Source organism: Melozone crissalis, unplaced genomic scaffold, assembly GCF_028551555.1.
Source record: "Melozone crissalis strain CALT ecotype California unplaced genomic scaffold, PUWL_Pcris_2 ptg000005l_1, whole genome shotgun sequence".
Lineage (NCBI taxonomy): Eukaryota > Metazoa > Chordata > Aves > Passeriformes > Passerellidae > Melozone > Melozone crissalis.
The window spans coordinates 27,265,290-27,407,971 of record NW_026535783.1 but is presented as its reverse complement, the minus strand read 5'-3'; the positions used below and the strand labels follow the sequence as shown (position 1 = coordinate 27,407,971).

At 38.6% G+C, this 142,682-nt stretch overlaps 6 protein-coding genes across 8 annotated transcripts; 4 read left to right on the top strand and 2 right to left on the bottom strand.

The window, feature by feature from the left end:
* The first annotated feature begins 7,418 nt into the window (after nt 1-7,418).
* MARVELD2 (MARVEL domain containing 2) lies at nt 7,419-14,247 on the top strand. Its single transcript, XM_054284324.1, has 6 exons — nt 7,419-8,498; nt 10,046-10,078; nt 11,159-11,295; nt 12,118-12,289; nt 12,625-12,675; nt 13,572-14,247. Exons 1-6 carry the CDS (start codon nt 7,419-7,421, stop codon nt 13,686-13,688), a joined length of 1,590 nt encoding a protein of 529 aa, XP_054140299.1. The 3' UTR covers nt 13,689-14,247.
* Nucleotides 14,248-18,059: 3,812 nt separating this feature from the next.
* GTF2H2 (general transcription factor IIH subunit 2) lies at nt 18,060-29,186 on the top strand. Its single transcript, XM_054288937.1, has 15 exons — nt 18,060-18,180; nt 18,271-18,348; nt 19,314-19,350; nt 19,963-20,049; nt 20,895-20,945; nt 21,344-21,398; nt 22,155-22,260; nt 23,210-23,300; nt 23,466-23,553; nt 24,113-24,220; nt 25,361-25,424; nt 26,282-26,385; nt 28,210-28,312; nt 28,608-28,647; nt 29,067-29,186. The coding sequence occupies exons 1-15, from the start codon at nt 18,125-18,127 to the stop codon at nt 29,184-29,186; spliced, it is 1,188 nt and encodes a 395-aa protein (XP_054144912.1). The 5' UTR covers nt 18,060-18,124.
* Nucleotides 29,187-38,847: 9,661 nt separating this feature from the next.
* SMN1 (survival of motor neuron 1, telomeric) lies at nt 38,848-43,968 on the bottom strand. Of its 3 annotated transcripts, XM_054288958.1 has the most exons (9): nt 43,896-43,968; nt 43,744-43,815; nt 43,531-43,656; nt 43,046-43,246; nt 42,520-42,666; nt 41,618-41,689; nt 40,992-41,105; nt 40,026-40,111; nt 38,848-39,417 (listed from the first exon to the last, which is right to left on the bottom strand). In XM_054288958.1, the coding sequence occupies exons 1-8, from the start codon at nt 43,932-43,934 to the stop codon at nt 40,055-40,057; spliced, it is 828 nt and encodes a 275-aa protein (XP_054144933.1). In that variant the 5' UTR covers nt 43,935-43,968; the 3' UTR covers nt 38,848-39,417; nt 40,026-40,054. The 3 variants fall into 3 exon arrangements, with proteins under 3 accessions (XP_054144933.1, XP_054144925.1, XP_054144941.1); XM_054288950.1 differs by having other exon boundaries at nt 38,848-40,111; XM_054288966.1 differs by having other exon boundaries at nt 38,848-40,111; nt 43,073-43,246.
* A 1,692-nt stretch (nt 43,969-45,660) lies between these two features.
* Nucleotides 45,661-50,142, bottom strand: SERF1A (small EDRK-rich factor 1A). Its single transcript, XM_054288979.1, has 3 exons — nt 49,938-50,142; nt 46,665-46,773; nt 45,661-46,164 (listed from the first exon to the last, which is right to left on the bottom strand). Exons 1-3 carry the CDS (start codon nt 49,942-49,944, stop codon nt 46,092-46,094), a joined length of 189 nt encoding a protein of 62 aa, XP_054144954.1. The 5' UTR covers nt 49,945-50,142; the 3' UTR covers nt 45,661-46,091.
* A 417-nt stretch (nt 50,143-50,559) lies between these two features.
* BDP1 (B double prime 1, subunit of RNA polymerase III transcription initiation factor IIIB) lies at nt 50,560-103,146 on the top strand. Its single transcript, XM_054288925.1, has 42 exons — nt 50,560-50,735; nt 54,912-55,464; nt 56,126-56,232; nt 57,173-57,232; nt 57,587-57,724; nt 58,633-58,766; nt 59,741-59,835; nt 60,417-60,471; nt 61,137-61,280; nt 62,898-63,179; nt 63,505-63,679; nt 64,695-64,854; nt 67,686-67,762; nt 69,135-69,279; nt 69,429-69,511; nt 70,086-70,245; nt 70,653-70,735; nt 71,918-72,149; nt 73,227-73,408; nt 74,075-74,288; nt 74,793-74,980; nt 75,523-75,697; nt 77,084-77,199; nt 77,898-78,051; nt 78,639-78,826; nt 81,948-82,137; nt 83,144-83,361; nt 84,292-84,685; nt 86,742-86,855; nt 87,122-87,158; nt 87,584-87,667; nt 88,309-88,540; nt 89,550-89,707; nt 90,369-90,510; nt 91,079-91,265; nt 92,547-92,607; nt 94,151-94,340; nt 95,334-95,541; nt 96,454-96,496; nt 97,354-97,648; nt 98,912-99,146; nt 99,510-103,146. Exons 1-42 carry the CDS (start codon nt 50,560-50,562, stop codon nt 99,636-99,638), a joined length of 6,993 nt encoding a protein of 2,330 aa, XP_054144900.1. The 3' UTR covers nt 99,639-103,146.
* A 624-nt stretch (nt 103,147-103,770) lies between these two features.
* MCCC2 (methylcrotonyl-CoA carboxylase subunit 2) lies at nt 103,771-140,935 on the top strand. Its single transcript, XM_054283200.1, has 17 exons — nt 103,771-103,904; nt 107,225-107,291; nt 110,494-110,578; nt 110,841-110,942; nt 111,534-111,661; nt 113,936-114,048; nt 118,998-119,111; nt 124,803-124,867; nt 125,802-125,901; nt 126,813-126,908; nt 128,092-128,164; nt 128,363-128,439; nt 130,460-130,526; nt 130,797-130,953; nt 131,731-131,845; nt 133,079-133,164; nt 140,599-140,935. Exons 1-17 carry the CDS (start codon nt 103,773-103,775, stop codon nt 140,714-140,716), a joined length of 1,695 nt encoding a protein of 564 aa, XP_054139175.1. The 5' UTR covers nt 103,771-103,772; the 3' UTR covers nt 140,717-140,935.
* The last annotated feature ends 1,747 nt before the right edge of the window (nt 140,936-142,682 follow it).

The following is a 142,682-nucleotide window of genomic DNA, read 5'->3' as shown; positions in this document are numbered from 1 at the left end:
GTATTTCTTTTGCTTTGAAGTGGCCTGCTGGTAAATTGAAAAGCTGGGATTACATTTGAGATATATTAGCTGTATGTCAGAGGGTAGAGAGCTGTGTTTCTAGGTTTAAATTGTAAACATGAAAAAAATAGTATTCTGGTGGTAACGTTCTATGTTTGTATTGTTTTGTGAGCCTTAGTAAAAGATGACAAATACCTCTCATTAAAAACATTTTGGCATTTTGCAGTTCATGCCATTACATGGGTAAATGGATGGGGATATCCAAGAGAAGTTCACTGTGGCTTACTTAAAAAGCTCATGTATAGTGTTAGAAAAACTAAATAGTCCTAAGGTAACCTTAAATTTTAAATAAACTATCTTGCACTATATAATCACCAGAGTTACAAAGAGAACTTCAGAAAAACAAAGGTAACAGTTTTACAACTTCTACACCTAATATATCAGAATTAGATACTCAAATCATATTGCACCAAACACTGTTTTCTTGCATTTTATTTAATGGAGACTAATGAGAAGGGATGATCGTGTCAAATGAAAACTGCTCAGTCGTTCAGGGGTATCACTTAGATAACAGATTTGTTCTCGGTGATATTTTGTAGATTTTGGTGATCTTGATGCTGATCTCTTGAGCACTATCAGAATATAATGTTGCTTTTTGTACTGGTAATTTTTGTTCTGCATTTCTGTATGTGTAACACAAGCAATACATTCCCTTTGGCAGTATTAATGGATAAAATGGATGCATAATAATCATGGGGAAAGAGGCAGATAAATATATAACTGTTAAGTTCTCTTAGTTCAATAAAGAGCTTTCGTGTGCCACTAAATCCAAGTGAGGGTTTAAAATCTGTGTATTAAGTTTAAGGAGGGTTTTTTCCTTGTAGTTCGTATCATTGTAAAAAGAGTTCCTAGAAAAATAACCTAAATGAAAGGTTTTGTTTGCCTTCTTATATTTCAGTGAGAACATCATAGAGGTCATGCAAATAGATGAGAAATTATTAATTGAAGAGAATGCAACTGAAAGATTATTTATGTATATTTGTATTTCTGCTTTATTTATAAAGAAGAAATTTAAAAGAAAGGCAAGCTGTACACTCATCAGAGCTAGAATAAGTAACCAAGAATGCCAGGTTCTCTTTTAGATCAGTTATTCATTATTCAAAAAATACTCCATACCCTGTGTTTGGCTTAAGGCACAAAAGTCGAATGGAGATTGCTAGTTTAGGTGACCATGTGCTAGTTTAGGTGACTAGGGTTGCCTTCCTAATAAAAAAAAATTCTTTTAGTGCTTTTATTTATAAAACCTTTTCTGTTCTTTTTTTTTTTTTCCCAATTTAGAACATTGGCAGTAGTGGGCTTAAAAAAATGAATCATGCTCTTTTTCAAATATCAAATCAAAGCAATATCAACAAATATCAAATCAAAGCAATATCAAATTATTGGTATTTATTATCTCAAACATAAAGTGACAGCAGTATCTGGAACAAGGAAAACATAGTTGATATTTCAGAAAAGTAGGAGATGCAAGGGGCAAAGATACTTTGATCTCTGTTTTCCTCTGTTTTCTGCTCAAGGGGAAATAATTTACTGCAAAAGTTAGAAGTCTTTGATTCATTTTTCATTCTCAAGGAGAAAAAAATATCAGCTTCTAGTAGCTAGGTTTGCTAAGTGAGGCTTAGGTTTACCTCTAATTAATGCTTGGACATAATAACAGTATAAAAACAGTGTTAAAAGTTTGTGGTAACTTGGATTGCAGCTGTCTACATCCATTAGCTAAATAGTACACGCTTCAATAAAGATCTACTACATGTATGTAATAAAACTGGATAACTAGTTGCAGTAAGTTCATGTGCCATCAACACAGCAAGCCAGGTAAAAAGTCATCACATCTGCTGCCTTGTGTAAAAGCAAAATTTCCTTTTTGTACAGAATTTACACAGTGGCGTGGTTATGTTTTGTATTTCTCAAAGATTCCGAAACAGTCCTGCAGCCCCTCAGCTACTGCTTCACTTATTTGTGTACATGAGTGTGACTCCTTCTGCTGTTTTTTCCTCTCCCCTTTTATCTCACCTCCTTTATGTCTGTTGTCAGAGAGAAATATGTGTGAACTCCTTCCTGATCTGGAAGGTTCTTCCACCTCTCTTTGTGGCCCTGTCTCACTTTCTACTTCTATATAATGCTTTCCACTTTCCATATTATTGCAAATATGACATTTTATACACTCAGATTATGTACATTTACTTCCTGCCTGCTCCCTATATGGGGCCACAGTGTGAGTTTTTAACATTTAAAAACTGTGGTTCATAAGAATTTTAAACTTATTATACTGCAATACTATCTGCACTCCACTAAATCAGGACCCATGATGCCATTGGCTGTCCATGTTTAGGCAATAATTTAAAATTCCAAAGTCATTTGAGGAGAAGTAAGGAGATGAGGGGATATGAAAATAATTTAACAAAGCATAATGTAACTAGTTAAATGTCAACTATGTAACACAGACTTTGTAATTAAGTACTTATGCCTACATCAAGAATATCCTGGGAACTGAAAACAATGTAACATAATGGTCGATGGAGTCAGAAGTTACTATAAATCTTGTTCCAGATACATGTTAAGATGCTATTCGTGCAGCTGCACAACTCCGTTCTTGCTTCTTCTCATCTGTATTCTAATTTTTATAGACATCGCCTCTCTTTCTCTCTGACCAGCTGACTATAGGGGGTGGAACTTTCTTTGCTGCAACCTTTTTTTACAGCTGCCTTTGATCCTTCTGCTCCACAATGTCAGAAGGAATCTGAGCTCACCTTTCTCTAATCACCAGAGCTAAGGCAGCAAAACCTTCTGTCCCTGCACCTCACCATTAGCTTTTGCTGTGAAGAAAACAACCTTCCTCCTGCATGACTTCTCAGGTCATGAATGCCAGCTCCCTAACCATCTATCTTAGATTTTATAGGACATTTTTCCTTTTACAATGCATAAACCTTGGGCTATTTTTTTTTTAATTTGTTTATTTCTGTTTTGTTTGTTTGTATGTTTTTTCAATAAGGTGCTGTAAAAAAAAATCACATATGTCTACAAAAATGTTCAACCTATATCTTCACCACAGCTGTGCAAACTTTTTTTTGTACATGGATGATGTCAGAGATACAATGAATACTTAAGTACTTCTGTTGTCCTTTATAGGAATAATACCTAGAAATGTGAATGTAATTTCTTATTCATATATGCATTTTTTAATACCCTGAAACTGAACTTCTAGATTCTTCTCTAACTCTTCATGAAGGCTACAAGACAATTATTTTCTTACAAGATAGATTTCTTCTTATGTCTAGTTTACTGTAGGTGACAGTGACCTTAATGACTGTTAAACTACATCCAAAGTAAGAGGTTTTGGACTATATCTGAGCCCCAGAGGTTCCTTATCAGTAAAAACATAAGTGCTTGGTGCTTTGAGGGAGATACTACACACAAATCTGTTAGATAAGTAAGTAGTGCAGATAAGATTTCCATTCAATGTTAAACTGGTCACATATTTTACTAAAAGCTACCTTTATGGAACTAGCAGCTTGAAGAGGTACATTTGTATTTTTCCTTGAATGGAAGAATAAATTCATGGCCTCTTACAAATTTTGTTCTCTGTGTCCAAGTTAGTATCTCTCTGTATTTCTGAGAGAATCGTAATTCCTTGTTCATGGAAACAAAAGTAATGTAGAAATACCGCAAAATATTCCCAACATTAACTTTAAGCTTGTGCAGTTTCAACCACACTAACTGTCATGTAAATGTGACAGTTTTTAAGTGCTTATCAAAAGTAGCTTGCTTATGAGATACCAAAGCACTTGTCAATTTTTTACATTTGAACCAATACTTTCATAGAGTATAGCAAAAAAAAAAGTATATTTGTCTGCACTGATGGCAGAATTTATGGTTGAAGGATAAAAACTGTAATTATGATATCCAGTAAAGGCAGAAATTGCAGAACTCGCCATATTTGTGATCTGTATTTATTAACTGCTTATATATTTTCTAGATTCAGTCTTCAGCAGCTTATGTTTAGTTATCGTTAAAGGCATCTTGCTGTTTTTCCTTGCACAGAGTATATAGATTAATTGTGGCATAGCAGGTTTTTCACTCCTGTTTTGGTGTTATGTCCCTCTCTTACAGTATCAAGAGAACAGTCTTGCTCCAAAATCTGTTTTCAAGCTGCTCTTTACAACCAAAGCATAGTTAGATGGAGCTACTGCCTTAAAATGTTGTGTCATTAACTGACTGAGTGTAACTCTTGCATTTAATTGTGAGGTAGTTGTTCATTCATTGATTTTTGGGTTGGGTTTTTTTATCAGTAGGCATACTGATACATTTTTTGTAACTGAAAGTATCAATACTACCTCTCCTTTTGCCTAAAACCTCACATATCGTGTATAGATATGGTGGATAAATAAATATGCTTCTAGTCACACAGACACATAGCCAAGACTGAAGCACTCCTGTTAGGTTTGTGTTGTGAGGAAAGGGTTACAGCTTGGGAAACTGTTGAGAAGGATTGTAAATCACTCAAGTGACCTTGCAGTTGGAAATAACTCTTGATAAGCCTCTGAGAACCACAGTCCAGTGATCCTCTAGCATGAACAATCTCTGCTTGTGTGCCTCTGCCTGGCCGCTGCTCTGGGTATCCCCTCATTAGCAAGGTAAATGTAAATAAATTTATTGGTTTTGTTCTAACTGCAAGTTTGTAGCTGTTCTGGCTGCCTGCCTGTGTCAACTCACAATTTGAAACAACACCAATAACATCTTTAAAACTTAAGTAACTTTATAGAATTAAATAAGTATCTGTCCTGTCAGAAATGAGGCATATGTTATGCTTTATAAATACTTGAGTCAGGGTCCTCATGTTGAAGTATTTTAAATCCTTCATCTGTTTTTTTACTGCATGGATTTCAGGTGTTTGTGTATGTTGAATTGTGATGTTATTTGCCATGCAATCTCTAAAGTCCTGGCACAATTCTTCTGGCAGGGCACATCCTTACTGGCCTAACTTAGCATCAGCAGCAAAGTTGCGCATCTCAGTCTTCATAGTGTTCCCTTTTTTTCACAAGGTTACATTTAGGAATGTACTGGATAGCCCAGGTCCCAGCACTGATCTCTGCAGAATTGATGTGGCTAGTTTCCTCCATTCCAGGAGTTAACCATTAACTCATACTCCCTTCTCCAATTTCCTTCCCATCTGTTAATTTTTTATCAAACCTAAGAGTGAAGTTCTTATTTTAGGCTTAAGCCTTCTTTTATGGCTTAAGGTACTTTCAAAATAAGTCTGCTTCAGGAGATGTGGTGAGAAGCCTTTTGGAAATCCCATAGACTCTATTAACTAGATCGTCATTGCTTACTGATCATTTTTAAGGCTTTAAAAGCTTTTCCCTGTGATAATAAACAAAGCCAAAGTTTGCAGCACATTTTAAACATGTGCGGCAAGTACCAGGTGATTACTGTGTATGGTATGTAATCCAAAAAACAGTGTTTAGACACCTGGGTCACTAAGCTATGTTAATTACTCCTAATAAAAGGCTTTATGTCTTAACCAAGGCTTTACCATCTGGATTAATTCATTTTTCAAGGTATGTAATGATAACTGTGTGATAAATACATAGCTTAGGGACTGTAGGGGCTTTTATTATTTGGAGGTAATCTGTAAATATGTTATGAAAATGTGAGAAACACTTCAAATATATATCAACTTTGGTATCCAAACTAGTACAAACATAAACAGGACCACTTAACTAAGCATATGAAATAATTATTTTCCAGTGCCTTTTAACTCTAAGTGCATTTTGATCTACCCAAAATGGTACTGGTGATTATTTTTCTTAGGTCAGATTTCTTTTATGCAAGATATTAGGAAGACACTACTCTAAAGGTATTTTGGGAGGTAAGCTTAGAACTTATTTTTTTAAGAACACCATTTTTTTATTAAATTAAGGAATAACTCTTTATTTTTAACACATTTTATTTACTTTGCATTTGTACAGTTTGTTTCCAGAGTCCATGATTGGTAAATTTGAAGGTTTAATTAAAATTGATACCTTAAAAATGATCACTGTTTGGAATTTTAAACCTTGTAAAAGAAGAGACTGAAGCATACCATAGACAATTTGATAGGCCATACTGACAAGGTAAATAAAGCTCCTACTGCATTAATACTGTTTTGTACTTAGCTGCAGATTTTGTGGTGAATGTAGAAAGCCATTTGCAGAAGACAACGGTGCAGCACACCAGATTTCTTCTTCAGCTCCAGAACCTGAAAAACAATGGCAGAAGTGTTGATTTTTCAAACAGACTGCTCGGTGGCTTGGCTTTCCCTGTCACTGGGCCAGCTCTGTGCCAGGTGTCGCCCAAGCACCAGCCCACGCTGGGACTGAAGCGCAGCTCTGTTGGAGAAGGACCTTGGGATGCTGCAGGACAAGCAGCTGTCCATGAGCCAGCAGTGCCCCGTGGCCAAGAGGGTCAACAGGATTCTGCAGGGCATTAGGAACAACCTTGCCAGCAGGTCGAGGCAGGAGATCCTGCCCCTCTACTCAGCCCTGGCAGGGTCGCACCTGGAGTGCTGTGTCCAGTTCTGGGGTGCCCAGTACAGGAGAGACATGAAGCTTCTTAAGGGGAGGGCGACAAGGATGATGACGGGACTGAAGCATCTCTCTTACCAGGAAAGGCTGAGGAAATTGCACCTGTTCAGCCTCGAGAAGAGATGACTGAGAGGGGACTTTATCAATGTTTGTAACTACCTACATGGAAATATCAAGAGGATGGAGCCAGGCTTTCCTCAGTGGTGCCAAGCAACAGGACAAGAGGCAAAGGGCAGAAACAGATGCAAAGTAAGTTCCACCTGAATATGAAGAATACTTTTCTTTCTGTGCGAGTGACGACGCGTTGAACAGATAGTGGAATCTCCTTCACCAGAGATATTCAAGTGTATGGACGCAATCCTGCGCGATATGCTCTAGCACGACCCTCCCTGAGCAGCTGAGCAGGCAGGTTGGAATACCTGTCCCTCTGCGGTCCCTTATAACCTGACCCATTCTGTCATGCTTTGAATCACGGCGCCAAGCCCTCCTGCCAAGCCCGGCCGCGCCCCGCCGGCACCGCACCGCGATCTCGGGAAAGCTGCCCGCGCTCCCGGCCGGGGCGGTCCCGCCACTCCCGGCCGGAAGCTCCCGCCTCCCCGGGCGAAGGCCGTGGGCCGCCGCAGGTGAGGGCGCCGGGACCCCTCAGGTGTTGGGCGACTGCTCCCGGACCAGTGGGCGCTCTCCGCTCGACTCGTCCTTCTCCGGCGCCGGCTGCCCCTTGGGACCCCGCCGCAGTTCCCTCCCGTTGGTGAGGCGAGCGGCGCCGGGGAGCGCCCGGGGCCGGGCTGAGCGCCGGCCATGTCGCGGAGCTCGCAGGGCGGGCGACCCGGCAGGTCCCCGCTGCCCCGCGGGGCCAGCCCCGGGTCCGCCGCCGCCCCGCTGCCGCCGCCCCCGCTGCCGCTGCAGCCCCCCTTCGGCCCCGGCAGGGCCAGCCCGGGCCCCAGCGGGCCGGCAGAGCTCAAGCCGGTTCGGCGGTTCATTCCGGACTCGTGGAAGAACTTCTTCAAAGGGAGACGCCACCCCGGCTCCGGCTGGGATAGCACGGCCTCCGATATCAGGTACATATCGGACGGGGTCGAGTGCTCGCCGCCTGCCTCTCCCGCCCCCCTGCAACCGGGGACCAGGACGGTGCCTGGCTCCTACACCGACCCATTCGGGGGGTCGGGCGGGAGCTACAACTCTCGGAAGGAGGCCGAGGCCATGCTGCCCTCCGGAGAGCCCTCGGGCTCGCTGGAGCGCCGCGGCGGCACTGGGCAGACTTACAGCGAGCGAGTGGAGGAGTACCACCTGAGGTACGCCTACATGAAGTCCTGGGCAGGGCTGCTCAGGATCCTCGGCGTGGCCGAGCTGCTGCTTGGCGCCGCCGTGTTCGCCTGTGTCACCGCCTACGTACACAAGGACAACGAGTGGTACAACATGTTCGGGTACTCGCAGCCCTACGGATACGGGGCGGGCAGCGCCTACGGAGGATACTCCTACAGCGGGCCCAAAACGCCTTTCATCCTGGTGGTGGCGGGAATGGCGTGGATCGTCACCATAGTGCTGCTTGTGCTGGGCATGTCCATGTACTACCGAACTATCCTCCTCGATTCCAACTGGTGGCCTCTGACCGAGTTTGGGATCAATGTGGCCTTGTTCATCCTGTACATGTCGGCTGCCATAGTATATGTAAACGATACCAACCGAGGTGGGCTCTGCTATTACCAGTTGTTTAAGACACCGATAAATGCGGCTTTTTGCCGTGTGGAGGGCGGTCAGACTGCGGCGATCATCTTCTTGTTTGTCACGGTGATCCTCTATCTAATTAGTGCGGTGGTTTGCCTAAAGTTGTGGAGGCACGAAGGGGCCAGGAGGCACAGGGAATTAATGGAACAGGAGGTAAGTCATTAGTTATCATTTTCTATCTACCGGTTACCACATGATGGTGAGCAGCTGTAAGGTCTTACCGTGGCATAGACGATGTCAAATGAAGTGTCTTCTCTACAGCAGATCTGTAGTCCTGAGGTTGAAAAGGCGTTTTTAAGGTGTCAGAAACAAAGTCTTGGGCATGGTTTTTTTTCTTGTTCTTTTTAATGTTTATAATTCACCTTGAGTAAGGACCTGGCTCTGTTCTCTTCATAATACTGGGCTCTGTTCTTGAGTCAGGTGATGAACTACTTCCTAGTGTGTATTTTCCAAACAAAGGAAGAAACGAACAATGTTCATCTGTTCAGCAGGGTTAGGTGGCTTAAAGCCACCTAGCATTTACTCAAAATCTGTGCGTTCAGCACATCAAGTGCTAGTGTGAATAAACCTAAGAATGTGAAATACTTATTTTTACTTTGCAAGCAAATCTCCAAACAACTTCTTAATGCCTTTTCAGCTTTCTTCACTATAGTTATCAGCAAATATTTGTAGTAACAGCCTTGGCTAGATTTTGATGTCTCAAATTTTAGTCAGCCACCTCTTTTTCACGTCAAATATTTTGCCTGACTACTGTCCTTGCCCATACTAGAAGCATTCAGTATTTGTCTGGTTAATGATAAACTATAATAGAGATTTAACACTCTTACCTAGAGAGTTCAAAGTAATTTGTGTAAAACTTCCTTCATTTGAAAACATCGCCAAAAGACCCTTTAAAAATGAGTAAGACTTAATATAGCATGAAAATTAATGCATGTGAAACGTACATAAGCCTAAATTAAGGAGGGGTCCGCCTTTAAGGAATTTTAGAAGAAGAGCATTTAAAGCTGCATATCCTCTGCTTTCTGACTGCAGTCTGATTTACAGCATTTTTATTTAACACTGGTTTCCAGTTCAACATCTTGCATAAAATTGAGACTTTTCTTTTGAAAACTAGTTATAATTCTTCAATAAAAGCTTTTTAACTAACTGATAGTGTGTCCTGCAAGAGTGAGGGGATTGCCAGAGTTGTACACAAGGTGTTCATTCTTCCTTGTTGCTATCCAAGTTCTTTTAGTCCACTGACTAAACATTTCTAAAGGGAGTACTTTAATAATAGAGGTTAGAGACTGGACAGTGCTGTGCAAAACAGCTGCAGGTTGAGCTACTGATTAGTGCACTGTTGTGTGTTCTAGGCAATGAATTAGGCTCAGCCTGTTAGTGAGTTAACGTGGGCTGGAATGTGAAACAATAATAAAGGAGCTTGAGAAGTGGATGGAGTATTTCCTGCAAGCTGTTCCTTACAGCTGTGCTCTGGGAAACCCTGTTGTTCTGGGGTTTGGGTGGTTGTTTTCCTTAAACAAGTCTTTAAATAGCGGATCTGAAAATACTTCTTATGCTACATTTCATCATACCTAAGTGTAAATGTAATTTTCTGTATAGTATGTTTTTGAAAGTGTTTAAATTTTAGGAGTCTGTGCTTTTCCATACTATTTTTGCTGAAAATAAAACTTTGTTCTTTCTTTTTTTTTTTTTTTTGATAGATGAAAACGCAATCCTCTTTTCCAGAAAAGAAGGTAGGAAATAGGAATTTGTTTTTCTGTTTACTGGTAATTCTAAATTATTATTATTTTCCTTGTGACTATTTTAATTAATTAATTTATTTGTTTATTTGACCTCAAAGAGATTATGTTTCGTTTTTTAAGCTAGTTTGGACAGCAGTCTCCTGCCTAGAAGATTCAAAAGGAGCTTGTAACAAACTTACTCCTTGTTAGGCTAGTTTATAAAATCTACAAAATTGTAAAATAGCAGATGTGATGGCTGCCTCTCCGTGTGCTCTTACCCTTTTCTCTGAGGTGACAAGTTCTGTAGCATTTATCACAGAGTTTGTAGACATGACTAAAACAGCAGGTCATCTGATGCATGATAGGTTTGAGTCTCTCTTTATTCCTGGCTGTGCGCTTAATTTTCAGGAGAGCCAGTGGAAGCACAGAGTAGGTGCCCTGTGAGTTGAGCTTCTTTCTTTGTCTCTGAGACTGCTCCAAAGACCCCCTTGCCAGTTAATGCCTCAGCAGCGTTAGTGTTTCAGCCACACAAGGTGTCATTGCATACACTGCAAAGATAGTATGGGCTTTCCAGAGAAATTACGACATTAATTTGACCCTTAAATGTCTCCTGAGAGACACTGTGAATTTCCTACCACCGTTTTCTCTGTTGATTCAGTAGTGGATCAAAATCCTTTTGTTTATGTTCTAAGATTTCACATTTTTTTTATTTCTGGATCAAGGGATGAATTGTACAATAGGAATCAAGGAGAAAAGGGAACTCTAAAGAACTGAATGATTCCAGTTCATTCACAAATTAAATGAATACTGAAGGAAACTTCCTCGCAATATTTTTTTAAACATGCAAACAATTCTTTCCAAAGCTGCAGAAGTATTTATCTGTACTGCTGTTAGGACAAACTTAAGAAGAATACTGTGTGAGAAACATTATTGTAAGTCAATAAACTGATTTTCTAATTACAATAAGTGTTGTAGAAAATATCTGTGATTTGCTTCTACTGCTGCTCAATACATGCATCTCTGTCTTAAGGTGTATTTTGTGATTTATGTAAAACTGATTTCATTAAGAACAAATTTTCTCTTTTAAAACAGTGTGAAGGTGATGACAGACCAAGGGAAGAAGTCAGTTACAGGCAGCTCAAATCACTGGAAAGAAAACCAGAGCTACTTAATGGTCATATACCTGCAGGCCACATTCCTAAACCTATAGTGATGCCAGACTACTTAGCGTAAGTGACTTGATTTTGATGGGCCAACTTAGTGGAGGATACTTGAATCATGTTTTTCACTCTGCATTTCTCCAATGGTTTCTCTCCCATGCACATGCTATGGGAACTCGTAATTGTGTGTTAAGTTAACATTAAAAAGCAGAGAGGATGGGGCTGGTATCAGTGGCATAAGTCAAGTAACTATAAATAAGGATTCTTAATTTAAAAAAATAAACCCCCACAAACCTCAAATGTTGAAAAAGAACATCATAATCTAGCAAGTACGTTAACTGCCAAAGGAAGAGAAGACCATTACATAGATATTAGAGGAAAAAAACTAAAATACATGGGAAATTGCCTTTTTAGGGCCAGAACTTTGACTACTCTTGCACTTTCTAATGCTGCATCTGTAACATGCTCCCTTAATTGGAAAGGGTAGGCCTTTCCAATTAATAAATTAGTTTTTATACTGTTTGCTATGGGCACAAGTAGAAACAAGGGAGGTTGCACCTGAATATTAGGAAAATATTTTTTTCTTTGAGGGTTGGCACAGGTTTCCCAGAGAGACTGAGTCTCCATGCTTGGAGATATCAAAGCTGTATGGCCATAGTCCTGGTCTAAGTGTTCCTATTTGTGCAGGAGGTCAGATCAGATAACCTCCAGACATCTCCTATAACCTCAATTATATTGTGATTCTCTGATTTCAGTGCTTTACAGACATGCAAATTTCAGCAGCTTATGAGATTTGCAAAAAATGCAGAAATACTCTGTCAAGGTGAAGAGTCTAAATGTTGTTAGTAAGCTGTATCTCTAAAACTAATTCTTAATTATTTTTCTTTTCAGGAAATACCCTGTAATTCAAACAAATGAAATGAGAGACCGGTACAAAGCAGTATTCAATGATCAGTTTGCTGAGTATAAAGAACTGTCTATGGAAGTTAATGCTGTATTAAGAAAGTTTGATGAGCTGGATGCATTGCTGAAACAGCTTCCACACCATCCTGAAAGCATATATGTAAGTACTTGTGAAATGGGCTCATGAAAAATAGCTGTATTAGGTGGTATTAGACAGGTTTTGACTGTCTGTAGCTAGAGCACAATGTCTTACAATAGTTAAGAACTGTACATGATTTTCTGGGGGTTTTAGTTTCTTTGTTTCATACTAGTAGCTTTTAAGTTCTAGTGAGTCACAGTTGATGTATTTTCATTATTTCTCAAATAAAAGATTTACATCTAAAATGTTATAACCACAAGGTATTGATCAAATGAGAATTCTGATGAGTGTTTTGTAGTATTTACATGCATATATGGAGCACACTCAAAGTTTAAAAATCTGTGGTTTCTCATTAGGAACAGGAAAGGATATTAAAAGTTCTGCAGGAATACAAGAAGAAGAAAAACGTAAGTGTTTTAAATTTACATTGCTATTGAATCTAATGACTAGCAAAGAGAGTGTAAACAGACAATACTTCTGATGCTGGGCAGATTTCAGTATCTCAGGGTACCTGTAGTGTTTTGCATATTTTGTCTTCTAAAACTTCAGCAAAGCTATGGGACAACCAGTACACTCATGGCAAAAGCATTTTTGAGAGTAATGATTCCAGTAGCCACATGTGGGGAAAAACCCATCCCAACAGTTGAGCATTTTCATCTTCTAAGAGTATGTTTAATCACTGAGCATTCTGCATTCAGTTATGTTCACTCACTGACACAGCCAACGGATAAAAACAGAAAACATAGTCTTACATTTGAAAAGATATTTTTGTATGTTTTTGAGGCATGGAATTAGACACTCTAAAAAAGTAATTACACCTCTTGGAAGAGGTTTCTCTTTGTAATTTTTAAATGCAGACAGCAAATATGTATCTGTGTTCCATTAAAAACATTATGCATTACAAATACAATTTTTTTTCCCATGAGATTCAGAGTTTATGTCCATGTTAGTTAAGCTTCATTATTTTTTGAGGGGGAAGGATGTATTGCACGTACAACAAATACATGTGTAAAATCTAAATTACGTAGTAGGATGTCATTTATATTTGCAAATATCTGCTTTAAAACAGCTCTATTTACTAAGAGAGCTGCCACAGCATATAAAGGCAGAACATTTTCTTCTGGCCTTTCATGAAGGAAGGGGAAACAGGAAATAAGAAAGGGCTAGGGGAAAAGAGTGTGATTTTTTTGAGAATTTTTACATACTGTCCTTTTAGTCAAGAAGATAATTGATAATTGACTATTCTTGGAAGAGTCTGAAAGCCTAATATATACTAATGTATAGGTTTTTGTATTTTTGGTAGGATCCTGCATTTCTGGAGAAAAAGGAGCGTTGTGAATATCTGAAGAATAAGCTTTCTCACATAAAACAACGAATTCAGGACTATGATAAAGTTATGAATTGGAATGTAGAAACCTAGTAATGACTTCATGGATACTATTTTCTGGTTTTAAAATTGATATGTGTATTTTAAGCTATTTATTTACTCTTTAAACAGTACACTTATGGGGATTACTTAATCACTGTCATATGTTTGGATGTTGTACATTACTGATAGTTTTGTATGCAGATCCAATTGTAATTGAAGTTATGACATAAGTTAGGAAACTGCTGCTAACATTATGCTTTCATTAGTGCAAATCCTGGCCTCTTAAATATGAATACTTTATTTGAAAATACTTCATTTGCAAACTTGCAAGGCCTACCAGAGAAAGCAGTTTCCATATACCTTGTGGAAACTTTGCACAGAAATGCTGTTAACAATTTTGGATTTTATTTATATGTGACGTCTTAATAATATCAGAAAGAACTGAGCTTATCTTTCTGTGTGGGGTCTGATGCATTGTCTGATTCTGTTGAATATTTTGAGCAATTCAGAAGCTAGTTTAATACGAATTTTTGTATTGTATTTCCAAATGCTGTAAATTATACCAGAAATCATCTTGAATTTTGCCTAACAAGTGAGGAAAAATAGCTTCTTATTTTTGTATTGCCCTCTTCAGAGATGACGCAACAAATCTATACTTGGCCTTAATGGTACAGGACGAGGCATATTTAATGTCTCATTAGTGTTGCTATAGGTCAGTGTGCTCTGCCTGCCTTCTGGATCATGCTGTTCGGGGTAAATGTGTTTAAGGGCTTCACTCTTCATCAGCAAGTAACAGGACTTCTTGTCTGTACAGCAGCTGCTAATGAACTTGGCATTCAGAGAGCAAGTACAGCAGAATGAATTCTCATTCAAAGTAATAAATTGTTAGTATCTTCTTTAAGGCCAGATGAAATCTATTAAAAGACATACTTTCCAGAGCATATTTGCATAAATTCTATATATATTTTTATATTTTCTTGGGGATATTATGCTCGCAATAGGTTTGTATGTGCAAGTATTTTCATAAGCCAGTAAATTTTCTCTTTGCCTCCTTTTTCATATCTTTATTTACTTTAACTTTTTTACCTACTATAATTGTTAGAAGCATTGATAGTTTTTGTACAGTTTTCTACAACTGCAATTTGTCTGTTCTGAAATATGTTTTTTAATATTAAAAAAACCCCACCAGTGTAGCCATATTACTCTATAGCTTATAAAGATATTTTGTTTGAAAAAGGTGCTCTGATTACAGTTACTGCAAATTTTTGTTAGTGATTTGGTTTTTTTCTTTGAAAGTTTAAATTCTGCCTTAATTTTAAGGAACAACATCAGGAAAGCCATTTCCAGTTTAGTGTGATCATGGTAGTACTACCTCTGCTCTTCACTGCTGGAAATATATTAACATACCTCACTCTGACCATTGGAGCCCTGCTGGTTTTTCAACCCTTATCATTGATGCTGCAATCCTGATGGCCATGCACCCACCTTCATACTTGTAAAATTGACATTCAAATTTTATCAGCCATTTAATTCCAAGAGCTTTAGTGGATGAAGTAAATAGCACAAGATGCCATGAGAACACTCAGAGAATTTGAAAATTTGGCACCTCTTAATTTCAAAGCTTTCAGTCTCATCTGGAAGGTGCCTCAGTATTTTCATCATTCTGAGAACAGGTGACAGCCAGTGCAATGCCTTGTTCTCTCTCTTCAGTGCCTTTCTCTCTGGTTCTGGTTTGTATTCATTGCAAAGGAAAAACCTCTCTTCCTTATAAAGGAGATGGGCCAATTTTTTATACTGGTTGTGCTGAATGTGTTAAATTGTTCTTTGTAAGAGAAGTACTTGTCTAAATCTCTACAATCTAAATAAATTACCTGTCACACCCAGGTTTCTTGTTTTTTTCTCAGTGAGAGTTCTGGACATTGCATCAATAACAGGAGAAGATTAGCACAGGTTTGAGGATCAACTGGTGCTGCTAAAGTTCTAACAATAACATAACTGATGTTTTCTTTGGAAGATTCACAGTCTGCACACTTAATAGGTCTTCTTTCTGTAGCACCAAGCTTCTTTTGACAGTGGTGTGAGTTTTAATCTTTGAGAAACTGGCTCCTGGTCTCTCAGACAGTGTCTGCATAGCCTGTGGAGAACCATCGTTCTGCTTCTTTCTTACAAAGTTTCCAACAAATGGATTGGGAAAAGGTGATAGCATACCTGTGTCAGGAATAAGGAGATTAAGCAGCAACATCTGTATGTGGATTCTCATGTTTCCCAGCAAGATGCCATAGGTGTGGCTAAGTAGATTTTCCAAAGGTTGGAAAGAGAAGCTGGGAGAGGTATATTCCCTTCTGCCTGCCTTTTGGATTTCAAACAGAATTGATGGAGGGCACGACAGAAGCAAGCTACCATCCTAAGGTACACAGGCCATCCTAAGGCTGCAGCAACGTGTTGCAATCATTACAGTAAATGACTTGCTCAGTCCTGTGTCTTGTTTCAGGGCTGCTGAGGCACCTCTGGTGGGTACAATCTGTGCACTTGTTTTGCTTTAACCTACCAATGGACAGCTGAAAAGGGTCTCGTCTACAATGCTACAGCCACGCTGGAGAAAAACTGTTACTCTAAGATTAGTCTAACATGTTCATCTCTCAGAGAAATTGAGATGAACTAAATAAGAATTAATGGCTGGAAGCTGAAGGAACTTGAAGCAAGGCAGAAACTAGGAGGAAAGTGATGGGAGAGTCCCTCAATCTGAGTTACTATAAGAACTATCAAGGAAAGTGGCTTCTTGATATTAAAGAATAGAACGCATACTCCAGACAAAACTGGAGTTTTGGATTATTCTCACCTCAATCTCTCTGTGCAGTCCCTCTAGGCTCAGCTCTGAACCTACATTTTTGCATGTATGTGTAAATGATGTGCTGTGTGGTCTTATGCGTGTGTCTGGGTTTTTGCAGAAGGTAGTTAACAAATTAATCACCAAGGAATACTGCCTTACATCAGTGGGCTTGCTTTTAATTACAGCCTGTCCTCAAACCCTGAGTGTATATAACAAGAAGTTTTATCATTCAGCTTTCCTCTTAGAAAACACTTACCTGGCTTCACAGATCTACAAATTGAGATGCTCAAGATTCTTAGTGTTTCTACAAATACCATAGTTTCTAAACTGTATTTGTGTTTCTTCTTGTCTTTGTAAGTCGTTGATCAAGACAAATGTGGCAAGATTGGCATACTTTTTACTAAACTGTACATTTTTTCAGGCCACATAAAGTAATGACTAACAAACATACCCAAAATTTTGTCTTGTCTAACAGCCTGACCAGCTTTCATGCCAGCACAGTGACTACAAACGCTCATGGCAATGAAAAACCTAACTGCTTTGAAATTGTAAGGGAAGGTGTCCAATATGTTATATGTCCTCTCTTTCTGTTATAATTATACACTTCTCCTGATAAATGCAATAAGCTGAAGGGTACAGAAATTGTAAATCTTGCCCCAGTCTCGCTTCAAGGATTGTTACTACTGTTTACATGTTTCTTCCTCATGTATTGTCTTGCTTGGATGCAGAGTGAGGCTCCTTAGAAACGGATGTTCAGTAACTTTCCTGCAATTCAAGAGCTGAAGCCCGGTCTTGGCATACTTCCACGTATCCAGTAAAGTTTTAATTGCTCTGCAGAGCAATCAGCAATTAGCCCAGCTAGCTCTGAGCTAATCCTCACTGTGGTGCTTATGAAATGGAAACTCTTGGTGATGTGACATGAATACTCAGAAATATTTTAGTTAGATGGAAAACATGATTACTTAACATCAAAATACCTGAAACTTCTTGCTCTTGCTGATGGGGTGATAGATGGCTGCCTTTATTAACCGGTGTGTGAGCACAATCATGTGTTAAAATCCAGTGCTTTTTCCAGGCTCCTGCATTCTTCCATTAATTACTGAAATGTCTTCGGTTAATTGCAGAAGTGCCACCGACACCCATGCAGTACCGTGAGCCTGGCGGCTGAGCCCGGGCACACGAGCGAGGCGCTCCTCACGGGGATCCGCGCCATGTCTCCGTCAGGCGTCTTCCCTAGGTGCTCGTTCTCTCCATGACCGCATTCGGAGGATTTTGATGATGCTGTGGAAAACACAACGGAACCTTCCCGGAACGGTCGCTCCGCGGCCCGGGCGGCGGCCGGGACGGTTTGGCGGCGCACCGAGGCGGAAGAGGGCGGACACCAACGTCTCGGGGACGGCGGGGCCTGGCAGCGAGCGCGGGTCTGGCTCCTCTCCGTGTGCCGCGGCGCTACTCAGCCTTCCTCGGCTGCCCTTGAGCCCCTTCGGCCCTTCTCATCCCCCTCAGTGTCCCTCGGTTCCTCTCAGACCCCCTCTCACCCCCCTCTTCTTCCCGCAGTCCCCCTCGTCTCCCCTGAACTCTCTCATCTCCCCGGAGCTCCCCTGATATTCCCTCAGCGCCCTGCATCTCCCCTCGTCTCCCCTCAGCTGCCGCGGAGATGGATGACGAACCCGAGCGGACCAAGCGCTGGGAAGGAGGCTACGAAAGAACATGGTGTGTTCTTCCCCCCTCACCTCTCTCCTTTCTGGCGAAAGAGGAGGAAAAGCCTCCCCTCTGCCCACTGTAACAGTCTGTTCTGTCTAGGGAAATTCTTAAGGAAGACGAATCCGGGTCTTTGAAGGCAACCATCGAGGACATTCTCTTCAAGGCGAAGAGGAAAAGGTACGTGGTGTGGCTACGAGCCTGCTAACAGCACTGATTTGGTCAGTTAGAAGGGCTTGATCATCCCGAAACTGGTTCCTGTGGGATAAATTAACCATAAGGCATGCCTGCAGGATGTCTTTATGGTCCTTTTCCTTCAGAGGGGCAGGTGCATGCCAGGAAAAATGATGAAAAATTAATTTTTATCTTTTAACACTGAATGTATACAGGCTGTGTATCCCATGTGTATGCAAGCTACAGGTCTTGATCTGATGAAAAGCTGCAGAGCACTGCAGCTGCAATCTGCGCAATTTAGAGGAATCTTCCATCAGTGGTTTTTTTTTTGTTTAGTATACAAATCAGAGAATCACAGGATAGTTTAGGTTGAAAGGGACCTTAAAGATCTCCTTAAAGGTCTCACTCCAACCTGCCATGGGCTGGGACTCCTTTCTTTGGACAGATTGGTCAGAGCCCCATCCAAACTGGCCTTGAGCTCTCCCAGGGATGGGGCATCCGCAGCTTCTCAAGGCAACCTCCTCCAGTGCCTCACTACCCTCGTGGTAGAAACATGTTTATCTCCAATCTAAATCAACCCTCTTTTAGTTAAAAACATTGCCCCTTCTCCTGTCACAGCAGAATCTACTTCTGGTATCACAGCTACAGATTTCTGTTTCAAATTTCAGAAAAATGGCTAGAAGAAAATCCTAAGTTTTATGTTATTTCAAGTTATGCTAGAACTTGATTTGTCAAGTTTGGATAAAATTTTAAAGCTTCATTAAACCTGGTAGTAAGAAATAGTTCTTATTTATTCTCTGAGAGTTGTGAAATCTGTGATTGATCTGTGGGGTTTTTCAGCATGAATAACTGTCTGCAGTTTGTTGCTTCTACATTTTAGCTAGAAGTCTAGTATTGGATTTGTTTGGACTTTTGCTTTAGGAGCCATTCACTCATTTGAATTTGACTTAAAACCTTCTGTGTTTTGTTAGACTCTATGAACACCATGGACAAGTTCGGCTTGGAATGGTATGTTAATACCTTAAACCTCTTCTGTCCTTAGTCCAAAACTATTTGGCTGGAGGTGGTATGCCAGATCTGAAATACACTTCTGCTGGCCTGGCATACTTCGTACCAAACCCTGTGCTTTCCGCTGTTATTTATTGTTTTTTTAAAGCATTCTTTGTTTGTTGGCAGTGTGTATGTGAAGCATGGCTCTTCAGGGTTGGAGGGTTGACACACAGGGTGTGTTTGGCAGCGGAAGTCAGATCACATGTGCTCACACTGTCCATTTCTCTTCATGTGAAAAATGGACATGGTGGAAATGGGCTGTAAATAACCACATTGCTTTGTACAACACTGAGCTCTTCAGGTGAAGACATGAATGTTCAAACTATGCATGTTTTGTAGCTTGTCATGAGAGGAGAATAACAGTGTGCATTTTTCAAGAGAAGGGTTTTTTTTTATTTTAAGAAAAAAATGGAAGAATGCATTACTTTTCAGTTGCTGTAATTGTATCTCTTTTTCTACTGAATCTTCCCTGTCAGAGGGAGGAAGTAGTGGCTTTTTAAAGTAAATGGAATAATTAATTCATTTCAATACGTATTCTGTGAGTGATTTTCACATATGGTGGAAATGCAGATGCGTCACCTTTACGTGGTTGTTGATGGATCAAGAACAATGGAGGACCAAGACTTAAAGCCAAACAGACTTACTTGCACTCTGAAGGTATTCCTGCACTCAAGTTTTTTCTTATTGAGCCACCGTTTCTCTATAAGCTGGTTACATTTTGCATTTCAAAGAATTGCAGTCTCCTGTGTCTGCATAGCCTCATCTCTCATCCCTGCATTTGTCTCCTTATTTCTGCCTGTCACTTTCCTATTTTTTGAATAGTAAAATCTGTGTGGCATTATTTTGCCTTGCACATGTGCTTCTGTACAGCAAAAACACTTTGCACGGGCATATTATGGGAAGACGCATTTGGAAACTATTGCCCAGATTAAGGGGATGACATGTTCTCATTACACATCTAGAATTGGTTTGTATTTTTTTCTTACACTTGGGTTTTTTTATGAACTCTTACTTGAAAGGATGCTAGATGAGTGTTGAACTGGATTGCTGTTTCAGATTGTGGGCATATTTCCACTGTATCTGGTATTGGTATTGAATATATATGAATGTATAATATTGAACTGTATACATTGTGTTCTGTGTGGTCTTCTCCAACAATACTTGAGCCTGAAATCCTGCATTTTGATGGTTTTGTACAGAGTAGTGCTTTTTGGTGTATTGAAAACCTCCACTTGAAACAGCAGGAATCTAGAACTTTAACATAGGACATGAATAAAATAAGGGGGAGTGTAGTTTCTGAAATCTCATTTAATTGATTACTTGGGATGAAGGGGGAGGGATAGGGTGAAAGAAGAATGGAAAGAAAAGGCTCATTCCCCCTTTTTGTGTTACTCAACTACTTTGTTTTGCTTTTTTAGTTTAGTAGATGTTTTGCATCTACTTAATGCATGTGTGTAATAAAAGTATAATTAGTTTTTAACTGCCTTAACTTTTCTTTATAGTTATTGGAATATTTTGTTGAAGAGTACTTTGACCAGAATCCTATTAGTCAGGTATGTACGACATGCAAGAAACAAATAGCAGAAAACTATTTTAAAAGGTAGTTTTGGTTATAACACTACCAAGTAAACTGTTTTCAATTTATGTGTACCTTCCCATCCTTTATTCATCAGTCTAGTGAAATTCTTGTTTCTGCCTGTTTCTACAATTTAAGTTTTAGAAGATTTCTTTTTGTACTTTTTGGCAAAAGTAATGAAAGTATGGGAGTGTTTATAAATTAATGCATCAAGTTGTGCTGCTGTTGTTACACTTGAAGTAAAACTATTATTATAGCCTTGTATGATTAAACAATTCTGGTCCATAAAGACGTAAAAAAAAAGCCAGTAAAATTCTAAATAAACTCACTGTAAAACTTTCTAAGAAAAGTTTGGTCTTTTTTTCCCTGTTTCAGATTGGCTTAATTGTAACCAAGAGTAAAAGAGCTGAAAAAATGACAGAACTCTCAGGTAGGGAAGTAGTATTCTTTTCTTAAATTGCAGATGTTTTTGTCCTTTTCATTGGTGTTCTAAGCTGTGCCTGATACACTGCTGAAAATGAAGTTATGTTATCATAATTAGTTTTAATTTAAAAGATAAATTATTGCAAGTTGTTTGAAACCATAATCTACATTCTGATCTGCTTTGATCCAGAATTGTCGTTGTGTGCTTATTTGTGATCGAGTTTCAACCAGAATGCAAGTCTGATATGTTCTGGTTTCCCTATAGTTAATTTTCTACCCTGTTTGTTAATTTTGTATGTTACAACATCTGTGGTTTTTGTGAGATCTAATCAGATGTTAAGAAGTCAAGATTTGTTTGGTTCCTGCCTGCTGTTAGGCCAGTGTCTATGGCTTCAGCAGGTTTCATGGGGGAAATTGGGGTTCAACCAATCTTTGAACCATGCTTTGAGGATAACAGAGGAAACAAAACTCTCTTTCTGTTTGTGGGAGATGTCACGCTCATGTTGAGTGCTTAATGATACCCAACAGTGATTTTACCCTTTTTGGCTTCTAAACTTTCTAGCATCTGAGTGCCTATGGAGTAAAAGTCTTTTTTACTCTTTTCTGCATTCTGATCAAAATACCAATTTCTAAGGAAAAATACAGACCTGCCTCTGAAACCAGTTCCTGTTGTACACGTACACTTCATTACATATGCACTTTAAACATTTCTGTTCTTTAACTTGTTGTATCAGTTAAATTGATTTCATTTTTTCACTTACAGGAAACTCAAAAAAGCATGTAACTGCTCTGAAGAAAGCAGTGGATATGAACTGCAGTGGAGAGCCTTCTCTATATAATTCCCTAAATTTGGCCATGCAGACTTTAAAGTTAGTATATACAAGAATTTTTTTTTGTTTTCTTTGTGATTGTGGCTTTTGAGAGGCAGAGACAGAATTTTTTCTAAGTAGCATCTTGCATCATGCTGACTTGAGTCTTTAAAAGGCGACTCTCCTCTTACAATACAAATCATTAAGTTAAATACTCCAGTAGTGCAGAAGTTTATCTTCTACCACTAGATGCTTGTATTTAGGGTTGTGTTTCTTACAGAAATGAAATTTGAAAACCAAGTTGATGATGGTATGTAGATATTGTCATGAAAGACACTGCAGTTCTTTATTACTGAAGGGCTGCAGTATGAGAGAGATCATAGTTAGGGGTTAATAATGTAAGAGAACAGGAAAAGAAACAGTATTGTGTCACAATAAACTTGTGAGAGTTTTGGCATACTTTAGAAAGATCAATTTTCAGGTAGGATAGATTCAGAGCACTTTTTTGCAATGTGAGGTATTGAGATGCATCCCAGTTTGTGGAAAACTGAAAAAGAATTACAGCTAAAGATACTGACTGAACAAAGCGGATAATCAGTGTCATGAAAAGCCATTTAAATACTAGCAGGAAGAGAGTTTTCAACTAAGAACTACAAGTAATTAGAAGTAATGGATTTACACTTAAAAACTGATTAGAGCTTTTTAAGAAGTCAGGAAGATTTACTACAGTGTGCTAGTTTGGAGATTAATTTTACATGTGAGTTTGGCTAAGGCACAAAGGATTCATTACAGGAAATAATCAGGTAACAACTACCCAATTAAATGCTGGAAATTGGAAAGTTTGGCTTTCAGAAGGTGAAAATCTGGTGCTCGGACAAGGATCTTACCACAGTTTGTAGAGGACTTCATATCATGTCATCTTCTGTCTTCAGCACACTAAGGTCCTTGGAGATGTTATCATACAAGTAGTTTAGTGTGCATAAGTAAATTAACTCTGTACTTTCCTTAGGCACATGCCAGGACATACAAGCAGAGAGGTTTTGGTAGTCCTCAGCAGTCTGACGACATGTGATCCAGCCAACATCTATGATCTAATTAAGGTACAGAACTGAAGTTTCACTACTGCATTGAACATCCAAGCTGCTGGACAAAACACAGGCAGTTGCAGTGTTATCACCAATTAATTTTCATTTAAGACTTAAATGTTTTTACTGTTTCTTGTTCTGCACATGAATTGAGTATGCTTTTTTTTTCTCTATTTTAAGTGCTTAAAAGCAGTAAAGATCAGAGTATCTGTCATCAGCCTAAGTGCTGAAGTTCGAGTTTGTACAGTACTTGCCCGAGAAACTGGTGGTATGTATCTGAAGTTCAGTAATTATATTACTAACACAGGTTTAAAATCAAAATCAAGTAATTTGTTATATATTTATTGCTGCATTTTGTAATTTTTAAGGATAAATATTTCCCATTTTCCTGGCAGAAAATTAAAGAGTTGCCTAAATACACAAAATATACAGTAGTAAGTGAAATTACTAGCAGCTGGTAGCTGCAGCTCTAGAGAGAAAAAATACATATATTTGCAAACCTTTTGTCCCATATATAAAGCTATGTGGTGTGAAACTTCATCAGTGTAACATGTTAATATCCATTGCTACAGTGGTAAATCTTGCACTATGGTTACTACAGTTAAATGTTGAAGGAAAAGCTCTGTGTCTTCATATCTAACTTAACATTCTGTTATTACTACTTTTAAAACTTGTCATTTAGGGTAGCATTAACAGGGCTGCTTTTTAGGAAGAGGTTTAGATAAATTGTGTTTTCTACCTGAGTTGTTTTCTGTCATTTGGAGTATATGTTTGTAGTTTTTTTTTGCTCGTAACCTGAAAGGAAGGCATCTCTTTGTCCGTGACAGGAACATACCACGTTATTTTGGATGAAAGTCATTATAAGGAACTGCTGATGCACCATGTCAGTCCTCCACCTGCCAGTTCAACTTCTGAGTGCTCCCTTATTCGAATGGGTAGGATATGGATTTGTCAAACTCCTAGCGTGAGATTTTTTCTTTTTCTTTAATTGCCTCTTCTGTGTTAAGGCAATACAAATAGTAAGACATTTAGTAAAGACATTGTGTAATTTTTTTTTGTTGTAACTTTTATTTTGCTAGATTGATATTATTCCTGCATTGTAGTCAGCTTTTAAATAAAGCTTATTAGGTAAGACAAATTACTGAACAGAATTTGGAAACAATGAAGTGGAACGATATTGATGGCACAGTAATTGTTAAAATTTAATACTTAGAAATGAAGGGTGAAAAACTATTATTTCTCCTTCTGCTTTTTTCCCTGCAGAAGGCAACTATTACAACTATTAATTGATTTAGGAACCTTGGGTAGTACACATTAGCAACTTCTTGAGTGTTCTTTCAAGAAGTAGATTACCTTTTCTTTTCTTGATCTGTTTCTCAATAAATTTAAGCTTGGAGTTAAACCAGTATAGGAACTGTAATGCTAAAGTAGAGCATTGAGTTCTCACTTTCATCCATCCTTTTCATAGATAAGAATGCATGTATTTTTGTGTCTAGGTATAGATAATGAAAAGGTTTACTTCTCGTAGGTAAAGCCTGAGCAGCAGTTGGAAAAACCAACTTCTCACCTCTCATGATCTGTAAAAAATAAATGATACAAGGGAAGGAAGAAAGAAAGATATCAGTCTCCAAAAAGTCCTGTAGTCTCATCTATCATATACTGCACTTAGAAAGTGAATATAGGCCGGATGAATACTTACAAAAATATTTCCTCCTTAATTAGAAACTATTGTTTATGTTAATGTTTGTATGCTGCTCACTCTGCTTTCCTACCATTTCACATATTTTACTTTTTAACTGTTCTTCTAAAATGGGGTTCCAGTGCACTTCAGTTAACACAAAGTCTATGGCAAAGACATTTTTTTAGCTGAGGGGAAGTCAGAGAGGTGTGGATGTAGGTAGAGACCTTTGGGAAGAATTTGATATAGCAAGAGTGTATCAGTTCTCCTGTAATAACAAATGGGAAAGAAAAAGGCCTGAATATCTAGAATAAACTTTGAACTTCTTCGTTGAAGTAAGAAATGGACACATTATTGCATGTTTAAAATTTTTACTATGGGATGTGTTTCTCTTCAGGTTTTCCTCAGCATACTATTGCTTCCCTATCTGATCAAGATGCAAAGCCTTCCTTTAGCATGGCGTAAGTAGCATTGATTAGAATTCAATGAACTGATATGAATTCAATATTAATTAGTCATATTTAGAAAATCTGCTCAACAGTGAAAGTATTGCAAAATAATCTGAAAAAAGACTAAGCCATGTCTTGTGACTTCTTAGTAGACATTTTATTTCCATTAGTAGCTCCAGTATTAAAAGTATCCTCTGTTAAATATGTGTTTTTAAATTTGCATTTAAGTTTTTTCAAGGTAGTAAATGGTACTTAGTTCCGTTACACAGTGATTGGGGCACACAGGTGTTACAAGGTGTTGAGTAATTACTTGCAGCTCTTGATTTAATTACTACTATCGTTATAAAAGATAATTATGACGATGGAAGAGTATTATCTGAATAAAGTATTTTTAATGTATTTCTTAACATGACTTTAAAGGGAAGTTTAAAGTAGAGGCCTCCTTTGATGACTGTACCAGTGCACTTCTCAATGAAGAGTCATTGTTTTCCAGGGTGATAGGGGAGTCTGAATTTCAGAATGAAACAACGTCTAGTAGCAGTGTGCTGTTTGAAAGAATAGTTACTGTGGGCATCTTAGAGGCAATAGAATGTTTTTGTCTCTAAAAAGAAACAAGCATGCAGTTATTGTTCATATCTTTATTTTTAAAGATTGGCTCCTTTATATGGAAATGTTTGGTCTTTGGTTCCTGTGAGAAAATGTGGTCACTGATATCTGTCCATATCAATTGTTTTCTGACACTTATACATTAAACTGTTACATGCAATCTAGTGAAACTTTTTAAGTTATTTGATGTGAAAACATTTTTTGTACTTATGTAGTAGCATGGTATTATTTCTTAAGTACTGAATTGTTTCTTTCTGCTGTAGGCAATTGGAAAATAACAGTGACCCAGGTCTTACACTGGGTGGATATTTTTGTCCTCAATGCAGAGCCAAATACTGTGAGCTTCCTGTGGAATGCAAAATCTGTGGTAAGTAGTAAGAAGAGGTGAGCAAATGAATCAAGAGTTCATGGTAAGAGAGTTAAGGGGTAGAAAAATTCAGCTATACTTATTTTGAGTCCTGCATTTCTGTGACCTGGGATGTCAGCTTCATAGAAATGTCTCTCAGGACTGTACCTGTAACAGTAAAGCTGTATCATATTCGTTGGTATAAGGAATATACCTAAGGCAAAATAGGGAAGAGAGGTGATGCACATGGGAATGATAACTTCTCAAGAATCCTCATTTAACTTAACACACTCATGTTTCAGAGTTCTCAGTGCAAGGCCATGAAAATAGAGTGCTTTGGAGCAGGAGGACAGAAGTACTCTCCTCTCCATGTGTATGTGGGTGGAAGATTTCCAAGTTGAACCCAAGGGCAATCTGCACAGTGACACAAGACAGGCTGTAGAGTTGTAAACGGGGCCCTTTGGTCTTGCAAATGTTAATGGACTGTGCAAGCAATGATGCCTCTCTCCATTGCTCCTAGTGAGGGTGGGAGGGAGGATTAGTGTGGTTTATAATATTAATATTGTCAGGGGGTGCTGTTCTCCTAGCTTCCAGAGGCATATGACTGAAACACAGTAGGTATTACCAGGATGCCTGTATTTGGCAACAGGATGAAATAATTATGGGCTTGGATCACTTTATCCCAGTTTAATTTCAAGTTTTTCCCACCGGCATGAGTTTCATTCCAACAAGGGGATAGTGTAACTGGAGAAATCCTGTGTATCTGCAGTGGATTCTCCACAGCTGCAGTGATCAGGAGAACTAGTTTGGACATGTACAGTATGAGTGAGTGAGTGAGACATTTGTGCCAGCCCATGCCCCACCTGTTCTCATGGTCTAACCCCAGCTGTCAACTCAGCCCCACACTATCCCACACACTGGTGAGATGGGGAGAAAATCAGAAGAGTAAAAGTGAGATAACTCACAGGTGGCATTAAAGGCAGTTGGAAAGTTATGGCAATAGCTATGCACACAAGACAAGCAAAGTAAGTAATTCATTCACCACTTCCCATCAGTAGAATCTCCAGGAAAGCAGGACTCTGTCATGGGTAACAGTTACTTGAGAAAGTAAATGCCATCATCCTGAGCATTCTCCCCTTTCCACCTTCTCCACCCAGCTTTATAGGCTGAACATGATGCCACATGGTGTGGCATATCCCTTTGTTCTCTTGGTGCACTGTTGACTGCAGTCCTGACTGTATCACCTCCCAATGCCTTGTGCACCCCCGAGCCTACTCACAGGTGGAGTGAGAAACAGAAAAGGCCTTCTTGATTGCGTGTAAACACTGCTCAGCAGTAAAGGAAAGACTCCTGCCTAATCAGCCTTATTTCCAGCATAGATCCAAAACACAGCCACATGATAGTTAGTGTGACAAAAACTAACTGTTTTAAAACCAGCGGACCAGTGTTAGCTGAGATGGGACTGTGGCGTGGTTTTGCCAGTAGTACAGTAAGCTGTAGTAAAGCTTTGTAACAGGGCATCATTTTAGCTGGTGGTGTGATACAGCAGAGCCATCATTGCCAAAAGGAGCTTCCTAACTTCACCACTGTGTGTTGTAAATGTATTTCTGAAGGCTGAGTTAAACCTTTTCAGTGGAAATTTTACCGATTTGCTTGTTCTTTGTGTTTGGATTTAAAACTGGATTACAAGTTTAGGTAATGGAACAAGTAATTTTACTTTTTAAAGTTCTTAGAAGCATCAACCGCTGAGTAATTAAAAATATTATTTTTCCTTTTTACCTTATTTTATACAGAAAAGCTTTTCAGTACATCTTTCCTTGTAACAATTTTGGTGTCTGTTTGCAGGTCTTACGTTAGTGTCTGCACCTCACCTGGCTCGGTCTTACCATCACTTGTTTCCTTTAGATGCCTTTCAGGAAGTTCCACTGGAAGAATACAAAGGGGAACGGTATGCAAATCTTACTTGTGATAATGAGTGTGCTTGTAGATTCCATAACTTTTTTGTCACAAAAGTAAGAATAGCCGACAACAGCTTCTTTGCTGCTGGAGATCCTGGGTGTTTGGGTGGTGTGGGGCATCCCTGGCATTAAGAAGTACTTGTAGTTTCCATGATCTGTGAATTCAGTTGAATAGGTGAAGTAATTGCCAGAAATTGTTACTATGTATGAGATCTTTTTAAAACATTGATTTACACAGTCTTGACTCCTTTTTTTTTCAGTTAAAATATAAAATTTTGCTTTTAGGTATTGTCAAGGCTGCCAGGGAGAAATGAAAGATCAAAATGTAAGTATGTTGAAAGGCATTGTAACTTGCATTGAGGGGTGTGCGAAATAGAGATGATCCTTTAGAATTATATTCTAAACACCAGAAGAATACTTATGAAAGTTAATGTCATGGGTAATTAGACTTAGGTGTTAAACAGTCACAATTTATAGACTGCAAAGTCTGTAGAAGTGTGGGAAGTAATTTCCTAGGGAGCTGTATAAAAAAAAGCTTCCCATTTGGAAGCATTTACACACAACCATTCGGAAGCATTTACAGTGACCTGAGCTCAAGCCTGCGAATACATTTGCTGCCAGAAGATTTAATTGAGTTGAGTTTCTGTGATGCTAGCAGTGCAGTCTGTTTTCACTATCATGATGATGTAACTGTTGCCCTACTGTAGTGCGATGATGATAAGTCTTTCTATCCTTCCCACACAGGTGTACATATGCAAAGTGTGTCAGAACGCGTTTTGTCTGGAATGCGATCTGTTTGTTCATGATTCGCTGCACTGCTGTCCTGGCTGTATTCACGAGCACCCTGCTCCTGTGTCTGTATGATCTCATATATTAAAAATTGCTGTATCTTTGTCATTCTTGCATGAATCTAATTAGTTTATTCAGCCATCGCTCTAACTGATGCACCTCTGAACAAGATGATTACAGAGGGATGAACAGTGGAGTAGGAGCAAATGTTAATTTTTAAATTTTTTTATTACTTTTAATATATACTCGAATTATCTGTATCTATTTTTTGTTCTTATCTATAGAACTATGGCTTTTTCCAGCGGTTATTATAATAACATGTATATTTGTAAATGTGAAAAACTGCTTTTTATGATAATGTGATGATTCATCTTCATTTCATTACTTGTTCTAAAAGAAGCCCTGAAAATACATTTTACACATATGTTGTTCCAAACTTTTGGTTTTGGCAGATGGTGGATTTCTGTAGATCTGTCTTGGTTTGAAAAGACAGATGTCTACTAAGGAAGGCAGGAGCCTCTCTTGAAATGGAAAATGTAAACCCTCTCCCTCTGTATTATTACAATTTTGAAATTAATGACGTCTCAGGCAAAGATATGAGAGTAGGAATAACAGTTCTTTATTAGGAAAAATAGAAATAAAAAAAGGAGAAATACAAAAACCACTGACAGTGTCAGAATATGACCTGACACCCAATGGTTCAGGGTGTTGCTAGAAGTCTGATTGAATGGTGGCTGCAATCCTCCTGCAGTGACAGGGGTGGTTCTGTTGGAGCAGAGATCCTGTAGAAGGGTGCACTTTTCCTCTGACGGTCCAGTCGGGCCTGGTATACCTCTGGGAATCCAGTGGGAAGAGGCTGCCTGTTGTGTTCTCAGATTGTATTTCGGAAGGAATGCTTGGCTCCTCCCCCTGGGCGAAGCATCTCACAATGGGATGATGTGATTTTATCAGTCATGCAGTGAGACTCAATGCCCCATTAACAGAGGATATTTCCTGGAGAGAGGATTGGCTGTGGAAGAGATAAAGAAAATGCCCAATTAACAGACGATAACTGTCCCACTTCTGAAAGATGGCAATAGAATACACAACCCCAGCCGCATCTTGCATTTGCATATTGCAACCGAAGACAAGATCAAAATACTCTTTTCAAGAATTTGACAAAGATGATTTTAAGCAATTAATTGGTGGACATTTAATGTATTAATTTCAAGTATTATGAGTATTCACCTTGCAATTCAGTAAGGCAGCTCAAATACAGCTGTTATTAATGTTGTGAAAACATATTTTAGGGTTTAGTGGTGCAACTCAAAGCTAACTGAATTCTATTACTCCTGTGTCTGGGTTAAGTTTAATTTTTTTATTGTAGGCAGGTAAGGTTGCTGAAAGGCTGAGAACTTTTAAAAGGGCAATACCTGAGTTAATACAAACTATTGTTTGGTGGACTCAGTGTTAAAGACAAAAAGACACTGTTTGGTTCTGAAGCTATACTGAATTGACAGACGTGCGCGTCATCTTCTCTCCTTGGCTAAACCCTAGAGCAACGGTAAAGTAGGTGCAGGAGGGGAAGTGTCTATCCTTACCTGAACTTTGAAGAGTAGAAATTGAGACAAATGCAAGACTGCCATTTTGCAATGTCTGTTCAAAGTGTGTTTGCAGCTTGAACCTGTGAGAATTGTGATGTGCTACACCTCAGTAAAAGGAAGTTACAGGTGCAGTGTCTGAAGCAATACATCACAATGGGTTTTCTTGAGTTACCTTGTAATGATGGTAATGATGGTAAATATATCAGTGACTGAGTTGCTCTGGGTGTATATGACTTAAATTTTGAGCTTTTCTTTTTTGTCAGATTGGAAATGGCAATATAAGAGCTGAAACTTAACACAGAAACAAGCAACAAACCCAAACCTCTCATGTTATGTTAGTTCAATTTTTCATGCTCACTTCATATAAGTTATACATGCTACTTTTTGCTTAACTTCAGGAAGTTTTCATTCAATTGTTAGTAAGCTGTTTCTATGCTTTTTCTACTGATAGTGCCTGCTTGCTGGATAGAGTGCAGTCATTCTCTTGTGTTGTCAGAAAAATTACTGTTGAGCATCTGCATCTTGTTTTGTGCTGAGTCAGACAATCCCTATATAAACCGTTTGTGCTGTCAGGTGGTTGCAGTCCTATTACTAAAAACTAGCAGAAAAAGGACATTGAGTGTTCTGGTCTAACAGGCCACTCCAAGCTCTGAGCATCTGGCTCTTATATATTCTGATGCTGGTGACAGCCTCTTGAGACAGCGTTTTCTGGTAATATTTTCATCTTTGCAGTCAGTATTTTCTAATGGAAATAAAAGGCGTTTGTCAGAACACTTCTAATCCTCCTTCTTCTCTTGTTAGATACCAAAATAACATACTCCTACCCAGCTTCTATTAATGAAAGTTGGAGTTGCAGTTGTATACTCCATTATCAGCTTGTGATCACAGTGATAGTTTGGTTTGTGCTTTCCTACCCTTCTCATTGGTAGAACAGTTCAAACCAGAAAAATCAGCTCCTGAAAAATCTCTACTAAGGCAGTATTTCTCTTGTGTATAAAGACTTTAATCTGTGTCCTGTGTATTTAAAGCAGTGTGGAGGAAATCTTCCCTCCACCTGTTCTCTTTGGCTGGGATTCACTGGCTCTCAAATCTTCCTTGCTTGTGGGAAACTCCAACCTTCTTAATTCTTGTTTATTTCCTTATTTATTCTATCTGCCATAAGATCAATCAATGAGGCTATTAGGAGACCTGTGAGAAATTCTTGTAGGTCTTTGAAGATATGTAAAAGGTTTCAGACTTAAAAGTGCTGAAGGAAGGCACCCTGTGGTGCTGTTGAGGATGCAACTGTGGCAAGAATTTTTGAGCTGAGAGAGTCCTGCCATGTGGAAAGGAGAGGCTTGCAAAAAGGCAAGAGCCATCACTTTCCTTCCAGTTTTTATTTTCTTTGTAGGAATGAAAGTTTCCCTCTGCAACAACACTCATAGCTAATTTCCAAGGGTGGAAATGGTGCAAATGCATTCATTAGTATAGGAGTGAAAGAGGACCCCCACTGGAGCAGGTGAATGCCTGAAGGAGGCTGTGACCCTGGAAGGTCCACACTGAAGCAGATTCTGTGCCCCATGTAGTCCTGGAGCAGGTTTGCTGGCAGAACTTGTGACCCTGTTGGGGATTCATGCTGGAGCATGAACATCTTGAAGGACTGACTGTACCTTGTGGAATAGACTGGATGCACACCAGAGCAGTCCTTTAAGAACTGCAGTCCTTGAGAAGCAGAGTCCCACAATGTGGAGTCCCACATTGTACAAGTTCATGGAGGACTGCCTCCCATGGGAGGGACCATCCTAGAGTCGGGGTGTGAGGACTGTGAGGAGTCCTCCCCAATGGAGAAGGAGCAGTAGAGTTGTGTGATGATTTGATCACAGCTCTCATTTCTCTGCACTGCTGGGGGGATGGAGGTAGAGAAAATTTTAAGTGAAGTCCATAAAGAAAGCAAGGGTGGGAGGAAGGTGTTTCAAGATTTGGGTTTATTTCTCATTAACCTACTTTAATTTGGTAGCAAATTAATTTCCCCTGTTTAAGTCTGTTTTGCCCAACAGTAACTGGTGAATAATTATTTGCCTGTCCTTATCTTGACCCACAAGCCTGTCATTGTGTTTCCTCTCCCCTGTGCAGCTTTGGTGGGCACCTCTTGTCCAGCCAGGGGCAACTCACCACAGTAATTTTTCAAAATACAGTAGGACTGGAAGTATTTTGTTACGATCTTAGCACGTTTTGGTTTGGGATTTGGATGAGAGAGAGGAATGTGACTTTTATAGCCAGTAAAGAAAAATAGATTTGAGATCCTGGATTTAGAATCACTTTCTTAAGGATTTGTTTGGCAAATGTCATAAATCTTTATGATCCCTCAATAACTGAGAAAACACAGCTCTTTAGACTTATAGGGAGCAGAATTTGAATATATATAGCTGAACTGCAGACGTCTGCTACATTCTGAACCATCACAGAGCAAAGTATTTTCTATCATTGTCTTACCACAATACTAATAATAACCTGACAGAATTGTATGTTTTGCCACCTGTTTTTTCCTTAATCTAAGCAGAAATTCAAAATGTGCTATCAGCAGTCAGTAATGGCTTTGAGATGGAAGAATTAAGATTGAGAGGTGTATTGGTTCACTGAGGCCACTCTAGGTTTTTAAGCTAGAACAGGCTGAAGTTCTTTGGATCTGCTGATTGTCTGTGTCATCTTGCTCAAATCTCATGTCTCTTCTTTCCCTCCATTTTGGTTGTAACATCTTCTTAGTAGTTGCTGTTGTCATTGTAAAGGCGCCAATCAATTTGAGTTCACAGCAATTTCAATTTGGCTAATCAGATTTAATAATATACCTGTTAATACCATCTCTGCAGTTACCTTATCTCTTCTTACTAAGCTAAAATCAACTTTTTATAACCTGTAGAAATCATGTTATTAAGGAAAGAGAGATGATGATGAATGTTTTCTAAAATATATACATAATATAATTTAGTAGTCTTGCTTTTTCAAAAAATGCCAAAAAAAGGTCCTGTAGCAAAGACAAATAATAATTAAACACATGAGCTGAATCTTTCTGCTTCACACTGATTCCCACATGTAGTCTTTGGTTTTCTCAAGTTACGCAAATACATGGAGACAGATTTCCAGGAAGTCCTTGAACAACTGCAGAAGAGTTAAAACCCTACCATAAGAAATGAGTATGATAAAGTCCTTTTTGTCCTATACATCTCGTTCATCATGGTCTTTGACAGAAATGGCAACTGTTGCTTTTTTCATATACACCTGTTCAGTCAAATGTGCAGTGTTTTTGCTGTGGGTTAGTTTTATTACCATGATGGTTAGATGTACCCCATGTGAACAGCACAAGAAATTCTGTCCCCCTTGTGAATTTGTCCTGGCCAAAAGTTTGGGTAATATTTCAAAGTATGATGTCCATGTTCAGAAGTTGAAGAACCCAGCAGAGACAATTACAGGTACAGTGTGCAGGATGCAGTCCTTGAGAGATGGCTGTTATACGCCAGAGGAGCAAACCCTGATTTACTTGTCAGTGCTGAGCCTTTCTTTACAGGTAATTAAAAGCAAAGCTGGGAGGGATTGTTGATTTATAGAATAGCACAAGTCTACTTACAGCATTTTAATGAGTACACATTTTATTTTCATGCATCATTTGTCAATGCACTGTATCCTCCATACATGCTCTCATCCTCATGAAGAAGAATACAGGCAACTCACTTGATCCTCTGGCAAAAACTGTTCTACTTTATCATTCCTGCTGTGTTCCCTGCACCTTTTCTTGTTCTAATGCAGTATTTTTTTGAGTTGAGGGGACTTGTTTCAAATGCACTGTTTAAGATGTAGATCAATTGAGGGTTTTTACAGTGACATAATTATATTTTTTCTGCTTATTAGTCTGTAACAGATGCCAGCCTTACAAATACGTCTCTTCCTCTACCCCAGAGGTGCAGACTGCTCTTGAAAAATTGGCAATATATTTTCCCCATTGAGTGATAATTGCTTTGATTTTGGATCTACCTTCTGCTATATGCTCTCTCCTTTTCTGATTTAGACAATGGGAATCCCCCATGAATTTGTCTCCAGTAGACATTAATAAAATTATTCCAGAGAGTTTCACTTCAAATCCTCTGCAATTATGGAACCCTTTGGAAAGGTTCTTTTACAGCCTGGTTAGCAGATGGCTCTGTAAGCTCTCTTCATGGACTTTGTGTTCCTGCTGTCTGGATAAAGGTTTAAATTAGTTTAGCTATTTTCATTTTATTTTTTTACCCAGCCTGTCTGACTTTATTTTACCCACTTCAATTGCCAGAGATTTTGAGCCTTTTGTTTTCTTTGTCAAAAAAGATTCAGTTTGTTGAATTACGCTTTCTGTCATGGTCAGAATGGGAGCTTCAGAATACCTTTATCAGGGAGACCCTCCCATTGAGATATGAAGTGTAGAAAGGCCCTGCTTACCTTCGAAACTCCTTCTGAGAAAGAAGTTCAGGTGTGGCTGGATCCACCCTCAGCCCCAGATTTTGTTGTTTTCCAGTAAGCCCAAAGTGCTGGCAATCCAGTTCTGCTTTTGAGAATGTGATAGCAGGCCAATGCTTTCCTAGCTAATAAAGTATGTTTGATTGCAAAGGCAATCTCACCTTGACCATCTTTGAGGATGGAGGAGTCTGACCAGCCTTTTTTAAAACACTTGGCTTGCAGAAGCCCATGTGGAAGCCACTGCTCTTACTAATGCCAGGTGTTTTACATGAGCTTGACCTGAGCTGGTTAGCTACATAAACATAGGACAAGTAAAAGATCCACTTTCCAGTGCAGGTGGGACAGAAGTTCAATATAGTCCTGATGCCTAACTAAAATCTTGTCTTGGCTTTCCATTAGGAGAGTAATGCAAATGAAAAATAAGAATGGCTTTTGCAAAAGCTGTGACAAGGAAATTGAAATGAAATTGCCTTAGCCCTGTCTGAGGTGAAAGCCAGAGCAAAGAGTGGCAAGGAGGGTATGTTTTTAGAAAGGAGAAAACATTTATCTGGTCACTTACTTACTTGTCTGGTGTCACTTGTCTGGTGTCACAGGAGAGTCACATTGAATCAGGTCTCACAAAGCAGATGTGAGGGCGGGCCTGTGTTCAGTCCTTCTGAGAGGGATGAGCTGAATGAGATGAATGCCTGTCCTCATCTAGAATCAGAAGTGTTCAGCACCTCAGAAAGCCAAACACAGTCTACCTGCAAAAAACAGGTTTATAGGGAACGGGGGAAGGATGAAGTGGATTGCATTTTGAGAAGGATTACCCTTGGCTTCTGTCCTGTCTCCTCTCCCCTTCCCTTCCTGTGGGTGCCTTGAGTTTGTCAACAGAAAATTCCTTGTATCTCTAAAGTACTCATGAGACCTCTTACATCCTCTCTGGAGATGTAGTTTGCCTTTTGTGTTGATGATCTTTATAAGCTATTGAGTTACAGAATGAACAACAACAGCAGGGGCAGACCTGAGAAAGGAAAGCAGATAGTAACCTATTGCCCAAAATCTAAATTTTAATGGATTTTTTTGCTTGCATCTGCTGCTGTTACTCCTTGGTGCAATATTCAGGAAATAGATAGTTGTTTAATCTTCAACAGGAAAGGTTGAAGGGTTGTTTAATCTTCAACAGGAAAGGTTGCTTCTCTCTGCAGCATAAAATTTTGTTGTTTTTCTTAATCTGAAGGAGCTCATCCTTCCTGCAGGGTAAAATAATAAAGTCTGCAGCCAAACTGATGGTTTAGCAGTGTCTACATCTGCTGCACCTCAGATGCTTCTCATTTATCCTGTGACTGCAGGATGACAGCCTGTTAAAATGATGAGTTAGATGAGTTTAAAGGAGAGAATTTCAAATGAAAAAATGTGTCTGAGTAGAGAGGACATGGCTTCAGAATAAATTAATCTTCTGTTTGTACACAACAATTGCAAATCATCATTTTTAATAGGTATTCTTCCTCCTGTTTGTTCTGTACACAGCCCAAAATATGTCTTGATTCTCAAAGTGTATTCAGCCTGCTTACATACTAGACTTTGTTGAGACCTCTACTGAAATGCCTTCTTAGTTGCCCTTCTACAAAGCAATGGAAATTACAAGAAAAATAAGCAGTGGAAAAATAGACTGACTTAAAATAGAGCTTCATAACTTTGTTGCTAGTTATATTAGCTTATATGCCCTAGCTATTTTCAAAATGTTTTTCGAATGTAATTCTTTTCTAGTGTGGTCTTAAAACTACCAGGTTATGCATAGACCAGGGAAAATGTTTGGGGTTTTTTTCTGTAAACAAATGCCAAGTCTGTCATATTATCTTCCTTTATTTTTGACATATACTTCAGTATATATAGTGACTAAATTAGAGGAGTCACATCTTGTAAGTAGAGTGACCATAAGGGAAGGCTGGAAAGCTCATGTGATGGTACGCAGGCCTGAGAGAGATTATGTTTGGTATCTTGATCTCTGCAGAGCCGATCTGATGTCTGACCTCCAGTGGCTGCACAAAGGGGTGTTTTATTTGCTTTATTCTCTATAAGTGGTATCTGAACACTTGTAAACACACTGGTGTCTCATTCTACTAGGCACTGATAGGCCTGCTAGAGTATCCTTGACCAGATAGTCTCCTCAGTCTGAGTATCACAATGCTCAATATCACAATGCAGAGTTCAAAGCTCTATTATTTTTTTCAACCTAGCAGCAACAATTTATTTTTAATGCATTGTATCTCAGCTTCACTGTTTATTTGTTCATGTTTCATATGGCTTTAGAACATCTTTAAATCCTTATTGATGCTTGTTTGATTTTGCAGTGAACGTAGCAAACTATGGAGGTTTCCAGAAGCTTGGAAAGCTGTTAGCAAATCACTATCTTACAGAAATTCCTTAAGAATACTTAGTAATGCATCTGCTTTAAAAGAAGTGGCCATTACCTACATGATCACACATTGGAGCACAGCCAGAGCAGCAGTTATGGTGGCTTTTCATCGCTGTTCCTTGATTGTCTGGTCCTGTGACAATAGCAGTGGTGGGTTGGCTCCTTGATACATAGGCCCTTAAAATGTCTAGCATTGTGATGAAGGATCCCTAATGTAGGAGTTTAAAATTACCTTGGCAATGGATTTTGCCCCTTTAACCAATTTTTCAAGCCTAGAAAAGTTTCAGAGTATTAGGGTTTGGGTCTGTCTGTCTTGTGTTATTAACTATACATTTCCATTGCAAATAAGCACTGTCCTGGTTCCAGCCAGGATAGGGTTAATTTTTACATCAGCCAGAAGAGGACATGACTAGGAGTCCCAGATTATTCTATACCACCTCACATCTTCGATGGGGATGGGAGAAGGAGCCTTTCCAGGTCACATATCCTGGGAGCGGCCAGCTGTTGTTGGGAGTTCTCAGTGTGGTGACCCCTCATGTGTGAACCATTTGCCTGTCTTGTACACACTTTTGTTAATATCCTATCCATTGTTTTGCTTGCAGTTAAATCAGTTACATGAATAATTTGTTTAAAACATAAGCCACTTTACTGAAGTCAGAACTGCAGTAAAATTGCTGTATGCTAGATTTTACTAGTGTTTAATACTGATTAAGGCCACATTTTCTAACAATGCCGGACACCAAGACAACTGATTGAAGCAGAGGGCAGTTCTGCCTCTTCAGCAATCTGAAAAGATGATTTAGAACCTTTGCCTCACTGCAATCAGTCTTAATTTACATCACCTAGACAATTAAAAAAAAGAAAGCTTTCAAAGTAGCTTAGGTAAAATATGAGTATGTCTCTTTTTGCTCAATTACTTGTGGGAAAACTGTATTTTTGACATATATGGAAAGACCACAGTAGGAAAAGGAAGTGAATGCAGTTAAGTTCACAGCTGTATTTCACTGAAAAGAAAACCACTGGCATGAACTAAATTACTGCCTGGTTTTGTGGCTACAGCCTCTACTAGGAGTAGAGGAGAGTAAAATTCAGACCTACCTTGTAAGGGCTGAAACCTATGTCCATACTTACCTCTCCACAGGCTTTCCCTATTTTGCTTTCAGTAATGGTACTCAGAAAAAGGCAACACATCAAGGCTTTCTGCTGTATTTCAGCCATTCATCCCACCAAGAGATGCCTATGGAAGCTCAAAACAAAAAACACCCCAAAACAAAATACATCCCTAAACTCAAAGTTTAAGAAGTAGAACTTTATTCACACATTTGAAACAAGACAATAGCCTTCCTGAAAAAAGCTGTCATATTTCATGATTCTAATCAGACCTGTAAGATGTCCCTCCTATGACAGTACATTGTTTTCCATGCCAGTGCCACCAGTGGCCATTGCAACACACATTGCCGCCATAGTTCTCTCCTAAGAGGATTCCATAATGAATTGTTCTGGAGCTGCCATTCTGACACAAAGTTGAAGGAATGCAAAACATATTGAGAGATATATGAAATCTATCACATGGGGTCAAAAGAGTTAAATCTATCATATAGTAAGAAGACTTGAAATTGCCTCAGGGAAGTAAAAAGTATTTTGTTGCTGCAGTACTTTGAAATACATTTACTACAAGTCTTTAAGAAAGAGCTCATTTCAATGCACATTCAATTACTAGTCTGAAGTTATTTATTTGTTAACAGGGACAGCTCAGTGTTACGAAAATGTTATGACTAATTGTCTTGATAAAATTCAGTTCTTCACCATCAACCACCAATGCATAAGTGATACACACCTCTCAGTGGAAAAGATTTGTACCTGGCTTTAAAAAAGAAGCAAAAATTAGTATAAAAGAGCTTTGTTGTTTTAAACACACATAAGAACTACTAAATTACACAGGAATTACATGTGGTCAGAGAAAATCAGGAAACAATTCCCCAGGAGAATATACTTTTGTTTTATAAGGAAGTGAACAATACACTGGAGAATTCTGGACAAAGCATTTCAAATAAAAGCATAGGTACTGAAGTACTGAGAACAGAACTGCTCAACATTACCAAACTTAGTTTGTCCTGAAAACAAATTTAGCTACAACCTTCCCATCTGTGTAAGGAAACACAGATGAAAAAACTGCATTTCACTTACAACCTTTTGTTCCATGAACAGCCCACTATGAACCACTAATAATTCAAATAAGCTGCACTGTTAATCGTGATGCTGTAGTTAAAACTCTTATCAGAGCAATGAATACTTTCCTTCATTCTAGCTACAAAAATACAATTCCACAGCTGCAAAGAAGGGATTACTACTGGCAGAAGTAGTCTTTTCAGAGAGCCATAAGAATGGATGGAAGTCCCAAAGCCAAGAGGTTTCTGAAGGGAGTTCAAAACTTGACTCTATCTTCATTTACCACAAAGCTGCAATACTTACAATCCTTCAGAACAATGGTGGGTATGTGGTTACTTTCTATGTGTTTCTCTCTCCAGCGCTGCTTCCATTCGGCTTTGTTTTAATCCCTATAGGATACAATTTAGTAAAATCTTGGTTTGGCCAACATGCAAATAAAAGCTTTAGTTGCAGAACAAAAACATTTCTGGACAATCTTTTTCAGTCCTGAAAAAATCACAGTTTTAAACTTTCTTTGGAAATCAAAATGGGCAGTTTAGAAACAGTTTTGAAAGCCCAACTACATGTCCTCTTTACAATCAGAGGCTATACAAAATAATTTCAAACATGTTCAACTGAAAGTAAATTAAAGCAATCCACGGTTATATGTAACCTGAAGCACCAAATCTTCCTTTTCCAACTTCCTCAGTACAAACAGTAGTTAATCACATAATTTTCTTTCTTCCTAAGTGCACAGATGAAAATATGAGTCAATAATACAAGTCACAGATTTTCACAACTATGTTGACAGTTTCTACTGGACCTCCACAATGACATGAGACAATTACTGATGAACAATCTCTGCAAAAGTGACAAATCTGATCGTGTGATACTACCACTCATACTGAAAGAAAATACATAGAAGACTACTAAAAAATAATCGTATTTACTCCATCTGTCTACAAAGACAGAATTGTTTTTTTTATAAATGGCTGTAAAACAGTGGCTATAAAAGTATGTGACAGGACTCCCCCAGTCAAACAAAGTACAAAAACATCAACAAATGTATATATATACATATATATATATACATATATATATATAGGCTGGCTCACATGAATTCTACTCAACTCAGTACTTACACAATACAAAACACCCTTAAATGTAGCAACTGTAAATCAGAATAAGAGACCTAAAAAGCAGACCTCCCTGTATGGCTTCTTGCTGCAAACAGAAGCACCAATAGCAGTGCAAAATTACCAAGACACTTCAAACCACAGCAGCACATACCAGGTAATATCCAGTGTGGTAACCACTCATGTACCAGGCTATCAACATGCTCCCCAATGCTTCGTCATCCTCAGCAGATTCTGGCCTCATGGGTAGTGGAGGAGGAGGAATCAACTAAGGAATCACAAAGGAAATGTCTGTGTTTCAATAGGGTGTTTCCCAGGTTAGAGAGCACCTAATTCTATAAGATTAAAACATAAAACTGAAAAATAGGAACATATCCTCAATATGAATAAGAGTCAGAGATTATGTTTCCTGAACACATGTAATTTCCAAAGCCTAGGAAAAACAAAACTCCTGTAGCTCCACAGGAGTACTGTAAACAAAAAGTGTTACTAGGGAAAAATACTATCTTCTTCAGTGAAATGCTGTTAACTTAAAGTGTAGTTTCTTCAAATAATCTACCCCTTGGTATTCTGACCAACAGCTTCACTGTCACAGAAATGAGTGCAAATCAGACCTCCTATGTTAGATTATCATAATATTTGGAACTAAATGTGTTAACAAATATATGAAAAATACAGGCAAACAGAACAAATATGTTCTAAAACTAAAGGTAGTGAGCACATTCAGTTAGAAAACCTGAGATCACCAATGCTCATCTTCCCCATCCTTCTGTCACTTACTGGTGGTCCTGGTGGGAAGGGTGGGGGCCAGCATGATAAAAATGAGGGAGGTGCCTTGAATTTTGATCCAGACTACATGGTAAAAAAAAAAAAAAGTAGAAGAGTATAAATTAAAAGGGAATTTGGGGTATTAGCATTTTACTTAAGAGAAGTATGTGAAACAATTCACGTACCTTGAACAACAGATAACACATTGCAGCAATTTAATGAAAATACAGACATGTATATAATAGTGAAAATAGCTATTTCTGAGGCACATTCCACAACTTGAGAAGTGCAGCTTAAGATTACTCATGTCACTGAGGTAAACACAGCTGAAGCAGGGCTCTGTTTAGAAGCATTTTTAAAAGTATTTTCAAAAGGCTTTCCTAAGTGGAAGTCAACACTTAGGTCACACTCTCAACAGGAAGAAACAGATCAAATATTCACACAGGAAAACAGATAATTTCTCCGCTCCTGTGCAGAGGGGGCAAAAACTGACTAAATTCCATTGTGCTAGTGAATGTCCTGACATGTGGGCATCACCTTTACTGCCTTAAATGTCCTGTGAAGTGAAGCATACCAATTGGCTAGAAAATGCAAAATCTTAAAACATCAACAGCACTGACATTAATCACACCACCAGAATCCAGGGAACAATATCCCTTTTCTAAGTTAAAAGGCAATTGGAAGGCAAATGTTAGAAGGTTCTTGTCACAGCAGGACTGCAGAAGGACTATATCGAGGCCAGATAGTTACAAAATGGCAGACCAAGAGATACTGACATGCATATCTGTACATCCATTCTCAAAATGCTGCTAAGTGAATTCTAGACAATGATAAATATCATATTGTCTCAGGATTCACAGTAATACCATACTTAGCAATGGTACATAAATTATTTCAATTAAGGGTGAGCTTACTCTTCCTAGGCCTGGGGCTGGTGGTGGTGGTGTGGGAAATCTCAAGTTTTGAGGGGAAAATCTTGCTTTTGTGCAGTTGCTTTTGTTACGAGGTGACTGGGAAGATTTTTCACTTTCATCTGTTGAATATGGAGTCTCATTTTCATTCTAGAAGACAAAGACATTTTTATGACATGCACTAAACAGGAGTTTACAAAAGCAATTTTAGTGCAAAAAAGCTTGGAAAGTCTCATTCACATCCCTCCCTCTCCAGCCCTCCCAGTCCTACACAGGAGTAACTTTATCTGCTCATCATTTTAGCTATGTTGTCTTTCACCGGTGAATTTCTTGTTGTCCACTCCCTTTCTTCCATGCTGAGTTCAAGAAGTAAAGGGATGCTTTCATTCCCTCCATCAGCTTGTGTCCGTTTACAACAGAACTGTGCATCACTTCTCACTCTGAACACCAGCAGCACCACCGGACATATTAAAAGAAGTTGATTCTCCCCCTTCCCAACTCCTTACAGAAGAATGAAAAAGTCCCTCACCTCCCCAGAATGCCCCATCCCATTTACTGTTTCATCGCTGGTTGGAGGAAGCAAATCAGATAAGTTCTGCTCCTCCTGATTTCCATATCCTGTGTAGGTGACAACACATGTGCCTCTCTTCTGGTTGATGGAGGCAATAGTTGCTAGATACAAATTGCCATCCTCGGACCAAACAGCACTGCAGCTGTCACCAACTTTCCACTGCAAAAGAAGCAAGAGAAGCATGTAAATACCTATGTGGCTGGGCAGAACGTACCTTTTCCTAAGCTACTTTCTGTCCAGAGAGATGGATCCCACCTACAGTGTTTCCTTTGCATTTACTAAAATTCCCCTATGTAACCTAAAGTTTATTATGTCATCACCCCACACCACCATCCCAAAATGTTACTCTCAAGGTGATGAAGCAGCCACTTCTGCGTATGGAAGTACAACATGCAGCACAAGCAACACTGGTATTTGTGATGAGACGACACAAATGAGACGACCTGTTTCAAAGCTGCTGTATTGCTCTTGTTCCTATTTCTGTTCTTTTTATGGTTTTTTCTCTTTATCACCACGCGCTGCTCCTGCGTGTCTGAAGGCTCCGAGCACTCCCCATTTTTTAAGGCATTCTTAAGGAAGAGAAAGGAGAAAACCAATAAATACCAATCCAGCGGCCTCATCCCCAGCATCCAGCCCCGGCCGCGCCGACCCCTTACCTTGAAAGAGGCCACCGCCTTGTCGTACGCCTTGATGAGGGCCGTGTCGTCCCAGATGTCCGAGTCGTCGCTCTGGGGAGGCCACACACGGTTTAGAGCCATGGCGAGGCCCCGCTCCCGGCCCCACTCCCGGCCCGCCCCGCCGCTCCCACCTGCCCGGTGCCGCGCCGGAACAGCACCGCGTCCGCCATGGCCGCGCGCACGCCGCCGCGCACGCGCCGAGCGCCGCGCCCGCCCCGCCACCGGAAGGGGCGCGGCCGAGCCCGGGCCGCCGCGATCCGCCGGGATCCTCCGCCCTCCGCGTGCTTCCCTGGGCCTGCTCTGCCGGGAAACTTGCCCCGGCGAGCTGCGCGGCGGGAGCCGGGAGCGAGCCAACGACAGGTGAGCGAAGGAATTGGTGCAGCACTCAGTGCTGGGCTCCTCAGTACAGGAAAGACAAGGAGCTACGGAAAAGGGTCCAGCAAGGGGTCCCAAAGATGATTTGGGGTCTGGAGCATCTCTGTTATGGTCAGAGACTGTAGGAGTCGAGCCTGTTCAGTCCAGACAAAAGACTGAGAGGGCATCTCATCAAAACACACAAATATCTCGAAGGTAGGTGCCCAGAGGATGGTGTCAGATTCTTTTCGGTGGTGCTCTGCGACAGGACGAGCAGTAAAGGCCATAAAGTGAAACACAAGTTCCACCTCAATAGACAGAATTTCTTTACATTGAGGGTGGCAGAGCACTGGAACAGGCTGCCCAGGAAGTCATGGAGCCTCCTTCTCTGGAGACATTCAAACCTCACCTGGGCACATTCCTGTGGCATGTGCTCCAGCTGACCCTGCCTTGGGAGGGGGTTTGGACTGGATGATCTCCACAGGTCACTTCCACCCCTAACAATTTTGTGAATTTGCTTAACTTCTCAACTACTGCAGGTGTTACATTGCCAGCACCAGCTACATGTTCCTTCCAGCTCTCCTCAAGCTGTGCCAGGGGCCTGTTACCGATGAATGAATGCACTTAGATGGAACACAGTTTAAAAAGCAGAGGCTTCAAAATCTTTCTCTGGAGACCGGATCAGTTGCTGAGGAACATTCAGTGCAGGCAGCTGGTGAGAGCAAGGCTAGAGGCCAGCCCACTGCACAACAAAAGGCACGGGGACTTGTGGCACCAGCCGGGGAACTGAGACACAGCAGGAGCCACACCCAGACCTAGACTGGGAGGGTATAAAAGCCCAGAGGTTCCTTTGTTTAGGGTCCCTCCCAGAGGCACCAAGTGGAGCTGTGACTTTGTTAGTTATTGCATCATTATATTGAAGATCAGAATGTCTGAGACTGCCACAGGAAACATGGGGTTGTGCTGATAAGGAATCCCAGGTTTAATCCCAGGTGTGAGGGGTGTAGCTGTGAAGGGGCTTCATTCCCAGCTCAGGTGGTCTCAATGTGACTGACTGCCAGAGTGGCTCCTGGATGGTCGCCAAGGAATTTTCGCCAACAGTTTTCGCCTGGTCAGTACACAATATACTCAAGCATCCCTGTGAAGCAAGGGCTGAATTTTTCCACACTAACTTACAGTCCTAAGGCAGGTTGAAGCAGTAATTTCGAATCCTTTTACTGGTGTGACAACTTCAAGATCTGCTTCCATTGGAACTCATTAGCATCAAGCCTGCAGGTTATTTAAGTTAGTATCAGGACTCGATTGAGTCACTTTTGTACACCAACAAGTCTGCAAGTCAAGAGGCATTTTTCCTACAGGGCAGATTTAAACTACATGTAAGGGTGCTTATAATATGCATTTCTTATAAACTTCATTTATACTTCATATTACACTTACGTTGTTATACTGCATTTCTCCACAAGATGATCCGTTCCTTACGTTCTTGGTAACTTCTTGGAAATCAACTGATTATGAAGCATAACCATTTCAGACTAGACAGTATTACATGCAACATTTTATTGTAAAAATATTTTGAGATTTACAGTTCAGACCTCTGCAAGGTTAATTTTACAAGTATGTTCCATTCTAAGTGTAGCTGTACTTTCAAGAATTCAGGCAACCAAATCTGGTCTAACTGTAGATTTAGAAATTCTGTTACTGGAACCATTAAGTAAAACAAACAAATGCAGCAAAAGCTAGAATAAAGCTATTGCTTAGTACTTTCATTCACAGACATGCAGAAGAGTGTAGTCAGTTTTGAAAGAGCACTGTAGACATCTAGGCCTATAGTAACCAGAAAATACTCTAACTAATGATAATTGAACAACTCTGCACAATAAATGTTTAATCATTTAATGGCTGGACACTTTTATGAATGATCATCTAGGTCCTTCTGCTTCATCGGTGCACTCTATCTTCTCCATAGTGGCAGCTCATTTTGCTCCTGCCTGCAGAGACTTCCTTTCATTAGCTGCTTTTTGCTTTTGCTGCATAATTTCAGAGTCCCTGTGAAGAAAAAACAGCTGCATATCAGATACTGGCTCACAGTTTTTCTAAGCAGAGCTCCCTCCCTTTAGTAACTCCCACCTGAAAAAGGAAAAAATAATTTCTCAGTAAGCCACAAGCAGAGTGTTTTATTACCCTGTTTTTTTCAGTGCATGCGTTACTCCATGAGGCAGACAATTCACTGGATTAGTACACCTCAAATAATTCTTTTGGTTTTAGAATCAAACATCTTGAAGAAAGCATTACACAATCTTTTCCTGTTTGCAGTAGGCAAAAATCTGGTCACAAAAATTAAAAAGCATTACAGAGCATAATAAAAATACATCTTTTTAACAGCAGAGACAGCAAAATTTAATCATCAGTTTATGCTCTGGCAAGTGATTGGCCAATGAATAAAACACAGTATTTAAATGTTATGTTAGCTAAGACACTGGATTCTTTCTGACCCATCTGCCTCTCTTTTTCAGCCTAAACATTTACTAAACTTTACTAGATCTTACCTCTGTTTCCTCTGAGAAGCAGACAAGCTATCTTCTTTCCTTTTGCCTTTGTGGATCTCCTGAGTTTTCTTCAGGTTCTTTTGGCGAGCAAGTTCACGCTGGTTCCCACCTGCAAGATAATAAACAGTTAAACAAGTACTACCACTTGTTTTTTCCTCACACAGTGTACCTGTGTAAAAGTCTGTTATAAAGGCAGTACTGTTTGGCACAATGTGTAGAGCTGGTATGGTCATACCTGCTATCTCAGTGTACAACAGGAGAAATTAAAGGCTCATAGTTGTTACTTTTTTAATTCTATACGTCATGTTCAAGAGATTACCAAAATTCTAATATTCCTTACAGAAACAAAATATAGTTTGCCACAAAAGGCTGAAGGAAAACCATCACACCAATAGGCTGGGCAAAATCATGTCAGTAACTCATCCAAAGACAAGCCATCCACTCTTCAAACACATTCCAGCATTCGACATAGCTTACAAATTAATTTTAGACAGAAATAACAGCACTGAAATTGACAGCACTCAAAGACTATTCAAGAGATGACCTCAAAAGGTTTTTTAAATTTGAAATAAAGTGCAGAATGTAAGCCTGGGCCTTAGCAACTGGGTGGCATTATTTCAACAAACGTGAGAAGAGTAACATTACTTCTGTATGTATATAAAGACACAAACACCCATCACTGCCAGTAGAGAGGACACTTCAGGGAAAAGACAGCTTTCCCCATGACTACCAACAAGATACGAATGCAATCTCTTTGATCACACAAAGTTCCTGAGGGCACAATATCAAAATTATCTGTCTGAATACTCAGGGTCTTCCAGGCAATGGCCAAAGACTGAAAGATCTTCTGCATTAGCTGGCAATCTCTCCTCAGTATTCTCTTCCTTAGTTCTATTTTGCTCCAACCTGCCAGACCTGGTTCACTGGCTTGGTACTTCTTGCTCTACTTCTTTTGGACTGACAGTGTTCCAGATATGCTATGCATAATCATTTGTCCTGTTGAACTAACACGATCTTTTATACTCAAAAATGACAATTCCACCTCTCCATAATTTCTGTTGTCTCCCTTTTCAGTCTCTCTCCATTATTAAGACTGTCTATGCCATCTTTCAGTCTCAAAGCCAGATATCTCAATCTTGAGGTGCCTGTAATTTCTGGTCTACAAAAGCATCTTAGGACTAGGTCACTTTTAAACAACAACCTGCTGGTATGATCCACCACTTTGTACCCACACCATTTCTGAGCACACAAAGGTACCTGCCATGTCAACAAGTAGGCAAGATCAACCCTGCAGAAGCAGGGGTTTGTGCATTCTTCACAACAGCCGATGGGCTGCCTGGTAAGAGATGCCAGAAGCTCAAGTGAAAACAGCCCTGTATGACTGCCGCTTCCCAAGAACCACTCTTGTCTTGGAAGATAACTTTTGTCTGTGACAGGACATAAGTACTACCTTTTGGAAAAGCTAAGAGAACTCTACTCATCATCCTCACTAGCATCCTGTCCCCAAAGTCCATCTAGAAAAAGGGCAGCTGTTTGTTCAGAGACTGAAGCAAACCAGCTGTCTCTGGCAGTACTAGTGTTGATTAGAACTTGATGACTCATGAGCAGATGACACATTCCAGGCCATAAATGGTTCCTGAGTTTTCTGGTACTCAGGAGGCCAGAACGTTATATGAAGGACTGAGCAGCAATGAAAGAGCTCTTCTACTGTGCTTAAAAAAAACCGAAACAAAACAAAAAAAACCCACCAAAAACCAGAAGTCTCTTCTTTTATCATGAAGAAAACACAGAGGAAGGAAAAACGATCTGCTAAAGCCAGAATTACCCTCCACCCCAAACCTCAGGCACTTCCTTATGAGCAGTTACTCTCCACCCTTAAATTCCGGTTCTTCCTTGTTTTCCAAGCAGACTCTGCAGACACGGGCTCTGCAGAGTTTTTCCATAGACACGGTAAGGTTTTAAAATTAGGAACAGAACTCAACTGTATCACTGAAAAGCAGCTGGCACAACAAAGCAGAGAAGATAGAAAAGCTGAGCAATACAGAATGCACACAAAGCATAGAATACCAAACAACTCTCTGGAGTAAAACTTACTTCTACCATCAGTGCTTCCACATAAACATTGCCAAGGACTATTTGGTCCCATTACATCCTCTAGGATGCTGAATAAGTGTCCCTACCATCAAGGGAATCACTGGTGTTTTCTTCATTCTGTAATATCAACCTAAATCTTCCATGAAATTGTTCCAACAGAAGACAATTCAGCTTCCTGAAATTCAAGCATGAACTACCACAAAAAGAGCAGTACACTCCTGCTCATACACCTTTATACATTCCTCCTCAAGCAACACCATCCTGGCCTGCTTATGCAAGACATACACCTCATTTCGACTTGTCTTTGCTCTTTCAACTCCAGGAGAAGAAAAACGCCAACAAAAATCCTAAATGCGCTTCTTTATTATGTTCTGTGCACAAACTGTTTACATTCCAGGTCTTCAGCCGCACTTCAGCAGCTGTGTGCTCTCAGAACTGTATTTTCCAGATGAATGTAAAAGCACAGCCTCAAAACTGTGTTTTTTCGAGTGAATGTGAAAGCACGAGCTCAATTAAACACAAGGAGTTTCTGTACTGCCCGACATAGCAGGCAGAAGGCACAGGAGCCCTCCCAGCAGTCGGGAGCCGGAGCATCCTGGGTCCGGTTCACAGTTCTCCGCCATTTTAGAGCGGGTGTACGAACACTGCTGCTCGCCAGCACTGAACACAGTGACGATTTACAGAGTGCTCCTGCCCTTTCAACAACAGCCTCAAAAACCTCAGCTTAAACAGCAGAGTATCCAATGTTTAGCATATATAATAGACTGATATAAAAGTCCTTTATTTTCAGTCTTGGTGGCAGCCGGGACTGAAATGAAGGGTGGCTGTTGTTTCAGTCCATCATCACCTTAATTCCTGCCCCCGGTCCCGCCACCACTGATACGCCAGAAGGCGGAGGAGGATGTTTTCGCCTCCAGCTTCGGACGGCGGCAGAACGTGGGTAAAAGCCTACTCCCCATGCACTCACTATAGGCGAGATTTCGCTGGTGGGACGCCAAGTCCGCAAAGAGCCGGACGCGACCTCACACAGCGGCCGACTCTCAGACCCCGGCCCAGGCATCTCCCCCAGCCAGACTGCCCTCGGCGTCGCGCTCATGCCTGGAGCCGACCAGGAGATCGGCCCAAGTCCCACCGCCCACTTCACGACCCGACAGGCCCCAAGCAGCCCCCAGTACTCACGGGTCATGGCGAGATGATCAGGCCGCGAAGCACTACTACGGCTCGCACCGCTACCGCTAACCACTTGCCTACAACTACCAGCCGCCGCTGCCACCGCCGGAACCGTCTGAGGTGCCGCCTGCTGCCGTTGCCCCTTATGGCACCTCGCTGATCGCTGACGTCACGGCGCCGCGCGGACTTGGCCCAATCAACGCGCGCCGCTGCCTCCCACTCCGTGGGCGGGAGCCCTGCGAGATTGGTGCCGTGCGTCCCCCTGGGCTCGGGGGTGAGGGTTTGGTGTAGTAGCCTGGGCTCGGGGGTGAGGGTTTGGTGTAGTAGCCTGGGCTCGGAGACAAAGCGAGCGCCTGGAGAGTTGCTGAGAGCCGGCTGAGGAGCTGCCGGGGCCTTACAGGCGGCTACGGCGCCGTTATTGGTTGCCCCGTAGAGGTTCCGCCTCCTGCCGCTCCTCTCCTGGTCGGCGCACGCTGATGACGTCGCGGGGCGCGCCGCCGGGGCGGCACGCCGTGAGCCGGCCGGGCTCGCGGCATCAGCGGGCGCACGCCGCCGCGCGCTGCTGACGCCGCCGAGTTCGCGCCTGTCCCGGGAGCGCCTGGCGCGCGCCTCTCCCGGCGCCGCCGCCGCCATGTTCCGGCGGGCCCGTCTCACCGTGCGACCCAATGTGCGGCCCCCGGGCAGGGCCGCCGCCGCCGGCGCTGGCGGGGTGGACCCGGAGCCGCCGGAACCCCCAGGTTCGGACACCCCGGCGGCGGACGGAGCAGGGACCGCGGCGGAATCGGCGGACGCGCGGCGGGCAGAGAGGTGAGTCCCGCCGAACTTCCCCTGGCGCTGTGTCGGGCCGCCGGGGACACTGGGCCGCGGATCCCCGGGAGCGGGACGGGGCTGTGCGGGGCAGGAACCCGGCGGATCCCGGGAGGTTGCAGTGGCTCTGCGTAGCGCTGCGTGCCGTGGCCCGTCACCGTCTGGTTGTCAGTGCTGTGAAAGGGCGCTGGCTCGTCCTGCAGACCTCGTGGAAAACGTGTGCGGTCGGTGCCCGGTGACTCCGTGTCCAGGGTTGTCAGACAAGGACTTGGGGGTGTTCGCAGCGAAGATGAACCCGCGTTTCTTCACTGCCCTTGTGCAGCAGGTCCTGGAATAACATTACAATTGGCTGCCCCGGGAGGTGTTGGAGTGGTGACTTCCTTGGAGGTGGTTAAGGAAAGATTGGACGTAGCATTTAGTGCTGTGGTCTGGTTGACAAGGTGGTGTTGGGTCATAGGTTGGACTCGACGATCTCGAGGTGTTTTCCAGCCCAGTTGCTCCTATGATTCTGTAAGTGAAGACTGCAAAGGAGGGGCCCAGTGTGGTCCGACACTCATTATTTCTGACTCCACGGCAGCCAGTAGCTCTGGTTTGTTGTGTGCTGAAAAAATTATTTGTGCTCTGTAACCAGATGATTTTGATTTTGTATTCCTACAGCATTTGCTGTTTTATGTTCATTTCTTTATGCACTGGCAAGGGAGGACTTTCTCCTTTTTGTGGGCTTTATTGTCTATTTTTTAAGTTCTTAAAGGGCTTTTTATTGTGATGGAAGCACATGGTAAAGTTGGCCTTAGTACTGGCCCTCCCTGAGGACCTCCCTGTTGTAAGTTAAGCCTGGCTGGTTGCTAAACCCCACCCAGTTTCTTGCTTGCTTCCCCACACCCCTGCCCTTCCCAGCCTTGTGAGATGGACAGAAAATGAAAACGGCAAAAGTGTGAGAAAAGATGTGTCAAGATAAAGACAGTTCAGTAGATCCTGTGCACATAAGTAAAGCAGAATTGGGGATTCATTCAGCACTACCTGCAGGTGCTTTATTGTCTCCAGGAAGAAAGGGATCAATCACTCATAACAGGTACTTGGGAAGACAAACGCCATAACTCCAAATATCCTTTCTTTCTTCTTCCCCTGGGTTTTATTGAGGAGCACAATGTCACATGGTGTGGGGTAGCCCTTCCATCTTCTGAGATCAGCTGTCCTGGCTGCGTCCCCTCCCAGCTTCTTGCTGATCCCCAGTGGTCAGCCACGGTGAACTGTGAGCAACAACCCTGTTGCTGCACAATCATTGCTCAGCATTAGCTGAAAAGAGGGTGTGCTGTCAGTGCTCTTGTGTCACAATTCTGAAACAGCACCATGTGAGCTACTGTGAAGGAAGTTAACTCTGTCCCCACCAAAGGCAGTACAGATCACTGTTTCAGGACATCCTCAGTCTGATAATTGTTCTTCAGAGCAACATTCACACTTCTTTTGTACAGCTGGGTTTGAGTCTTTCATAAATACCTTTATTCTTTCAGTTGAAGCTTGCCCCTTATGACAGCATGATGAAACAGTGTTAGTGTCTTCTGTTTCAGTGGCTGGAAATTCAGGTATCAGACTAGTTGGCGTGGCATATCTTTAGGAAACCCATACTGCCTTTTATTCAACTTGTGTCTTACATCTTTACTTGTTTCACATTGTGCTTCAGGATGTAATTTTTATGTTACAGCAATCACCTTACTGGATCCTTGGCTATCTGTTGGGTTTTTTTTTTTTTTTAATGAAGAAATTTTTACCATTTTTCGCTTAGAGGCTATTGTTAGTGTTTCAGGAGATTTGTAAAAGACTTTTGTGTTTGTAATTTAACAGGTGCATCAGTGTAATATAATTTTAAGTTTCAAAACTAGATACTGGTGTGACTCTGAAAAGCACTCCAGTCTGTTCTTATGGCCTAAAAACAGGCCTTTGCCATATAGCCTTCTGACAGGGTAGCCCACCTAGCTGACCAGGAAGCCAGTTCATGAAAACTTCTTGGACCTCAGTAGAGCTTTCCATACTGGCTCTCACACTATCCTTCCTTCTGGACAAAACATCTAGCACACACCTGGATGAACATATCATGTGATGGATGGGTGAGCAACTGGCTCATGGGTTGGGTTACAGTGAATGGGGCGACATCAGACTGGTGACCTGTCACTGGTTGGGTTGCACAGGGCTCCATCTCAGCCCTGAGCTCCTCAACAGCTTCACAAATGACCTGGACACAGATTTCAAAGGTATATTAAGTGAGTTTGCCCATGATACAAAATGCACATGATACCTGTTGACTCTCTTGAGGACAGGGAGGCCCTGCAGAGAGACCTCAGCAAATTGGAGGGCTGGGCAAACACCAGGCATATGAAGTTCAAAAAGGGAAAGTGCCAGATTCTGCACCTGGGGTGGGGCAGCTCTGAGTGTATGGACAGATCGGGGAACAAGAGACTGGAGGAAAATGACCTGAGGGTCCTGGTCAGTGGCAAGTTGAACTCGAGTCAGCAGTGCCCTGGCAGGCAGGAGAGTCACCCGTGTGCTGGGGTGCAGCAGGCACAGCATCACAGCCAGGCGAGGGAGGGGACTGTCCTGCTCTGCTCTGGGGCAGCCTCACCTCAAGTGCTGGGGGCTGTTCAGGGTGCCACGGTATAAGAAAGACATTGAGCTGTTAGAGGGCATCCAAGGGGGGGGCAACAAAGATGGTGAGGCCTTGAGGGGAAGCTGGATGAGGAGTGGTGAGGTCACTTGTTCTGTTCAGCCTGGAGGAGACTGAGGGGAGACCTCATTGCAATCTACAGCTTCTTCATGAGGGAAAGTGGAGGGGCAGACACTTAACTCTTCATTCACAGGTGCTCAAGTCTGTGTCTGTAGCATCAGTCACTTTACATAGTTTTGTTTTCTATATACTGAATAAGTTTTGTTAAATATCAGGGAAATTAAAATTCTGTAAGAGAATTCTAATTTTTTGATATACTTTCTGTTAGATTTTATTTAACTGTTCAGAAATCCAGTGCTGCACTCCAGTTAAAAACTCCACGTAACATAGATGGTGTGGAGAAGGTGAATGAAGAATTACTTTCCAATGTCTTTGCTGTACAAAGAACAGTGGATGTTGAGTGGAACTTGCAAGATCTCATTCAAAACACCTAAATAGGCACCATGTAAGAAGCCCTCTAAACTCTTTGCCCAAGGATTTTCTGTACTAAAAATGTGTATGAACTCACAGTGTGGGACAAATTGATTCAACCATTTAACAGAGACTGCTAAATGCAAACAGATAATCTGCAGCATATACCTGAATCATCGAAAGTAGCTGGAGAGAATTTTGAAAAGTTTGACTGTGTGTTTATACTTTTTTATATTTCTTGGAAAACATTTACTTCTGACCACCATTTTTAAAATGTGTAAGTGAACCATGGTTGTCCTTACTTACAGAACCAAGGCATAGTTCCAACATAAAATTAAAAAAACTCTCTTTATGACTCAGTTGTAATTATACTGCAGTCTTACTATGAGCAACAGCCATGAAGCTGAACACTGGTGGAGTCAGCAGATTTGGGATGATCATAATGGTTGGCAGTTTTACTTGCACTTTGAAAATCATTTCTATATAAGTGATAGAAAAAGTACTTACATACCAAGTTTTCCAGGGTAGCTAAGAGCTATTAATGTGTTAAGTGTGAGCAGCAGTTTGACTGCTGAAGATTTTGTGGAAGTCACAGGTTACGTATCATCTACTTGCAAATGTGTGAGAGGAATGTTCACTTTTGTTGTAATAAAAGTCATCAAACCACTGTTACATACAGCTTTGTTTCTAATATATCACCTATGTTATGTAAATATTTTTTTATGTAATTTTTAGAAAGCTTTATGGTACTGATATTTTCAGCTGAAAGGAGAGAGCCTTCCAGAAAAAGAGGTGGGGTGTGAGAATGTGTTACTATTGCAAGCTTGTACATCAGTGATTAGTATTAGAAAATAATGTCAGCTCCTAGAGCTGATTATTTGATGAGGAAGTACCAGCTACATGTTGGTCCTAGCATGGCTTCTTGTGTATAGCTGCTTTCCTGTAGCCTAATGTTTATACTGGTTGCCCCATAAACACATCTTGAAAGTAAGAGCAACAAATCTATCACTGTAAAGAACTTCAGAATACTTTCTTAAATTTTCCAGTGATGACAAGGTGGACAATACAAGTGGCACTGCGGAAGCTAGTAACCCTGCAGAGATGCTTACACAGAGAAGAAAACGTATCTCCACCATGCCAAATCTTGTCAAACCCAGAGCTGGACCGTCATCTACTCAGCGTTCTGCAACAAAACCACAGAGGCGAACATCACAAGCTTCTGATGGCAGTGCTTCACTTCAGAAGGATGCCTCCCCATCAGAAAAGAGTAATGTTGAAAGCTCTGTAAAGTCCCCTATGCTTCCTGAGAAGAAAACACCTGTGCCACAAGTGCCACAGTTTTCACCGCTAAAAAAGTCTGCAAACAAAGAGCAAACTGTTGGTGTAGCTGCTCAGAAAAATGATGATAGCTTGCAGAAGAATGTACCCTCTCCTCTCAAGGAGAGACCAACACAGGAAAGATCAAGAGCACAGGAGGAAAAGCTACCTGTGAAACCTTCTCCTGAGAAAGTCAGACGAACATGTTCTGACCGCGAAAGGATCCTCAAAGCTCGGAAATTAAGAGAAATGCTTAAAGAAGAGCTGAAGAAAGAGCGGATGGTAAGGCCTGTGTTGAGCAGTGCTTATCTGTGGAGGGCAGGACGTTTGATTCACCCTGCATGCATTATCTCTTTGCAGTAGTGTTTTCTCATGATTGTCAGCTGCTCACTGCTAGTTGTCTGTCACACCTCATAACTCTCTGTGTATTTATTCTGTTTATAAGCAGTAACAGCGCTTTGTTCTCTAATAATACAGATTTTACAAAGAATTGCCTAAGTTTTTCTTTGATTAGACCACAAGTCTTTTTGGCATGACACCTGTTTTTTTGTAGTCAACATCCCAATTTTGAGAGTTTCACAATACAGCAGGGGAAGTGTGCTGCAAGCAGGATGGATTTGGGATATTTTTTCAAACTGGTCATTGTCAGAGTTCTGTAATGTTGAATAACTTTTAACTTATTTGTGCCAGGTATTGAATGCTTCTGAAAGAATAAGTGGCTTAAGGGTCTGTAATGCCCTCGCTGAGAAAGGGACACTTTTAAGATAATCTTGTTTTGGTTCTTGGGAGTGGTGTGTGTGTGTGTGTGTGAACAACAAAATTCCATGAATGGGGTACTTCAAAAATAAACAAAAATAATAATAATTTGTGAACTATAAAATATTTTCAGGGTGAATCTAAGTGCTTTTTGGGTTTTTTTGTTTCATTTTGATTTGTGTGGAAGAAGTTGAAACACAGGCCCCCAGTAATTGAAGGACGTTCTCCACCAGATCGTTCTAAAATGACCATGAGAGACTTAATATACTATCTGCCAGAAAACAATCCTATGAAGTAAGTATGACTTTTTGTCTCTCTCCTTAGGTTAAGTTACTTTTCAACCTCTATAATACTTAAATATGGAGTATTGGCACAGATACAGAGTTGTTGCAGTGGTAACAAAGGCTTCTAGACTAGCTTCTAGTTTTCACATCTGCTTAATTCTAGTGCAGAAGTGAGAATGGAGCTTAGTATACTTGTTGAAACACACAAACATGTATCTGTCCCCAGTGTTCATTTATCTCTGCAGAAATACAGACTAGTAGAATTTTTTTTTTCCAACTCCCTGCTGTGAAATTTTTAGTTGTGGCTCTTAGAGATAATTGCCCACCAGACCCAGTGGAATTAGGAAGCTAAGTATTTCTCCTCCTAGGTGCTGAAGTGCAAAATGCACTGCAAGACCCTAGTGGTGTTTACCGTGGATGAATGTAGTTGCTGCTGCTTCACTGATATGTTTCACTAATGCAGCTGGCTGTACAGACTGCCACAAATGGAGCAAAGCAGGGCCTTTTTCCTGCAACTGCCAAAAGCAATCACATGAATAGAAGTTCAGTTATCTAAGTCCTGTTCTTTCACTAGTAGATGAATTTTCTGTTATCATCTGTTATCACTCGCTTCTTAAGATTTGTGTGTTTGTGTGTTTTATTTATCACTTCCCTTATTTTTTCTTTTACACTGAATAGTCCCCTAGGGGTAAAAAGCAAGGTGCTTTCATGTTACCTGTATCCATACAATGGATTTCTGCTTGAAGTATCTTTTTTTGTCCTTGCTTGTACAAAAAAGGGCAAAATTTACTAAGCAGAGGTTGTTTGTAGTTCAATGTAGATGTGATACAAAGAGCTGAAAAAAAAGCTTTGTGTTTCTTTGTCCATTGTGCACTAAAATCCAGTTTCCTGGAAGAAAGCAGAAATATATCTGTACAAACAATAATCTCTAGCTTTTTATGACATTCTAGGTCTTCATTGGTAGAAGAAAAGAGAACAGAGAGAAGTTCTGCACTGAGTCAAATGAAAGAGTAAGTCTTGATAGTGAAGTATAGTTGGAAAGTTTTCTGGTGTAAAAAACCCTGCATTTCTGTGATAATGCTAAAAGTGGAGGTATATTTTTTACTGTTCAAATATCACTGTCTAATTTATAAAAATTGCAATTTTGGCTGGTATTGTGGTTAAAGAACATTTTGCTTTCAACCTTAAGTTTTACATATTTCCATTTGCGGTAGAATAAAAAGCAGGTTTCAAAGTTCACATATTGACTTATTTATTGATGTGTTGCATTGCTGGGTGGTTCATCAAATTGTTGAATGTCTGTTGAATGAGCAGCAATTCAAAACACTGAATAGTATTTTTGTGTGCTGTCTTAAAAATTGTAGACAGGAAGAGAAAAGTACTCATCATGAAGAAGAGGAGGAGGAGGAAGAAGAGAATGGGGAAGAGAGTCAGGATGGCCCACTTCTCGTTCCTCGTGTGAAAGTAGCAGAAGATGGTTCCATCATTCTGGATGAAGAAAGGTGACAAATTCTGTGCCTGACTCATGGACAGTATTGCATTGCAGCTCAGTTTGCAAATAGAGGACTACTTTGGACGGGGATGAGAATGAGCGTATTTATGTTTGAGAGTTGAGCTACACTGACATAGGAAACAGTGCAAAGATGTGGCAAAATACGAACAGCAGTCGTCTGCATCTTTGTAGTGGCATACTTTATGAGAAATATTTTTGGGGAAAGAGGTAGAGAGGAAGGTGACATATTTTATTACTGTGAATGAACACTGAAGATTTGTCAGACTTCCAGATGTCTTCTTCTGTTTTGCTGACTTTTTTGCTTCTCATAGTTAACATGTATCTGCTTACTGTTATTTGGTTATCAGTATGATTTGCTCCAGCTTTGCATCTTGCCTGTTGCTGCTTTATTCTTCTGTCAGTGTTTTCAGTAACTTTGCTTATAATATGATGTTTAAAAAGTAGATTATCAAATTTCTGAGTTCCCCAAAGGTATTAACATGAAATTTATGCCAAGGTTTAAGGATAAAGGTGGCCTGGTAAAATAATTTGAAAGTATTGAAGAAGGATATTGAGAGGTTGTCATGGTTTTACAAAATAGCTTTCTCAAATGTTAAAAAGTCCTTTTTTTTTTTTTTTTGAAGCTACTTAATTATTTCTGTCTGTATTACATATGTATATATATTATTTATATTATATATAAAACAGAGAAAGCAAATTTACTTACAGAGGGGGAATAGGGTCGTGTTTTCTTACTGCATTCTCCCATTAAAGTACTTGTTAGTGTAATAATTAAAATTACTACACAATAGACATGCTCACTTGTGGAAAAAAAATTGAATAGCTGTCTTATAAACATCTATATTTTTTCTTAGTAATATTTTGAGGTGAGTCTTTCTTGTGTGTTTTGTTTCCCAGCTTAACTGTAGAAGTTCTAAGAACAAAAGGTCCATGTGTTGTTGAAGAAAATGATCCCATCTTTGAGCGTGGCTCTACAACTACATATTCTAGCTTCAGGAAAAGTTTTTACACGAAGCCATGGTCAAATAAAGGTGAATGTATTTTTGGTTTCAAGCTTTGAGTCCACAGAAAAGTTATTGTTTTCACGTATGCTTTATACTTGACAGTTTTCATTCCCAGTGGAGTAAATGGATCTACTTACATGTTATCTCATGTAATCTCAACCCTCCACACTCTTACAACAGGCAGAGCTGGGGTATTTACTGTGAAAACTGTCATTTTTAAAAAATCCAGTGCCTTTTAATGTGCAGACTGCCTGTACTTTTTTTCTGCCATGGATGTTTAGATGCTGAGAAAATGCTAGTCTGCTTTACCAAGAGCATAATTTTGATTCTGGTTTACAGATATTTGAGTTCTATATGGTACTTAAGTAGGTTCTTCCCTCATGGGCAGGAGTAGATTGTATAAGGTATTTCTGTGTGGACTGGTTTCAATGCAAGTGGACAGCTGTGTTCTTATGAGTGGGTAGGTTGGGTTCTTCATTACTCCTGTTGTGAATTGACTCTTATCTCTAGGTTTACAACACTGTACAAGACTTTTTACAATTGGAAATTACTTTTTACTGCTATGGATGGAAAAATTGGCTTCAGAATTCACTGTGGTCTCTTTAGAATGCACTCTTTTCCTTTTGATAATGGAGAGGGTAAATTTACATTATGATTTTCTGATTTCTGTTTGTGCTTATGTTCATAATAAAAATGGATATGGACAGTTTGAGGTTGGTTAGCTTTGATTTACTAGCTTTAGAAAGCACACTTCACATTCGGCAGTTTTCTAATAGTTTAGACAATTCTTTCTGTTGATAGTTCATCCAGCAAATGTTATTAGAGGGACCTAGGTAAAATAACAAACATGTTCCATACTCACCTGGACTTGCAGCTACAGTAGACAACCTCAAAGTTACTGATCTTATGAAATTAAGTTTACAAGTTGTTTTTATTTTTGAAGAAGGATGGTTTAGTAAATATTTAAATGTATGTAATTTTGTCTTTCTTTTCCCTTACAGAAACAGACATGTTCTTTTTAGCTATCAGTATGGTAGGAACAGACTTCTCCTTGATTGGGCGGCTGTTTCCTCACAGAGCCAGAGCAGAAATTAAGGTAAAAATTAAAGCACTCAATAAAGAAATTAAACATGTGATTTTACTTTTCTTTTTCTTGTTTGCATTCCCATGCTTCTTCTACTAGTGTTGATAATTTTGGTGTGAATTTTCTTGACTGTAGTGCTTGTTTTCTGATACCTGTTTCAAGAGGTTGTATCTGAAACATTAGAATGCTAGTTGAATTTCAATGACTGTATGTAGTAAATGTAGCATCCTTAAACGTACTTTGTTTTAGTTAAAGAGTACTGATAGGCCATTTAGACTGTTTGGTGAGGGCCTTCTGTGTTATCTTTTTTGTTGTACACAGCTGGGAAAGTCTTTGGTATTTCAGACCTTGCTCAGATTAAATGGCAGGAAAAGGTGTAGAAAATAATAAAAAAAGTATTGCTGGTGATAAGCTGTGGTAACAAATTTTATATTTAAAAATTAGTTACAAACTTGTGTTCTGCGGATAGGCATGTGAATTTCAACAACTGTAGTTGGTATGTTGCACTGAAGGCATAGCTTGAGCTGCCATTTTGTGCAACATATTGTTGCATTTCTTGCCTAAGATAAACACAGCTGTGCATTTGCTTTTAGAACAAGTTCAAACGTGAGGAAAAAGCTAATGGATGGAGAATAGACAAAGCTTTCAGTAAGTAAATATTCCCTACCCTACAATGAATCATTAAATGGTAGCCCATCTATTTTGATGGTATTTTCTCTGCTTTGCCTTGTTTGAATTACTTAGAAGAAAGTTTTTGCTCATAGATGAATACAGAGGCTGTGGCATCTTAGGTTTCATTATAAGTATAGTTCACAACAATGATCTTTAGGCTTATTTTCTATTTTTTCTGGATGTCTGGTAAATGAGATTAATATAAACTTTCTCTATATTCAGTTGAAGATAATTCTTTTTATTCATGGGAATTTCTAGCACATTTATTTATTGTGAACTGCTTTGAGACTCCTTAAAGACTTTCTTTGTTAGTTGAATGAGGTACGTATGTTCTACAGCAGTATGTTCATACATTATTTGATACTATGGTATAGTTAATGTATTTGTCAGTCTTTACATTTTTTGAACTACTTAGTTTATAACTTGTGTTTTAAAGCCAAGGTACCATATTCCAGTCAACTTTATGTCACCTTCAGCCCCTGCTCAAGTGATATATAAAATACTTTCAAGAACTCTGTTTAAATGTATCTGACCTTTGCTTTTTAATATTATGTCATGTATCACTGATTATTTTACAAAGATGAAACTTGAAAAACTAATCAGCTTTGAAATCTGTTCTGTTTTTTGCTTTAATCTGATAGAAGAAAAACGACCCTTTGATTTTGAATTCTTTGCCCAGCTGCTTGAGAAGGTCTTAGCAGATGACGGAAAGAGGAAGCAAAAGACTGTTAAAAGCCAAAAGCCAAAAGAAAAAAAGTCTCCAAGGCCACAAAAGAAGTCAAAAGGTATTTTAAAAGAGTGTTTGAGATGACATTACAGAGCAGTGATCAGTAATATGTTGCTAGCAGAGGAGAAATCATGTAGGGCATCACATATTCCTTCCCTATTGTAGACAGGACAAGAAGATTTTAGCTTCATAGTGGAACTTTTTCAGATGTAGTTTACTGATGTACAGGATGGTAATAATTAGTAACAGAGCAGAAACATGATACCATGGTGAAAATGGTGCTGTTCCACCATCCGAAGTGCTGATATTCTAATTTACTGAGTGGTACATATCTCCATGAGTTGCTAATGAATTCACTTCTAGAATTTTTTGGGCCAAAATCATATTTTTGGCAAACTCGTCTGTGTTGAAAGTTTTCTTGCATTTAAAAGCCTCTTCTTTTAAGGGTTCTGTTTCTCTTTTGATAGTAGTTGAACTTTCTGAGTCTGAGCAGTATGATTATTTTCAGAGAATGATGTGAAAGTTGTTTTATCTTTCTGGTTTGTTCAAAATAAAGATTACATTTAATTACTGTTGATCACCACTGTGTTTTTCTACCTCAGTACCTGGGAAAGGACCTTTGACAGATGTGCTTTAATTAAATATTGATACAGTTTCATACATTTTTTGCTGATTTTGTGGCATTGTTCACTTGTTTCTTCCACAAGGACCTATCATTTTGTAAGTGGTATTGTGAAACAAACAAGTGAACATCTTTTTGAAGAGGATGCTAGCTAGGAATAAAGATCTCTTGAAATGGAAGAAGTTACTGCTTTTCTGTACCCTTGGTTTTGGATGTGAGTAAGTAAAATATCTCATGTATTAGGACTTAAAACCATGTGGAGAAATCTTGTTTCTACACTTTAGTGGTACATTAAAGGTATGTCATGCATAAAACAATGTGACTATACTTTTCTTCTTCTCATGCATTTTGGAGTTCTTAATTGCAGAGAAATTAGTTCATTTAAGATGAATAACAAGGAGAGGAAAGTTCTTGGTGGTTAAATAGAGGATCAACTCAAAATGTCCTTAAAATAGGGGTTTAACTCATTAAACCCAGAAAATAACTTGTTATTTATTAGCTAGATAAAATTTCAGCTTCCTTATGTAAGCTAGAATGATCAACTGTTACACATATATTGATTAAAAATTGCTTTTTTGTATGTATGGCATATATTGGTATATGGCATATATATATATGTATATATATATGGCTTTTGGTATATATGGCATATAAAGTATGGCATATATTTTGTAACCATCATCACCTATTTCTGCAGACATACAATAACTCTTTGTAGGAGTAGCAATGTCTTTTTTTCACTGAACCCAAATGTGACTGTATAAACTGCAAAAAAGCACAGGCACAATAACATTTACTAAATTGGCTTTGTATCCCATATTGACTTTCCCCTGGTGAAGTGTTGTCCCATGTACAGAATATGTTTTGTACTAAATGCTGACACTTTTCTGGCAAGTCAGTGACTGATGTTCCCCAGTCCTGCTCATACACCTGGCATTGTATTGGCAGTGATGCATGAGTACACAAATGTTTTTAGTAGAAATGCCTTTGCTGTTTGTGGCTGCTAGTACTTCACCAGACTGTTGACCAAGAGCCATATTGTTGTCTCAATAGGAAAAGCTGCCAGCACAGAAGCTGCTAATGATCAAGATGAACCTCAGGAAGATGGAATTTCTGATGCAGAAACAGAAGCAGATGGTGTGACAGCTGAGAAAGAAAATGAGGAATCTTTGAGCATTTCTGAACGAGCAGAAGAGGTTGCATTAGAGCCTGCATTAGCAAAAAAGAAGAGAAAGAGGAAGAGAAAAGATGATCTTGAACAAGAAGTGGAGAATATTCCAGAAGAAGTGCCTGTTCCTTCAAAAACTGCTGAAGAAGGGAAGTCCTCTAATAAAAGTAAGAGGCAAAAATGCTCACTTTCAAATGTTCAAATAGAAATTTTATAGAAAGTCATGGCAAACTTTAAAGTCAAAATTTGCCTTTGATTTATGTTGCTGATCTGCCTTGTAGGAGATTGTCTTTTAAAATCAGCGTTCATTCTAAATCTAAACATACTTTGTTTTAAATGAGAATAGATCTCTTGAATCTTAATAGTTACATCTTTTCTAGTGGGATTTTAGTCTTACATGAACCCTTCTTCACTGTAGCTAGGATTTGATTACTAGAATTCCAAGATGTTTCCCAGAATGTCCAAACTGATTTAATTCCTATTAATTGTCAGGGAAAAGAGTGATACATGATACAAGCAGTGATGGTGATACTACCTGTGGAGAAGAAGTGGATTGTGCTACTGAAGGAAAGGAAAAGGAGACTGCTGTTAGAGAGGAAGAGAGAACAGAGTCCTGTTCACCAGTGAATAAGCAAATGGAGAGCAAAGGTGGAGTCAATTTATGCAGGTAATGTTTGTAATGGAAAGCTTAGGCAAAACAAAAAAATAGTTTAAAGTTTATTATTGTTTTTATTTATTCATGATTGCCACCATTTAACTGGCACAGAATATGCAGGTTTCTGAGAACTGTCCTGGGCTCTAGTAAGCTGTTTATGATTTATATACTCAAAATGTTCTCTGCCCTAATGGGTCGCCCTTGCAAAATTAATGTACGTAATTACTAAAGTAATTTCCAAAAGTTATTTCATTTTTAAGTGTTTAGGAAGACCATTGTTTATCCTAACTTCTAATATTTCTCTTGAAGCACAGGTTGATGATGTTGCTAAGTTGAGATACTATATGCTTGGAATTTTTATCTGTAATAAAATTATTCTTGTGGGAAAGGAATGATGCTTAGATTTTATTTATGCAGAATTTGATTGAGATCCAAGCTTTTGGGTTCAGTTTTGGGCATACTTTTATGAAAAAGAAAGTGAATGCTTGATTATTAAACTTCTTATATGTGAAAGTGGTAAATTGAAAAATTCATTATAATACTGTGAGTATTATGCTGCATCAGAATTTTGTGTGTTAATTTGTTGTATTTAGCTGCGTTGTAATTGTTTGTTATTTTATACATATTCAGAGAAACTTCCATTTTCTTTAGTAGTTCATTAGAAGTATTTCAAGGGACAGTTATTTGCCTTTGGACTCAACCTAGATTGTTATGAAAGATCAGAGGGAAAAACCATTGGCATGCAGTTGTTTGTGTTAAAGTTTATTTTCTTAAAAGCAATCAGTCTAGAATAATCAGATGAGATTTTTACATCATCTTATAATTGCAGTGCAAAAGTACAAAAGATGTTTTAAAGCTCATAGTCTGCAAATATTATTAAAATTTCATGAGATTCTCTGAAACATGGGTAGTTATTTAGTGTCAAAAACTGCATTGTTTTTCTGTGCAACTTCCTCTGTCTGTAAGCAGAAACAACTTTTTTTTCTACAAGTACACTAATGTTCCTGTATGCTTTTATTTATTTCAGCCTTGAAGATAGCAATGATGTTATACTAGAATCAGAACCTGCTAAATTGAGAGCCAGAGATATTAGAGGTGGAGCATCAGAAGAAAGCCAGATTCCAGAGTTACCAGTTTCAAATATTAGAAGCAAGGAAACAGAATGTGTAGAAACTACAGAATCAAAGGTATTACTATTTTTTTATCTAGTTCATCTCAAGATCTTGCCCTTGATCATTGAAAGTGGTTTGTAAATCAAAGCCAATTTTGGATTGTTTTTGTGATGTTTTCACCATCAAGTGAAAAACAATCAACAGACCTAAGAAAATCATCAAAATTGAAATATTGTCATATCTTGTGGGCTTAATGGGCTGTCCATTAACCTAAATGTATTCAGAGAGTATACTGTGCATGCCTGACTTACCTCATAGACAGTTTAAACAGCTGAACAGTTTAAGTGTTCAAAAGTGAATGACTGCAATATGAATAGCTAGGCCTTGGAGCAGGATTTTGCTGGCATGTGCTTACTGGCACAGTAAAACTGCACGGTAAAACTGGAAACGGATTTGAGTGGAATGCACATTGGGTTGTTTGTGCTGCTCCATGAATGATCTAGATAATGGAGCAGAGTGTAACCTCAGCAAGTTTACAGATTAGGCAAATCTAGAAGGAATTGCTTGCCAAGGACAGACACACCCCAAGGTTATATTGGCCTCCAGAGGGACCTGGAGAGGCTGGAGAAGTGGGCTACGGGAACCTCAGGAAGTTCAGCACGGGGAAATGCAAAGTCTGCACCAGGGCAAGAGCAACCCAAGGCACCACTGCATGCTGCAAGCCACCCAGGTGGAAAGCAGCTTTGCAGAAAAGAGCCCGGCTGTCCTGATGGTCTCTGAGTTAAATGTGAAGCAGGAAAGTGCTGTGGCTGCCAAGCTGGTAATGGTGACCTGGGCTGCAGCAGGAGAAGTGTTACCAGCAGGCCAAGGGAGGTGATCCTTGCCCCTTGTTCAGCACTGATGAAGCCACACCTGGAGGACTGACCAGTTCTGGGCTCCCTGGTGGGAGAGACCTGGATGCACTGGAGACAGCCCCTCAAAGGGTCACACCGATGGTAAAGGGCTGGAAGCATCTCTCCTATGACAAAAAGCTGAAGGAGCAGGAACTGTTCAACTTGGAGAGAAGGCTCATGGAGAGCCTTCTCTGAAGGATCTGAAGAGATCCCTCTTCAACAGTTCCACAAAAACTCAAGGGGAGGCTGCAAACAGGACAGAGCCAGGCTCTTTCTAGGGGTGCCCAGTGATGGGACAAGAGACAGTGGGCAAACGCTGCAAGACAGGAGGTTCTTCTGAGCACCAGGAAGTCCTGTTTCACTGTGAGGGTTACCAAGCACTGGCACAGGCTGCCCAGAGAGACTGTGGAGTCTCTATCCTTGGCAAGATTGAGAAGCTGTCTGGACACAGTATTGGGCAACCAGCTCTAGGTGCTTTATGTATTGTTTTTACATGGCCTGTTTTTGGTAGCAAGGGGCTAGAGGGATGGCTTCTGTGAGAAGCTGCTGGAAGCTTCTTCCATGCCCAGTAGAGCCAATCCCTGGTGGCTCTGAAGATGGACATGCCACTGGCCAAGGCTGGGCCAATTAGAAATGATGGTAACACCTCTGTGATCGCATACTTAAGAAGAATTGAAAACAAAAAGTGGTTGCAGAGCTGTAATTGCAACCAGAGAAGAGCAGAGAGAGAATATGTGAGAACAACTCTGCATACACCAGGGTCAGTGGAGAAGGAGGGGCAGGAGCTGCTCCAGGCACTGGAGCTGAGATTCCCCTGCAGGCCGTGGTGCAGGCTGTGGTGAAGCAGCTGTGCCCCTGCAGGCCATGGGGATTCACAGGGATGGAGAGATCCACACACAGCCCATGGAGGTGCCCATGATGGAGCAGGGGATGCCTGGGGGAGGCTGTGATCCTGTGGGAGACCCGTGGAGAGAGGGGCCCTTGGAGCACTACACCCCACAGAAGAGTGACCCTACACTGCAGCAGTTTGAGAGGGGCTGGTGCCCATGGGATGGAGCCACGTCAAAGCTCACAGAGAGCTGTCTCCCATGGGAGGGACCCCAGGTGCAGCAGGAGAATGACTCCTGAGCAGTGGGAGCAGCCTCAGGTGATGAACTGACTATAACTCCCATTCCCTGTTTTCTTGTACTGCTGGAGTGGGAGGTAGAGCTGGAAGGAGGGAGAGGTGAAGGGAAGATATTCTTAAGGATTTCTTTTACTTCTCACTATCCTGCTCTGATTTTGTTAGTAATAAATTCATTTGGTATTTCTAAGTTGAGACTGTTTTGCCTGTGATGGTATTTAGTGAGTGATCTGTCTCCTGGTCCTTACCTCCAGCTGTGAACCCTGCCTTAAATTTTCTCTTGTCTATCCAGCTGCGGAGAGGAGTGGGTGAACAGCTTTGGTGGGTGCCTGGCATCTGGCCCAGGTTAACCCGTTACACTTAATCAGGAGGGTTGGACCAGAGGATCTCTAGCATGCCCTTCCATTCTCAACTGTCACAGACATCTTTTATGAAAAATCCTTTCCTTAGGATTTTTTCTCCTGAGAAACTGAGAGGCCTCAGAAACAAAATGTAAGCAATGATTATCTGCTTCTGTGGAATGCAACAGGTGGATCTGTGATTGATCTCACACGGTTGTTTCTAATTAATAGCCAATCGCAGTCAGCTGGCTCAGACAGAGAGCCTGAGCCACAAGCCTTTGTTGTCATTCTTTCTTTTTCTATTCTTAACTAGCCTTCTGATGAAATCTTTTCTTCTATTCTTTTAGTATGGTTTTGATATATATCGTAAAATAATAAATGAAGTCTTCTGAAACATGGAGTCAGATCCTCATCTCTTCCCTCATCCTAAGATCTCTCTGAACACAGTCACACTCAACCACTGTGGAAATCTTGTTTCTGATTTTTGTTACATTACAGTAGAAGATCATCTAAGTTTATTGTTTCTTTCCTACAACATTTCTCCCTCAGAGTGAAGATACGCATCACTCACAAAAACCAGATGGAAAGCAGAGTGCATCAGAATGTGGTTCACAATCTGAAATCATGTACGTATAATTATTTTGCTTTGCGGTGGCACTTGAACTAAAGCTGTATCTACTCAATTTGAATATAATTCCAATTGACCATAGCAGATTGAACCAGTCAGGAGATCGTGATGAGTTGTTTTCCATATTCAGTGAAGCTTTTTGGTAGAAATTTTGATTACTCCATAGTAGTGCATTAGCTAAGATCTAAATGGTAGGTAGGAATAGGGAGAAAGACTTAGCTAATCTTTGAGAAAAAAGCCCTAGCCTTTCTACAGCCAGCAAGAGCAAGAGAATGATGAAATTCTGCCACGTTGTGGGTAAAGGTTGGCTGTAAAATTTAATTTTTGGTTTTTTAATAGAAGGGCCTCACTGAATCCTTTGACATTCATAGTTGTCCATCAGAGCTTATTAGCTGTACATGTCATGTGTATGGTGCATTTCTTCTTTCCTATTTGGAAACTGTTCCTCTTTGGAAGTTGGTGCAAGCTTCTAAGATAGAAGATACTCCAAAATGTCTCTGTCTTATCTATACTCCTTTATGAAGTTAATTTTGGTGATACTGAGAAATCATATATTAAGTAGTCTGTGCCTAAGGTTTCCATTTTTGCATGATCATCAACTTCTTATTTCATGATACAGTTTTGTAAAGGTAATTTAGAGATGAGGTACTAGTTAATGCTAATTTGTTTTTCATACTTCTGTCTTTCCCTTTTTGAAGGACAGCTCACTCCCATGATAAAGACTGTCAAAGCTTTATTTGTCCTGTTCTAGGGAGAATATAAGAAAAGGTAGTAGTTCCCAATCTGAAGATTATTGATAAGATGTAGGGCTGTGTCAGTGTGTGAATCCCAGGACATGCCATTGCAGTGGTTAAGGACAAAGAGAGTGATGTACGTACCCCATTCTTCAGTAAGATGTGGATGCTGGCAGTAGGACAAGGTATTTGAAAAAAAGTTTGGTTTTCCATGACTGAGATAGCTTTGAAAGGGGATGGGGGGACAGAAGAGGCGGATGCAAAACATTGTATATAGGGCAGATTTATATTGTTTCTATATAAAATTAATCACATTGTCATGAATTGTGAATCCCGAGGAGAAAAAAATATTCTTATTTATTTAACAGCAGGAAATGATTCCTTAAAGTGTTTTGAAGTAGATTCCACTGAAAGGCAGCAAAGTTAAGGTTTATTTGATGCTCTTTTCATAACTTCGTAGCATATCTTTTAATATCAGAAAGATGCAATGGGGTTTTTTTTTCCTGTTTATTGTCTTGCTGCATGCAGTGTCTTGACCCATGCAGTCTGTGACGGTCTTGAGGTACATCTTGAACCGTATAAGACTTAAAGTTTCTCTTTGGTAATAATGTATATCACCTTTCTTTATATCTTAAGGAAAACTGAAAAGTCAGCAGATAGAAGGCGCTTGCAAAGACCTAAACCAAATTTAATGAGATCATCTGGAAAGAGGGAGACAGCAACACAAGACAGAATGGAAGCCAAAACTTCGTCTCCAACCCTTGCAAATGCAGGTGAAAAGGTGAGAAAGAGGAATGTTACTTAGTATGTTGTTCTTGATGCTGCATCTGTTTTGCTCAATGGAGATACTGTGGGCCAGCCACAGAACATTTTGAGAACTGCTACTATGATACTTGCACACCTGTCAAAGAGTGATATTCCTTGCCTCAGTTCCAGTGCTCTGAAGAGGAGAGTAGAAGAAAACATAATGAAGCCACAGAAGTAGAAAACAGGGATTTGGATACTGCATCTCAGTAAGTATTGAGATCACTTTTCCAGTCTCCTGGTATGAACTGACTGTAACTGTTAGTTTATTCCATATAATTCTCCTGGAAAAAGATAGCGATAACTGTGAAGCTTTAATTTAAATTTCAGAATTGACTTTAGCACTTTTTTGGATGATATCAGGTGGTACTCAAGTAGAAGGTATATACTTCTTTTCTGGAAAGTTGATGAAAGCATTGAAGTACCAACAATACCTGTAATTTGAGAAAGGAAGCGTGATAACTATGGCTTTGCTTCCCTGCCAGCCTCAGTTATCAGGTAATGGCTCTGCTTCTGGTGCTTGCAGAAGCAGCTGTGATATGCAGTTTAGTTAAATTCCTCACCTGTGTGACAAATTAATCTCTTTTTAATACGTAGATAAATCGAGTTTTCGTGCATTGTAAGACTAAACCAAGCTTGTTTCTTATGTGAAGCAACTTCCATAAGTTTATGCAAATCTTTCTGAAGACAACAAAATTCAAGTAAAGAAATATATGCAAGACTGCGTGGTATTTGTAGACTTGAATATTACGGAGTAAATGTTATTGTGGATCCTTTGTGCAGAGAACCTGAAAAAACTGCAGTTGCAAAGACAATAGTTAGAGGATATCGACAGAGATTTAAACCTAATGTTACAAGAGCATCTGGAAGGAAAGAAGAGCCTGAAAAAGATGAAGGAAATGATAAAATATCCCATCTACAGCCTAGGGGAGAAACTGAGAAGGTATTTAATAAAGTAACATAACTGAAGATAATAAGCTGCTGGGTACAACAGTAATGTTATCTTTTTTTCTTTACTTTTTTGCTCCTGAGTATGAACAGGAATTAGCCACTTACTTAACCTGCTGTCAGTGGTAGTATGGTATTGCTTAGTGACCTCAGCTGTGGTGAGAGGTTGTTACACAAACAGTAGATGCCAGTAGTCTTTCATGTCCTGCAGCACATACAACTTCAGGTATTTGCTGTAGTTTTGACTGCACCTGTCTGACTGAGAAATTGATCCTGTAATTGTTTGTGTGTCATAAGCAATCTATTTTGTCTCCTCTTACAAGCAGTTATTTGGTCAGTTAGGTGATGCTGTACTTTATGAATGTAAGACAGTTCATGTCATAATACTCTGTTTTTGTTCAGAATAATGACCAAGGTAGTAGATCTGATGATACCTGTGAAGATACTGCAGAAAAAGATGACAAAGTCCTGGAGACAGTGTCTCAGTAAGTATGAGAAAAATAAGAAGATAACCACTGCTGTCCTGCAATTTACCATTCTTGTCGCTTCTGGTAGTATTTCGTAGTGTGGTAATTATAGAAGTTTTTTAAGAAAATTCTGCACTACAGAAATTGACGGCAAAATAGGAATCTTCATTAATTATGAAACATTTATTAAGCATTATCATTTTTAAAGTTGTACTTTTAAATTATAAGTCAGTCATGTACATGTAAAGAAGCTGAAAATTTAGTCCCTCAAAAACTAAAACAAGCCTTAGCTACTTACTTTTAATACTAAAATGCATCCATTTCAGTGGTTAAGTATTTAAACAATAGGAGTAAGTGTTCTTAAAGTGTAGTTAAGTGTTAGATGTCAAATAAGAGGAAGAAAAAATTTCAATATGTGCAATGTAATGCACATATTTATTAAGTGTTGCATTTTTCTTCCGTGAAGTGGCAGCTGTAGTGTAAAAGCAATAATATGTTTTATAGAAGAGATTGTAAAAAATAAAAACTGGAAAAAGCCAACTTTCCCCCAAATACTGCCCCACAAAAAAAATTCCCAAAACAACCTAAACCAAGAACAGAAATAAAAATCCAAAACCTCAAGCCTTTCTTTTAAAGGGAGATACTTGAGGAGGATCAGTGGAGATAAAGTGGGTGTGATAATCTGCCAGAAAAAATTTTCAGTTACTTCTTTCATTAACCTGCTTGGTGACTTGATGCTCAGTGTAAAATTTGTAGAAGAATCTGACCATTCTAGTAATGCACTACTGATACTTTTACATTAGTAAGATAAAAAAGTTATTTATGTATTTTCTGAATTCACTGAAGAAAAACTCTGAATATTTACATATTTTTAAACTCTTTATTAAATTGGGTCCATCTGCCTCTAGACTAGATAGGAATACAAAGAGGTCCATTATGGATCAGAGAAAGGTCTCTCTAGTGTCATATCCTGTCACCAATGGGAAGAGGAAAATAGCAGGGCAAGCATAAGTTTAAACTCTCAGTCCTTAGTACATACATTTCCAGTTTTATTCTTTCAGGAAGATAGTAATATATTTTAGTAAGTATATGTTAATAACTATTTAAAAGAATGGAGGGAAAAAAAGCATCTGTTCTCCAAGTCTTCTCCCACTTTCAGATGTGGTATGTACTGCAGGGATCATATATATGTTTTTCCAGGTCTAATGAAACAGCTGGTTTAAAAGAAGATAGCAAACGGATTGTGTTGAATCAAACACCTCTAAAAAGAGGTAGAATACAGAGACCAAAACCAAATCTAGGAAGAACTATTGCAAGGCAAAAAGAGCTGATAGATGAAAAAGATCCTGAAGAGGAGACAACAGAAGGTGGAGAAGCAGAAAAAGGTGTCACGCACCATCGAGATGAAAACAATGATCTCTGCCTCAAAAGTGTAAGTTTCTTGAGCAATTGCTTATGCATACTGTTTTGTTGGGTCCTTAATAGAAGCCTTGGTAACAAAGATCTAGGTACATGCTCCATAATTTGTAGGGATAGACTTTGCATCTTTATTTATTATTTCAGAATAAACTATATTTGTAGTCATAAAATTTCCTCATTTTTACACTTGGTTTCTGTTTTTTATGGTGTGAAGTTAAAGTGCAGTCAGCAACCAAGTACCAGCTCACTTTCTCACTGCCCCACCAGCAGTACTGGAGACAGAATTGGAAGGGTAAAGGCTGGAAAACAGGGGCTGAGATAAACTCCTGAGTGCTGGATAACCCTGAGTAAGGTTTAGTAGGGAAAGCAGAAGCTACAGTCATGTGCAGAGCTTAGCCAGAAACTCTTCTACTACTTCCCATGAACAGGCAGGTGTTTAGTCACCTCCAGGAGAGCTGGGCTTCATCACACATTATAGTTACTTGGGAAGACAAAATCCACTTCCCCCACTTTGTATGCTGAACTGCCTGTCCATGACTCAGAAGGACGTGGAATATCCCTTTGGTCAGTTTGGGTTACCTGTTCTGACTGTGTCCCCTCCCATCCTTCCATGCCCCCTCAGCTTCCTCTCCAGCTTGGCAATATGAAAAGCAGGAAAGGCCTTGGCTCTGTGTAAGCCCTGCTCAGCAATAATTAAAACATCTCTGTGTTATCAACCCTATGTGCAGCATAAACCCAAACCGCAGCATGACACTTAGCATTGTGAAGGAATCTAACTCTGCCCTAGTCAAAACCAGCATACATGGAAATGGAATGTATCTGACTTGGTTGTATTGTGATACCACATCTGGAAAGAGAAATGAAAAGAAAAAACGCCTCGGAAGATGAACCACTTAAAAGAGAAAATATAAAGAAAAAGAACTTTTTACTTTTATAGTAGACACTGATATTGGTTGGATGACAAGAAACAAGAAAAATTTTAGTGTTTCTGTAGAAAATATTTAAACTTTATCATTTTCTTCCTGCTCTCCTATAAGAGAAATTGAGTAAATATTTCATCTTAACAAAGTGGAACTTTTATTCGTTTTAGGATTTAACAGTTCATGAAGGCACTCAGCTATCCAGTGTGACGTTAGAAGATGTTTCTGCAGGTTCTGAGGTGAACTCAAATACAAGACAGTGTTTCCAAGGAAAGTCCTCAGAAGCAGAAAGCAATGAAAATGAAAAGGGATTGTCAGAGGTCTCCAAACCGGTTTCAGATTCTAGTACAGGGTAAGGTTATTTCACTTCATTTGAGAGAAGAAATGGTTCGAAGCTATCAGTATCTCTTGGTATTATACCATATTACATTCAACTTTGGCATTACAAACAAGTTGTATATATATAAAGACATATATATCAAGACAATACTAGACTTTAACTAACAAAACCCCAAGAGCTTGAAAACATTAAATTGATATGCTCTTTGATGTTAATTTGTTCTTTGGACTATTCGCCTAATTTTCAAAAAAATACACTTTTCTAATGTTCAGTCCCTGTGATTGTCTTCTCCATGTTGGTCTCCACAGTGCATTCTAGTGTGCTTTTATAGATCCTTGAGTACAGGGTCTGGTTTTGTATTAAAGTGCCTCCTGAAAAAATAGTCAACCACAGGTATTCTGTAAGTCTTCTGAGTATTTTTAAACATGATTAGAGGAAGGTATTTTTAAAATGTATGTATCGTAGTAAAATGTCTCAGTTTGCCTTCCAGGTCTCAAGTGGAAGGGGCGGTAAACTTCTTTGCTTATCTGTTTATAAGATAGAGAGGCATTTATTGACAATCACTGTGTTTTTATTGGCTCTTTTTCATGTCACTAATGTTGTTATTGCTCTGAGAGCTCTATACAAGGATGCCATATTGTCCCATGTCTTTGATTGTTCTTTTGCTTGTTTTTGCAGGGAATCTCATCCTCAGAAGGAAGAGGAGAAAACTGTTGTATCATCTGCTAGGCCACTGAGGATGCGATTCCAGAGACCAAAGCCAAATTTAAGAGCAACTAGTAGAAAGGAAGTTCTGGATGTAAATAGTAAAAGTGCATCGCAGAAAGATACCAACAGGGAAGAAAGTTTGACGCAGTGTGATAGTGAATGTAGCATCCCTCCTGACACAGATGTAAGGCTTTTGTTTTTTTCCTTTAGTTATATGTGAGCTGCTGATTTTGTGAAATGAAGTACTGATGATTTTAAAAAATATAAAGTTAACTTTTTGAAACAATTTTTTCAAAAGCTTGAATTTTCCACCTTAAAACTTGTGTACTTTTCACTTGGTCATATGTGAGGAGAAGAAGATGACTCACACTTGATGATATGATGAATCTCTTGTTACATGTCCAGATGTCTTTCTGACCCAAAGTGGCATTATAGAGATGACAGGGAAGAAAAAAAAAGAAGATGGCACAGATTTCAGGCTTTGTTGTCTTAAATAAAAAATTGTATATTTGTCCTGAAAAGACTAGGAAATCATTAGTGAGCAGTTACAGAGGAGTTTGTAGGAGAGCGCAAAAAAACTCTCTGAGTTTTTCAGAGTGTGGTGTATACCAAACTTCACAGACATCATAAACTCTCCTTTTAGTTTATTATTACAGCTTTTTCTGGTTCTTGTGTTTACATTTTTCAGAAAGCAGGAAAATGTGAAGCCTTAAATGCACTAGAATCCTTGGGAAAGGAGATGTCAGTTTGCTCTCAGGAGGTTTCTGAGAGGCCAAGTTGTAAGTCCCCAAAAACATTTTCAAGATCAGAGGATAGTGGACTGGAGATCTGCCTATCTGAAATTTGCCAAGATGACATTTCTACTACTATTGCAGGGTAAGGGCTTATCTACTTTTATCCTTGACTGTAACAATGAAAGAATTTTACAAGGAAATTATTGCACCAGTGGCTTGCCATCTGGCAAGCATAGTCTAATGAAAATACTGCACAAAATTTCCATTCTCATAGTTTAACACCAGTGATACTGCAATTTCAGTAGCTTCTATGCTAAGCATGACATGAATGAGCATTCACTTTATAACTGTTTCATCATCTGAAAGACTGGATTAATTTCATGCAGGGAAATGCTAGTTTGCTTATCAAAGAAAACATGTAAAAACTGCTTTGGTTTTATAGCAACAAGTAGTCAGTAAGTTAGTTGATTCTTTTGTTGGAAATATTTAGAAGACCGGTGCTTCAAAATTTTCGCTGGAACAAGTTGTTGTTTATAATTTAAACTCAGCTGAGCTTTTAGTTCACAAGATTTCTTCTCAATACTCAGTGGTTTTTGTGTGTAGTACTAATGGATCTGTGTTTGTGTTTGTACTAAGTTTTGGATTATTTTTTCTGTCTTAACTTTGCATTGATGATACAAACAGCACTCAAGAAGAACATCAATGTGCACCTCTCCCACCTATTCAGCTGGCACAGAACAAGATGTATAAGCCAAACTTGGTAAGAACTATCGGAAAGGAGGAGTTACAAATATCAGAAAGTGAGAGCAAGAAAAAGCCAGATGCAGAGCAAAAAGATGAGTTTGACAATACTGTCATGGTAAGCCTTAATAAGAGTAAGGCTTTGCCTTCAAAGTTGGCTTGAAGTGCGTGTTCGCTTTTATAAAGTGAAATGAAAACATTGAAGTTGCATTGTCTGAAGCTGAGACAATATATTAAATTTTAAAAATTCCCAAAACATGGTAAGCTGAGGTATTGTAGGTATGAAATCGGTGAGGTCTACAACTTGAAGTATTAATTATTCTTTTTACAAATTATCTGCTTTTGATTGAATTGCAGGATGGGGAAAACAAATGCACATTTATACAAACTCTAGAATAAAAATACATAAGAATTACCTTTCTTTTCTCATTTCATCGTTCCTGTTTAGATGAATCAAGTCTGTGTTGAGCAATCTAGTATAATGTCTCAAGTGAAGGCAGAGGATAGCTATTTTTATGAAAAAAGGGTTTTATTAATTTGATAATCTTTAACTGGCTTCATCACTACAATACCTCATACTCCTCTATTTCATACAAGTAAATGACACTGTGTATCCCCACAAACACTTACTAGGCACTTGTAGAAGATGTGGAAATTCTTGAAAGCCATTTACAGTGTGATGTGTCTGTGTAACTGTTGGGTTGCACATGAATCATGTCACAAATGTTGGAATATCTGTGTAGACTTGCCTTAGATTTGGAATACAGCTAAATTTTGCAAGAGTGACTGTTTTGGAGTGATTATAGCTGGTTTTGTTATTGAGCCTATCAGAAGTACTTGTGTCCTGCAGGAATCTCTCATCTTCCATCAGTGCCACAGTCGGCTCGCCCCTAGCTGGGATAGTTCCTTGTGGTTCAGCTTTGGCTGCTTTGGACCTGAGGCCTGTGAACCACGCACATGCATCTGCTCTGTACTGGGCAAATCTGTAGAACCAGAGCAGGTCTGATGCTCCTCTTTACTAGTCAAGCTGTCAGGCCTGAAGTGTTGAAGGATGTGTTTGAGGGGCTTCTTCGTGGAACCAGTGTGGTAAATACAGACATGAAGCTTATTAGGCCTTCTGGATCTTGAGGCTTTGTTATTGTGGCTTGGGTGTGTCTGTGCTGCCCTCTGCTGTGTCCAGTTTTCAAAGGTTTTCCATTTGCTGAAGTATCTTGTTTCGACCGTGCTTCATGTATTAGGGAATTGATTGAATACTAAGTAGAGACGGGTGTTTCCCATAATGCTTGGGTGCACATAGTGTTTAAGAACTTAACTCTAGGTATCCCAGGAGTATTAAGACTTCTGTTCCTTTTTGCATATAACTTGAATTATGATAACATGATTTTTACCTTTATTTCAGTTGGGAAAATAGCATCGTTTCTATTTTTGTATATTGAGTATATGTCTGTTTTAGAAGCTTACATACTTCTATTTTTCTTCATGCTTCCTTTACTGTAAATTGAAGGGTGAAAATGAAGCTGTATTGTGTCAAGCAGATGTATTGAGCAAAGAGGAACAGGAACAGCAAGAGGTGCCTCAGGTGCTCTCTATTTCTGAAACCTTATTGTCTGAACAAAGCAGGTGAGGTTTGAGTTTAGCAAAATAGCATTTGAAAAGCTTTTGTCTGTGTATAATGAGATACCTTTGCAAGTGTCAATTCTTCTGTTCCTTGTCTTTTGTCTTTTTACAGTATTTAATTTCCAGTGCCTACAAACAGCTTTTTCCAGTGTTTTCAGAGCACATTTTTTTTGCCTGCACTCTTCGTTATTATTTATCTGGTACATACTTGATCTGTACAAGCTCATAGGTGTTCCTGACCAAGATTTTTTATTACTTGGTCTGTATTTACTTAAGTAGCAATCACGTGTGTAAGATTTGTTGTAAGATATGTAACATTCAAATTTTGCAAAATGTCAGAGACTTGACTCTCATTTGTCCATCCATATGTTCTTCTATTTTACTGTCGCTGTTGTTGAAATAAGATCTTAAATGTGTGTTAGACTGCTGATGCTTTCATGTTGGTATGGTTAGCAACACGACTTGTTTTTTATGTTAAAAATGCCTTGACAAAATCATTTTGTTATTTCTGCTCCAAAGTTAACCATAAATGAGAAATGTATTTGAAAATATAATTTTATTAATCTTAAACAAAGCAGTCTGGTAGTCTCTTGTGTAAGTGTTAATTCAAAATGTAAGTGCAGAAGTGCTTTTTTTCTCTCCCAGCCAAAGTAAAATGTGTATTTTCTTTAAATTTGTTTGTTTTGCTTTAAATTCATCAGTACTGAAAAACTTACCTCCCAAGAAGGCAGGCTAAGTGCTCTGAAACCAGGACAACTCGTAGTACAAAAACTTACTGCCCCAGGTGAAGAAGAAATGAATCATGGAGAGAATCTACCTGGGACAGAAGAATCTGAAAACCTTCTCTCCTCAAAAGTGAGATTCTATTTCTGACTACACTTACTGATTCTTGGTTCCACTCTAGCTTCTACTTGCTTCTACTTAAAGCTGTTTGTAACTACATTAATTAGCTTTTTTTAAGGCATCTAAATAAGCTGTTTGTAAATACATTAATTAATTTCAGCCTAGTAAGAATTCCTGCTCAGTATTTGCATGCTATTACAGGGTTTTCCAAAATCCTGCTAGTGACACATTGATAAGACATACAAAGACTTCACTTGGATTTTGACATTTCAGTCGTATTCATGATACACAAGTAGTTACCTGCATGTTGTATTCTGTTGCTGGGTTTCTCGTGAGCTCCTTGGTTGCTTTTCATGAAGGACTATATTGGTTTTAGTATCTGTCTTTTATTAGCTAAATGCCTTCCTAGAGGAACAAGGAGCAGTGATGGTACCATAAACTACTTGGCAGTTTTTAAATGAAGTTTCATCTCAGGTTAGCAACTTGATCATAATTTGCAACACTTTATTTTACAGGTGATATATTTTGTTATAATAATAAATAAAATATTTTTATATACTTTGCTAATATTGTTGGTTTTTTTTTTTCTCAAATTAAAGGATGACATGGACATATTGTTACTTGTGGGAAATTTGGCTGAGAATGACGATCTAGACATAAATTCAAGAAGCATGACATCAGAAACGCTTTATTCTTCTAAAAAATCACCAAATTATAACAGCAAAAGAGTGCAAGAAGAATGTCTATCTACAGATGCTATAGGAGGCGTTCAGGATACCACAGAAAGGTAAAGTTACCTCTTTTCAAAGTAAAAAATCTTCCATTTTCAACTGGGGTAGAGTTTATTTTCTTCTTATTAGCTGGTACAGTGCTGCAATTTGGATTCAATATGAGAATAACATCGATAACACTCTGACATTTTAGTTTTTGTTGAGCAGTGCTTACCCTGAGTTGAGGACTTTTCAGTGTCTCATGGTCTGCCAGAGAGCAGGTGCGTAAGCAGCTGGGAGGGAGCACAGCCAGAACAGCTGGTGTGAACTGGCCAAAAGGATATTCCATACCATGGAACATCATGCTCACTCCATAAACTGGAGGGACCTGGCTAGGAGATGCTGAACCCTTATTGGGGACAGGCTGGGTGTCAGTCAGCAAGCAGTGAGCAGTTGTGCATCACTTGTTTCCTTGTGTTTTATTCCACTCTCTCTGTGTGTCTGCCTCTCCTTTTCATTATTTTATATTTTACTTTGTTATGATTATTAAACTGTTCATATCTAAACCCACAAGGTTTACCTTTTCTTTCCAATTCTTCTCCTCCCTGGGGTTTGGGGACTGACTGACTGCATGACACTTGTCAGCTGTGGTTAAGATGCGACAGTACTTTAAAAATTTTGTGCATTTTTCCAGTTGATGTTATACAGCACTTGCTTCTGGAGCTGTTACTAGTTGTTATCTGCTATGTGCTGTGCAAGTCACTAGGTGGCGTTCTTAAGTAGTAGAACAGTTTTTAAGAGGATTAGGGGTTTTTTTCCAAGGCTATTTTTCTTTTTAGAAGGTACTTCATGGGTGAGAGTAGAAGCAAGTAATCAGGGTTTAGTTGTCCGAATTTCTCACTAATAAATTCCTGGGGTACAGTGTACCATCAATGTGGACCAAAGACTGAGCAATGCCATTTGCACTCCCTTATAATTGAGAACTGACAAGAAGACAGCAAGCTCACTTTGTTTCTGTAAGATATATTCTTGGTCTCTTCAATTTTTCTTTCCAGTAGTAGAACTTTCTGTGATAGTGTTTATAATCTATGTGCAATATGAGGCAGATTGTGGCACTTACGTGCGACAGCTCTGTGTTATAAGCTACCTTTTGCTCAGTCTTAACTTACACAGAGCAGTCCCAAATCTATTTTAAAATTTTGCAATTTTCTGGAATTAACTTCTGGTTTGCATCTGTCCCTAAAACTCTCTAAAACCTCTTCCAAAAATTATGTTGAAATCATGTCCCAGAGTCTTTTGGCTAGCAAGACAAGGACCTTACTTGACAATCTTATCTTCTATGATGGGGGACTTTCACAGATTCACAGAATGGTTGAGGGTGGAAGGGTCTGCTAGAAGTCTTCTGGTCAAGGCACCTGGAGCTGGTTGTCCAATACTGTCTGGACAGCTTCTCAAATGTCTCAAAAATCTTGCCAAGGATAGAGACTCCACAGTCTCTCTGGGCAGCCTGTGCCAGTGCTTGGTAACCCTCACAGTGAAACAGGACTTCCTGGTGCTCAGAAGAACCTCCTGTCTTGCAGCGTTTGCCCACTGTCTCTTGTCCCATCACTGGGCACCCCTAGAAAGAGCCTGGCTCTGTCCTGTTTGCAGCCTCCCCTTGAGTTTTTGTGGAACTGTTGAAGAGGGATCTCTTCAGATCCTTCAGAGAAGGCTCTCCATGAGCCTTCTCTCCAAGTTGAACAGTTCCTGCTCCTTCAGCTTTTTGTCATAGGAGAGATGCTTCCAGCCCTTTACCATCGGTGTGACCCTTTGAGGGGCTGTCTCCAGTGCATCCAGGTCTCTCCCACCAGGGAGCCCAGAACTGGTCAGTCCTCCAGGTGTGGCTTCATCAGTGCTGAACAAGGGGCAAGGATCACCTCCCTTGGCCTGCTGGTAACACTTCTCCTGCTGCAGCCCAGGTCACCATTACCAGCTTGGCAGCCACAGCACTTTCCTGCTTCACATTTAACTCAGAGACCATCAGGACAGCCGGGCTCTTTTCTGCAAAGCTGCTTTCCACCTGGGTGGCTTGCAGCATGCAGTGGTGCCTTGGGTTGCTCTTGCCCTGGTGCAGACTTTGCATTTCCCCGTGCTGAACTTCCTGAGGTTCCCGTAGCCCACTTCTCCAGCCTCTCCAGGTCCCTCTGGAGGCCAATATAACCTTGGGGTGTGTCTGTCCTTGGCAAGCAATTCCTTCTAGATTTGCCTAATCTGTAAACTTGCTGAGGTTACACTCTGCTCCATCATCCAGATTATTTTGTGGAGATACTGGACAAGAGTCGATACAGTATTAACCCATGGGGCACTGGAGCTGGTTGTTGGTCTCCAACTGGACTTTGCGTCACTGATCACAAACCTCAGAACCTGACAACTCAATCAGTTTTTAATGTACTTTCAGTCCATACTTCATGAGTTCAGTTATCAGCATGTTACAAGAGACAGTGTTCAACAGTGTTAACAAGCCTTGCTGGAGACCAGGCAGATACTACTTACTTCTTTCCCTTTATTTATTGAGCCAGTCATTTCATTGAAAGATGTTACCAAGTTGATTAAGATTAACTTCCCCATTGCTAATCCATGCTAACTACTCCAAGTTAGGTTGTTTTTCATGTGTCTGGAAGTAGTTTCCAGGTTCAGTTGTTCTATCGCCTTCCCAGGGACTCAGATGAGGCTGACTAAATTGTATTCTGAATTACTCTAAGTCCCTTCTTCTCAAGCCATGAGTTTAGAAGGCCAAGATTTCTCTCTTACCAATCTAAACTTGTTTGAACAGATGTAAGAATTGTATCCTTTTTGAAAGCAGGAGAACCTTGAGCACTGGAATTAGTGAATATAGTGTTCCTATGGCTGCTTAATTTTGGAGACCTGTGTTGGTCTGACACTTTCCGGTCTATCTGACCTTATGTTCTTTTGTTTCCTAAAATCTTTCCCAAAACTAATCAGGAAGGTCCACTACTGAAGATGAATTATCTCCCTTATGCAGTGGTTTTTTAGTTCTTTTATGTTTTTTTTTTTTTTACATTTAGCCAACTAAGCAAATAAAAATTCAGAACATAAGTTCATTTCTAGGTAGAAGTACTAAACATCTGATAGTAAGCCACACTTATAGAGTGTACTTTATAGTTCTTCAGAAGTAAAAGTTAAAACATATTTTTGTAGGTCCAGTGATAAATTAAGTTCTGGAGAAGAAAGTGAACAGAGAGGAAGGGAACCCCATTGGAACCCGACGCCAGACCGAATGAGACTTACTAGGAAAAGAGATTATCCTGGAGAGTGTGAAAACAGAGAAGAGGACAGTACTGAGAGAAATGAAGAGGTTTTGGTGTTATTAGAAACAGGTGTATCAGGGGTAAGTGCTTATCATGTATTTTGAGCCAGTTGCACCTCAATCCTTTTGCCCAAATTCTTAGAAAGATAGATGGCACAGAAATCCAGTATGTGGCTTGAAAGTGTTAATGTGATTATTTGATTTTTTAAAAATTCACCATTGGAAACTATACTGAATAAATGGAATTAGAATTTAAAACCTATGGAAATACCTAATATACACTGTTGTCTTAAGTTTGATGGTTTATATGATCAGAAATTTGCATTATAATAAATACGTGCTAACACTGTTGAAAAATAATTTACTGTTTGTTATTCATTGAACAATGGAAATGAAGGCAGTTGCCTAACTTCAGATACTGCCTAAAATCTGTGTTAGTATACTTAGAAATTGAGTGTGAACAAAGTTCAGACCTTCTTAAATTTGCTCAGCAGGCCTGACTTAGCCCAGACTAGTTCCATCTCTAATGCTGGATAACTGGATCAAGTTTATCTAGTGTTCCTTATTTTTTGTATGTATGACTAAAACTTCTAGTTAGCATATTCTTTTAGCCAAGTATGCATAGTTGATAGAACTGCGGTTGCTGATGTTTGTCTGTGTATATGTTGAATAATATTGAAATGCTTTTTTATAAAGTATGTTAGTTTTTTCTTCCTACCTTGTTCCCAAGGCAGAAAAAAAATAGTTCCTGCAAATTGTTCTTTAAATTAATAGGTAATTTTAGAAAGTTATTTATCTTTCCAGCTTCTAAAGGGTTGTTGCTCTTGATAAATTGAGTATGGTGTTGGTCTGTTAACTACCAGCTGCACTGCGAATTCAAGTATCATAGATAATATCAATTAATGACTAATGGGTTCTACTTCTGCTGTAGAACCCAAAATTAAAGGCATCGAGGAAAAATATCCGAAGTTATCAGAGATGACAGCTGGGCACATTCTCGAGATCCTCAAACTAAGTTCTTTAAGTCACCAAAACCAGTTACAAATGTTTGGCACTTAATATGGTAATAATAATCTCCTCTGTTCAGGAAAACTCCAGTAGTACAGTGGAAGCTGGATCCTTCTCAGAGGCTACAAGGAAACACAGTTTTGCAGAGAATGTTGAAGAAACATCTCGTAAGAGAATCAGGCTGGACATTACACTCCAGTCTCCAGGGATATCATCAGAGAGTGAGAAACACGTAGAGCAAGATAATGATTCTCAGCTTTCTACCTCACAAGAAAAGTGTCCAGGCAGTCTCACAAGGTAAAACAGCTGTTTTGCTTTGTAAACCAAACTCAGTTGATTGACAATTATTGGCCATAGTTCTGCCATGTGTAATGTGAGTGCATGCAGCATGTCAGTTTTTATGTCTTCCATCTGAACTTAGCAGATGTGTGCAAATGCTCCTTTGTCTCTTACTCTGCCTGTATTCTCATAAAATGAACACAGCGAGTACTTTCACCAATCTATCCCATGGTTTCAACAGAAATTCCATATTTTATAGGGGAGGACACAAGAGTACCCATTTTTGGGGGCACAGGATTGTGGGATTAATCTAAAGAGAAACTTTGTGCCAGTAATGTCCTCTGCTACCATTTGCTTCCACTCTTCACCAGTTTACCAAGGAGAATGTTTTGGGGGCAAAGTTTGTCATTGCTTTTGGTACTCAGAGTGATTGTGCTCATGATTTTAAAGGAGGAAACTGTAGGTAACTGATTATTGAAGAGAATGCTGTCTGAGAAACCAAAGCAGATAAGTAGTTATCACCTAACAGTTTCAGTTTGTAAACAATACTCTGATCAATTAAAGTATCATAGTTGGGGGCTTCTAGTCTAGTTTTAGCAAAAGACAACTGGAACTGTTCCTATGACTTAAAAAGTATGTGACTTCCACATCCCTCAAAATAATTTCATACTTTTCTAATCAAAGAATTGTGTTTCTTGCAAGTTTAGTTGTGAACATTTCTAGCATTTTGAAACTGCTTAATACATATTTGCAATAAGTACCTTATGTACACAGGAAGAAGTTAAATTTCTGATTAAATGCTTATGTGTCACTAAGAAGTTAAGAAGTAAATAGTTTGCATTGTTGGTCACAATGATAACTTATTTTTTAAAATTGAGTTTATTTTGATTTGTTGTATCCCTCCCTTGGGAAAGTCTTGGATTTCATTGTTTTTGTTCTGTACTTTAGAAGGCAGTTCAGGAGATCATCAAAACAGATGGCACTGCCAGAACACGTGTTGGAGGCAAAAACGGCTACTTCTTCTGCCTCTGAATGTGAGGCTGATTGCAGTGAGAAGGGGATTCAAAGGCAAGATGCTAAACTGAGTGTTACCAGAGACAGAAGTTTGAAAACTACACAGAGAAGAAAATCTGAGAAGGAACCCAGAAGTTCAAAGATAACCTTTGTTACCCTCCGGGCTTCTCAAGAGGAGGAGGAGGATGAGGAGGCAGATGATTTTGAACTTGATGATGAAGATGAATGCTTTGCATCAGAGGAAGTGAACAAGGCTCCAGTGTTTGTTCCTATAGGGCTTCGATCTCCAAAACCAATTCCTATGCAGATACAGGAAACTGTGGAGGAGGTATTGTGTAGCTGGATTCTATATCTGTAATTTTGTTCTGATTGTTTAAAAATATTTTATTCTAATTGTATCTCTGGGTATTTGGGTTTTATCCAAGTTCAAGTTAAGAATGGTGTTGAGAGTGGCAGGGATGTTACTTGGCACATACACTTGGTTTTGAACTTAATACAGCCTCAGCCTAAAATCCAGTTATGTAATTATGTTTACAAACTGTATATAGGTTTGCAGGGAACTCACCAGTTTGTTTATTGGGATTGAATATAGGCCCAGACTCGATGCTTGTCCATGTGTTTTGAGGCCCAAAATGGATCAAATGGAGCACTTCAATTTCACATTTGAATGTTAGGAAATGAGGGTATGAGGAAAATGTTTCTGTATGTCATGTCCCCCTTGCCAAGAAACTTTTAACTGTTCAGGTAGGCTGACCTGACTAGCAACCAGACACACACTTCTGCTTGCTTACTCCCTTTTCCTGTGTGACAAGGAGAAATTAGAAGGGCAAGAAGATTTCTCTGTTGATATAAAGACAGTCACATACATGAAGGAAAAGCTGCGTGTAAATGAAAAACAAAATAAGGAATTTGTTTGCTGCTTTCCATTGTCAGATTACTTCCTGGGAATCAGGGCCTCATTTTATGTAAGAGTAACTTTGGAAGACAAATGCCCTAACCACAAATGGCTTCATCTTCTCCCTCCTTTCCCTGGGCTTTTATTGTTGAGCGTGTCATAATATGATACAGAATTTCCTTTTGATCAGCTTGGGTCAGCTGTACTAGCTGTGTGTTCTCCTCCTGAACTCTTGCTTACCCCTGGCCTCCTTGCTGGATAAAATAGAAAAAAAGCATTGACGTTGTGCAGGAATAGCAGAAACACTGGTGTGTTACCAACCATGTTGTAGTTAAAAATCCAGAAGACAATATTATGTGGGTTGGTATGAAAAAAATTAACTCCGTCCCAGTCATGGCCAGTACAATCTTCATCCTTTATTTCATACAATTTGTATCATGCTTAGGTCTTACACCATCCAGTAGAAGACATTTTTCTGTTATTTTTCCTGTCATTGCTACTTTCCATTCACTTCGGTGCTTTTTGCTTTCTAGTGCTTTTTTTCATACCACTACTGCTGGTCCTCTTCTTCTCTTTGCCCATTGAAATCCTGCTTTTTATTATCTCCTGAATGAATCACACTGTTTCTTTCTCCAGATGAAACAGCAAAATAATTTAAAGCTCAGTCAAAACACAATGGGATTTCTAGAATGATATTTGGTGGCAGAATTGCCGTATGGAAACTTTTGCTGAATCCTTAATTTCAGAAATGTAGAGTATATCTAATGCTTGGGGATTACAATCAAGTTGCCTAGTTTAATGCTTAGGAGACATGAGTAATAGTGAGGAATGTAGTTAGATACCCAAGGACCCAGTTGTTGTAAAATTTAAATAGGTCAGTTGAAAGTCTGTAATGTGCAGGCCTTTGAGAGCAACTCAGATTGAGCAGTGTTTTCTGTAAGAACTTCCCCGGAAGTATCATAAACTTTCTGTCAAATTTCAAGTCCTCATTTCTGAAAATGTCAAATGTCTGAAGTTCTCAGTGAAAATACATCGCTGAGGAAGTAAAAAAAATAGGTGAAATGGTGAGTGGGTCTGTTTCTATGTGTCTGCATATTGATTCCCTATCTTGCTTTGGAAATAAGTCTGTACTGATTTTCCATCCTGAACACTTAAAAAGCAGAAAAAGACTAAAAAATAAGAAAACCCATTTGAGGTAAAGAGTCGTTATAAAAGATCTCAGCTGCATAGCTTAGTTCAGTGGACAAGTGAGTGACTAGAAACAGAGCCTTAGGTTGTCTGATGCTTCCACTTAACTACAGGCAGCAGTACCTGTTCTGCCTTCTATTCATACCACTGCTTCCTTCTCAAATCAGAAGGTATGATTTTTGCAAAGGATTTCTCTAGATGTTGAACATCTGTTAAATATGTGAGGTTTATAAAAATTTGCATTTGACAGATTTTCTTTTGCATCTGATGAACTCAAATACTTGTAAAATTATTTTTACAGCTGGAAATATCTGTGAATATCCCAGATGTGCAGGTGGCTACTGTTGCTGAAAGTCTTACTTGTTTTTCTATCCAACCAGTAGTACAGAGGGAAGAAGAAAGCACCTCAACAACTGTAAGAATGTCTTTCATTTGTTTCATTGGTCATACAAAGCTATTACAGCAGTTTCTTGTTGCCATGTCTGAATGTAGCTGTGTAGCTTTTTCGATTGGTACATGTAACACACAGATGTGAGGCATACCTGTGGGAAAACTGTGTTAGTAAATATTGTTAGCCTTAAAACCAGGGTAACTTGTGGGCACAGAATTTACATGTAAGCATTAAATAAAAATGAGGTAGTTTTATATAGAACTTTGATATTGTTTTTCTTTGTATTTAAGGAAACAATCATACATGAAAATCCAGATGTGGACAAAGGTAGATATGAAACAATCTTGCTTATGTATTTCCTGTTAACTTGCTACTGATATACACATTTCCCCCTTTCTTAAAATTTGTTTCCAAAGGTGCCACGATCTTGACTGAGAAGCTCAGCTGTGTCCTGCAGTGGGTCAGCTGGAACTGGCTGTGTCCAGGGCAGGCCCCCCCTGCTGGCAACACCTTGCCACCTGTATTCAGTACACCCTTAAAGGCAGTTGTGTTGCTGCTCAGTGTTTTAATATTAGTTCAGATTTGCTGGATGAGAATGGCTGCTTGCCTACAAGCATTTTGATTCATAAATAAGGTCAATTTAAAAAATACGTACTTCACTGTATTGGTGGTAGTGTCAAATACTTTTTGAATATGTTAATGTTTCTAGTTAATGTGGTTGTAACTTTCAATGTGTGTGAAAGACTTCACAGGAATTAACGATGGAAGCACTGAAGCTGCCATGACTTTACTTGCCATGGGTGATCCAAATTTCCAGTTAAAAACAAGCACTGAAGGTATGATCTGATTTATGGGACAAAGCCTTGCTCGCATGCTTTCTGGGTCCACCTAAGGAGGGATGGAGCAGTGGCTGCAGAGCTCTTCCACGTGCTGCTGCATAGCAGGAGGTCAAGAGCCTTTCATGCTTTTAGTCCTATGCATTGTAACGCATAATGAGTCCAGCCAATGCAGGTTGGCTGGAAACAGGCAGGCGCCCTACTGAGTACTGCCAATGGTATCACTGCTAGAGAGTTGTTTTTGTTGCCTTTAGGATACACATGTTTAAATTGATCTGGGCACATAAACTGGATGAAAGAAAGGGCTCAAGCTTAAATGACTGTAACTTTCAATGATCTTTTCAGACCTTTAATGTTAAGCATAGCCTTTTCATCCTAACTAGCTACAACCTGAAATTACCTGGGTTTGTTACAGATTTTGTTTACCATTTCTTAATCTGCTTTCATTTGCTGAATGTTACTTTTTGTGTTCTTACTACAAAAAAGTATTCTCTTAGGATTGTGTTTATCTGGGATTTCAATCCGTGTCTTTGGAGAATAGAAACTTTGTTAAACGAGGCTTGAAGTTATATAGCTTTTTATACATGCCAAACCCGAGTGTTTTAAATGAAATTTTCTATTCTGTTTATTGTTATAACCAGAACAGACACGTATATTACCTGCTCAAGATGACTTGGACATGGCTCATAGCCTTGTAAATCATGCCTACTCCAAAGAATATAGAACTTCTAGTCAGTATTCGCTTTCTTCAGACACTTCAGTCAAGGAATTGCTGCCTTCTGAGGATGGAAACAACATCAATGTAGAGCATCAAATCACTGGCACAAGAACAGGGATAGAAGAATATTCAGAGATGGATGCTACTGATACCAGGTTGAATTACTATTTCATTTTGTTTAGTGAGAGAGATCCTCTGGCACTGCTTACTTTTGCTAGGTTCTTTCTGGCATTTTTATCAATTTGCAAGCAGTCTTGCTTAAGTAAAGGTTTCTCAGTTGATGTAATGTAGTATGTAATATGCAGAAACTCCTCTCATCTCTTTCTTACTACTTTCATGAAGTGTTTGTGTGTAATTTTGGGTATCTACACTGTTTTTTCTCTCATGAAATTAGGTTTACTCGGGGAAGAGGGGGAGAAAAAAATATGCAAACTAATTATGTACTGGATCACTCTTAATTATCAAGCTCTTTCTTGCAAAGTTCTCTACAGCTGCTCAGACCAAGGCAAATTGCTTAATTGTCACTGCTGCTGCAGGGGTGTAGATCAAAGATTTAGAGCAAAGGGATTGCAAGAAACCAGTTGATCTTCCATCATTATGATTTGAATGAATGATCATTAATAATTTTTGCATTTGTGAATTACTAGACAGCTTAGTGGGACACTTTCCCAGAGAAACATCTGCTGATTATCATGATTTATTTGAGAAACTTATTTAACTTGTTGACTGCTTGAACAAAGTATGAGATTATGCTCTTTGAAAAATGTTAATCCAAGATAATTTATTTTGCATCCAGTTTAATTATATTATTTTTCTTTGTATTACTTTTATTTATTATTTTCTTTGTATTACCAGAACTTACTACCGTGTCATATGTATTAGATTTCTGATCTTCTCCTGTTATTTAAACATATACATTTTTCTCTTTTTTTTTTTTAAATTCCTTTACATTAGAAACATACTAGTTTGCAGCATACTAGTCTGTTTCAATTCGCAGAAGACTTTTTTTTTTATCTTGCCGGGTAGTTTTCTGTCTTCTCTGCCAGTTGTAGCCTGCATTTCAGGTCTTCATTGTTTGATCTACCCCATATCTTTTATATCTTCTCTATACTAACTGTCAAAAATCAGGGACTCTGTTGATGACATCTTTCCTTTTACTTGTAGTGGTAGCTCTTTGCCTGTGGTGAGTAGTATGAGACTGACAGGAGGTGGACACCTGGAGCCTGAGCCAACCTCTGCAATATTGAGGTCCAGTGAAAACATAATGCAGGAGATATTTAATGCAAATATACTTGTGGAACAACTAGAGGAAATTCAATCTGGTAAGCCTGTTTCTTGTCCTAGGGCTCTGAAAATGGTTATTCAATAGATTCACATCTGTTGATGAAATGAAACAAAGCTGAAAGTTTTCACTTTCCATTCACATTTACAGGTGAAACATCGCCATTGTAAGATAGGGTACCCATTTGTGATATCGTTTTATACATGAGAATACCTTTCAGTATGAAATTTAATGACATTTGAATGGCAGGTTTTTTCTGCAGGTATTAAAATACTTGTAAGGCACTTAAATTACTGGACTGCCAATTACAGATTGGCAGAATCTGTAACTATACAAATACAGAAATACAGTCAAATCCACTGTACTTTTTTCTATTATCACTGTCTTTTCCTTCCATTTAAAGTGAAAGAGGAGATAGAAGGAACTGGTTTTCTATTCTTAAAGCAGTTGCAAAAAAGATAATCTTCAAACTCTTGTCTTCATGCCACTGGCAAAATACGAAAGGCAAGATGAGATATGTGTGTATATATACCTTATTTATGTAAGACACAATTATTCATGCGCATATTCGTGTATATGTGTCTGTATAAACATACTACAAAACTTTAATTCATACAAGATTATATATAAAAAGGAATACAGATATATATACCTGCAGACTGCAAAGACAATATTTTAATTTTTGTTCTTATAAAACTTAGATCCTACAACCTTGAGGGGTAATGCAGAAATGAAGAAGGTGGAACCAGAGCCAGCCAGACAAGCTGCAGGTGGTTCTTCAGTTCTTCATGACTTTGCATCTGGAAGTATGGAACTTAACAAGCAAGTAGACAAAATTGAGAGGTAAGAAGACTCATCATTTAATACTGACTTTATTCCTACTGTGTCTTATAATATGCAGCTGAAGTTCAGGTGTAGTATGTGACTGTAATGGAAAAAGTGTGCTCACAGACACTGTGTTTACACTGATAGTGTACAGTTGAGACTTCAGGTTTTTCTCCCTTACGTGTTCTGCTACAGCTTTTGGAGATAGAACATTAACTTTTGTTTGCTATTTTAGAACTTAGAAATTACCTTGCTGCTTAACTGTCTTTCATGAAACTGCAAGGAAATGTTAATGAGTTGATTAATTTAGAAATGTTAATGAGCTTATAAGGCTTCCTGCTTGGTTGTGCTTTCAAGTAGGAGTGTTTCCATTAGTGAAGTTACAGAGGCTTTTCTGTGAAATTCTTTATGTAGATTTGTTCAAAGATTATGCGTTCTGTTTAGTACAATGATGTAGTCTTTAAACAGGCGCTTTGTTTCCCTGTAATTACATATTATTCATATTAAATACATTGTAACACAGAATTTAGCATTTGCATAGGGTATCTTTATCTGGTTTCAAATTAACGAGATATATACCTTGCAGAACAGAAGAGCAGATAAGAGATGCATGTGGAAATTCAGGAGATTTAGGACATCTAACTGCATCACCAAAACCTGAAAAATCACACCTTGGACAAGAAGATTGTCCAAATCAAAGTTCTGTGGATGAACTGTCTGAGCAGAGTCCTTGTCCTCTTGAGCACCATATCTGTACAGTCAACTTTACTCAGGTAAAGAACAAGAACTTAATTACAGTCCAGAAGTGCCAAGATTTTGAAATTCTGTAAAGAGGTTTTCAATGCAAATATACTCACCAGTTGTAAACACTTGATACTTCAGTGGTAAATGAAACTTGCTTTTTCATAGGGGCATATCCAAACAATCTTTCAGACAAACTTAATCTTTGCGAACTCTCTTTAGAATGTTTCAGTAATAAGTAATACACATTAGCAAAACTGGGAGGAATTTTTAAGAAGTCCTGATGGAAGAAGTTACCTAAGATTCTTGTATCCATTCAGTGTGACTGACCTCTTACTGCTATGTTTGTTTACACTAAAATGAAGTTAAAGTGTTACTGCTTGGATGGAGCAAAGCAAACTGAATTCTTCGTTATGTTCTTTCTCATTTATTAAAAAAAACGATTAAACAATTAAGAGCTTTACATGCATGATTATATGACATACATGAATTTTGCATATTTTTACATATATCTATATCATTTATATTATCATCATTTATGTTGTCACAGGTAAACAATATGTCTTGCACATCCATTTCTTTGCAGTGGCTTGTGGGTCCATGTTCTAGTATAAATGAGAGTTACCTTATTTTTGTCATGAGAGACAGGTTCATTCACAGTTCCCCAGGGTTTCTAGTGTTGTGTGAGATCAGTGAGCATGTAGTTACATTGGAACAGCTGATGCATAGTAGCTTGTTTCCTGAGTGCAGCAGGTTGCTGTGTCAAGGCTGATTTCATATAAGGACAATGTGCAAAAATGATGTTGCTCTTACAGGCCTGGCAGAGAGAGTATGAGAAAAGGCAGCTTGTGGTAGAGCTGGTTCAATTAATTCCTGGTTTTAGTAAAGGGACAAGCTGTAGAAGGGAAGGGATAGATGAGCTTTAGAGGTTAATGTTTTTATTTGGCACTCAGTGGTTTGTTAAGGGTTGTAGGAATCTGCTTTCTTAGTGCCACTGAACAATTTATTGTGTGAGTCATCTCTGACAGAATTGTGATGTAGGAAGTATAAATTTATTTTGACAAACTATTAATATAGACAACAAGCTGCATATAAATTTTATATTTCCCCAGTGTTTCTTGTCCTTGTTAGACTAATACTCTTCAGCCTAGAACAGCTAGAAGTGAAAACTAATAAATGAAATAATGATGATGTGATTGGAGTTTTTGGATCTTCAGCATTTGACATGCTTTGTTTCTTCCTGTTTCCTAGAGTAATTTTCCAGATTTATTAATTTCAACTGTGTTGTTTTATTTCAACTGTGTTATTTCTAGAATGAAGCTTGTACTCAGGATGCTCAACGACATTGCATAAGCAGCAGAGAAGAAACTTCAGGTATAATGTGCTAATATTCAAAGTTAGCAAAAGCCCACATTTGTTTATCTTGTGCTTACTAAAAGATGAATTACAACCCTGAAATTTTCATTTTTAAAAAATTTAATTTTTCATTGATTATAATCAATCTATTCTATTAACACAAATTATGATCCACAGCATAATGATATTCCCCTCCCTAACCTCTTGTCTTTACATTTCATTAATAGAAACTAGACTTAAGAACTATTTGAATAGCCCTTCATTAAGTTTAAGTGGAAGGGAAACTTGCTGTCTTTGCCCTGTTGAGAGCTCCTGCTGCTTACCCTGTGGTAGGTATAGTATATAGTTTTTAGAGTCCTTTTTGCACCTCTGACTCACCCAACAAAAACTGAACATGACAGAGGGTGAGAAACTCTGTAGTTTTCCACTGGCTTAGTGAGCTGTAGTTGCTCATGAACTTACCGAGTGATTGCTGTTGTCAGAGTTCTGTGAGTAGGAGGGCTGTACTGTGCAAGTGTGGAGCAGAGGGAAAGAAGAAGAATGGACGTGTAAAACAATCAAACTTCCTTCTTTAGCTGTACTGAGTCAACAGATTGATGCTTAACTGATCAAGTATGATGAAAGTTATGAAGGTGATGTCTGCTGTTCCCTAGAACAAATTGAAATGCTTGGTTTGGAACCACTACTTGTCTAACATAGGGGATAGTCACAGTGACGGAGGCTCAGAATACTTACTTTTAGTGGAAACTACAGTCCAAAGCTGTAACTCATGAGCTTCTGCAAAAGATAAGGCTGATACTTCTTCTTAGACATTTGTTGCTGTGCTGTATTATTGCCAGAATCTTGGGGTGAAACATCTTAAACTGTGTTTAATTAGATGAAGAATCCAAGCAAGCTGAGGTTGGAATAACAGCTTTACCTCATTGAGAGCTGTCTTAAATAATGGAGTACCATTGTTGTTTTCCATCTTTTGAAAACTTTACAAATGTTTGTTCCTTAAATTCTAATGGATGGCAGCTGGCAACTCTCTGTTAATATCTGTTTGTTGATTAAATTATCTCTGTTTTTCCTCTTAAATTCAAGACTATGCTTCTCAGATCCTGTTCTGCCAATCTGCAGTGAGGGGAAAAATCCTGTGCTTACCTTCAAAATAGTAGACATCTGCCATTTAAAGAAGTAATTCTTAATACCTGAGAGTTGCAATTAAAGACAGAGGGGCACTTGACCACCATGACATACGTTTAATTAAACTGCAGATTGCTCTTTAATGCTAGAACACCCTTTTAAAATCTTCATCATTACCAGGCATTTTTAATATTCCTCATTCTAAATGGTAATCAGGATTCCTCTGCAGTGAATAAGCACCAGGAGATGATGATGTGTATCTTATCAGGGAAGTCAGGAAGCTTATTGTCTCAAGAATATGTCCAGTGTCTTTTTCCATGGAGAAATGAATGCCTAAAATTTCAGTACTCTGTGTAGGGAGGATATGAAGAGAACAGCATATTTTCATATTTGATTAATAGTTTTTTTGTTACTTATTTCTTTGAAAAAATTATAGTAGTGAATGATGATCATAGATGTCCAGAGGAAGAACAGACATTCATTTTAACATTGGTGGAAATCCCAGCTGGCTCAAAAGAGTTTGATGCATCTGCTATGGTGGAACAAACTTCAGAACCAGTACTACCAGCCCCAATACTTATCAGCCCTGTAAATGCAAGTGAAACAACTGTGACTGAAGTGGAGAGGTAAATGCTTTCTTTTTAATCAAAGTGAAACAGTTTTTGTGTACCTTGATTGTTCTCTGACTGTCTAGTACAGATTAGAACTTTCAAAAGAAGAAATGCAAGAGGAAGTAATTTTGACAGATGGCTAGAGAATTAAGAAAGTAAAAAGGGCTCTAATTCGATTTGAGGAAGATTCTATAGGTGTTTTAAATTTAGTGTTTTAGTTAGCTGAGATTTTGGTGTCATCTTAATTCCGATTTACCCTTTAGAGTAATTCTTCCTTTTTAGTAGAAGTCATTTGCCCATCTTGAGCTTTACTTTGCAATATGGATACTTAAAATGCAAAGCAATTGCAATGAAAAAATCTAAGCATGTTTGCATTTTACATTACTTCAACAGTTTCGTAGAGTATCTGTTTATTAATTGCTCGTCCAGATTATTCATGTAGATGGTTTTCTGGAAAACATGATAAACAGTAGATGTAAATTCTTATTGTCTTGAATTTACTATTTAAAAGGCAGACAAGGTGAAAACACAATTAATTACTCCAAAGAATAATAGCTGGTTTGTCTACTACAATCCAAAAGGGCTTGAATTTCTTTTACAAAGAGTACCTCTGAATGCAGTGTAACAAAATTTCTAGTTCAACATTACTGTTGAGGTAAATCTCTTAGTCCATTTGGGAGGGGAAAAAAAAAAAACAAAGGAAAAAGACATTATGAAAAATGGAACTGTTGCAAAGTAGTAAAAAACCCACAAACCCTAATACTGTACTAAGGAAAGTCCTCAGATCATAACTAGAATGTGATGCAATTACAGCTTTATCATATTTTCTAGTCTCTGCTGCTTTTCTGTATGTCTTATATATGTCTGTATGCTTTTGAGACCATACAGCATGTGGGGGTTCAACTGTGCAGATAAATAATACTGTATTTTTCCATACAGAAACTTTATACAAAGTAAATTTTGGCTTCTAGTACTGTCACAATAATGACTTTATATATCTATAAACAGTATTGGATCCTTGACAACTGCAGCTGGTAAGGTTGCTGGACCTTTGAACAGCAGTATGGAAACCAAACAACTAGAGAGTGGAGTAGACCCTGTTCCAAAGTTGCAGACAGCTCAAAAACAGTTGGCTGCTGAGCTTGAAGAGAATGCTCCTTCCAAGAAAACTCCATCTACTGTTACAGTGGAAAATAGCCTGGAAACCACTTACAAGGTGAGATCATAATTTGGTGAGTTTTCATCCATGGGGTAGATGCATAACACATAATAGAGCATTTTAATTATGTTTATTTTTTAATGGTGTTACTTGATTAAATATGTACTATATATGCCTATACAATTTAAAAGGAAAATCAACACCTATAGATGGCTTTTAGTTTTTAAATCTACAACAGGTTTTGGGTATTTGTTTATTTATTATTAGGGTTTTTTGAGAATCTGTAGGCTCTCAGGTGTTTTTGAGTTAGACTTCCTAGTAGACAGACTGGTAATATGTCTTACTTGGTTCATTCTGCATCACCCTTACGACAATGGCATTGCAGGAGAGGAAACTGTGGAGGTATATTGGATGACTGGCAGGATGTCTAGGTGCACTGAACGATGTTTTGAATCTGCATTGTGTCTGTTACATGAAGAAGCTGTTAGATAGATATGTTCCTATTGATTCTTAACATAGCAGGTACTAGTTTAAAAAGCAAGTTGCCAGTGAAAACAAGCCACTATCTTTCCAGTATCCTTTTGTGCTTTTTTACAATATGACCAAGCTTATGGCAGCAACCACCATTGATCTTTGTAAGTGGGCTAATATTGTATAGTGTACCTTGGTGTAGGAATGGGTGGTAATTCCCCAGGTGATTCAGAGAGCCTTTCTAGGAAGGGATGGATAACCATCTTCTTCCTTCTTTGATCTCTTATCTCAATATCCTTGTCTTGAGTAATTTGTCATAAGAACACCTTGAAAAACCTGCTTAGGAAATGCATTAAGTGATGAATGATGCTGCACTGTCCTACTGTATCAGTCCTGTGCTTAGAACTGTGCATGTGTCATATGAGTTTATCAACTTCATTGTCTTTTCTGTATTAAGAGCAATTAAAAAACTCTTTTTTTTCTCTCTTTTAAATACAGGGTTATTCAATTAAATCCCCAGATGTGCCAGTGGTAACTTCTGGTATGTACATGTAAACTGGCAAACCGAAGTATAATGAATATAAACACATCACAACTTAGTACTGGTTGTCATGCTAAATAATTCTTTCTGAGGCCATTTAACACAATAGTAGAAACAAGTTTTCCTGGTACTACACTAATACCACCATTCCATGCTTTCTGTTATAAACTAGGTGTACCGAATTACATAAATGTTGGTTATTTAATAATGGTTTTAAAAGCATTGCTGTAGCTAGTTTATTAGTGAAATTTGAGAGGTTTTTTTGACTAAATGTGTTATCGTCTCTCAAGCAAATATTTCCACCTGTTTAAGGAGCACAAATAATCAAAAGTATTAACTGGCGTTTTAAGCATGCAATGCCAAATTAGTTTGTTTTTATTTTGTTTTGCATTTTTACTGAAAAAGTACAGAATTGTTTAGGAGATCAGTCAGCCTCTGAAGAAACAGAGGAAAAGCAAAACTGCTGACAATGCAATCTTCATTGATCTGAGCCAGTGAAGGGCTTGGTGAGCTGTAATTTTGGCTCTGAAAAAAACCTCTGAGGGAAGCTGTAGAAGGTTAAACGGCTAGGTGACTAGACTGAGTTCTGTGGCATGCTAATAAAGGATGGGGGAAGGGGGAAGAGTGTGCTATAACTTCTACCAGCTTCTTCCTATAACATCCATATGGTCTTAAAGGCTTTAAAAGTAGACCAGGAACTTTTAATTCATAGTGGTGACTCATACAAATAAATGGACAAATAAAACTACACAAAAATTCAGCCCTTCTGCTGTAATGGTTCAAACCATTTTAATATAATGCATTTTTTGGGCTCTTGTGTTATCATGGAAGTCTTTGACCCTCAACTTCTTTTACAGGGAATCTTTTCCAAAAAACAGAGTCCTCAGCAAAGGAAAAAGTACTTACTTCTGTATTGGTGTCTGAGTCTATCTCACAACTGGCTGAGAAAAGCCAGCTTGAGACTTTGGAGAGCTTAGGGAAAGCACCACTTGAGAATGCAGCATCTGAAATGGAAGAGGATGTTATGTCTAGATTAACCTCTAACAGAAGAGCAGAAATAAGTGGACAAGGAAAGCAAGAGAATGTGCATGAATCTGCACAGTTGGAGCAAACTAGAAGCCCAGCATCCTCTTCAAAAACTCCATTACTCAGGTATGGAGTAATTCCAATAATGTTTTGTCAGCTTGTTCTGTAAAAAAAGATCATGTTTCTATGTTGACATCTTTTCAGTACCATTGTTTGTGACCAGCATGGCTAAGAGTTACAGTTTCTATTATCTCCTGCAAATCAGAAAGCATCAAACTGTCTGCTTTGAAATTTGCATTATTTTACTCATTAAATGAGTAGATCAGCTGAAGGGCACTACTGACATATTGTGTGTGTGTATATTTAGACATGATAGATGCCTTTTGTCAGGCAGGCATCCATTGGCTGTGATAGGAACTTAAGATAATTTGTTCTTTTCTATAGCTAAGTCTCATGTTGTGTCATGTATACCCATCCATTTGTTTGGATGTTCATCCTGCTAGTAAGATTTGTTACTGAATTTTTAGCGCTGACATAAGTAATTTCCCCAAAGAAGTTTCAGTCTTGGCAGCTCAGAGGATATTCCTCTTACCTATATGTTGACTTGATTTTTAAAACATACCTTTCTGTACTGTTTATTTAAATGTTTTGAGTTCATGTTCTCTGTTGCTCCTGTACTTAATTATTTTGATTGTGATGCTCCGCTGGCTTCTTCTAATCTGGCATTTACTTTTTCATTATGCTTGTGTGAGTACCAACATTATGTATTTATATTTGGGACATCCACAGCAATTGGATAGTGATGCATTAACATCAGAATCCTTGCCTTAAAGTTTACTTCTCTAATTTGTAATCTCTTAACAACATGAAAAGTTAATGCTTTGTGTGTGACTCACATAAGCTCAGTGCTGTGACTTCCATAAGCTCACTGGTCTGGGTTTACTGCTGTAATTAGGCTAAAATCCTGCAGCAGATAGTCTGCGGTAGCCCCATTCTTGGGGATCAGGTTTTCCATTGATTACATGAAGGATGCTCAGAATTTTCAGTTTGTTCTTCAGAAGTGTGCCTCCATCCTTCTTGGAGCCACTCTCCGAAAGTCTGGTAGCTTGTTACGAGCTGTGGAGTAACAGCAAATAATAGGTTCCTGTTCCCAGGCTTAAAAATTGTCAAGAATCTCTGTGACTAGACATAAAAACTCTTGTACCAGAATATTCAGTAATACCAAAGCCTTTCTCAGAATGACTTTTTGGTTTTTTTCCTTAGAATTTTCATATGTCCTGTAGGTGTGTGTTTATTTCCTGTGTATAGAACTGGACTCCTGCAATGCTATATACATCTTCCTTTTATCGAGCAATCCTATGACATCCTGACCATATTTGTTTTGAACAGGGGTGGACGAAAACCATTGGGATTTTTATCTTTAATTTGCAAAAAAAGTAATTCTGAATCTGCAGAAGACACCAAAGGGAATAGAGGGAAGATCCAAAAGCCACGAATTGTGACTCCAAAACGAAGTCTAAAGAAACCCACTCCGTCCACTAAGGATGAGAGGGAATCTTGTTCCTTTCCCTCTACTTCATCATCTGTAGAACATGAACATGTAGCTGCTGATGCTACAGTTACGGTATGAGTTTACTTTTGAATAACCATGCATTTCTGAGGTGTGAAGAACAGAGAATTAGTTGTTTCAGGAGTGAGTAGATGGGTGTGTAGCATTCATGTTTTGAGTCCAGTATCTGTTCCAGTTGACAAGATTCTGACTTGTGCATGTTTAGGAAACTTGCAGGGGAACTAAGGTGATTTTTGTCTGCATGGATATCTATTTATTTCTCATTTTCAGTAAACTCTGATTTTTTCCCCCTTTGGTCAAAACTTCCTACATAAATAAAATACCCTTACAAATAGATCATGTGCATATATATGTAAATATATTTACACATACACACTGATGAAGACTGTTAAGAGCAACCTTTTCTTGTTTTATCAGGTTCCAAGTAACAACTCACCTGAGAAGCCCCCTCTCTGTGCTAAAGATCAAGAGAAGGAAGGAGAACCAACCAAAATCTCTGAGTACTTTTTCAGTGACATCTTTATGGAAGTGGATGATTCAGAATAGCAAAGGGTTTCATAAAAACCTAGGATCACAGAATATACTGCAGCAAGAAAAGAGTATTTTAAAAGTTACAATTCATTCTGATATTCATTATGCCACACTTATTGTCAGCCAGTAATAACAGTAGCAGATAAAATATCAGGAAAGTGATCTCTTTAACATTCAGGGGAAACTGAACATTCTCCGAAAGTGATGTAACAGATTCAAAGCGGAAGATGGAAAGCAAAGGCTGAAAAGCCTCATCTCCTGCTGCTCCTTTAACAAACTGGGTGCGATTACTAATAAACCCCAAAACATGCGACTGGAACTGGGATGCGGGGTCGGACAAAGAAACCATAAACCAAACGTCTTGAACAAGCTCCTCTACCTTTGGAAACTCCCTGTAAACTATTATCACTGAGCCCAGCACAATAGCAACTCAAATCTGTGCCCCTTCACTGTAAAAGCTACGTGTTAGGCACAATACTGGATCTATCTCCAGATAAGAAAGTATGCCTAGGGACCAGAAAGGTATTAAACCCTTAAAACAGCCTAGGGACCAGAGACAGGTGAAGGCCTCCATCCAGAGAGAGATGAATTCAATCAACATGGCTACTGACTGCTTTATCTCAATGCAGAGTAAGTAGAACCAAAATGCAATCAGTACAGGATTTTTCCCTTTCTCAAACCACATGTTGGGCACTAAAAAAAATGTATTTGTCCTGGTTTAGGGCAAATTTGAGAGGAAATTTTCAGAGGGGTCCCTCTAGAAAGCAGATTCAAGTGGCCCCTTCCCCAACTGGTTTGGAAAGATTTTCTTGGAGAAAAGTGGAAAAAATCCTGTTTATTTAACAAGCAAAGTATTCACAAGCATAAAAAAATGAACAATACTAAATAATAACACCTGTTGCTGTTCTGAAGAGATGGCAAATTAAGAAAGTCCTTTCCTTGGAGTGTAACTCAGCTCACTCAGTCTATTACCAGTTCCTCCTGTGCTGGAAAATGCTGTGTCCTGGGCTTCAGTGGGCCACAGGTGTGAGGTGCCCATGTTTTTCTGGGTTTTCAGTCCAGAAGAAGGCTGATCAGTTCCCAAAAAAAAGAAAAGCCACAGTCCAGGGAACTTCTCTGCCTCAGCTAGCTAAAACCTAACTAAAAACAAAGGAAAGCTCTCACCTGCCATCCGTCTGTTCTGGAGGCAACACAGTCTGCGAGAGAGAATGCAGAGGAGCAAGTGCAGCTTCTGATAACAAGCTCTGCACTTCTTCTCTTCCCCTTTGCTCTCGGAACCAGTCTTAAAGGTGCAAAACTTAATATCCAGCATAAACAGAACAGATGATTTGGGATACAAGCATCATAAAGTCACCCTAGGACACGTTAATTAGTGCTGTGAAGATGAAGTGGATTCTTTCTGAAGCAACCCAGGAACTTTCAAAATGCTGACATAGTCTAAACCACTACAATGATGTCATAGCACCAGACTACTTACTGACTGCCAGCTTATGGTTTCACTTGTTTAGACACTGATAGTGAGTGCATGACTATACTACAGAAAAGTGCAATGAAATAATGTTTAATCTCGCAACAAGTATCCTTTTCCATTTTAATGCTAAAGCTTCTTAGTACTGACTATTCAAGTTCTTTACTTCTTTTTGTGAAGTATGTTACATTAGAAGGAGGAATTAACCTTTTGGGTATAATGTAATATCTGAAGATCAGAAGGCAAATACTGGAAGTGATGTAGTAAATACATACATACATATGTCAAGCACTTCAGGTGCTTTTGTTTGAATCTCCAAATTACACATTTTTGTAAGAGTTTTTTAACCACATAGTTTAAAAGATTGTAGCATGAAAAGCCCAGTAGGATTGGTTCCTTAAAAATTTGTTGAAAACTTAAAAATGCAATTTACTAAAAGATGATAACAAAAGGTTAATGTTTGCAACCTTTTTTATCACTTGCAGGAGGAGATTGATGTTTCCTAGTATAAATGCTAATTTTCTTCTAAATTGGAAAACAAAGCTATAGATACAATTTCTTCTCCCTATTTTTATGTGTAGTTGTTTGTATATTTACTGACTTCCTCAGTTTCCGTTGTGCAAAGTAGCACAAAGAGATTGGATTAAACCATGATTATATAATGTCACTTTTGAGGATTTGCTGCTTTGAAGCACTTGAATTAAAAGGGTTTTCTTATGTGCATGTCTGCTTGTACTGTAACTTGTCATAAAATTCTGATTTAGCTTTAGATTTTAGTTTAAGTTTTTATTTACCTCATCAAGAAATTTGTCTGGGTGAGGTAATTAGGTTTATGCACTCTGGTTGCTGAAAGAGTCAATATTTAGTCTGAAACTCCTGCTTGCAGTAGTAGCTTGAGTAGTCTTAAAATTTTTCCCATTAATTAATACTTGCAGGTACTTTTTCAAAGCAATTTATTATGAAGGTTAAACTGATGTTTAAGTGGTGTTGTTAATGCTCTCAAGAAACCTATCATCAGGTTTGGACTGGGTAATCCTTTACTGGCAGGTAAATAATACAAATATGTAGTTAATTTTGAAATAGTCAATGAAGTTTGAGAATGTTTTTCTTTTCAGAAGTTGTTGGCAAAGCTTCTGAAGGAACCTTTAAACTATTGTCAAAGAGGAGAAATACAGAAGAAAGCTAATGTTACTGCAAATTGGTATATTAGCTCTGCCAGTGAAATGTCACTAGCAGCAGTATTCCTTGAGGTGATGGAAAAGGGACTAGTGGTCTCAGTGTAGAGTAACTTACTTGAAAGCATCTGATCAACCCACTTCACCCCCCAAAAAACCCTCAAAAATACAACCACAGTTTCTGTTCAGATGGTATCTTGTGCTTTGCCTAATCCGTTTAACTTGAAATGTTTATCTAAGTTTTGTTCTACTGTAAACATTATGAAAGAGATTCATGTATACATGTAACTCTATGTATTGTATATCTTGTAGATATTAAGTATGCAAGTGTTTACTTCCTGATATGTCTGGCATGTTTATATCAATTGCACTCATAGAGCCTAAAAATAGATTCTTGGGGGAGTGGCTATGAAATAATTGCTGTGAGTACCTTTTGAGTGAGTTCTGAGGGGATAATCATTCTATATTCAGTTGCATACATTTTAGCTTGCATTCATGTTATAAGGGGGAAAAAATCAACTACTTCATTACTAAGATTTATGGTGCCTTATCTGCATTGTTAATTGGGGCTATGCTTTCTTTTTTCTTGCAGCAAATAACATGCACTTTGATAGAGAATTTTTTTTTTAAGAACAAATTTAATTTGAATAGAAATAAGAGAATTTTGTGTTTTGTGTATGGAAGTTTTATAATGATGAAGGATGTAAGAAGATACCATTGAAATCTCAATATGTATGTGTAGCATTTTTACAAAGATGTGGCATAAAACTGTTTTGCTTAGAGTTGTCTAACGCCTTGTATCATCACATACAAGCTTTCTGTGTCAAAGGAAGTAGTCCTATTCTTTATGTAAATTATGTGAATAAATTATTTTCTTTTACCTGTGTTGCTGTTTATCTAAGTTTCAAATGCAGTTTTTAAATACTTAGAAGTCCACAAAGCTAATAAGTGTGAACTAAAGGAAAAGCTGAAGTTTGGGCTGCACCATTGGGGTGCGCACAGACCTGCTAGTAACAGGCTGAGCATGGTTCAGGAGGAGGATCGTCGTTGTTCCCTGGTTTTGTTTTAAGAGTAGAGCTTAATTTACTTGGTATCAGACTCCCTGCTGTTACCTTTCTCTAAAGATAAGGGCCTTGACTTGAAATAAAACTGGAATACTGAAGAATAGCAAAGTTTTCACAGAAGGGAGAAACTCGGACAAAGATGGTTGGATTTTAAAAAGATTATCCCTATTACTGTACGACAAGTTTCTAAGAAGGGCAAGGGCTTTCCTAGCCTGTGCGTGAAAACAGTTTTCACGTGTGCGCGTCCCAACACACCTCTTCCAAAGGGTGTTCTACAGCATTAGTTTGTCCAGGGGCCTGGGCTGGGATTCCGCGGCCGGGCCGGCCCCGCTGTGCCCATTGGCTGCGCCGGGGGGAGTGGCGGCGGCGGCGGCCTGGGACGTCTGCCTCGGCTCGGCTTGCTCGGCCCGGCTTGCTCGGCCCGGCCTGGCCCAGCCCGGCCATGCTGCTGGGTGCCCCGCGGCTCTCGGGCCGCTGCCTTGGGCTGCTGCGCCCGCTGCTTGCCCGCGGGTACCGCGGCGACGCTGTGGCGGCCGTGGGGTCGCCCCCTGACGCAAGCTCCGCGCTCTACCAGGTAGGGCGGCGGGGGTTGCAGGGCCCGGGCGGGCCGCGGGGCGGGGCGGGCCGCAGCAATGCCGTGGAGGAGTCGTTGCGGCCGGGGCGTGAGGGACGTGGCGGGCACGTGTCCGCGCACGGTCCCGGCCCCGGCCCCGGTGCCGCCCTGCGGAGCAGCGGGGGCAGCGCCGCGCCCCGAGCGCCCAGGCCTGTCAGCTTCTGCGGGCCGAGCTCACGCATACCGTGTGAAAAAAAGGCGGGTTAGTGCAGTCGTCTGGCTCATGAATATTTTTGCCCTTTTAAATGGGGATGCCAGCTCTTGCTGCGTTTCAGGCTGATCGATACTGTGCTAGTGAGGTGGAGGCAGGGTTTGTAGACAGTGGAAGATGGAGTCTGATGATTTCAAAGTTGCATGTTTTTGTGTTTACAAATTGATTCCCGAGTTGAAAACAGCTGAAATAGCTGTACAGAGCCATGGACTTGCATCCAAAAGCATCATCTTTTGAGGAGGAGAGCTAGGTGTAATTCCAGTTGTCTTTACGAAGAGAGCAGTACTTCCCTCTGGTATAAATACATTTATTTTTAATGGGGCATTATTAACGCCATCATATTCAAAAATCGTGTTTACAGTTAGTCTGAGAAAAACATGGCTTTAGGTATGAATCGAGGCTGATAGGAGGGCATGTGTTTGTTTTCGTATTTGTTCATGTAAAATACAAAACTGTGTGAAGAAACAGCATGTACTCTTAATGAGATAGGTCCATTGGTTCTGTGTTTGGTTCTGTGCTTTGTTTTGCAGAAACTAAATTTGGGACAGAAATTAGGTGGCTGAAGCTTCTCTGTAATGTCAGAATTTGTCCATATGCATATATATATATATATATGTATATACATACAAAGCTTGTGTATGTGAAGTGTGTCTATATATGTGCACATATTCATATTTTGTGTACCAAAAAATGATAGTATTTTAATAAAGGTGTTCACTTATCTGAGCTGCCCCCTGATTTGCCCTTATGTCTGGGTTCCTTTCAACCTCAAAAGAGAAGCAAGGCTTGGTAAAATAGCTGATAGTGTTAGTATTTGGTAGAAATAATTTATGGAACACGCTCAAGTGCAAGCACTGCTTTACAAACACAAAGAGGCACTTCACCACCTGAAAAAAAAGTAATACAAGGAATAACAGCACAAACACAAGAAGACATTATGATAGGTGATGAGGGTCTTGCCTTCCTTGGCTGCTGTTTACCTTTCTGGCTGTGAATTCAACTAGACAGGCTGGCCTTGATGATGCAAACTGCCCCTTGAACCAGATAGGCAGTAATGTAATTTAAAGGTGAGTGAGTCTAAATTCTGGAAAATGAAACAAAGTCTCTTTGAAGGTTCCAGGCACTAGCTCTTACATGCACTGTGGTGATGTAGCAATAATTCATGTAGCTTGTGCAGTCACTGTTGGATTCGTGTTTAGAGTTTGCCTCTTAATTTTGCATTGAAATTTGTAGAAATCCTCATATTAACAACAGAATTTCACTCAGTGTGCTGGTGCAAGGACCACTTTCCAGAAAGAACTTGATGCCAGTTCACTGACCTTTTTTTCATTATTTAATGACCATAATGAAAAGCTCACAAATACATGGTAAAACTAGCATGTTTATTTCTGAGAGTAGTCTTTTCTGTGTGTATTCAGAATTATTTTAATACATCCTTATTTCTCTTTGGTAAAGTATAATGGTGTTCTATTCTGGTTTAAGGCATGAAAGATTGTGATAGAAGTTGGATGAGTTTAAGCAACTCTGATGGTTTTGCGCAGTATTTTTTACAGTTTATCTAAAAAGTCCTTTCGCAGTTTTCAGGTAGAGTAGCTAAACTAGCTACAGTGAGTCAAAATCTAATGAGAAAGGTTATGACTGTGATTACTGTTCCTCTGTTAACATCCTCTGCCATTTTTCCTGCTTTTTTTGGTTTTTTCCTATGTTAAAGGTGAGTTTCTAAGCACAGTATTGTGTGCAAAAGGAGAATGTGTTTAGAGAAAAAAGACTGAACAAGGAGAAACAGGAAAAATTTTTGGTGTGTAAAGGTGCAAAATGACCCAGGTGGACAAGCTGAACACTGATGTAAAGTAATATTGGGTGTTGTGACAACTCCAGATTTCTAAAAGTATGGAATTACAAGATACATTTTTACCTTTCAAGAGAGTCTGTTTAATCTATTTGTGGCAATTACAAAGGCAGAAAAATAATGTTGTTTTGAATGTCACTCTACAGTCAAAGCACTTCAAATGTGAGCTGAATCTGTTCATGTTTTTATTTTATTTCTGCTTTGTTTCTTTACCTTTCAATGCCTAAGTGAACAAACTCAACTGCAACATTTGCAGCATCTTCCTAAAGGAAACTATAAGTGTGTGTGTTCAAGTATATATGAGAGTTATAGAGAGTTAACATGGATTTACCAGCTGGTTTTTTTTCTGTGAAAGTAGGCTCAAACATCATATAAATGAGAATTAGACAAGGCAATCAGATGTTTTTGTGCAGCATGTTCTTTTATTGCAGTTGCATTTTTCAAAAAGGTAGTAAAGTTCTTAATGTGTTGGCAAAAAAACCCTAACAAATTAAGCTTGACTAATACCTTCAAATTCCTAAGAAACTGTAAAAAAATCCCACCTTGCTGTAATGTGCACATGGAGTTTTGGATAATTTGAATGAAAATGGTGAGCTCAGTACTGATTCACTCATATTCAGATTTTGAATCTTTGTTTTTCTAGAAGTATGATAGCAAGAACAACAGCTTAAAAAAAAAAACAAAAAACCAAACACAACCAAACCAAGACAAAACAAAGCAAAACCAACTTTTGTTTTATCTTGTTTTTCAACCTAGACAACAAGAATCTAAAAAGTGTTTACCAAAATCTATTTGATCTAGGTCATTCATCCTTTGGTACAAGTAATAAGGACACTTAATTCAAATCTGTGGTTTTTACAAAGTTAGATTCAAAATGCAAACAAACCTATGCCAAAGATAAACAAAATCTAAGAAACAGCACTTCAACTCTATAGTAACTAGTTTATTTTAGTTTATTAATTTCAGAACTAGTCTTTTCCTATCCTAACACAATAAGATTTTATTGTATAACATTTTGATTAAATGCTTTGGGATGCTTGAGAGAGGCTAGTTCTAGGGTAGAAATGTTACTACTTTAAAGACAATACAGAGACAGTATTTAGTAAGGGAAAATTAGATTTGGAAGAGAAATTAGTCTTGTACTTCTTATGTTTGTTTATTAAAAAATTAAATATAGTCACCCTGGGTTGAATTTAAAATTCTGTTTTGCTCTCCACTTAGGAGAACTATGAACGAATGAAGGCACTGGTAACTGAGCTACAAGAACAAGCAGAAAAAATCAGGTTAGGTAAGTATGAAGGTCTAGATTTTAGAATAATAACCCGGTGCTTGGGCTTGTTGAACCTCAAAGAGTTGGCCTTGCCTATTGATCCAGCCTGCCCAGATCCCACTGCAGAGCCTTCCTGCCCTGCAGCAGGTCAACACTCCCATCCAGCCTGGTATCATCTGGGAAATTACTGAGGATTCACTCAATCCTCTGTCCACATTGTTGTTAAACTTATTAAACAGGACTGGATCCCAAACCAAGCCCTGGGGAACCCCACTAGTTACACGAGCTGGATGTAACTCCAGCCAGAGACAGGGCCCAGCTGTCCAGACAGGGCCTTTTACCCAGCCAAGAGTGCACCAATCCAAGCCATGAACAGCCAGTTTCTCCAGGAGAAAGCTGTGGGAAATGGTGTCAAAGGCTTTGCCAAAGTTCACAGAGACAACATCCACCGCCTCCCTCATCCACTAAGTGGGTCATCCTGTTATAGAAGGAGATCAGGTTGGTCAGCCAGGGCCTGCCTTCCCTAAACCTGTGCTGGCTGGGCCTGATCCCCTGGTTGTCCTGTGTGTGCTGCATAATGGCCCTCAATGTGATTTGTTCCATTTGTTCCCCTGGCACCAGTGTCAGACTGACAGTTCCCTGGATTGTCTCTCCAGCCCTTGCTGGCAGTGGGTGTCTAGACTAACTTCTGGTCACCTGGGACCTTCCTCTTTAGCCACACCTGCTGGCAAATAATTGAAAATTACTCAGTGACTCCACCAGCTCCCTCAGTACCCTTGGGTGGATCACATTTGCCCCCATAAACTTGTGTGTGTTTAAGTAGTGTTGCAGGTCACTGCCAGTTCTCCTTGGATTAAAGGAGCTTCAGTTTGCTCCCTTCCCTTTGCTCCCTGTCTTCCAACTCAGCGGGTTGATATCCTGTTAAAGACTGAATCAAAGCAGGTATTAAGTACCTCTGCCTTTTCCTCATCCTCTGTCACTATAACTCCCCATGCATCCAATAAAGGATGGGAATTCTCTATTGTCCTCCTTTTATTGGTTGATCTTTTCCAAGTTTCTAGCTGTAGTTGAGCTGGCAAGGAGAAAGCAGGTCGGTAGTAGTTTAAAAGATCAAAATCTGTGTTTCTTCTTTTTGACTTGTAAGGCTGCCTGAATGAATTGCAGTTGACTATAATTAATGGAAACAATAAAATGAAAACATTTAATAAATGCCTAATTATGCTGCTAGAGGCTGAGCATGTAGCTTTAATTGTGCCCTATCATTATACTGGTTTTGTCATTTCATACACTCTTTCTTATATAACGCAATTTCTTTTGCAACTTTGGAATGGAGCACAGTTAAGTTTTTGTGCTCAATGCTTTTTCTTTCTTGCTGTGAAACAGGGATCCAGGGTTTCCTGAGGACATGTTAAAACCCATGGGCTGCCTCTGTCTTTTATGGGTGTAGAGACTGTTCAGCAATTAATGAACTAATGATGTGTGCCTCATAAACTAATGGTTATGACCTTCTTCCTTGCTGCTTGTTTGCCTGTTACACAATGACAGGACAAGACCATAGTGTTCATCTTTCCTTCATCTGAGCAACCTCTACCAGAATGTTAGAGTGACATTGATTGAAATTGCTTTACATATCATTTAAGTATATAAGAAAAATTAGGTACCTATGTTGAATGCTTCCGAAGTATATGTGCAGCATCTTTAGATTTCGCTGTAAAAGCTGTCAGAGGATGAGTTCTTATTTGAGGTCTTTGCAATGAATGCTTCATTTGTTAGCTGTTACTCAGTGTGTAGGGCTTTTCTGAATCCATATCCCACTCTACTGAGTAATCCCCAGCTGTGCAATAGGAAGTGGTCCCTGCCCCTTTACCACAGGTGGTTTTCTGACAGGAAGCACAAGAAGCAGGTGAGATATCTTTAATTTCCATGACTGATCATAGGACATCAGCAGTTACAGAGGCGTAGGCATTGTTGTAAAGAAGAAATTAGGAAGAGGTTTCAACTTAAATGCTTCCAAGTGTGTTTCATTGTTAAGGACACTACTTCTCAGGATGGAGGTTAGTGCAGGGTGGAGTGTCTTGATGTTGGAAGAGGAATGTTCAATAGAATGGCTACTGGAAGCAAGCATGTGTGATGTGCCGAGATGACAAAAGTCTCAGATGGAAGTTATTTTTGCAGCGTCACACAGTGTAAATGAAAGACTTCAGAGGTGTGAGATAGTGTAGTTATGATGTAGTGAGATGTTGAGAACATGGATGAGAGTAGTATCTCTGTGGGTGGATATGAGAGGTCGTTTTTTAAGAAACTTGTACAGAAAGAATTTACAAGATTTAGACTTAGGCTGGATATATAGATCTAATGAACTGGCTGAACTGAAAATAAATTGTGGGCTTTCTGGCATGCCTGACAGGTAGGAAATTATGTGTGTGGTGATCAAGGAAGGAGGTGGGGAAAAGGACTTCAAGGGAGGCTTAGAATCTCTGTTTCAGTTATGTGTAGCTGACAGAGAAATCCTGGAGTCTCAGGAGAAATGTCAGCAAAACATAACATCTTCATTTTGGACAGGGAGACAATTTTAGAGTGATGAGGCGGATCAGTGATCTGTCTACACTGAGAGACAATGTTTGTGTAAGTTGTTACAAAGAGGCTGAGGTGTGTCAACAAATCTTGAAGTATTGAATGACACAAAGCTCTAGAGAGCAAAAGATTTAGGATGACCTCTAGTGAAGAGTTGAAATGAAACAAATATAAACTTGATATTAAATGCTGTATGTCTGAATTCTGCCTACAGTTTTGGCATGGTCTAAGGAAATTAATCTAGATGGTGCTGGGTCATTCAAGAATGCATTCAGTGTGGCTATTATGAATGAGTTCTAGGGATTAGTATTTCCTGTAGTTCAACTGATGTGCTTTCTACATATTTTTGTTTTCTGCGCTTGTGTTTATTGCCAAGCAGTGGGGGAAAGTTTCAGACAACTATGTTTATTAAAATCTTTGCCTCAAGACTAACTGTAAAAAATGAGGTGGAAATAAATAGGTTCTAAAAAACAAGCCTTTTTATCAATACCTTAAATCTGTTTGAAGTAGAAACTATTATTTATTATTAAGGTTCATACTTCAAAAACTGGAACTCATCAGCATTTCCATTCAAAGTTTTAATATAACTGACGATTTATCTTATCTACGTCCATAGAAAATGTGACAATTTACTGTTGTATCACAGGAGGTGGAGAAAAAGCTCGTAAGCTTCATACATCAAGAGGAAAGCTGTTACCCAGAGAAAGAATTGACAAGCTTATTGATCCTGGGTAGGTGCTTCCTTTTTCTTTTCTTAAACATTTCAGGTTGTCTCTTGCAGGTAAATATTGCAACAGGCTTCTTTCCTCTTTAGCTTCCATAAACACTAACATGATGAACACTAAATAACATTATTGTAATTTTACAGAAATGTTCTTTGAAATACTGATCTCCTTTGAAAAAAATCTTTAAAGATTTAACCTTTAAAGTAAGATTCAATGGCAGATTGAACTAGTAGTATTTTACCATTTTATTTCATTTGTCATTATTCAGGTCTCCATTTTTGGAGTTCTCCCAGTTTGCTGGTTACCAGTTGTATGGTAATGAAGAGGTACCTGCAGGAGGCATTATCACGGGCATTGGACGAGTATCTGGGTGAGAGATTCCAGTCATCTACATTACTTATGATATGAAAAGGAGGAAGGTATCATTTTATTCAATTTCCAGTATTAGGCTGTTAGTGTTTTTAACGTTTTGTTTCAGACACTCAAAAATCAACAAAATCAGTATCTCAATTTGTTTGGCCATAGCTAAAAGGAAGTGAGGTATTCTATTTTGTTTTCTGTTTGTTGGAGATTTTTAGTGTATCCCACTAACTAAACAAAACATACATGAAGTTTCAGATGTCCAATGAAGGAAAGAGATGAGTGCATTTGGAAAGCTTTAAAAAAATAGCATGGTATTTTAGCCTAAAAATTAGTTTTGCTTACTTAAAGTACCTCCAAGACTGTTCTTGAAGTTAATTATGGTGCTATGCAGGATTATTTTACTCCCTAAAATAATGGAACAGGGCATTATAGTGCTGAGGCTGCTGTTACAATGTGCCCTTGAGTGAAGGCAGGTGAGAAGAGCTCTCTTAGAGCATCAAGGCTTCAAGAGTCCTTGACATGTTGCATTTCTTAACTGACATACATATTTACTCATTAGAAATACTTTTCTCTCTCATAAACTTTTTTTTATTTTTAGGACGGAATGCTTGATTGTTGCTAATGATGCAACTGTCAAAGGTGGTACCTATTATCCCATCACAGTTAAAAAACATTTACGTGCTCAAGAAATTGCAATGCAAAATCATCTCCCTTGCCTTTATTTGGGTAAGTCCCATTGCAGAAATAGCCAAGGTCCAGTGTTAAGGGCAGCTGATGTGTCTGCAGATCTGACTAACCAGCAGTGTGTTTGAAGCACACCTATTCAAACGTATTTTCATCCATACTATATTATCTTTACAGAGGATTGGCACAGCTTAACAGGGGGGTGTGTACACTCCTGCTATAGGGCTTGGTTCATAAAATACAGATGCAGCTGTTAACACTGTATCACTTCTTTCTGTCATGGATAAGCAACACTTCCTGTGGACTCGTGCAGTCAATTCAAATTACATCCTCCACCAGAATGTACTTTTTTTTAACTGTATCTGTATGAGAAAACATCCCAAGGAAATAAAAATAATAAGAGTGATAAAATTGTCAAAAATATTTTGGATTAATACATTTTTAGGATTTGGGATGAATTTTTTTGAAGCAGATATTTAATTCTATTTTATTTTACATTTTGAGTTTAGCTTATTAGATCAGTATTTAGCCAGATCTTCATGTAAGTTTTACTTACATATGCTTTTATTATAAAAGATGAACAGAGTGACAGATATCTGTAATGTATTACTGATAGTGTTTTCTTATATGGTTTTATACAAATACAAGAGGTTTCTGTCAATGTCTTCCTTTCAGCCTGAATTCCCAGTCTAATGACTTCTGAACCTATTAGCCAGTTTCAGTCAGCTTCGATAGAGAGTTGTAAGAAAGTGTGTATTCCTGTGGGTTTTGTGTATGTCAGCATCAGAGGAGAAAGACCTTCTACTCCATTTTAAAAAGTAGGGCAGGTTATTCCTTGTCTGTTCAGCTTAGTTTAGCAACTTAAATATCAGCTGTTTGCCAGTCTGGATGCTTGCACTAGTTAAATAGTCAGCATAAATACAGGTTCTGGCCAGCCCAAGTGTTTGAAGTCTCTTGCCCTGCTGATAAGTCAAACATGTGAATAACACCAGTAGAAGGATTAGGAGAAGTGGGAACTTGAAACTTGGTAAGATGGATACAGGGACAATGTGGGTGTAGATTTTGTGGGATTGCTATAGAAAGAGTCCTGAAGGGAAGGAGAGGACTAAATTTGATTTTAGTTTTTAAAAAAACAGAAGAAACTTAGCTTTGCTGTTTGCGAAACAGCTCTTACCATTTTTTTCATCTGAGTTACGAGCAAATTCTGTCTGTTCAAAGAAGTCTTTTTTAGTGAGTATCAGTGAGCAATTGTGGGTGATTCTACTCTTTTAAGATCTTTTGGAATGGGGAACTGTAGGACACAGCTATGCCTTTGAAAGAAAAGTTTAGGGGTTTTATTCCGTCTTGAGAGGTATAATCCATGAATGAACAATGTCATTCATATCTGGTGAGTTACTTTAGCCTTGCAGTTTCTGTACCTGGGCTTATTCCAGTTGATTTGAACAATGTGATAAGAGGGAGTGCTTTGTAGTCAGTCAGCACTGTGCTGCCTGTGTAATTTTCATGTTGTTTGAACTGCCTTTTCCACCAGTGATAACAGCTGCCTAGGTGCTAATTCTCATGTGGACATCTGGTGCCATTTGTCACTGAGTCAGTCACTGGTGTGGACATTTTGTTTTGGCTGCAGTCATGTAGGATGAGAGTATGCATACAGACTGGTGGTTGTACATAAAAATTAATTGCCAGGAGCCAGAATTCTCAGAGATGCTTTATCTCCATGTGCATTTCTTCATAGTCTTCTGTCCTTCTTTGGATACCTCTCGTGACAGGTTGTATTTTCATTAATTGGGAGCAGAGAGGTAGCTGCTGTTGGAGACCTGTGAGCAGGAGGGTGCATCCTGAGGCAAGGGCACATAGTAAATGAATGATCTTAAAGTTAGTTTAATGTCTTTGTTGTGAAGTTTAATCAAGCTATGAAAGAACAGAGGCAGCACCTTTTGAACTCAGTGGTGATTAGCTCTGCCTTTTTCTGCAGCTTGTGACAGAATTGTAATAGAATAGTTGAGTTAAAATTGTACATTAATAGTGTTCTTAGTTTGCAGCAAGATGAGTTTATTCAAGGAGGTATGGTTGCATCTTTAAGTGTGTCTGAGTTTATTTTCCATGAAAATTATTGGGATGGATGTTATTTTGGAGAGAGCTGTTTACTGTTTTTCTTCTTTATTTTTCCAAAAAGAATGTGCTATTATACCTACATTCATGGAAATATATACACAGTGATAGTAACTGCTGTATAGTTTAGGTAACATGCAGATGCTGTACCAACAAGTATGTAACGCTGTTCAAAACATGCTAATATAATTCGATTCATTCTAGTTGATTCAGGAGGAGCAAATTTACCACGGCAAGCAGAAGTATTTCCAGATCGAGATCATTTTGGCCGTATTTTCTATAATCAAGCAGTCATGTCCTCACAAGGAATTCCACAGGTAATTTGCTTTTATCTAAGAATTAATGTACTAAATAGTTTTTATGTCTGCTGCCATTACCTCTTTCCAAGGCTTGTGCCCATGTTTTGTTTCTGATTGCATTGTGTTGTGCTAACCTGATGGCCCAGTCTGGGGCTTGGAAGCACTGTAAATACAGTAACTGTCCACAAAAATTCATTATAGTTTTGAAGAAACTGTCTACTTTCTTAGTCTTAGTGTTAATGATTTGACCTACCTGCTCCTGTCTGGGAGTAGGAGAGAAATGGACTTGGGAATGGTATGTGGGGCCATATGAGAAAGCCCTAGAAAATCTCTTGGGACAGTTCTGCATCAGCACTGCAAAGGTGAGGACCCCCTTGAGGATGGCTAATAAATGAGACATATTTTCCACTAACAAGGGTATGTGTATATATATAAATCCATTTTATACCCTGATGTGATTTATGCTGAAGTGGCCCTAATAATAAGGTTATTTTCTAATGCGTTAATGATGCACAGAATTACTGTTAGTCACAGTTCCTGGATTTAGAAGTGCTTTTGTGTCATGGTTCACTCAGTAATACATAGGGATTGGTTTTTTGATGCAGGTGGTGTGCTAGGGAAGGAAAACTACATATTTTGCTGAATCTATTATTCATGAAGAATGTAAAACATTTGAGGATTGCTGATGGGCAGCTATGGCTGCAGTGACAGTGAAGGGCAGGATGTACAGTCCCAATGGAGTTGAGAAAGACAGGTAACAGAATAAAGACTCAAAGGGAATTGTTAGCAGGGACCTGTGAGAAGCTGCCAGGGAGAGTGGAAAAATCCATAATCTTTGAAGATAACCTACTGCAAATAAAGGAACACTACAGAAGAGCAAACAGCTGGGTAATTCACAGCCTACAGAACTGCTGTCTACTCCGTCACTCCCTACCTCTTTGTATGGTTTTGTAGCCCTCTCTTATACTGGCCTTATACTCCCTTTTGCAGACCAAAAAATTCAAGCTTTCTTAGCTGTTCTTCCTGCAGTGTTCCACACCTTTGATGGTCCTAGTTCATCTTCTTTTCCCGATCTTACTGTATCTTTTTAAGCATGAAGAAGACAGACTGCACCAAAAGTCCTTAGAACAAGTCAAAAAAGCAAATTGTATGGAACTTTTTAGAACTACCAGTTCTGAACACCAGTTCTCAGAACTAGTCTTTTTTTTTTCTTTGACCAGAAGGGAGAGCAGACAGCTTCCTCATTTAGCACTGAGGCACAGCAAAATTCATTTGAACTGAAGAACTCTTTCACTTTACCAGGGGAAAGTATATACAACCTTCCAACAAAACAATATATCAATAGAAGGAATAAAGACATTGTTTGAAACCTGAATTCTTTATGGGCATCTGCAAGTGGTCAGAGCAAAAAGAAGTTATGGTCATAAATCTAGGTTCTCTTTAAGACCTGTGATCTATACAATCCTGACAGATTAATCTATGGCTAATTACAGTAAGAGCTGAGGAATGCAGAACATTAAAAATTATTGAACCTCTGTTTTCTATACAGTGAGAAGAGCAAAATCTATTCTGAGTGAGAAACAGGTCACACATACTGTGGAACTTGTGATGACAGTATTTATTTTCAAGAAAAAGTTCTCTACCACACTTTGAAACCCTGAAAAAGCTGGTCATTATCCTAGCAAAGGGCTGGGATACAGTTTAATTTATGGGTGCCTGCAGTGGGCCATGAGGTTCTTGCAAGTTATATGTCACAGCGGTTATTTCACTCCGTGTTGTCTGAGACTGGGCTGTCACACAACCAGAGCCCATGGCAGTGCTACGACACAAATGCCACCATAATACCATTATTCAGTGTTCTTTTTCAGAAGAAATAAAACCCTTGAGAGACGATCGTTGCTGGATTCTGCTGCCCTGAGGCTCAGGGGGACACGATTCCAGCCACTCACAAAAGAGACTCCACTGAGGCCTTGGGCAGGGTTGTTGTTTTTTTTTTTTCTGGGGGATGGAGTTAGTAGAAGCCAGTACTTGGAGGGTGAAGCAGATGCACCAGTTAAGGATACTGTATTCAGTCTGACTCCTTACATGACAGATACTGGCTCCGCAGGATTTCTGAGGAAACTGCCTGTGTTACCTTGATACCTTTTTGGCACATTTTGGAAGCAAGTAAGAGTTCAAATCTTCAACCATCTTTTACTCTTCCAAAGAATCCCACAGTCCATTGTCTCTATAAAAATCCAAGGCTGAAGATTCCAACAATGCACTAAATCTCTTTAGGAAATATGACATAATTTACCTTCTGCAGTTCTTTCCTACAGTAGAAGTAGACCACTTGTAGTGATTAGGTAGGTCTCTAGAGAAAAGCAGTGTTTAGTTAGAGCAAAAATACTTAAGAGAAAAATACAGTTTGTAATCATATAAGACTCCCTGGTAGATCTAGATTGGTCCTAGTGTTTTTTTGGAACAGCAAATGCCAAAGGAGTGATGTTTTGCTGAATTATCTTTTTTTGGAGAAATTTTGGAAAACCTTATTTTTCCTAGAGAGTTCAGTCGTGATCTGCTTTGAGTAATGATTTTCAGGTGTTATGTCAAAGATAGATGTGTATACCCAGCTTGCAAGGCTGAAATTACTGATCTTGGACAGGACCTTTCGAGAAATGCTTGACCCTACAGTCATACTCTTGTTTCCAGCATATCTTGAAATGTATTTTACATACTTGTAAAGTTGCATTAAAAGGTTGAATTTGTTTTTCTTTACCATACGGTGTTGTACTAGGAGTAATTGTATTCATATACAATAAGAACTAAATATAAGAAATATTTGTCTTTTATTAAAACACTTTTCTGATTGTTATGACACTGATGAAAGTTAAATTTTCCATGTGTGACACTGATGAATGTTTATTTGTCTTTAAATATTTATGGAAGACTGAGAAAAATGTTTTACTGAAGCAATTCCTTTATTTAAAAGGATGTGATAAGGGTGCATTTTGTTTGGGAGATGTATCTGCTTTGTTTTATTTCAAAGAGGCACTGTTAACGTTTGTAAATCTATTATTAGTCCTGTGCTAACAGATTGTGGTAGCTAGAACCATCTTCCCTGTCTGAGAATATGATTCTTTGGAAGATGGGCTTAGGAAATTATGCTCTCTCTGATGTCCACTCTGGTCAATTCTTCTGAGATGGGAGTCTGGATATTATTAGTTTGCTAGCTGATGATCTGTGCTGTGGCTTGCTTGAAGCTCTGTTCATCAGTTCATCAGTTCTTCTCAGTTTGGCCCTCAAAGTGCTTGCTTTTTTCCCCCCCTTTTGTTTTCTAGTTGCTGATATGCTTTTAATTTCCCCCTCCAATTTTACCTGTGACTAATTTATTATTCACCCACCACAGCTTAAATTACGTTGTTGTCTATATGGGTGTGAATCAGAAAGCTGTGATTAGCTCCTCGTTAGCTGCTTCCCGAGCTCTCTGACACTCATGTGCTGCATGCATGCGATGGGGGATGGATCACTGGATATGAAATAGTATAGTGTATGTGCACTCAGGACTGTTGACTGTTATTGAACACATCAATAATTTCTTTGCAGCAATTTAGAAAATTAAGTCAGGAGGTAGGACATTATTTGGAAATTTGACACATAAGTAGGTTTTATTTTTTCCAGTAGATACATATTCCAGTTTTTATGTTGGAAAAAATTAACAACTGAGTTAAAGTTTAAATGCAGGCACATTTTCTCAGTGTGAGCATGGTAAAATTAAGAATTGGAAAAAAACACAAATCCTAGAGGGAAAAATGAAATAAACTTATTTACACCAAGTTTCTCCCATTTGTAGAGACTTAGGTTATTTTTGAATTTGCCCGGAGTTTTTTATTAAATGCACAAGAGAAGTACTGCATATTAATCATGTGACTCTGAATATATGTAGTTTTACGATCCTGAAAACTGTTTGCTGAAAAGGCTGTTTGATTTGATGACAGCAGATTGACATATTTCATGTAGTCCTTCTTTAGATGTGCATAATGTGATTTAGAAGTTTTACTTTTCTATGCAGTGTTTTCTTCTTCTAAATTATCCTGTAACACTAATTGTTGTCACCTTGGAAATATCTTGAAACAAACTTAAAATAAAATAATGTTGTTTTCCAAGTTTTTTTTAGTGGTGATGTGTGTGTATATGTGTAGTTGTGAAAGAAAGTGTTTGCCTTTTTCATATGAGCATTCCTTTTCTCCTGCTCTGCAAGTGTCTTGAAAGGATCTTTGAAGATGCTCCTATGAAGGAGAAATTGAGAACCATCCCTTCCATGATTGTCTACAGTTACAGTATTCATCATATCTGGGATCAAGTTAGTTTTGTAAATGTATCACCAAGGTATTACTGGTAGAAAATGTTCACTGGCTAGGTGTTCATCTCAAAATTAGGCAAAAGGATGAAGCAGGAATTATTCTTGTTGAAGCCTATAATGAGATGCTCAACACATCTCTAAAGGGCAAAATTAATTAGTTGATCCATTGAAGACCTGAAGTGGCATAATAGGAGATGGGAGAAATTTCTTTCAAAAGATGTTAACATTGGTGCAATTATGCCAATAAGCAGTAATGGAAGCCCTGACTTAAGTGTAAATACCAGGAGAAACCTATACGTTTTAACCTTTAGTGTTCATGAGTAAAACCAAATTCCATGGTAGAATGTGTGTCTCTTGAAACATATCACGTACCTAGATCATGGTACTTCATATTTGAGTTTTCCAGCAGGGTAGTCTGAAGATTATAGTTCAACAGATTGTTGAAAATAGAAGATTTCTTATTTTTAAAAGAAATGCTAAAACATAAAAAAAGTTTGCTCTATTAGACAGAAATAGTCTTGCAGTGCTGTCCAATGACCTGTATTAAAATACATAATATAATCTGACTTCGCTATTTTTAAGGGTTGGACAGCTCATTAACTTGTCCTTTTTGTTTTTCTGATAGATAGCAGTAGTCATGGGATCCTGTACAGCAGGAGGAGCCTACGTACCTGCAATGGCTGATGAAAGTATTATTGTTGGGAAACAGGGAACAATATTCCTGGGAGGGCCACCACTGGTAAGGATACAGAAGTTTCTAGTGACTGGCCTCTCTCCTCCCCTCCCCCCCAAATCATGCTGCGATAATTGTACACCTGAAACAACTGAGTCATTTCTGGGTGAGATATTTCTAGATACTCTGTAGATTAGATTGTGTTTTTAAGTAAGTCTGAATGTTTCTATCCTAAATCAAATCTTCTGTTCATTAGAGGTATATAGATATAAATCAGACTGTGCCCAGGTGTTTTTATAGTACTGTTTTTAGATTGCTGTGCACATTTTAAATAATAAAAATTGTTTCTATATTCAATTATGTACTCTCTAGGTTTGACACAAAATTTGAAAAATCCACAACCATGTGTATTGTATCTCAAAGTTAAAATCAAAGATAAAAGAACTTCTGAAGCAGGACTGGTCTGCTGTATTTTTATGTCAGTTTACTGCCAAAGGAGGCATGCTTACAGTGGAGTTTGTCCTAGTTCTCTCTCTCTCCTTCCATTCCTTCTGTCCTTCCATCCTTCCTTCCTTTCTTCCTTCCTTCTTTCCTGCCGTCCTTTGTAAGGAAATTGTTTCTAAGGGAACTGACCTGACGATTTCCTTGAATTAAACCTTGCATTTTTGTGGAACTCATAGTGAAATTTGTGACTGTGAAGTACTACAATGTAAGAGAGCTTTAAAATTACAGTAGCTTGGCAGAACAAAAGGAATGCTTGAATGTGGCTTGTTATTTTAGACATAACTGTATGTCCTAGTCTAGGCTCAGTTCTGTACCAATACAAATAATAATACTATAATGTCAGTCTTTTGCTGACAAAGATTATTCTATTTAACACAAGCTTTATGAGAATAAAAATGAATTTTCAGTATTAAATGTTAGTGCTAGAACTGACGGAGCATCATTCATCACAACTATTCAAGTCTCAATAAAATGTGGCTGGATAAACTTGCTATTTTAAAATAGTCAAATATGTGCCAAATTTACTGTATAAGCTGGTCTGAAGCAGCACGATGGCTTTGTTTTGGTTACAGTCTTTTGGGAACTTTAGGGTGTGCTTCCTGTGACAAAGCCAAATGTAAATCTAATGTCTCTCAAGGGTCCTTCCATCTAAAGCATGCCGAAGTGGAGAAATTGCTTTGTAACAGCATTGCTAATGAAGATACTGCTTCATTGATTTCTCTTGTAACAGAGGAGGCAAAGTCTCTTGGAAGTCACTTCCTTCAACACTTAAAATACTAGGAAAATGTGGTGTGTCCCATTAGACTGTGGGAAAACAGCCGCTGACAGATTTATTTGTTGACTGGTTCCTAAGGCAGGATTGTGTTACTCTCAAAAGTATGAAGGACTCATCCTTTAATGTGATTTAGTGTTTACCTGTATAGCTTTTCTCTCATTTCCACAGCATATTTTTGCATTGCTTTCTTTTCCTTTAGAATGAATTTTTCCCCATTGCGTCATCTTGTTTATGAAAGTAGATTTGGCATTTTATACTTCTTTCAAAGTTCAGCGTATAGATGGCTTTTAAATTCTTGTGCAGTTAAAAAAATAAAAGAAAAAAGGAAGAAAAAATCTTAAATCCTTTCAGAATTTAACTGGCATATGGAAAACAGGGGCATGGGACTCGCATCTGAAAGTAGAAGGATACTTTGTTCCCCACCCTAGTAAAAAAGACATTTAGTTTGAAGTAATTTATTATTTTAGTGGGGGCTTTCCAAGTTGATAAGAAGAACAAAGTAATCAGGAAAAGCAGATTAAGTAATGAATAGCAACTGTGCAATGTAATGGTAATTTATTTACTGCTCATTAGGATTTTGTTGTTAGACATTTGACAGTAATTATTTCAAATGTCCTATCTAGGTTTCTGTTCTTTTTTATCTTGTTTGTACTAGTGTTTTTCCACTTGTTTGTAGGTAAACATAGACAAATCGTCCTCAAAATTAAGTAATTCTCTATAAATACATCACTGTAATTTTGATATTTGGAGTTTCTTGCTGAAAGTGGCATATGCATGAAAGAATATACTATTTGAGAATATTATTAGAGTGAGTAACATGTGATTTGTACGTCTTTCCTTTGAGATAAGAAAACTAGTGTGATGAAAGACATGAACTTTGTTCATCAGAGTGTTAGTAGGTTTGTTACTATAACTAGGAGTAACTTCCCTGGTTGCAGGAACACCTGAGCTGTTCAAGTACAAACCTTTTTAGAAGGTTTTCAGTAAGACATCTAATACCCAGTGTGACCCAGAAAACTGGATTGGAAGATTAAAAAAAGAGAACCAGATGCTTGTTCTCTGGGAATGGTCATCATTTAACATCACAAGGCAATTTAGATCATATGTGTATGCCACTGAGATGTAGCTCATGAGACTTTTGCCAGGATAGACATCTGGAAAAGGATGACCTGAGTCAGGCCTCAGGGGAGGACTTGACTAGGGAAGTCAGTGACTGCAGAAGTGTTGTGAAGTTAAAAAGTTTTTAAATCTTTCCCCATTTCCAGAGGAAGATTTCACAACTATCCTCCAATTTAATTTGTTTCTTAGCAACCTGCAGATGTAATGATCCTTATCTTTGTGCGTATATGTCAAACTTTATTATCTCCACCTGTCAGCCTTTCTGTTCTGTAGAGCTTTTCATATTCTCACTGAAAATATTCTACTTGCCTACTTCTAAACTTCAAAACTACTTCAGACTCCCACAGAAACACCCATTCCATGCTGTAGCAGATATTGTAACTGTTATTGAGTAAGCTCTGTTCCCCAAAACGTCTTTCCTATATGAAGGAAATTGGATTGGATTTTATTGCTTACCTGCCTAAAACAAAACATCCTGAGGAAGTGAAAAAAGAAATATCCCTGATGTTACTTATAATTAGTCTTGAGATGTGTACAATAAAAAAAAAAAATCTGAATTGTAGGTACAGTCCACCATCTAAAATGGAAGTTTTCTTGGCCTCCTTTTTTGGAAAGGTGAGGAGTAATGACTTCATAAACAGACAGATCTCAATAGAAGAGGACAAGTGTCACAGTAGCAGTAATATTCAGGGCCATTCTTCTGCATTTTCTCAAGTGGAATATCTGTATCCTCATCTTTGGCAGTACTGCTTGGTAGTTCAGGCTGTCATGTAAATCTATAGGCTCTTGTTCCAGAAACTTCTGATTCTTCCTTCCTGAGGTAAAATTTGCTACTTTCTGTGCTCAGAGGTGAAAAAAGTCTGGTAAAAATAGGGAATAAGTTTTTCAAATTCATGTGCATTTATGTACTGGGGAGTTTACTGCATGTTGGCCTAATCTGTTATGAGGAAAATACATATTATAGCTAAAGTTTACATTTATAGCTTTCAATAATTTCTAGCTGAAGTAGCTTGAGCAGGTGTTCCTTAGGAAATGCCCAGATATATTTTTGAGACTCTTACTTGCAATCTGTTAGAATTTAAAGACCTTTAAGGTAACTTCAACCACTAACTCTAATTAACTTTAACTGTTACTTAAACTCTACAGTTTGTAGAATGCTCTGCTCTACTACCGTATCTGGAAAGGTGATGAAGCATATATACTAGTTCTCACCTACTATGACAGAGTAAGACACATTTGGGCTGCAGGGTGCAGCTCTGAGCACTTCAGAATGAGCCTGAGTGAGCCAGTGAAAATCCATGAAGATGATGGAGTGGAGCATCTGTAAAATTAAGAGGGTGTGAGAGAGTTGAGACTCTTCAATCTGGTGAGTTGTAGGGCAAATCTATCCACAGCTTGCAAGGGGGAGTAAAGATAGCAGAGCCAAGCTATTTGTTGGTACCCTGTGGTAGGTCAAGAGGCTGCCAGGCAGAAACTGAAATACAGGAAGTTTTTTTTAGTTGTAAGAAAACATTTGCTGTAAGGCTGGTCATGCCAAACCAAGTTGTCCAGAGAGTTTGTGGAATCCTTTCTTGAGCTATTCAAAACTCATGGTCATTACATGGTCATTAGCAACCTTCTCTGGTTGACCCTGCTTTGCAATCTCACATGGTGGCAGACAGAGTCCTCAGCTCCAATATTGTGATTTGGAGAATGAAAACTTCACCTCTCTGGAAAAATAAAATAGCTTTTTTTGTAAAATATCTTAAAATTAATCTCTGGATTTCTGTGCCAATGGAAATGATTGCACCATTCAGCTTTGTGCAAAGTTCTGCAGTAATTAATAGTTTGTTATAACTGGTTGCATAGTGACAGATGTATGTAATTATTTCATAGAATCATAGAAAGAAATCATATATCAAATGATGGAATCACTTATCTTATAATACACCCTAAAAGCCATTGAGTCTGGCCATTAACCTCACACTGCCAAATGTACCACTAAACTGCATTAAACCCTTAAATTCCACATCTGTAGGCATTTAAATACCTCCAGGGATGGTGACTCAGCGACTACTCTGGACAACCTGTTCCAATGCTGCATAACCTTTCCAGTGAAGAAACCTTTCTCACTTCTCTTAGAAGTATCTTATGTTCACTGTTTAATGAAGACTCACATTAATTGTCTCTGACAGAAAATTTCCATTTATTAGTATGCCATACCTTCATATTCCATGGGTAATTCAAATTTCAAAGCAAGAATCCACTGTTGAAGAACTATCTATACTTAAATTTGCAAATTTGACAGTTTGGAAGTGTGTGTGAATATATATATATGTATTTATATAATTGGTGTGCTTCATTGTTAGATATGAAACTTGGAAACTGAAATCTGTTTTGGAAATGATGATAGTTTTCCCTTCCCTTGCTTGTACTCTACCTCTGTAATCTCTGTGAATGGTTTCTCCAGCTTTCAAGGAATCCTTTTCAAAGCACTTACTGTAGCGTAGAAATGCCTCAAGAAGTCTTCTAAGTTGGTTTTTTTTTTTTAACCCCACTAGTAAATGATACTATTTTGTTCTAAGAAGGAGACCATTCACTTTTAAATTACCCTTTCAGGTCTAAGATTACACAGATCTAGGCTTTGGATTGTGCGGTCCAGGTACTTTTATGGAGATGTTGTACTTGATCCAAGCAGTTACATGCCACTGATATGCTCTTTTAAGCACTAACTTACTGTGTATTTACTGGAAGGTTTAGAAAATAAAAACTTCTAATGGTTGTTTAAACTACTAATGTTAGTATTTAATGATAATAATAGTACTATAGTATTTAAATTTATAGTAATAATAGTACTAATAGTGCTAATTAATAATTAATAGTAGTAATAGTAATAATAGTATTTAAATTACTATTTAAACTAGTAAGTTAAAATTCACAGAAGTTTTTACATAGAGAGAGCAAAATTGAAAAATCCTAGGTTTCCGGTGTATTGTTTGCTTGAAACAATGCTTGGAAATATCCCATTTGAAATTTCATAGTAAGTGCTCAGAAAATTTTAGTGAAAAAGCATATTTATGAATCTGAAGGATGTGTAAGTGTATGCACACAAATTATGAACACAGCAGTAAGTATAACAGTGGGGAGTATCTTTGTAAGTAAAAACTACATATTAACACTAGAATAAGCATGCAAAGTCAAAGAACAAAAATTTACAAGATTCAGTGTTGTCATATTTTGATGCTCTGAGGGAGAGTAAAAATATGATTAATGAAGAAGAATTTTGCAAAGATCTCTATTATTACTGTACCTAAGATGGTATAAATATTAATGCAGGACAAGTGTCAACTGTGGAGCTCATTTTCCTTTCCTTGTGTTAGGTTAAAGCAGCAACAGGTGAGCAGGTATCAGCAGAGGATCTTGGAGGGGCAGATCTTCACTGCAGGTTTAAAGAAATATTTTCCCAGAGTTAATTTCTTCCATATGGTAGACTTCCCCTTCCCCTTCCCCTTCCCCTTCCCCTTCCCCTTCCCGTTCCCCTTCCCCTTCCCCTTCCCCTTCCCCTTCTTTTATTTTATTTTGATTTTAGATCTTTCTTAAGCTGTGTTTACCTTTTGAAAATTATCTCTGTATTATCTGATGCTGACTGATTGTTTTATAGTTAGAATATCACAATTACATTGTGTTAGTCTGGTTAGCATTGTTTTCTTCATTTACTTTAAAATACATGTCTAGTGTACTTCAGCATCATGCATAATATGGAGGACTTAAATACTGAGTGTTAACAGAATATGTATTGAGAAAGATAATGCATTTTGCAAATTGTATCTTTCTTACTGTCATGTAGAATTCACTACAAGCAAGATCAAAATAGCTTGTACTTTTTGTAAAAAATACTTCTTAGCAAACCCAAAAAACATGTGCACATTCAAGTTCTGCAATAAATAATAAACAAAATTAGGTATTATTGCACAGTAAGTTATGTGTTGCTGTATAATAAACACTTACTTGTTTCTTCAATTTGAAGTGAATAAAGAATTATTTTGAAGGGCAGTTTATGCCCTTTTGTAAATATGTTTTTCTTTATAATTGAAATTAACTTTTGTGACACATGAACAATGCTTGTTAAATTTTATATTGCCATTTAGATTTTTTGTTTCCTGCATTTTATTTCACGTCTGATAACTTGAATGAACTATTTTGAAGATAAAGTCAGGCATGGGTTTTATTTTTAAAGTAATTTCATAACAAAACAGAGCTGAATTGTTTCATCTATATTTTCAAGGTCTAAGAAGCTTTAAAATGTCAAGTTTTCATCGTCTGATTTATGTTGTTTTTTTCCCTGAAGTATTCATCTTTCTATTGTTGTTTATGTACAGAAAATCTGGTGTAACAGATCATTATGCTTTGGATGACAATCATGCACTTCATCTGGCAAGGAAAGTTGTAAGAAGTTTGAATCTCCAGAAGAAAGTAGATGTAAGTGTATACAGTCTGAAAACACTGCATTGTTGAACTTTTGAATGTTTTTCTCTGCCTGATTGGTATAACACTTGTTTTATACAGCACGTTTGTCTATGACTTTACACATCTAAAAATGAAAGTTACGGTTCTTGTCCTTAAATATTTCTCTGATGCTTTAGTTCTGCAATTACATTTCTGCTGTATTATTCCCAATAAAACTACTGGGATTAAATGCAGGAATGAAGCAACTAGAAGAGTGCTTCAGAGTCATAGAATTGCACTTTTAGATTAATCCAGTCTTGCAAGACACTTAATTTTAAACCCACATGATTGTTTTCCATGGACTTAAAATTAGACACCTGCTAAAGCATCTTTTTGAGTAGACATTTTCTGAGATTATTAAGGTGTTGAAAACCAAGGGGATAGACCTAAATATTGACAATGAATTGTATTGATTTAAGAATTCCTTGTAGTAAATGGGATGGATAGCATATGGGGGTGGAATTGCTGTATTTTATTTTAGTAGGAGATATGAGAGGGTGAATGGAAGTTCAAGGAAGGCAAGGTACTGCATTCAGTTGTGTGACAAAATCTTCAGCTGTTTCTCAGAATGCTGCCTGCCTTAGAGGGCACAGAGGGAAAATAAGCAAACAGGAGGACATGCCTAATTTTTTATAACATGGAAGAAGGGGAGCACATATGGACATATATGCAGGAGTAGGAAAAAGGTAACAGTAACTGAGAAACTGTTATCAACCTTCAGTTTAGGAAACTTGGTCTTTGTGCAAAATGACAAGCCAATACAGGCATTTTAATTTTGTTGGCGAAGAGAAGTCTGTGCTCAAGGAAATTGACAAATTAATTGTTTGAATGTTTAAGTCATAATGTGAACTTTGTTGTGTAAATTGTTTGTTAAATTGCTATAGGTGACTATAGAACCGTCAGAAGAGCCTTTATTTCCAGCTGATGAAATATATGGAATAGTTGGTGACCAGCTAAAAAGAAATTTTGATGTCAAAGAGGTATGAGTACTAATGCAAGATCCATATGCCCATATATACATACATCTATTTTCTTGCAGGAAATCACTCTTTGTATTGTCATAATTGATAATACCTGATTTGGGTACTTACTTCTTTATATTTTTGTCCAGCAGATGCATTGTAATAGCAGTGACTTGTTGAAAATGTAATCAGTTTTGGTTATACTTTAGAAAAGGATGTACAAGGATGAGAGATTGGTAACATTCTGAAAAAGCTGACAGAAATGGGAACTCCTCTTTGGCAAAGTATTCTATGGACTTGCCCACGGATATGAAGGCTTGCTTTTTCTGTCAGTCCTGTGAAAGATTGTTTAAGGATTTATGCCGTATGGGCACACCAAACAATTGAGCCTTGTCCCAACTGTGTACAAAGACTATTGTACCCTACTGCAGGTTTAGTGTAATTATCTGCCTTGGAACCTTCATATGAGCCAACAGGCTTTCTCATATTTTCCACAAATCTCACATTCAGACCCTTTTTCACTACTAGCCAAGTATGTATTTTAGGAAGAGTCTTAATATGTACCCGTCTTAAAATATTTGGCAGAAATTACTAGGATTTGCTTTGCATTCAGGGGAAAGAGAGATGAACAGTTTCATTGAGTTTCTTCACTCTCAAAAGTTTGAAGAGTTTGGATTTATGTTCTTTTAAAGTGGAAATAAGTATCATCTGGCAAATCTTGCTAGCAGTGGATCTGTATTTATAAAAATGGCTCCTTTGCATCACAGAGAAACCGCAAATCAGATCTTCATTATTTTTGTATGTCGCAAACTCAAGCAAGCCTAAAAATAATCATAAGAAAGTGACTCATGGCTGTACATGTGTTTCCTTTACAAATGAGAGGCTATTGATTAACGTTTAATATAAGCAGTGGTTTTTCTTTGAAATTCAACTAATAAAGAAAACATTGTTCCTGTGTAATTTAGCTATTTGGTTAGAACATTCTTATCTTGAAAATCCATTTTTTACAAACATGTGAGTGAATCACACTTAAAAAACTAAATGGGCTTTGCCTGCCATCCAGACTGTTTGTATGGTGGACTGCTTGATGTTCTATAAATAGAAAGGTTTTAAGTTATATCTTGTCGTGGCTGTCCTTTCTAAACAATTAAAAACCTTGCAGGATTAAGAGTTTAATGTTATTTTTCCATTTCTTCTTAAGGTCATCGCTAGAATTGTAGATGGAAGTAGATTTGATGAATTTAAAGCCTTGTATGGGGATACTTTAGTTACAGGTAAGTAGAAATATAGTTATTCTGTATACGTTCCCACTGATTTTATAGTTGGATTTATTCTGGCTCATCACTGATATTTTTAATATGTTTATTTTCAGAAGAATAGCATTTTTTGTTGCCAGGAGAAAGTCTTACCTTTATATGCTATGGAAAAATAAATACATGTGGAAATTTATGAATTAATCTCTTGTCCTTTAGGATTTGCAAGAATTTTTGGTTACCCAGTAGGAATAATTGGAAACAATGGAGTTCTTTTCTCGGAGTCAGCAAAAAAGGTAAGTAGATTATTATCTTCTTTGCCATTGAGAAACAAAACTTCTGGTGGACAACTTGCTCTTGAGAGGAGGAACTTTTTTAGATAATGAAAGAGAACTGGCTCCGTGTTTTTCATATAAATGCGGAACAGGTATAAGCTGTTAATAAGCTGAAAAAAAACCTGACCATAATTTAGAAAAGGCGTCTGGTAGATTTTTCTGATGTGAAGAAGATCACCAACATCAGAACAGCATTTGGATTTGTGTGAATACAGCATGGTTGAACTAGTATATCCTGAAACTTACATCTGTTGCAAGACAAGTCCATCCTGATTACATCAGATACCCTATTGGGTATTTCTAAACTCTAAACCATGAAGGATATGGAAAATCACATCTTTGTTTTTGTAATAACTGGAAAATCTTAAACCTGAATTCCAGTACTCAGTTCATTGGTTTACCAGTTTGAATTTTCATATTTTGCTGTGGCATCTCTTGGCTTAGAATAATGAGTTAATACTTGTGCAGTCTTTTCAAAATCTGTGAGCTATAATACCTGTTTTGTGAATAAAAGGCTGTGTGTGAAGGAATATTGTGATTTTATCACAATTAACAGTGCTTTACAGTTTGAACTTCAGGGAGTGATGGTGATAAAGAGTATCTGGGTATTGCAAAGTGTTTACCTTGGTCTGTGTTGCTTGCTTTAGTTCTTTATTTTTTTCAAGAAACAACTGTCAGTTGAATTTTTTGTAATAGCAATTACAGATGCTAGTTTTATTCTAACAAGCTTCTTGAGCTAACAGTGAGGAAATTGGTATTGAGAATATACAGGAAAAGGAAATACTGATGAAAGGTGGAGAAAGGACGTAATTTTACTGGATTTATTGCTGTTATAAAATAATACGCAAAATTGAGTTGCATGTGCTGAAGGAATACTTCCAACTTGAAGCACTGTAGTACATGACATTTTTTTCATCTGAAACTTGTTTTAACAGTTAGAAAATAACTCTTGCAATATTTCTAATAGTTTCATTATTTTTCTAACATTTTAGTGCTACAACTTTTTTTCCTAACAATGAAAAAAAAGTAAGAAATCTTCATTTTCTGACTTTTACTGGCGTATCACTTCTGTAAAAGGAAATTCGCCTCTAGAGAAACATTTGTCCATGATATTGGTTCTATAAGCAACATCCTTAGCAGTACTCCTTTCTTTTCTTGCATTTTTGTAATGAATTGTTGCACATTTTCCCCGTGATCATCACTATGCTATTCACATGTTTCTCTGAAGATTATACTTAATTATTTTTCTCACTTTTTTCTTTTTATAACCTTTGCAGGTTTTATATAGTGAAGATGTTAGATTTTTTTTTCAGTTGTTGTGCTACATAGCCTTGTTTTGTTTTGTTTACCAGCAAGTGTATGAATAAGCTGAGGAACTTTATTGATTTAGATTGGTTGAAACAGAGGCTTGGAATCTACTATTTGTAACTTTGGTGGGAAATTGGCCTTTTGCTAGTAAATAGGGAGAGGGCATCTGCCCTCAGGAAAGAGAGAAAATGTTACAGCAATTGGCAAGATCATGGGTAAATAATGGATATGGGCCTTTCTCAGTTTTAGAGAATACTTTTATTTTGTACAGAAAATGGAGAGATAGGTTTTTCTGACTGACTGACTTGATTTCTCTGACACAGTCTTACCAAGTCAATGTCAGAAGCCACACTGGCGCTGTCCATGGTTTAACTGCATATTGGCTGAGTCACAGCAGTGGAGCTTTTCAGTATTAGTAGTAATGCTTTTTGAGGATATTATTTGTTTTACCCATGGTCTCACACAGTTTTGGAGACCTCTTACTTCTGCTACAGTGAATGTATGTTTTGCAATTAACTTTGGGTGAAGGAGAAGTAGTATAGCACTTCCTGATGGAGATACTGTGATGGACTTCTGTGGAAGGATTTAGCACAGGCTTCAGGATGCTGGTAGTGATAGCTTCATTTTTCCAACTTTTAATGGCTTACTCTTTTATTTTTTTTCCTCTCCACAGGGTACACATTTTATCCAGTTGTGTTGCCAGAGAAATATTCCCATTGTGTTTTTGCAGAATATTACAGGTGAGTAAGATCAAGTTTTTGAGGTTTCACTTCATTGTAGACTTTGCTGATAATTGTTGAGTCTGTGTTCTAGACAGCCTCTTGTGTGCTGTGTAGTACTTACATCTCCAGCCTGTTTGGAAATCAGCCTGTCAGCAGCTGGTGAAAGCCTTGCCTTATGACTTGCTCCTCAGTTCTTTCTGCAATGTGCCGTGAAGCACACAGTATGACATAGGGCACAGAATTATAATATAAACTTGTGAGCCTTTTGTTCTTGTTGTATTTCTTCAGGTTTCATGGTTGGCAGAGAATATGAGGCTGGAGGGATAGCAAAAGATGGTGCCAAGATGGTAACTGCTGTAGCTTGTGCTAATGTACCTAAAATAACCGTCATTATTGGTGGCTCTTATGGAGCTGGAAACTATGGGATGTGTGGAAGAGCATATAGGTAAGTGTTGCTTCAAATTGTTACAGCAGACAGAAATAATTTAAGAAAACATAACCTTAAAGTACCATTCCAAAAAACCGTCTGAACTCTTGGAGAAGTTGTGCTATTTGGAAAAGAAAAGAGTTCTTAATGAATATGCTCATAAGTAAATAACAGCCTGAAATTTGTAGAGACTGATAAGGGTCATGATTCACCTTGAATTAGGTGACAGAGGAGACCTTCTAAAAGTAAACCTGTTCACATCTTTTTCTCCCGTATCAGTTCTTGGCAGAAAAATTGTAGTCTTAAACAATCATTGGGCAGTATAGGCTGGTCCTTTATTCTGCATTCATAGGAAAAGTGTATCAGTTTGTGTAAAAATCCCTTATTCACTTCAATCAACTTTATTTTTATGAATAAGGTTTGTATAACACCTAAAGATTTTTTTGTTGCCCTTTGGACATGGCTTATTTGATTTTTTAAATTTAATTTTTCAAGGCTTCCTATACTATTGAAGTTAGTTGGGATGTTTAGGACAAAATTTCCTGTGGGTTTGGAATAGGAGCTGAAGAGATCCAACAAAGAGAAATTTTTAAAAAAAGGTGAATAATAGAAATGAACAGAATTTTTACATTTTTAAATGTAATGCTGCAAGCATTGAAGTATGTTAATGTACCTTTTAAAAAATGTTATTTTGTAGAACTGTCATATATAAAAATGTATTCTTAGTTGAGTGAAAATTCTTCACCAGGACATGTGACAATGTCTTACTTTGATGTTTAATATGCATTTTTTCAGTCCAAGATTTTTATATATGTGGCCAAATGCTCGCATATCGGTGATGGGAGGGGAACAAGCTGCAACTGTTCTAGCTACAATAGCTAAGGACCAAAAAGCAAGGGAGGGAAAACAGGTATATCTTTCTTCTTTCATTTCTGGTAAAGTCATTATCACTTACTCTTTTACTGGAGTTGGTCACTTGGTGAGCTAGGAAGGGGTGGAAGAGAGTGAGACGCCGGTGAATTATCCCAGTGCCAACTAGTGCACTGACAAACATGAAGAATTTGTGAAAGGTTATTGCTTACTTCTTTGAAAAGTGAAGATCATTCATATACCATTGTATTTTTGTACTTTGTGCAACAAGTTATTAGTTCTACCTGAGATAAGCAACAAGGAATCCTCCTTGGCTTGGGAGTATGAAGAGAAATGTTGGGAATAGTGTCTTTCCAATTATGAAGGTGGCAGTTTTAGAGAAAGTTGATCTTTAAATGATTTACTGATTGAGAATTATGAAACTAGTAACAGCAGAAGTCTGGAGAGGTTTGGAAAAGTTTTTGCTAATTTCAACATTTTAATTGAAAATTAGAGGTATATTGTTTATGTAATAAACATATCTTACTAAATCTTATAGTAATATTTTATAGTTTCACTGCACACTCTTTTCTGCTGAGTTTTTTTTTTTTTTTAATTGCAAGGTTTATGGTTATACTATTGCTTTGATCCCATAAGAAGTGGGTTTTATTGATGTCCAAAATTGTTCATATTTATCATGAGTAGTTAATCAGAATAGTGAAGCAATATGAACATATTATCTCAATGTTACTGCTTTTCAATACTTGACTTGTTCTTTCTGTGGGTAGAATATACTCACCCTTATCTCTCTCTGTCTTAATTTCCCAAATCCATGATACCCAGAAAGAAGGTCAAGAAAAATAATTAGTAGTAGTTAAATGCCAGTCAAATCTGTTAGAAACCTGAAAGTTTTCTGAATTCCTATTACCAGTCTGGATCACACTGGATCTAACCCAGTGTTAGAATAGTGCAGACTTACTTTATTAAAAAATCTTGCCAAAGGCAACCCAAATTTTTTTTTCCAATACACTAGCTTCAGAAATTTTTAAAGTTCTAGTCACCAATTACTCTAGCACACAATTAAGTATATGTTTATTCTCTTTTTTGCACCCACTTGGAAAGTGCTATTTGAATTTTGTTATCAAACATGCAAAATTGACAATTGTGTGCTAAAAGAGTAAAAAAAAATCTTTGGGCAGAAAATTTAGGCATTTTCTTCAGGTTGATGCTGCATATAGAGCTCTGCTGTCATTGGAGAAGAAAATATTAAAGAATATTTTATGTGGTTTTTTAGTTGTCTGAGGCAGATGAAGCAGCTTTGAAGGAGCCAATCATTAGGAGGTTCGAGGAGGAAGGAAACCCTTATTATTCCAGTGCAAGGTAATATACAGATAACTATTCTAACACTTAATTGTAATCATGGGACCTGACTTCTAATTCATGGTACTAAATAATAGCAGAACAGAGCAATTGGAAGCAAAAGTTGTGTTTGATGTGCATTCAAATCAATGCCTTGTCTTAGCTCTGGGACCTGATATCATGAACTGTTTCAGAAGACAACATGTGCTTGCAGGAAGTACTTCACTGGTTATATTGTTGCATGTTTCATTCTGAATGAGTTTTATATCATTCTTCCCAATGTAGTATCTGGTCACCTTTCTGAAGCTTATTGAACAATATAGTGAGCAGCTGCATGTGTGTTAGGAGGAATTCATTTCAGTGGGGTCCTGCAAGTAGAAGAGGCCAGTGGAAAAGGAGGTAGCAGTTTAAAGATGACCTGAAGCCACTGGCAAATTTCAGGTCATGGTCATAGTGGTAATAGTATTGGATGATAGCAGTTATGGTTAGGGCTTTAGCTGATGGATGCTGCATACTCATGTTTGCTGAGAAGTCCTTTGCAGCATTTCGTGCTCAGGCTGATGCAATATTAGTAAATGACTAGGAACTAGTTAGGCTAATGAAACAAGGTGGCATCCTGAAGTGATCCAGATATATCTGGAAAGTAGCTTGGGGGGCTTTTTTGGCATTTGATGGTTATTCTCCATTAGTTTCATCCTGTTGGTACTAATCTTCCTGCATATATTTCTGCTTGTGGTATCCAAAAGCTAATTTTCTACAGGCTCTCAGCTGCTAATGATGGTAGAGGGTAGAAAATTTCAGTGACCCATATGTCAGCTGTGAAAGCAGCAGAGCTGGCAGTGAACAACCCAGGAGACTCCTGGAGTATGTAGAGACCAACTTCTGGTGCAGGTATCAGGCAAGCCAGCCTGAGGCGCGACGTTCCTGGGCCGGGCACTCACCAGTGCAGCGGGCTCACTGAAGAGGTTACAGCTGGAAGCAGCAGGCACAGCCTGGTTGAGTTCAGCATCTCAAGGAATATGAGGCAGCAAAGAGAAACTCCAGACCCTAAAATCTGGAAGAGTGAATTTCCAGATGTTTAAAGGGTTAGTGGATGAGATCGCCTGGGAAACTCCTTAAAGACAGAGGGGCTGATTAGAGCTGGCAATTCTTTAAAGACACTTTTCTCAGAGCACAAGAGCTTTTTATTCTTGTATGTAGGAAATTGAGCATGGCAGGGTGGAAACTGCCATAGCTGAGCAAGGATTTTCTCCTCAAACTGAGGTGTAAGAAGGAAGTATACACGCTGTGGAAGCAGGGGCAGGTAACCTGGGAAGACCTTCTTCATGATCAAAAGTAAGATATGAAATGACTGTTAACTTTCACTCTTTTGTGTAGGGATAGTGGAATATACTTAACTGAGATATTTATACCTGGGAAATCAACATTAATTTTAATGTTTCATCAAATGAATGCCTTCGTCAAGCTTGATCTTCTATGGGTAGTAAGAGAAATAGCACAGAAGTTTTTAATAGCTGACCTTTAACAGCTGACTTTTTGTTCTAAGGCAAGAAGGAAAAATGAAAAATAGGTATAATTTTTTATAACTGGAAGGAGTTTTTGAGGAGAAGAATATTCCACTTATACAATAACATTTAAAAATGAGTCAAACTGTCCGTATTTAAAATTAATCCCTACCCCAGAGAAGATTAATAATAGGATTTTTTTTACTTTTTTTTTTATATGTTCACTGGAAACATATTCTTTTGCTCATGATTTATTTAACATTCAATATATTAGATATATTAGCAATATAAAAACTTATCTGCTCCCAAAAACCCACAGATGATTGACAGTATTTACAACAGTAAGTTAGTAATCTGTAAGAAAGCAGTTTTGCATGTAAAGTTAAGACTAAAGTTAAAAAAATCACATTTTGAGTTTTTAATGATGTCTAATTTTTAGACATGAAACTTGAGTGTTTCATGTCAGCTTTGTGCTCTCTGATGAACAACGCTTACCAGTTTGTTTTCAGAACATCTGGCCGTTTTGTGAATTGTTATGTTGTTAATCTAGTAGTCACCCCAGCAAATAGCTTAAATTTGCCCAGCCCAAGTGTTAGAAAGTGCTTTTAGTGCTAAGTGACATGTCATTTTTTTGAAAAAGCAGGGTAGTTATGTGCTTCTTACTGTTTCCTTTTGGAAGGGAAATGTGACGTGCACAGATGTAAGTTGGCTGAGAGAAGCGTGGGTCTGGATTGCATGTGGTTGGGTTTGTGTGATGCTGCATTCAAGATAATATGCCCAGCTGAGACATGAAGTCAAATGTCAGATCTGAAATCCTGCGGTGGCTTACCTGGCTATAAGCAGTGAAGGTAAAATGCCTCTTTTCACAAAGGAGTGCTTTTGACAACAGTGTCTGAGTGACTCAGGTCAAGGCAGTTCTGGCTAGTTTCTCTTGCTTTTCAGTTCAAGTAGGTGCACTCTGCATTGTCTAGGAGCTTTTAATTGCTCTCTTGTAGAGTTAATTAGGTATTTCAGTGGTTATACTCATGTTTCCTGCCCTTTCATGCTTTGCATTAACTAATTCCTAAGCAAGATCTCAGATCAATAGTTCAGAAGTTTTATTACTATGGAGTAGTCTGTCCAAGCAGAAACAATGAGATGAAGTGGATTACAGTCTTCACAGCAAGTGTGCTCAGGGGGAAGGATGTACCACTCACCTTGCACCTTGGAGACAACCCTTTCCAATCAGCCAACATCAGCTGCTTATTAGCAAGCATTTGCTGTAATTCGGGGAGGAGTAACCCTGTCCCTTTTGCAGCCCATTCCTGTTGGGCTCCAAGCATGGTAAAAACCCAGATGATTGTCTACCAAATGTCAGGGTACTATAATTGAAACAAAATCCAGATAGCCTTCGTTTTGTAAGAGCCTTCTACCAAAGAGGTCAACGAGGAAACTCTAACAAACAGCTTTGCATTTCTGAGAGAACAAAAAATGATAGGTAGGCACAAAGATTGTTGTCTGTATTGCTGCTTGTGTGCAGCTGGTTTGGAGGCTTCCTCATGCTGTCCTCCTGCCTAATGTCTGCCTCACCCTTAATAGCCATTGAGATTGATGTCACCCTTCCACTTGACTTCATTAGGTTTGAATCAAGCTTTTAGCAGTAATAAGGAGAGAAAAGGAAAATGTCCTGACAATCTTAAAAGATAAGAAAATATCTCTGTTTATTCTGTTTATATTGTTTTGCTTATAAGTGATAACTTGCTATATGTACAGGATGTCAATACTGTTTCCTGCAGTTGTATTTTCTAATCAGACTTTAACCAATTTTTTGATTGGAACCTTTGACAATGAGCAGTCTTAATTAATGGCAGTCATTAGGCAGCACCGTTTTTAATGAGTTACATTAATCTGCTCACAGGTCTCCTAAAGGATTTCACTGGTTTGCATCTTAACAAATTGTACAAGCACTTTACTTCAGGCAACTTCATTTCTTTTACTCACACTATCTCAGTTACAGATATTTTATGAGCATAGTGTGACTCATGTTCCTGCAATGGGGTTTTAATAGATAGTTTAATTATTAATGTTACATCTCCAGTAGAGAATACAATTTTCTTTAAACAAAGAGAAGCAGAAGCCAGGGGTGACCATATGAAAGCAGCTTGACTTCCATGCAACATAAAATTTCTGCAGTTGTCAATATAAGTCAGTTGTGTTGTTACAAAAAAAGGAAAAATAAGAAACAACCCAAATCTGCTAATGAAATGTGCTTCATGTTTGGATATTTATTACAGCAGTAATCACTGTGAAGTTGTGTCTTGCAAGGTACTGCACTAAATTGGTGATTCTTTTGGAATCAGTTCATACCTGCCCTTTCCAGGCCCTGAGCATATGTGTTGAACATTTTAAGTGTTATGAGTTCCCTCATTCTGTTTCAATAAAAAAGAAAGTTAATTGCAGGTATTTATTGGGGGGAAAAAAATTATATAGAGAGCAAAGAAAACTGTAGCAGTCAAAAAACCAAAATTTGCTTAAAAATATAAATTAATGTATTTGAGATTGTTCATAAATTTGGGGTTTTTTTCATAGTCTTAAGAAAACAGAAGGTTGGGATTGATTTGACCTCACAGAACTGCTTTATTTTCACTATTAAGGAGGATCTTCTCCATTCCTTTGTCAGATTAATCTGATTATATTCATCATAACTAAATCAAAATATAAATACAAGGTGAAGGAAAAAAACCCACATGCATTAAACTTTGGTAAGGCACACTCTGTGGAGTTGAAAGTATAGAAAATACTGTCTTGGCCATTCTGTCATGCTAGATTGTATCAAGAGCTACAGTCATTGTCTTGAGAAAAATCAAGAAAATTCAAAGATCTCTAAAGTAATTTTCTGTATAACCAAGTTACACTTTTCTTTGGGTATTTTAAACAAAAAAAATAGCTTCCAATTGCTTTTACTTTTGTATGGTAAGAAGCACTTCCTCTTGAGTTTTTTCAATTGAATATTGCCCAAATAAGCCAAGTAAGCTCAAATAAGCCCAAATACTTTAACAAAATTAGTTACTAATTAAAATTTAGTTACTACTTAAAATTTAAAAGTACAGTTAGGAAAGAAGTTATTCACAGGAGTCAGACAGCAGGAGCTTAGACCTTTATCTGAGTTATGATACAGACAGCTCTTGTGTCATCTGAAACATAATTTGCTGTTAGTGTCACTTCCATGCAGGTACAAGTGTGGCTGTTAGAATATTCCAGTGCTTGGGTTACTAGCCCTATTGAAGGGAGGTACTTACTGAGAATCCTGAAATGAGAAGAAGTTAGATAGAGATACAATTTTCTTATATTTGTATTTTGGATTTATAGCAGCGGTTTGGGTTTTTTTTGCTGTGCCATAAGTTTTTCTCCTTTTTACATTTGAGGAAATTCTTTACTGTGGTGGTGAGGCACTGAACAGGCTGCCCAAAGGAGCAATCCTCTGCCCCTCTGCCTGGAAGTGTTCGGTGCCAGGTTGGATGGAGCTCTGAACAACCTGGTCTAGTGGAAGGTGTCCTTGCCCATGGTGGGAGTGTTAGAACTAATGATCTTTAAGGTCCCTTCCAACGCAAACCGTTCTATGATTCTATCATTTTTCCAGAATTTGTTCTCTTATTATTGGGACCTGGTAGCCAGGTCAGTGAGTGCCACAACTACTTGTAGTACTAGACTTCTTAAATAAAAGTTTGGTTTTCTCCCTCCAAAAAGAAAGAGCCTGATTTTGCCCAATTAGCAGCAAAGCCTTCCCTTCTCCAAAACCTTTCTTCTTCTATACTTCAGTTTTACTCTTGTGCCCCATTTAGTTTAAGAGTCTGCTGCTTGGGAAGCTGCACTGTGATAAGATCTATAGTAGAGTATTCTTTCTGAGCTGAGTATCCTTTTTCTTGTCTAACTTTTAAAACATGCTCCTAGAGCTGAGCCTGAACCCTTGTGCTTGGTGTTGTTAAAGGTGTCTTCTACTGCAATTCCATTTTGTGCATCCTAGGATAGATACAACTTGTAAAATGAAAAGCATATATTGTCAATCTCTTAGTATATTTATCTGATTTGATCAATATAACTTTCACAGCAAATGACAAAATAAAGCAAATATGGAAAACACTCAAGTGTCTGCTGCTGCCTTGAGTTTATGAGTATGTATTTATGCACAGTTTGCAGTCCTCCTGGGAGTGAGGTTGGCACATTTAGGACTGAAAGAAGAGTGCAAAATATCTTGTTTCCTGTCTAATAGGTTTTTCCAAAAATTATCTTCAAACAAAATAAAATTTGCAGATGTAACTTCAGTTAGAAGGGAAAGGCTGTGTGTTTTCTCTTGGTAGAGTCACTCTTGAACAGTGACCCTATTCATGGCAGCTTTTTGTATTTTTAAATTTTCCACAAAGAATTAAGCATTAGCCAACACCGAAGTAAGTTCACAAAGAATGCAAAATAAGTCTCTCTAGGAAAAGATGGGATGGAGAAGGAGCATCCTTCTCTTAACCAAAGATGCATGTGTTCTGCAGATGCTGATTAAAGTATGTGTGTGTTTAAGTGAGACTGTGTTTCAATGAGCAGTGTGGTATCTTGTTTAAATATCTTGCTGAGGAAATAACAATATTTACAGTTTCATTTCAACATGGATTTTAATTTAGGTAGGATGGAGTTGTCATTGAGAATTGATACCACTAATACCTTAATTTTTGGATAATAACAACGAGACTCTTTACAAATGTTGGTGATTTTGGGGACCTGGTAATTTGACAACTGCTCATTTATAATTTAATTGCCTTCAGGCTTTGGTTAAGGAAGGTAGTGTCTTCCAGTTGTTTAGAAATGAACTTAATGGTAAAATAAATTGTGTTGGGTCTTGCTGAGGTGGAGTTCATTTTGCCACAGCAGCCCTCATAGTGCTGTGCTTTGCATTAGTAGCTGGAAGGGTATTGACAGCACAGCAGTGGCTTGGCTGAGCAGTGCTGGCACAGCACCAGCCTCTCTCTCCAACATTTCCCCCCCCCCCATCAGTATTCTGGGGTGACAAGATCCTGGGAGGGGACACAACTAGACCTGCTGACACAGATAAACCAAAGGGATATTCCATAGCATATGACTTCAGCTCAGTTCCAAAAGCTAAGGAAAGGAGGAGGAAGATGGAACTTTGGTTATTTACAGTGTTTGCTTTCCCAAGCAAATGCCATACGGAAGCCCTGCTTCCTGGGAAGTGACTGGACATCACTTGCTGATGGGAAGTAGAGAATAAAGTTGTTAACGTTTTTTTTTTCCACATGGTGCACATGCAAACTTTCATTGTGCTTTAGTAAACTGTCTTATCTCAACCTATTGTTTTCCATCTTATTTTCTCTTCTCTGTCCAGCTGGGAAGGGGGAGAGATAGAGCCGGCCCCATGGGCACCTGGAATCCAACAAAAGTCAACCCACCACAGAAATTCTGAAAATACTTGAAATTTTTTCTGGCTCTTTAATGATGAAAGAATAATGATTTGTATCATCCTCATCTGGCAGTTGAATTAACCTGAATAGTGTAAATAATGATATGACATAATCCTTGAAGTGCAGGCATTCTTAATAGAATTAGGTCATTTACAGATGGTCATTCTCCACATGAACATTAAAAAGCACAGAGGGCTTTTTTTCCTGAAGGAGATGATTAAGTATGAAGAATCTATTTAAAATATGTAGGTCTGACATTCTTCACTTACCTAAAATGGAAACATTGTTCTAGAAGACAAATTCCATGGAGTAATGCACACCAGTCTATTGCATTGATGAACAGAGAGAATTGACTCCATTGCTTTTAGTATAATTTAGCTCTTTACTCCTCTTTCTTTTTCTGAAGCATTTCAAATTTCATGGGTTTGAAAGTATACCAGTTGTTTATGTTGATTTCCTTTAATTATTAAAAATTTTGGTTTGTTATATTTTTGGCTTTTCTCTAGATTGTGGGATGATGGAATTATTGATCCAGCTGACACAAGACTGGTTTTGGGCCTCAGTCTCAGCGCAGCACTAAATGCACCCACAAAGAAGACAGAATTTGGAGTTTTCAGAATGTAAACTTAAACATGTGATCATCAGAATTACCTCTGTGTATTTTGTTTGGGGCTGGACAGCATACTAGCTACAATATTATGGTGATTAAAAATAAAGATTTGTAAGATGCTATTTTTTAATGAAACTTTCATCATTATTTTCACTGACTGTAATTGTCACACAGTGCTTCAATTTTTTGATAGTGATTTGAGATTAATCATTTAAGTGCTGATAAAACTGCATTGCATTAATAATTTTCAAGTTCTTGCATTGTACTTTATGTTACAAGAAACTATTGATACTATCTCTTATATAAATAAATGTACAAAATAAGCTACATATTTGGTGCTTATCAGCTCTTGTCTTTCTTTTAATTCTCTTTTGTATGTCTCCTAAAAATGCAAAGTACTTTTGCAGTCCAACAAAGAAAAACCCACATTTTCTAATAAATAATTTTTGTGAAAGAGAAGTGCTGTAAGGGTAGCCAGGGATTTCAACACAGCATGAAATTTTAGATTTCATGCATTTGTTGTGATCTTGTTCTGTCTCTGGCTTTCATCCAAAAACACTGCTTTTCTGTGTGGTTCCCTGAAGTCAAAACAACTATTGAACCTGATGGATGCATAATGTTTTCTGGAAGAGATGGGAGGTGTGTGCTGGTATCTATGAAATCAGCAGGTTGCTGAGAGCATGTGTGAAGACAGAGACTGGCTGCAAAAATGTTTAAACATCTTGGCATGTGGTCCTTCTGGTAATTTTGGTTTCACAAAGACAGAGTGTTCTCTGCACAAGGATCAATGCTTTGCTCAGAGCAGAAGCCTGAAATCCACTGGCTTAAGGAGTTCTGCAGTGCTTGAGTGCTTTCTGATTATTCTGATTTATTAAGGGTAGCTTGTTGGAGTGTAAAGTTTTCAAGAACTTGCTGTCTGTCATTTAATTTGTTCTCTTCAGAAACATTGTGTGCCTTGAAGAAACTACATACTGTTCTAGCTGGGAGGTGATTTCAGTTTATCTAGCTTTGCTCTACAGGTGCCCAGATAGCCATTGCCAGAAATATCCTTGACTGAGAGTCAAGTGCAAGAAGAGCCAGTGTACATGAATAGAGGTTCTCTCCTTGCTGGCCTGTGGGGAGAGGAAAGACTGCTAAGAAGAGTGATCGCCCAGGGTAAGGTACTAGCTGTAATCTCCCTAGGCTTGTGTGGAAAGGAGTTCTCCTTGGATCCAGGAGGAGCATGGAGGGTCTGCTGTCCACCAGCCTTTTGAATTGGGTCTCAGACAGATGCAAAAAAGAAAATGAAAGAATTCCTTGGAATCAGGATCTTCAATGTAGGATACAGATAATGTAGACAGCCTAGCGTATGTTTAGCTGTGTGGTCTCTGGCACACTTGCCAAAAATTGCACTAAAAGAGCAATTTTCCCTCTCTTTTTACCAAGATGAAATGTATCCAAAGCCTTTCTGCACCCACTAGAAAGATTATTTCCGTGGGTCTGCATTCTCATGCTTACTCTTAGTATATTAAATAAACATTTAATAGAGAATAATAGTTTAAAGTACTACCAGCTAGGCACAGAGCTGTGCTTTTTTGCCACTTGTCTCACTACACGTATTTGTGAACATGTCTGGCATAGATCCAAGATTTCTTGATCCAGAAAGCAAAGTGTAATTATTTATGGTTAGTAGGCTTCTGAAATGCATTTAAAAATACCCTACTTTTAAATACTGATTTATAAAATATATAAATATAAATATATTAAATATATTAAATAAAAGCAAGGAGAAAAATAGTTCCGTACCTTGAAATGCTGTTAGTGGCTTTCAATAAGAAGAAATGCACTGTATTTTCTCCTACTCCAGTGGAATAATCAGTTCTGGCACTTGACTTTATGTTCTTATGGGGGTCACTTTTGCCTGTCACTTCCAAAGCCATGAGGAATACTGCCTGTTTCTGCTAATAAATTTGCTCTCTTCTGAATAATATTTTTATTTTG

Excerpts from the sequence above, each read along its gene's own strand:
- MARVELD2 (XM_054284324.1), top strand. The coding sequence starts at position 7,419 with ATGTCGCGGAGCTCGCAGGGCGGGCGACCCGGCAGGTCCCCGCTGCCC. Across the intron at positions 10,079-11,158 it reads CCTCTTTTCCAGAAAAGAAG|TGTGAAGGTGATGACAGACC; the intron begins GTAGGAAATAGG and ends CTTTTAAAACAG. Across the intron at positions 12,676-13,571 it reads AATACAAGAAGAAGAAAAAC|GATCCTGCATTTCTGGAGAA; the intron begins GTAAGTGTTTTA and ends TATTTTTGGTAG.
- MCCC2 (XM_054283200.1), top strand. The coding sequence starts at position 103,773 with ATGCTGCTGGGTGCCCCGCGGCTCTCGGGCCGCTGCCTTGGGCTGCTG. Across the intron at positions 130,527-130,796 it reads GTTTTTGCAGAATATTACAG|GTTTCATGGTTGGCAGAGAA; the intron begins GTGAGTAAGATC and ends GTATTTCTTCAG. Across the intron at positions 131,846-133,078 it reads AAGCAAGGGAGGGAAAACAG|TTGTCTGAGGCAGATGAAGC; the intron begins GTATATCTTTCT and ends GTGGTTTTTTAG.
- BDP1 (XM_054288925.1), top strand. The coding sequence starts at position 50,560 with ATGTTCCGGCGGGCCCGTCTCACCGTGCGACCCAATGTGCGGCCCCCG. Across the intron at positions 70,246-70,652 it reads CTAGGGGAGAAACTGAGAAG|AATAATGACCAAGGTAGTAG; the intron begins GTATTTAATAAA and ends GTTTTTGTTCAG. Across the intron at positions 83,362-84,291 it reads TGTCCAGGCAGTCTCACAAG|AAGGCAGTTCAGGAGATCAT; the intron begins GTAAAACAGCTG and ends TCTGTACTTTAG.
- SMN1 (XM_054288950.1), bottom strand. The coding sequence starts at position 43,934 with ATGGCGGACGCGGTGCTGTTCCGGCGCGGCACCGGGCAG. Across the intron at positions 41,690-42,519 it reads CAGCCCCAGGCCTAGGAAGA|TCTGGATCAAAATTCAAGGC; the intron begins GTAAGCTCACCC and ends TTTACCATGTAG. Across the intron at positions 40,112-40,991 it reads ACCACACTGGATATTACCTG|GGATTAAAACAAAGCCGAAT; the intron begins GTATGTGCTGCT and ends TGTATCCTATAG.
- SERF1A (XM_054288979.1), bottom strand. Across the intron at positions 46,165-46,664 it reads GCTTCTCAGAGGAAACAGAG|GGACTCTGAAATTATGCAGC; the intron begins GTAAGATCTAGT and ends TTTTCTTCACAG.
- GTF2H2 (XM_054288937.1), top strand. The coding sequence starts at position 18,125 with ATGGATGACGAACCCGAGCGGACCAAGCGCTGGGAAGGAGGCTACGAA. Across the intron at positions 19,351-19,962 it reads GACAAGTTCGGCTTGGAATG|ATGCGTCACCTTTACGTGGT; the intron begins GTATGTTAATAC and ends GTGGAAATGCAG. Across the intron at positions 23,301-23,465 it reads ACATCTATGATCTAATTAAG|TGCTTAAAAGCAGTAAAGAT; the intron begins GTACAGAACTGA and ends CTCTATTTTAAG.